The sequence below is a fragment of the Gymnoscopelus braueri genome (assembly GCF_963280865.1).
Source record: "Gymnoscopelus braueri genome assembly, chromosome: 6".
NCBI classification, from domain to species: Eukaryota; Metazoa; Chordata; class Actinopteri; order Myctophiformes; family Myctophidae; genus Gymnoscopelus; species Gymnoscopelus braueri.
The window spans coordinates 50,039,747-50,162,910 of NC_137607.1; the positions used below are offsets into that span (position 1 = coordinate 50,039,747).

At 42.0% G+C, this 123,164-nt stretch overlaps 3 protein-coding genes across 4 annotated transcripts; 2 read left to right on the plus strand and 1 right to left on the minus strand.

Annotated features, from left to right (window-relative positions):
- Positions 1 to 17,121: 17,121 nt before the first annotated feature.
- s1pr4 (sphingosine-1-phosphate receptor 4) lies at positions 17,122 to 19,487 on the minus strand. 2 transcript variants are annotated; one of them, XM_080431175.1, is made up of 2 exons: positions 19,428 to 19,487; positions 17,122 to 18,692 (listed from the first exon to the last, which is right to left on the minus strand). In XM_080431175.1, the coding sequence occupies exon 2, from the start codon at positions 18,455 to 18,457 to the stop codon at positions 17,246 to 17,248; it is 1,212 nt and encodes a 403-aa protein (XP_080287301.1). In that variant the 5' UTR covers positions 18,458 to 18,692; positions 19,428 to 19,487; the 3' UTR covers positions 17,122 to 17,245. The 2 variants fall into 2 exon arrangements, with proteins under 2 accessions (XP_080287301.1, XP_080287302.1); XM_080431176.1 differs by having other exon boundaries at positions 19,424 to 19,486.
- Positions 19,488 to 28,655: 9,168 nt separating this feature from the next.
- On the plus strand, positions 28,656 to 110,960 carry LOC308087532 (myosin IXB). The gene is given in 47 exon segments (XM_080431466.1): positions 28,656 to 28,747; positions 29,990 to 30,174; positions 56,094 to 56,306; positions 57,336 to 57,555; positions 58,010 to 58,036; positions 58,041 to 58,056; positions 58,059 to 58,519; positions 71,656 to 71,750; positions 75,047 to 75,109; positions 78,410 to 78,509; positions 79,357 to 79,457; positions 80,258 to 80,387; positions 80,577 to 80,666; positions 81,098 to 81,214; positions 81,493 to 81,627; positions 82,084 to 82,205; positions 83,165 to 83,306; positions 83,570 to 83,765; positions 87,156 to 87,231; positions 87,930 to 88,022; positions 89,932 to 90,045; positions 91,401 to 91,440; positions 92,095 to 92,217; positions 92,430 to 92,510; positions 92,638 to 92,748; positions 92,935 to 93,057; positions 93,203 to 93,352; positions 93,609 to 93,769; positions 94,013 to 95,323; positions 95,716 to 95,791; positions 96,007 to 96,110; positions 99,875 to 99,975; positions 101,223 to 101,404; positions 101,576 to 101,683; positions 101,959 to 102,129; positions 102,718 to 102,759; positions 102,888 to 102,999; positions 103,144 to 103,217; positions 103,639 to 103,831; positions 105,201 to 105,329; positions 105,844 to 105,949; positions 106,106 to 106,237; positions 106,555 to 106,678; positions 106,911 to 106,961; positions 107,947 to 108,062; positions 108,215 to 108,354; positions 109,088 to 110,960. Coding segments are annotated over 45 exon segments (7,065 nt in total). The 5' UTR covers positions 28,656 to 28,747; positions 29,990 to 30,174; positions 56,094 to 56,154; the 3' UTR covers positions 109,642 to 110,960.
- Positions 110,961 to 114,303: 3,343 nt separating this feature from the next.
- On the plus strand, positions 114,304 to 120,661 carry use1 (unconventional SNARE in the ER 1 homolog). Its single transcript, XM_080430805.1, has 8 exons — positions 114,304 to 114,423; positions 116,324 to 116,373; positions 116,846 to 116,924; positions 117,133 to 117,285; positions 117,629 to 117,641; positions 117,782 to 117,812; positions 118,503 to 118,665; positions 118,946 to 120,661. The coding sequence occupies exons 1-8, from the start codon at positions 114,322 to 114,324 to the stop codon at positions 119,126 to 119,128; spliced, it is 774 nt and encodes a 257-aa protein (XP_080286931.1). The 5' UTR covers positions 114,304 to 114,321; the 3' UTR covers positions 119,129 to 120,661.
- The last annotated feature ends 2,503 nt before the right edge of the window (positions 120,662 to 123,164 follow it).

Below are 123,164 nucleotides of genomic sequence, written 5' to 3' on the forward strand. Positions count from 1 at the left end.
AATAAAAATAAATATTAGAATTTTGTCTATAATGACATGCACCAAATAATATCAGGTTGAAATATGTTTTTTAGGGTATAGAATTTGCCTTTGATGTAGAAACTGTGCTGCACAAAGTACTGATATAGCAAACTGGAAAATGATTCATAACTTTGTGTATAGTTGTATACTATTGCAATAATAGTGTGTGGTTGTCACAAAAGGTGTCCCAAGGGACACCTGGACCAGTGTGCCTTGGCACAGCGTTTGGGAACATCTGCTACAGAGTATCTCTGGGGATGAACAAGCACAACACTATGTGCTTGAGCAGTAGCTCAGTTGGTGGAGTGGCCACTTGGGAATCGGACGGTTCCCCGGTTCGATCCCTGGCCTTTCTCAAGTGTCCTTGAGAAAGACCCTGAGGCCTGAACCCTTAACTGCTCCCTATGAGCAGGTTGGTGCATTCATTGGACGCTTGAATGCCTTCGCCATCGTTGTGTGAATGTGTGTGAATGGGTGAATATAATTGCACATTGCAAAGGGCTTTGGATAGAGGTGCTATATGAATGCACCATTTACCATTTACATACACAACTTGGAGGTCAGTGCCATTTTGGCTAATTGCAATAGCCTGGGATTTTGTATTAAATTTCAGAATCAATCTCTGTGTTAAATGGTCCCTGGATTGATCCCACGCTCCACTCTGTCAAGCAAGAATAGCAATGCTTTACAATTCAGAGGAGCTTTGCACTTTGCATGGCATCTGCTTTGCACATGAAACAGATTGGAGAAGCAGAATCCATAAACCAGCATGCAAGAGTTTATAGACTAGCATTTCATTAAGAAGTGGAAGTTGTTCTCTGTGCACACGCAAAGCATCCTGGCTTTCCTTCTCTCCACTATACTTTGCTTGCCTTTTGTGAGAGCGGGATGACAAATCATGGTGGCACCGGTGTGCGACATGCATAGTGGCATCAGCACAGCAGAGCTGTGGTCAGCTGTGAAACTAACACCTGCAGTCATCACTACCACCATCACATACAGTACATGCCAGCATCCCCTGAGTAAACTATTCAGTCCCATAGCAAACAGGATTGCTGTAGAGGACGAAAATATGCTTAATGGAACTTCACACATCGTAGTGGTGGAAAAAGTACTCAAATGTTTTACTTAAGTAAAAGTATCAATACTGCAATGTAGAAATACTCTAATACAAGTAAAAGTCCAGAATTCAAAATTGACTTGAGTAAAAGAACAAAAGTATTGGTATCAAAATGTACTTAAAGTACCAAAAGTAGAAGGTACTCATTATGCAGAATGTCGCATTTGATTTCACAAGTTTTAAAATGTATACAAATCTTTTGAAAATAGCAGATCTACAAGATGTGACGCATTGTGATCTCGTAGATTGGCTATTTTCAAATGGCCGAAATATATATAGGGCTGAAGTGGCTAATGTCTGTTTAGTAATAAAAATCTAAATGTACAAAGTAACTAGAAACTAAAGTTGTCAAATAAATGTAGTCAAGTAAATGTACAATATTTGGATCAGAGATGTAGTGGAGTAGAAGTAAAAGTATTGGAAATTGGAAATACTCAAGTAAAGTACAAATACCTCAACATTTTACTTAAGTACAGTACTTAAGTAAATGTACTTTGTTACTTTGCACATCAGTGAATGTATGTCTAAGTACAGTATGTTATGTAAATCTTCCGGTCTAATTCTGTACATTACATCCCTTTTTTTTGGGGGGGGACACTGGCACCCAACACTCAATGCCCAGTTTTATGTCCCACTGATGGTCCTTGTCCACACCTTCAGCTTTGCGCCTATGAGCAAATTGTCAAGACTATATGAATGGGGTCGCTTGGTTTGACACTGTAGACATTGTGCTTTCTAAATATGGTGACTTATTCACGCCTTCTGCCTTGTGCACAATAAGAACTTACAAATGGTTGTGAATTATGTCCGTTTGGCCTCACACAAACTAGTGGTCTGATCTCATGCTTTCACAAACCACAAACAAACTAGACCAAGTGTTCTGTTTAGTTGCTATGGCTACACAGAAATCACTACCAACTGATAGACCAGAATAGAAATTTTAATCGGATAGGAACATTATTGTCTACACTAGGAAGTAAGTTACATTTAACGTACAGACAAGAATCTATTTTACAGATAAACAATTTACGTGTATTAAATGAACAGTAATCACTTCAGCTTCCAGTGCCATTCATGTTTCTATTGACAAAAAGCATAGTTTATGGTGGACAGCAAGTAGAGATTCAGGTTAGGAATTCTAGAAAGTATTGGCATATGAAAAAAAAAACTCTTGAATGCATTCTTTGTAGTTCAGGGAATGTAATCAAATACATTAGTATGGGATTTACAATCACCCAAAATCACACCACTTAGCCAACTTTAGAGTTTGACTACAGCATTGTGTGAGGTGATTTTAGATGAAAGATTCCATGTATGTATGTATGTATGTATGTATGTTTGTATGTATGTATGTCTTACATACCACATCCTTCACATACATTACTATAGTTATGCCAATCACGTTTTTGCAGGCTACCGTTGTCCCCTTTACTTGGGTTTTCAAATAATATTTGACTTATCTCTTCCAGCAAATGAATTTCTACAACGTAGAGCCCCATCGATGCCAGATCCCGATTCCTAGCCCACCGATTACAGATGTTTTGACCGATATCTTGTAAAACAAAACAAAACAAAAAAAGTGCGAAATCAATTCTAATCAATTTGAAAAACCTTCGTCTTTTGTTTTTCAAACAATGGAATATCAGCTATTTTTATTAGCCTATATAATATGCCCAAAATAGGGACACTTGTTGAAAGTGGGAAAGAAATTCAGACGCATCGGCTGCATAATTGCCAATACCGATGTTGTCAAAAAAGTCAAATAATAGCTGATATATTGGCCAGAACTGACCTTATATGCCACTCTCTCTCTTTTTTGGCCCACGTGTCAAGAATCTGTACACTTAATGCGCCATTCAGTCAACTTGACAGTGTTGACTCACCGTGAGCATTAGTGGAGAATGATATCACAAACGAAACATTTCCTATATTAAGCCTACACTCCTACCAAACAAACCTTAACTCAGACAACTCCCTTTGAGTCAACTGTCACACATTGACACTTTCTTTCTGTCTTAAACATACACACGTTAAGACACAGCTTTATGTGTGTTTTCACACACCCACACACAAACACAATCGCTCATTCCGTTCCCCTACAGCCAGTGCGGTGAAGCTCAACCTTTAGTTCCACCTTTCAGACTTGGACAACATTTTGTATTCATGATTCCAGGGTAGGGAGGGCTAGACAGAGTGTTCACATTCACGCTGTTTGACACGATGGACATATTTCCCTGTCTGGAAAGGATTCCGCACCACTTCGCTAAGTTGTACACCATGTGCTGTGACTGTGCACAGACTTATAAACACCACGCAGAGCCAAAGGCATGCTGCTAGTCAGGCTTGTGGAAGACACTCTGTCCTTACATAAAAACAATGTATGGACGCAATGGGGTTCCTGTAAGCGGATATTGTAATTCCTTTATGGACCTTTAAGTGTAGCCCTGTGGCACTGAAGGATAGTCCTCAGGAAAATGATGTGTAATTATCAAGATGCTGTAAACGAGGATCATAGTCAGAATGATAGTCTTTTCCTTGGTCTGGTTAGACAGTCTTTAAAATGGGTGAATTACCGAAGGATTTTCTTTCCATCTCTTGGCTCTTAATGGGAGGAGAAGGTCAGATGGCAGGAAGTTCAGATCTGGTCCGTCAATGGTTTTGATAATCCGGTTAGGAGGGAATGAGAGGCAATGAGAACATAATGCAAAGGGATCAAGGAGAGAATTTTGAGACTCAACTCTACCCTCCTCCTCCTCCTCCTCACCGCTCAACAATCCTGTCATTATCCCCTTCCCACCAGGGTGGCCCTGGAATTTTCCTTGCAAAACAGCATAAACAACAACAATAGATAATAATACATGATGACATTCTAATGCAGCGAGGGGGAAGTTGTAAAGAGTGTGGGAGTTTGTTTTTGTACGTCTTCCCTCACCCAGATCCACCCAATGACTTCAAGAGCTTTGGGAATGATTTAGAATGGGAACAGAGATCAAATATTTCCACATTGACCTGTTTGATGAGTGGAAAGCCCTTGTTTGAGGTGAGAGAGTCGGAGCAGAACCGCAATCATTTATCATATTCTACTTTGATTATTTAAAGTGGATAGAGGCGGGTATCCCTTCGTGCATTGCCCCTCTTGGGCCATATGCTTGATATTCAGTTTTCCTACACTGGCACTTTATACCATGACTATTGATGTCCAGTAGCACCAGACAGTGTTTGCGGCCCCCGCCATTCCAAACAGAGCCAGTGTTTTTGTCTCTGAGTCACTTTAAACAAGCAAGGCTGAGCAGGCAGCTGGGTCTGCATATTCCGACCAGACTTCACATCTGCTGCATCCTGCTGACGCACGGCCCAGGCAGCGCAGAACACTGCATAGTCATTCCTCATGTCCGCGCAAACTTCATAACTTTCTTTTTTTCCTACCGAGGTCAGATGTATTGTCTTACATTCCAGGCTTGTACAGAAAGAGTGGTTTGAGGTTCATTGTAATTGATCAAATCAGTCCCAGCTCTGATGGCTCCTTCAAAGCATTCAAGTGTTCCTCAGACTGCAAGTATGAGGGATGAGGGTTTGAGTCTGTCAGAGACGTGGGTTCCAACGGTTCTGTTATAGAATTACAACTTGTAAAACTATGTGCCCCCTCCCTCCCTCTCTCCCTCTCTTTCTCTCTCTATCTCTTTCTCTCAGGTCACAGGTGTCCAACAGCTGCAGGATGAAGCATGTGGAACATACGGTAGAAGGGTGGAGAAGGTGAGGAGGGTGAATGAGGGCAGAGGGGATCTAGCCACCAACCTGGCTGTGGTGGGGAGGGTTCCTGGCACCGTGATTTGATGCACAAAGAGAAACAAAAATCACATTGCCAGGGATTTCCACTCCTTCACAGCTCACCAGGTGATCCAGGTGCATCCTTACATTCCTTGGCAGTTCTGGCATGTGTTGTTTGCAGCATCTCTCGGCCGCTCTGCTTTTCCCCTCATGTTGAGACAGAAAATTGATACAAGACACTGGATGTTACCATGGAGTCAGTGAAAGAAATAATGGACATATTGACCAGAGATGTTTTAATGTTCAGTTGCTTAAAAAGGTCTCACACAGGATTACAAGAGATTACTGCTGTGGAATTAGTTTCTGAAGAGTAAAACACCAAACATGTTGTGTTTCCCTTGACACTGTTTTAACACCTCTAACTGCAGCTAAAAGCATGGCTGCCTGAAATTATTACTTGAAATTCAAATTTGATCCAAATTGGCCTACGGCTGCATGACCCAAGGATTTGCTGCTGCTTGAAATGTAGGCACGGATCCCTCAGTGAGTGGCAGCATGTACTCTGAAGCACAGAATGAAATGAACCCTGCCAAAGGCGAAATGAACTTTTGAATCTGGAGCGCCGCAGATTTTGAAACCACCAATGTTACCACCGAGTAGTCACGTAAAGGTCTAGCGCAAGTCTTTGTTCCCTCCAAATCCAGCCAGCCACTTGCTAAAGGCACAGAGCTTAGCTAATTGGTGAGCATTGATCCCTGCTATGTGTTGTTCACAGTGGCTAAGTTCAGTGCCTGAGGTGAAATAGTTGATTTCGGCGGAGGGGGATTTGTTCCGGTGAATGGAAAGAACTTGATGATCTTTGGATATGAAGAAAGGGGAGCGAGGGAGGGAGGAAAGGAGAGAGAGAGAGAGAGAGAGAGAGAGAGAGAGAGAGAGAGAGAGAGAGAGAGAGAGAGAGAGAGAGAGAGGGATATTGGGAGGGAGAATGAGAGGAAGAAATTCAGTACAAGCGTGGGAGTTAATGAATGAGAATTATGGTTCGGTGCAGGAGTTGGTGTGGGTTGGATGTATTCTGTGTTCCGGACTCTACAGCTTCAGATCACATAGCATGAATCACACCAGGAACAAACAACACCTGAAAACCTTCAAAACCTTCATAGTTTGTGATTAATTTAGGTGTTGGGCTTTCCTGAAACAGATAAATGGACATAGTGGGACCAGCACTTTATATGTTTTGTATGACTTGATAATACTTTACAATCGCTAACAACCTGACATTGCCATGCCATGCCATGCACATTTAAATGTTGTATTGTTACATCCTAGACGGGAGATTTCCATTAAATATATTAAGAACATTGATATATCAGGCTAATACACTGAATAAGGTCACTGACTGTACAGAGTGTAGTGCTACTAACAATACTTATTTTAGCAACTGATATGTTGCTATGCACCATTGCACCTGGCAAGAACCATCATGCATACTAAGGTATTTGAATGCTTTCTCAGTGAGCGATGCAATTAGACCCAGTTCCGATGTGGACTTGAATGTACCATTGCATCTATTGGGATTTCAAGAATGCAGATCTGTCCGGACATGCCCATTTCTTGTCCACTTCACTTAACTCAGCACCAGCTTGCCAGCCCTTGCCAACAAACAAGAACATGGACTTAATGGTGGACTATATCTATATATCTATATAATGATACCCAGGCTGCACTTTCCCATATGAAGTCGTGAGGGGGCTGTAACCTCCCGTGCCTACTGAACTGGTATCAGTGTTTAATCTAAAAACTGGCTCAGTTCAGCAGGAACAGGAGTGGAGCCCACTAACAAGTTGAATCTTTGTTCTGCATCACCTCATCATCATCCAATCAGCACACAGCGCAGTCTTAGCGTTTTCGCTGCTCTGCACTGTTGTTCAATTAGCCACACCCCCTTAAAGAGAGCCTTGGGGGCGGGGGGTATGTGGTGGTCCTTGGCTCCCGCCATGATTGTCCCTGATGGAATTAAACTTGAGCATTCCTACCTGTCAGACATCGGCACTGAAATCTGCAGTTAATCCGAGACAGAGCAGCTAGAGTTAGTCCCTTCATTAATTCAAATTATGGATTTTCCTGAACATAATTATCATTTTATAGGTACAGCAGACCCTGAGATACTGAGTGGCGGACAGTGTGAATACTGTTGCATACTGATGCAGCCCTTGTTGTTGTTCTGTTTAGCCTTCATGTTTATTTCAGCCTCATGTTCCTCCCTTGACAAGGTTGCTCTTTTTTACTCTCTTCCTCTGTTTCTCACCCGTTCTCTTTGAGCTATCAAAGGCCAGACTGAGAGGGACTGGGGCTCATTGTGAGGTAATCCCAGTGAAATGTCTGCTATGTCTGTGTAATTGATGTCACCCTGGCTGCCCCCATTATCAGTGATTGGGAATGTGCACAATGTCCTTTCATCCCCCCCCCCCTCTCCCTGTCTCTACTGTAGGTATAAATCACAGCCTCAGAAAGGAAAGAGTTTCATCTTAAGGAGTTTATACCCATAGGGAAATGAAAGCTTGTTAGCCCAGACAATGAATCTGCTCTTATCCAGCAGCCCCATTGATTGTGGATGGCGCCGTGGCATTACCATTGTATTAGAAATAGACTCTACCTGGAGGTTCTATTCTAACTATTGACCTGATGACAGTGTAATACCTGATCTATACTTGGTTGTGATGCATGTCGCACACCAAAATTAGCCGATCTACAAGCTCACAACTCCACTTTCACAACTCCACTTTCAACCTGGTGTCCCTATTTTTGTCATTAATTTAATTTATTACAATTATAATTATCATTTTAACTTTAAAAGTAGCCCACAACGCGTCACATCACGTGGCATTGTGAGCACGTAGATCTGCTAATTCGTGAAATTAAATTCCTGGTTCAGTTAAAGGTAGGGTAAGTGATATTTTTTGGTTAAAACAAAAAGTATTTTGTTTAAAGGTTAAAGCACTATATTCTGATAGTAATCATTGCTATAGAGTGTTTGTTCAGTAACAGGAGTCTCCCCGTCTCTCCAGCTCTTTAATAAACAGAAAATACCTTTTCCGGTAGGTGTCAAAATCTCATCCAATCAGGAGAAAGTACCCATTTTTAAGCTTCATTTTATGTGTTCCAGTTCCAATTTTGCCTGCTCATTTCTTAGTGTCATCCCTTCCAATTTCACTTGTTTAATCTATATCCTGATTGAGTTCTCTATCCTGATTGGATAAAATTGGAAATGAAACTGAAACTGAAACGAAAATGTATTTTCTGTTTTATAAAGAGCTGGAGAGACAAGGAGACTCCTTTTACTGAACAAACACTCTATAGCAATGAGTACTATCAGAATATAGAGCTATTTAACACTTATTTTAACCAAAGAAAATCAATTACCCTACCTTTAAGTGAAATAGCAGCGAAAGAGGTCCCTGAAGATCAGGATTAAGGACCCCTGATGTAACATTGTATCAGCTGAATGTAACTGAATGCACATCATTCATGTTTATTCATGAAAATGTATCCAACTAATTTATTCTGATTCATAATTATTCTGCTGTTGTGTGTGTAACAAGACCATATGTAATGTATCAACCAATGCAATCATAACTAGCAGAATAAAACTGAAATGTGACTGAGAAAAAAAATCTTTCATGTTTTTTCTTTTCTGAAATGGGTTGAATATAATTATCACCTAAACCAGTGGTTCTCAACCATCTCAAAGGCGTTTGCGGCCCACCCACCTGACCACTTAACATGTTATGGGGGAGATGGGCGGGCCGGGTGCATTTTTATGGTCAATCAATTGATTGTGTTGTGTTCCAGCTTGGATGAATGGAACTAACATAGTATACTTATACATAGTATAGTTCCTATTTATTGGTATGACAAGGTTTTATAGAAAAAACACCATGACATAGTTTTTTTTTACATTATTCTTTTATATTATATTATCATTAAAGTCTTTATTTGGGGGGCCACTTGCAATACCCTCGTGGCCCACCAGTGGTCCCCGGCCCACAGGTTGAGAATCACTGACCTAAAACCATTTTTACATTCTCAGAGTCGCAAAAGTAAAAATTAACACTGAAGATTCTACTGTGTCTTTCTTGACTGAAACAAGGATTTCCAGCTAACTGTGGAGGGTCAATGATCCAGCTCCCTTCTAGAGTTACACACTTGTTACACCCAGTTGGCTGGGCCTCCTGCCACATATGCTGAAATCATAAACATACACCACACACTCTCCAGCCCCCATCAAAAAAACATACACAAAGCGCACACACAAAATTACACAGCCATAAACGGGTTACCCAGACCAAAGCCTCCAACTCCGGCCTCGTCTCTCGTTTTAGTCTCCATAGCGATGTCAGGGTCCCTTTTATCTTCAGGCCTCAAAGGCTGACCAGATTTCATGATGTGGCTGCTTTATTGGGCTTGATCTGCTTTTGTTACCCCTCCGCTATTCAATCAGGGTATATGTGGTTCTGGCCCGTAGCTGTGTGCTGGCCTGGGTAATTGTGTTTTGGGGCTGAACGGGAACAGCTGGGGAACAAAGCCTGAGTCCGGTCCATTCCTGCTGCTCTATAGCGTGTAAATGACAAGTTGTGAGAAAAACCATGGGCCTGTGTTGGAGCTACTGCTGCCGCAGGTCCACTGAACCTAAGGTCACGACCCTGGCTGCAACCGAACCCACTCGACAACAACCTCACAGATGAGATGCAGACGGAGAGAGTGACAGGCTCTTTGAAATGCTAAGTTCATGCCAATGTCTCACGAGAAGTCAAGCGCATATTACAGTTGAACACTGACTTTCAGCAGGAATATGCTTTATTGGATTCATATGTTTCAGTCCAATCGTAATTGTCAAGTAAAACAGAACTGTTTATAAGAACTGTTTCATCGTCGACAAATTGAAGTGTATGCTGTAATTGTTAATGTAATCCTTGAGTGTAATTATATATATATATATATGTTTTATAGAAAAGTGTATCAACGCATTCATAACTACAGTTATTTATTATTGTGCACCATTCACTACTCAGGGGTTTTCAAAAGGTGGTCCGTGGAGGTATTGCGGACATGTGGTCCCTGACTCGTGCTTTCGAATCACACCGCACTCTATTCGTACCTTTTATAATATTTATAAGTGCCTTTTAGATCGCCTTTAAAACACCATTCTGTTTGCTGCAGGCTATCTATCTATAGCGATTACAATGCAATTATTATATTTCATAATATTAGTTAGTTCTTTTAGATCGCCTTTTAAAACACCATTCTGTTTGCTGCTGCTTTTAACAGTTATTTCCCCCCTTTGTCTTCTGGATGATTTTCCTATGAATGGAAGTTTAATTGAACTGTTTACTGTAACTGTACATATTTTTATTTTCGATTTCTACTCGTTTATTTGCATAGTATTGTATATAGTACTATGGCTTGTTTCCATTGGGGTCCTTTAAATAAACGAGTAGAATAAAAATATATATAATATTAAATATAGGTGTTTTAAAAGGCGATCAGAAAGGGGGGAAATAACAAAATGATAGTTAAAAGCAGCAGCAAACAGAATGGTGTTTTAAAAGGCGATCCAAGGCGCACTTCGGATAGACATACCTGAAGAATAAGTACAGCGCAAGGTTGGAGCCAGAAAATGATAAGAGACTCTGTCCCTGTCTACCACTACGGCCAATAAAAGACAGACTCGAGTCAGCAACTCAAGAAAAATTCCATGCTTAACCCATATCCCCACCAGACACAACAGTGATCGCCAGGTTGATTCTTAGTCAGGAGGATGGTGGTCCCTGGTTCACAATCAGTTGAAACCCCCTGAACTAAGTCATACAGAGCTTATGGACTTCATTAATAAAAAAGCTCTTACCCCAAAAAAATTGCTGGCTTACTCTATGCTTGATACTTGCCAAAGCTACAATTACAGGGGAAGAAAATACCTTTGCTCCAACAAATCTGTGTTTTATACTGTATTATCATTATTCATAGGAATGCCAATGATATAAAATGCAATTTGTTTTCATCATATTCTTGGAAGTAAGGGATTCAAAGTTAAAGATAACATAAACAACAGACATAAAAGAAGACCCTGAAAGTTGCACAGCAGAGAAAATGTTTGTCCTCACAAAATGTGTGTCCTCGCTTAGGAAACTTTTGGAAACCAGTGCCACATCACCACCCTTGGAACATCTTTCACAACACAATTAGTTAAGTGGATATGGTGTTCAAGCCAAAGCAGGGGAAGAATGAGAAGGGGGATTAAAGAAAGAAAAGAAAACATGACCACCTACATTCCCAAGGTTAAGAGCAAAGTCGTTGCAGTTGGACAGGAGCCAATCCAGGAAGAAAACAAGGTTTGCTGTGTTTAGTAATTGTTTGCTTTACTCTAAAAGAAAGGAGAAATGACAGAGGTCCTTTGTGTAATCACCTGTAAGTATGCATATATGTACAGTATATACAGTATACACACATACATACATACATACATACATACATACATACGTACATATACTGTATATATATATGTACATATGTTTATACTGTATATATCATGTATGTCATCAACCCCGACATTTTCTTTCCTCTCTCATCTAGTCCACAGCACGCTCAGGTTTGCTACTGCATTCTGTCTCAATAAAAATATACAGGCAACTATATCAAAAAACACTTTAAGACAGTAAGTGGACAGAACTCCCTCGTATCAAAAAAGAGAAGAGGAAACAGCTGATTTTCTCATCCTCCCTTTTTTCTTTCCACCTGTTTTATTCCCACTGCCTGTCCTCTGCTTAATGTGTGTGTGTGGGTGTGTGTGTGTGTGTGCGTGCGTGTGTGCGTGCGTGTGTGCGTGCGTGCGTGCGTGCGTGCGTGCGTGCGTGCGTGCGTGCGTGCGTGCGTGCGTGCGTGCGTGCGTGCGTGCGTGCGTGCGTGTGCAGAGTGTATGGTGTGTAGGTAATAGATACTTTTGTATGTTGATGTTATGTGTAACTGCGCGCGCACATGTTCAGCTGTAGACAAACATAAATGTTAATCAAAGCCCATCTGTGTTTGAAAAGGCACACAGTCTACCCAGGAACAACAGAACTTGGGTTTCCAGCTAGCAGGCAAGAATCCAGGTGCAAAAGACGCAGACACATGGAGCAGAAAATGGTCCTGAATGCAAATATTTGATTTGTGCGTGTGGACAAGCAGCGACTACACCCTTCGTCCTCTTTGTTCTGTGTGTTGGCAAAGAGCATGATGTCAGCTGCCCAAAGGAAAAAGGTGAGAGCTGTGATTGATGATTGGCCATAATAGTATCCACAACACCGAGTATATACACAGGCTTTATTGATGGCTGAATGTAGACACTGTAAGGCAGCCAAATACACGGGCTATTTTCTTAGAGAGGGTTTGTGTGGGGGCATATCCTCTGGGCTTAATACAAAGAAAGAACCGTCTGATGTCCATGGCTTGCCAGCCTATGAAATCATCCCCTGTTTTCCTGAGAAAAAGCAGATAACTTCTGACCTCACAGATACCTGGCTGTCGATCTCTCCATTACCTCACACTGTCTGAACACATACTGTACAACTGTGCACATGTTCACTCACATAATATGCTGATTATGCTCACACACTCGACACACGCACGTGTGCGAGTGCGCGCGCACACACACACACACACACACACACACACACACACACACACACACACACACACACACACAAAGCACCACTGTCTGCTTTCCTGTCCTGTAAAGTGGACAGGGCAGGCCCTACCACATGGGAAATTATGCACAAAACAAAAGCTTCAAATATATCACCAAAATCCATGTTCCTCCATGGTTAGGTTCTATTATTAGGTTCTGTGTGTTGTTTGTTGTCTCGAAAATGGCTCCAAATCCAAAATACTATTCAAAGTCAAACTAAAATGTCAGCAAATGAGTCACTCTTTTCAACTATCAGTATAGATTCTACTACAGATTGTTGACAAACAAAGGTTGTAAAATGCACTGCCAGGTGTCAAAGCATGTACAAGTGTTTGACACATGACATTGCTAAACATTCCAGGTACCTGTATGCCCCACAGCCACATCCTCATCCTTCCTTGTAATGCATCTGTGTTTACATGTTTTCCCCAACTTGTGACCTACAGGTACATGTATGGTGGAGAGGATTAGTGCTCTGTGACACTCAGTTATGGTAAACACTAGCACATCTGAATCTGCTGGGCCTGTACAATGATAGGAAGGAGAAGAGATGTGTCACACAGTGTGTGAGTTAATGAGTGATTGTCTGGCTGGCTGGCTGACTGGCTGGCTGGCTGGCTGGCTGACTGACTGACTGACTGGCTGGTTGGCTGGCTGTCTGTCTGTCTGTCTGTCTGTCTGTCTGTCTGTCTGTCTGTCTGTCTGTCTGTCTGTCTGTCTGTCTGTCTGTCTGTCTGTCTGTCTGACTGACTGGCTGACTGGCTGACTGGCTGTCTATCTGGCTGGCTGGCTGGCTGGCTGGCTGACTGGCTGGCTGGCTGGCTGGCTGACTGACTGACTGACTGGCTGGTTGGCTGGCTGACTGACTGACTGACTGACTGACTGACTGAATGTTGCAGCTTACTGTATAATTCAGGTTGCACATTGTTCCTTCACTTTTCAGCCTCAACTTGAGCCCCAATCCTGGCCTCAGTCCCTTGAAGGTTCCGTCAGCTCAGCCTTGAGCTCCAGTCCTAACACTACAGTTAACCCTCTGCCTTCGCCTCTGCTCAGACAGTACATCATTAGCTGTCTGCTGAACACCTGGAGGCAAAGACAGTTAGGTAATTAGAGAGAGGGCATGGCTACGTCTGCACGCAACCGCCATTACCGACCAGCGCACCTTAATTAGAGTAGAGAAAGGGGCCTTCTTGTTGTATCAGAGAGAGAGAAAGAGACGGGGTGGGGGCTGGAATGGTAGACAGATAGAGAGAGACAGGGAGTGGAGATCAGCCCCTGACATGTCAAATATGATACAACAAACGTATCGGAGCCCACAGCTAATAAAGCCTGGAATCTGCTGTTGCTTTTTCATAAGGCACCGGACTTGGAACCAAGCCAAGACCTGAGACGAAGGAGGCTTATCCCCTATTCTTAACCGTAAAAATGGAGGAATGTGTGTGTGAGGGAGTGGGAATTCACAGACACACACAGAAGGTGTACATAATACTCATTCACACACATAAACAAGTGCCCAAATGCGGGAACCGATAAACCAGCAATGGCTTGTTTGGTTCGATAACCACAAAGAAAAAGAGGAACTGAGTGGCCAAGATGGGGCCTCTGATGGCTTTTGAGAAACCTCACAAACTGCCTGCAGGGACCGATTTGGTGTTTTAAAATATATTGCGAAACTCTGACGTAAGACTCTAGACACAGAGGCACACATACACTATTGTGTACTTTTTCAGCTACCTGTAGAATCACCATGTCCATACAGGTACAGCAGGTGTGTGTGTGTGTGTGTGTGTGTGTGTGTGTGTGTGTGTGTGTGTGTGTGTGTGTGTGTGTGTGTGTGTGTGTGTGTGTGTGTGTGTGTGTGTGCGTGTGCGTGTGCGTGTGCGTGTGCGTGTGCATGTGTGTGTGTGTGTGTGTGTGTGTGCGTGTGCGTGTGTGCACATTGTAGTTTATAGTAATGATCTGTTTTCATGCTTGTGTGACACAATGATCACCTCACCTGCAGTGCGGGTGGCTAAGAAGATGAAGATGGCATTCTTCTCCTCTCACTTAACGCCTCATTTCCCTTTCACACAGACGAGCCCGTGCAACTCACACACGTCATAGAGAGAGGAGGAATGCCTGCTTGAATGGCTTCCAGAACATGGAGTCATTGGTATAGTTTCCTTTCCCTGTCGCCTCTCCCTTGTCTGCATACTGAGCAGTGGTGGACAAAGTACTCGATCCCAGTACTTGAGTCAAAGTATACTCCTGGCCAAATATTACTCAGCTGCAAGTTAAAATCGCTCAGTCACTGTACTTGAGTTAAAGCACCGGAGTACTTGCTTTAAAAATATTTAAGTATTCAAAAGTACATGATACAGTACTCAAGTAAATGTACTTTACTGTCCACCACTGAGTCACTAAAGGAAACCGTGAAGATGGTATCAATTGACATACTGGCATCCTTGTCTATACAAGCCTGGTAGGCTATACGTAATCATCTTATCATCTACCAAAGCAGTTCAAAAACTACACAGCAAGTTCTTGATAAAGAAAGAAGATAAGAAAGTATTTGAAATTCACTCCCCATTTTATACTCCATTATTTTTTCTCTCCTAATGCCAGCATGGGCCTATATGGTTGTGATATATTGTAAAGACACACACGGACAGACACAAGCGCACACATACACAAACAGACATGCATACGCACAAGTCGCACAACCATAAACTCATTGTAACATATAAACATACAGTGAGTAATTCCCTCCATCTGGATCTCATTTGCATTATTTCTTATTTAGTGTGTGATATACAAAATACATACATATTTACCCATTATTGATAGGTAATGACATATGGACCAACTAGGACTATTACAGTTTGTTCCTATTTTGCAGTTGCTCATAGTTGCCTCATAGAGGACACCATTGCCAATTGGTTGACATTCAAATGTTGCAATTGAAAAGATTAAAAGAGATGTTGAGATCTCAGATTAAATGACTAACACAATATTTGGTATCTCATGTTCTACATCCAAAAATGTTCTGGGAACATTTTCACAGTTGATCAACAGCAGAATACCGCTCAGGGTTAATGTTTCTATTTAATGAGGTGAAATGTGAACCTGAACCCAAAGACCCGACTTTGCTTAATGTGGTTGCTTCTTGAGAAATGTATACAGCTGGGGTTGCTCTGGGAAAATACCTGTAATATGTTGAACATATTCTCATCTCACGTCAAAACAGGTTCTTCCAGTGTAGGCCTACTGACGTTTTAGTTCAGTAGTAGACGATAGACTAGAGCTTTGGGGTGAAAAATACCTGCTGAGACTTATTTATCTGCCCTGTCATATTTATCAATAAGTCATCGGCCCTCTCACTACCGTTCCTCCGGAAATGTCACAAATTAATGTCTATTTGCTCGTCTGTACTTAAACAGACGTCTGTGGACGTATATTAAGTACGATAGACGATATAGCTTTGGGGTGAAGAATACCTGCTGAGACTTCTATCTATCCTACAGGCAATTTATAAGCCACCAGCCCTCTCTCTACTGTTCCTCAGGCACTGTCACACATTTATGTCTATTTGCTCATGGGGCCTGTCATAGTGTGAAAATACTATGCCTGTCGAAAGGTAAGTTTTCCAATAAAATTACAGTGAATAGTCATTCTGAGTCAGACACTATTTATCCATCTGTAACTATAGAGTGTACAACATACAAAATGTAACCGTACTGATATTTTTGGCTACATTTGTACATGCTCAAAGTTAAATAAACACTGAGGATTCTATTGTGTACTCAATTGATTCCTTCTCAGTTACTGTACTCAACTGATGAGCAAAACATTTGTCCGTGACAGAATTAGAACATGTACAATATTATGGGGTGAGATGTACTGTAGGACATCCAGCACTGACCTGTATTTGATTATATTTAAAGGTTATTCATTCAACAAGAGTGCAGAGGTGCATTTTGGCCAGGGTAACATTTTAATCTTTTCTTCCCTACATGCAGGAGTCAGCCCAAGCCTTTGATTGCATGTCTCCCTCCAGAGGAGAGTGATGGTAGTTTACTTCATATCACATCACATCAGTCAAGTAATCTAGTTATGAAAAACAACATGTGTTTATTGTTAAAGTAAAAATATATTTATTTATATTTTCATGCATTTCACAAAAATAAAACTCTCTTGAAACAAACATATCTGTGATCATTCATACTGTATATAGTATTTATATAAAATAACTCTGAATCTGTTTTGATAGACACAATTTATAAAATGTACAGCATTTTAAACAGTATAACAACTTAGTAGTAAGACTCAATTGGAAACAACCATACACAACATACTAGATGATGAACATGCATAATCTAAACTAAAGTCACCAATACACCATGACCATGCCACTCATAACTTCTCTGATAAATCTATCATATTTATTTTTCTAATACCTTTCATTTTAATCTACAACACATGTTTTAAGTTCCTCTACACATCTGTACAGAGTATGGGCCCGCTACACCAGCGTGCGGTAATAATCACTAATTATCTCATGACAATGACTCATTCACTTCAAAACTCTGAGGAAAAACCGTTAGACCTGTTAGCTTGGGTGGGGTCATGGTTGTGGTCTAACCACTCGAAACTGAAAGGCAGGTGGTGGTAGAGCTAAGCCTGTGCTTCTTGCTGGTTTTGTGGGCCTTGCATGGCGTTGAAGGTGGCGACGCCACACTCAGGTTCCTGATCTTGTTAAAACTGTTCCTCAGGCTGTCCCTCCTGCTCCCCGATGTGCTGCTGGTGTCCTTTGACTGGAATGCGTCTGGGCGGCACAAGCCTGCCTTCAGGCAGCAGCAACACAGCAGTCCAGCGATAGCTTTCCTCAGCTCACTGCTGCCCAGGGCGTATATGATCGGATTCAGGCCAGAGTTGAGTACCGCCAAGGATATGAAATAGTCTGCAATGAACAGAGGACCACACTGACGGGAGACGCAGAAGAAGTCCACCAGCAGGAGCAGGAAGAGAGGTCCCCAGCAAAGTACAAAAACCCCTACGATGGAGATCACAGTTTTGAGGAGTGCAAGAGAGCGCTTGTTGTTGTTCTTGTGTCCCAGTTCTGTGCTTCTGTGCACGTGGCAGAAGATGGCACCGTAGAGCACCCCGATTGTCAGTAGGATGATGAAGAAAATGATGAGGGTAAAGAGGATGTAGCTTTTGGAGTATAGAGGGAGGAGGGTGGAGCATTCCTCCAGGCTGCACACACAGTTCCACCCTAACATGGGGAGAAAGCCCATGACCAGAGCCAGGAGCCAGCAGAGTAACACCAAGAGATAGATCCGATACGTCTTCCTGGCTGGCTTTAGGGGCATTGGCTTCATCATGGTGGCGTAACGCTCCACAGCGATCAGCAGCAAACTGAATATGGACGCCGCCAGGGCCACGAACAGCAATCCTTCCCTGAACAGCCAGACAGAGGGGGTTAGGCGAAATGTCTGGTTGCCAGACAGGGAGATGTTGACCACATAGGCAGCACCAGCGAGGAGGTCACTGAGGGTGATGTTGGCAATGCAGACAAAGATCCAGCGCCGGCTGTGGCGGATGCGAGAGAGGACAGCCAAAAGGACCAGGAGGTTCTCCAGAACGATGAATATACTGATGATTAGGGCGATTATTGTGGTGACACTGATGTGGTTCTTCTGTTGGCCGCGGTTCAGTAGACGACCAGTGTGGTTGTAGTGCTGCATGATCACATTGTTGACACCGTTGACGGTGTTATTGTCATCACTGGACCAAAGGTACAGGTGTGGACAGGAGGCAGAGGAACTGAGAGACAAGAAGCTATCCATAGTTAGTTGGCCAAGCTGGGTGTGGGAACACAGTGCTACGCTGAACTGGGCAGACCTGAGCTCGGCTCGGGTGGACGGGGCAACAGTGGATGGTCTAGTGTGGGTCAAGCAGGCAAAAGCTGGACTTCACTGGACAGAGGCTCAGCAGAACTAGCTGTGATGAGCTGCAGGGGAATGAATGTGGAACTCCTGTTCTCAAACAGGCTAGCACACTCCTACCACATAGAACTCACACCTGAAAAATACAAAAATACCAATATAGTATAAATACGAATACATGATGATAAGACAATGATGATTATAACTGTAAAAAAAAAATCAAAGTAATATTCATTATTTTCCAGATGACTAATTGCTGCCTATTTCCTGTTAGTATAGTGCGCATCAGTCAGTTTAAAAGGCATCATTTAAATCTCCCCTGTGCCACTATACTCTCCCCCAAGCACTGTGGTCTGTGGTTACGATAAGAGAAGTAAACAGCTGCAGTGCAGAGGGCATTTAAATCAGCATGTGAAGGAAATAGATTATGCATAATTTCATCAACAAACAGAAAAGATTGCCATTTTAAATCACAGAGTCAGCACTTGTGACTGAAATACTATTTTGGCAATTGTGACAGAAATATTATAATAACAAAAATATTTCTATAGTCGTTTTCTGCATTTTTCTTCTTAAATCTTTATGTAAAACACTCTTTTTCAATTTAGATGCTGATATATTTAGATGCTGGTTATTTTTTCCTTTTGAAAATTTAAGATTGCAGTATCTACCTTCATCTTTATTCACACTTGGTACTAACAGACCAATTAAGGCTTGAGCAGAAGCAGACATGCTATTATAACCAACTGATGAAACTTAAATATTGATGAAAAGCTATTATACCTAATTAATAACAGCTTAATATAGAATAGAATCCATTCTGTGACATCAAAATGGTGCAGAATAAAGTGACAACGTAGTGCTTACTTACTGTTGTCTGCTGGAGGTGATGCTGAAGAGATGTAATTGCATCACTGAGCACTGAGTTTCTTGGTGCTCTTATTTGATGGGGAAGTAAGCCTCTGTTGTTTTGAAGGTTCACATACCACACCCAAGACACGCACACGCACGCATGCACACACACACACACACACACACACACACACACACACACACACACACACACACACACACACACACACACACACACACACACACACACTCACCACACTCACACTCACGCGCGCAAACACACACACACGCACACGCACGCACGCACGCGCACACACACACACACACACACACACACACACACACACACACACACACACACACACACACACACACACACACACACACACACACACACACACACACACACACACCTTAATATACAGCATAGCCTACATACAGTATGAGCTAACTTTCACTGCCAATGCAATATCCTCAAATTGGATGCTATTGTTCGAAATGGGCCATGGGCCTTGATGACATACAGGAAAGAACATTTCAAAACACTCACATGATACACATAGTAGTGTAGTAGTGATGTTGAAATAACATGACACTAGGATGTTTTGGTGTTGCAACGTGCAGGATATTCACACTGAACACTGGCACACTACCAGGCATTATTACAAAATATTGCAATGACGGTCATTTATTTTTTCTCAATATTTCTTAGAAGAAAGCAAGAGAAAAACAGGAACCCCCAATCAGATGGAGAGGGGTCCCTCCCTGCAGACGCAGATAAGTACAGTACACCTCGTCATGCAGCTGTGGTAACAGCGTCGGTAGATAACTGGCTCGAGACCATTTTATCACCTTCGCTAAATCTATTTTCCTATATGAGTTAACCTGAAACATGTGGGCACAAATCCATCTGGCAGAAAGCAGAAGCTGTGGTTTTCCATCAAACTCAATCTGCAGAATTCAGATTGGGGGAAAAAACAGCAGAATTCTAACTGCAAGTCATTTCTATTTCTATTGCTGCATACTAATAATCACTTATCAAAGGTCAGCAAAAGGTGTTTCTGTTCTGTGGATTCTAAAGTGATTAGAGGTAAGTTGATATCCATCACCCTATCTTGGTCAATGCCCAGTTATTGTGTCTTTAGGTCCCTCTATAACTCTAGCTGTACCTTCAATTCAATAAATGATGTGCTCTCCATTTTGCATAAAACGTCATACTACATTTACAGAATATGAAGTGAAATTCAACTTGAAGGACATCGGAAGGTTCCCTGGTATTGCATATGCAGTAAGTGTACAGTGCCATGTGCATATTCACTCCACTTTTAAAATGACAGTGATGAAATAATACAAATGCATTGTTTTCAATTATACTGTATTCTATAATTATATATATAATTAGACTTACAGTATTTGACCTACAAACGGTACTAGGTATACTAGGTGAGGTATAACAATCATGGGCACCCCTCATGAAACCACTCGAGATTTTTTTTTTTTACACAACTTCTCTTTTTCTTATAGTCTGTAGCTCTGAAAACGCTGACATGTCTTGATAAGAGATTTACGGTAAGATGCAGCAGACTGCTGGTAAAAGGGTGTGGAAATGTAATTAGAGTAAAAAAACACAACAAAAACAAAACTTCCTTTTACAAGAATATAGAAAATAACCTCCAGCCTGCATCCTGAGGTGTCAACAACACCCACAACTGTTGACAACGCCCTTACTCTGAAAATCATACATCAAACATTACCGTACGGCGTACTCTGACCACAAAGAGGTGCGAAACCAATGACTTGCCATACACACTGAAAGAAGCTGAGCTACAGCAAAGTTACCCTCAGAAGAAACAAAGTTTGGTAAACTAAAGCCACATAGTAAAATTGACAATGTAATACAAAAAGGAAACTAAATACAGTATATTTCAATGCCAACAAAGAATGCCACTAAATTCATTTTATTGCAAAAAAAAGTGCACACATTCCGCATACAAGGCACCCATAAACAGTCAATACAATCAATTACAATAGGCATTTAATAGGCCTGAGCTCTTATCCAGAGAGACTTAGGTCTACAGTAAGCAAGGTAATCACATACCTACAGGTACATGTTATTTCAATATGGGCTATTGCAATAACAATACATTGAAACTATAGGATACCAGGTAAACTATGAACCTAGCATCTGTTTAAAAATACGCTATCTAAATATCTTAACATTGTGTTCAAGAAAACAAACCTAAGAATACAAAAATATTGAGTCACCATGATATATCCACGAAGCAAGACACAATGGCGCGTCTTCCCTGTGCAATCGGTACTAGGTGTGCAGTTCATTACTAATAGCCTGCATCTTAAAACTAATTTCTCTGCTAATTTCTATCTCATCTCCTTTTGCTATTGTAGACATTTACTATTAGGGGACCGAAGTATGATTCTGGACAAGGCTCCCTTGAAAATGAGATCTTGCACAGCCTGCACACTCACTCAGCCATTCAGAGTGCGATGTAGAACAACAACGGGTTCAATGTCACAGACGATCAGCCAGCAACCAGTATTGACACCCTCAGAACAGGGCACATCAGAGGACACCCATACAACCATGTGGGAGCTCTTCCTGAAGAGCAAAGGACATCCCTCCCGCACAGAGCCATCAGCTGCAGGATCTATTGGAACAGTCTCTTGACATAATTTGCTGCCTGTGAAGCAAAACGTTAGCCTGGTAAACCATTGATCCCTGTCGTGTGAATTCACATTATCATTTGCCTTCTGCAGACCGGTCTGGCCCCAAGCGCTGGGTGGGCTTTTTGCATGAAACCAAAAAGTGGAAGAGCTAATCAGCGTCTGTCAATCACAAGGCCCTGAGTGCAGACACTGATTGGCTCTTCCGCTTTTTGGTTTCTTCAAAACGCCCACCCAGCATTTGGGGCCAGACCGGTCTGCAAAAGACACATGATATTGTGAATTCACGTGACCCGGATGGTTTATCGGGCTAGCAAAAAGCTGCCTGTGGCTTGATGCGGGAGGACACTTCTGGGTCTTCAAAATGCTATGACGATTTCAGCACTGTGTCCGCCTGAGACCACTGCACAGCCTGTAGCCGGAGGAGGCCCCCCTGGAACATGCAGGGTCATTGGTTTTGCACCTCTTTGTGATCAGAGTACGGAAATGTCTGATGTTTGATTTTCAGAGTAAGGGCGTTGTCAACAGTCGTGGGTGTTGTTGACACCTCAGGATGCAGACTGGAGGTTATTTTCAATATTCTGGTGAAAATACGTTTTCTTGTGGGGGACTTTTTGGCCTTTATTTATAGTTTTCAGTAGAGACAGACAGGAAACAGGGAGAGAGAGATGGGGAGTGACATGCAGCAAAGATCGTCGGGAACGGGATTCGAACCTGTGATGCGCTGTCAGGTTACATTGGAGCCTAGGTGCCCGGACCGCTACGCCAGCCGTCCAGGCCGTAAGTTTTGTTTTTGGTGTATTTTTGCTATAATTACATTTCCAAACCCTTTTACCAGCAGTCTAGGAACATGTGGGGGTCGACATTCTGGGCCCTTGAGTTGTTTTGGTACCCCTGATGAGCTCCACGTGACTTCAAGGCTGATATGTTCCAGGAGGTCTGTCGAGGCTGAAAGTAAAAAAGGAAGTGCTTCTAGTCCTGTAAAAAAGGACTACCTCTGGAGAATCCTCAGAGCGACAGGCTCTCTATAGGAGAGACTATGAGAGACACACAATTTGACCCGGGAAGTGCACACGCCAAGGCTGTGGTCTGCCAGAAACGGGCCTGTGATTTCCAATGCACAGTAGAAGACTTTGCTGCAGGTGTTCCACCCCTCTTGGAAAAAGGGTGTCTCACCAAAACTTAGCAGCAAATGTACTGGGCCAAGCACAGTGCTCATGAAACTGCGTAAACTTGTCTATAGGGTACTGTACAACTGGTAGGGGGCTGTAAGGTGGTTCTCCATCGGACACCCTCACCAGCACAGAAGGGAACCGAGGAGAGGAGTCGTATGCTTCAGTCACTGGGGAGTGGGGACAGTTTTCTTCTAAATAACAATAAAATCCGCACACCAGAATGCTGCTCCCCTCGTGGGTATTTTTATTGGTAATGTTTCGAGCCGGGAGGCTCTTCCTCAGACCTTACTGACAGTTATACCCCCCAGGTGGGAGCTGTGTGGCATCCCAGGGTGTGCCATTTGATAAAGAATCATTTCCCAACATGCCACGGTGTGCACACTCTGACATATTATTGTTTATTGTGGGGTTATTGCAGGTGTTACTGAATTGGAAAATGGGTTATAGGTTTATTGCAATTAATGTTGTTGTGTTATGTCTCATTTAGCCATTTATGTTGATGTCCATTTTGGTTATGGAACCCTGGGAAATAAGGCTTTCTAGGGGGTTTGAGACGTTTATATGTGAACAATACAATAAACACTGTTTCCTGCATGAAGACGTTGTTGTGTCGCTTCCTGGAAAACTTCAACCCACTGGTTATTAATAGCAATTATCATATACACATATATACAGATCTGATTGCACTGTTGACACTGTCACTTTTCTTTTACATTGTACTGATTGTACTGGTTGCACGGTTGACACCAACACTTTTTGTTTGTTTTGGGCGGGATACTGTGAGGACCTTGTGTTGTTGTTGTTTTTCTGCATAGTGCAGGATAGTATACTGTATACTGTATGTTCATTATTGATGGTGCTTCTTATTGTTATTTCTTACCTATTGCTGTATCCAACAGTACTTTCCTTACTCTGTAACTTTGTAACGCTTAATTGCTGTGCATCCTCTTGGCAATTGATATTCCCCTGCAGGATCACTAAAGGTATCCATCCATCCATCCATCCATCCATCCATCCATCCATCCATCCATCCATCCACATATCCATCCATCTATCTGGCATGCATAGCTGAAAGAAAAGCTGAAAGAAAAATAGGGTGTTGTTCAAATGGGTTCGAATAACAATAGAGAACCAATGATTACAAAATAATTTCTTTTTTATATTAAGGCCCCAAATTGTTTGTTGTTCCAGTAATTAATTACACCCAAAATGGCAAAAGGATTACTTATTTAGGATTTTGAATCGCTATGCAAATTGGAATTTAGTTAGACCACTTCAAAGTGTATTTAAACTACATGAGGTGAAACTACAACACTTGCTACAATATAAGCTGATCATCATCTGATAACAAAAATCATTGCAGCCGAATGAGTTCAATGGGCTACATCTGGGCACACTATCTGATATGTTGGAAGTGTAACCTTTATTGGCCTCATGCATAATTGGTGAGGAGTCAGCACCTGCTGGATAAAAGGAGACACTGAAGCAGATGGCAGATAAGATGCTCTGCATCTCTGCTTTATGCTCATTGAAACCATTTTTCATAGTCACTTAAATCTTTTCCTCTTGCCATCTTCATCCAAAATCAAGGTCATGATTGATACAATAATACGATAGATTAATTGCTTTATTGTATCATGCAGTACACCTGTATGGAAACAGATGTTACGTGTGTTATGTTTCTTCACTAGTTTAATCAGGATTTTACTTTAAATTGGCACACATTGATATATGTACTATATTATATGCTGTACAGGTTTGGTGATAAAGCCAGAGAGGTGGGGTTGAGATGGTTTGTAAATGTGCGGAGGAGGGATGAGGGGTACATTAGGATAAAGACGCTGGAACTGCCAGGCAAGAGGAGAAAAGGAAGGCCTAAGAGGAGGATTACGATGCGATGAGAGAGGCGTTGCAGGTGGGAGTCACTGTGAGGAAAATGCAAAAGATGCAAAAAATGAAACAGATGATCCACTGTGGTGGATACTATATATATATATATATATATATATATATATACAGTATATATATATTTAGAGAGAGAGAGACCACTGTAAAATGTTCATCTCTGCATACATGTACGACAGCCATTCCATTCTCTGCTGAATTCCAACACTACCTCATCTGATTCTACTTGAAGCTGTAACTTTCCTCTTCTACCCCGGATTTGAACCCCGGTTGCTGCGCAAGTGCTGACATTTTTACCTTTGAGCTAATAGAGCCTGCCTTCTTGCTCAGGGGATAAATTGAATCTTGACCTTTGCTGTATATTTCATAACATAATATACACATTTAAGCCATACTTCACAAGTAGCCTACAGACAGGGGAGCGTATTCAGAGAGGTGGCTGTTGGCCCTAGCCGGGTGTGGGGTACAATTAGCATTGCCTTTTGTTTTACCTGGGAGACAGTGGGTCTATGCGTGTGTCTCCATCCCCCCTTCCTGCCCCATACAGTTGAAAAGTGTTGGGCAGGGGGTGGGGTCTCACATTTCGGGGCTGACACACCCACACATGTACCTCCTCTGTTTCTGAATGTGGTCAATGCTATAAAGATAGACTGAAAGGTATCTAACTGTGTGTGCTACTCCAAGGCCGTGAGGCTGTTGGAGGGACCTCAGGGTCCATAGAAAGCTGTTTGTACTCTGAAATAAACTGGAAGCAAGAAACCTCACTGACTGGAGTGATGCCTCAAATTCATTCTACAACCCTTCATACACACCACTGGAACATCAAACTAACTACAATATGGCGTTGTTGGCAACTACAAAAGTGCAGTAGAACCTTTAAGTCTGTGGTTTTCAGATACCACACCTTCACATCAAAATGTGTGTCAAATCAGAAACAGGATCGTGTCAGACCATGTCTCACCTAGATACAGGATCTAAATGTCTCAATAGAAGAGAAGGGATACAAAATCCCCCTATTGTATAAATCATATTGTATTAACATACTCTACCATACAGATTGGACAAAATTACATTTTATTCACATAGTGCCGCTTTAATGAGGTACTGATTAATTGATACAAATCTTATTTAACAGGGAAAAGCATAAAAAAACACTGCTGTGGTCAGCACTTATGTCTTGCAATAGGATCAGCTGGATGGCAAAAATAGTGCTAGTAATACTGTAGGCCTATCCAGTTAAAGAAATCAGGGTTATTCCACCAAATATTATTTTCGTAACTCTTTCCAAATAAAATATTACTATCGTGTTGAAATTAATATGAACTTGATTTTCTGTAAATAAATGCTCAAAATGAGAATAGTTTTTTAGGGAATTTGGAGGATATATATTTCATATTTTTTGCTGTGTTTTAAAACACAGCTCAAGACATATTTCTTCACTCTTGCTTTTAGTAGATTTTTCTTTTTTTTCTCTTCTAAAATCTGTGTTGTTATTCATGTCTTTACTGTTTTGCTCACTGCCTTACTGCCTGTTATGTATCGTTTTAGCCATTAATTTTATGCCATCGTTTTTTGCCACTGTTTTATTGTGTATTTTATACATTTTTCTTTGTTTTGTGTTTTTTTTGCTCTGTAAAGCACTGCATTTATGTCATGAAAGGTGCTATATAAATGTTATTATATTATTATTATTATTATATGGTATATATATATATATATATATATATATATATATATATATATATATATATATATATATATATATATATATATATATATATATATATATATATATAATATATATATATATATTATATATATTATATATATTATATATATATATATATATATTATATATATATTATACATATATATATATATATATATATCGCCTTGGGGGAGGGCAGTGACGTCAGGACTTTGGTAGGCTAGGTAGGCTCTGCATTTGTGTGTGACGTTTAAACACCTTGAACCTTTTGGCTGCCATATTCATAATCTTTTTTAAAAATCTTATGAATCTATTTTCAAACGGACGAAATATATAGTGGTTAGTGTAAAATCTACAAAGTAACTAACTAAAGTGTTCTAATAATTGTAGTGGAGCAAAAAGTACAATACTTGCCTCTGAGATGAAGTGGAGTAAAAGTAAAAGTATGAACAATTGGAAATACTCCAGTAAAGTAAAAAGTACCTCAGCATTGTACTTAAAGACGGGGTGCTGTGATTTTCAGTGATTCCCCCCCCCCCCCCTAAAACATAATCATCAGGTATTATGGTTATACTAGGAGGAAGATTTTTTTCAAATAAGTGTACAGAAAATGTTAAAATTATGTTTTTATGTGGACACGCCTCCAGTTCATTAAGTATACCTGGTTCTCACCTTAGCACCTCCTCCACCACCTTAGCACCACCCACCTGTCCTAGTCCCTCCTCCTCCTCATGCCCACACCTGTTGTGTTATGATAATGAGGGGGAGGGTATGTTTTTACTATGTCACTAAAGCGCTGTTTCTCTATTGGCACGTTTGACCCTCAAGGTTTCAGCCTCCATGGTAGAAACTCAAAATAGTCAGAGAAGACATAAAACACCATAAAAACACCACCAGGGGGCTTAATGAAGTTCTATCAACCTCATAGACACATGAAAAACAGAAAAAGTGCAAAACCATGGCACCACCCCTTTAAGTACAGCAGCCTACTTCAATGTACTTAGTTACTTTCCACCACTGGATAGCGCTGTGTTTCAACAAATGAGCCGGTGCAACAGGGTGAACTCCTTGTAGCAGATCGCTTGCGGCTTTTTGTCAACTTTTCTTTTTTCTTCCACCACGCGCGCATGCACGCACGCGCGCACGGACACACACACACACACACACACACACACACACACACACACACACAGCCTGCTGCAATTATTTGGCCATAGAACAGTGGTGGAAAAGTAACTTAGTTCATTTACTGTACTTAAGTACAATTTAGTAGTAATTAGGAGTATTTCCATGTTTTACTTTTACTTTTACTTTACTGCACTACATTTCAGAGACAAATATTGTACTTTTACTCCACTACAATTATTTGAAAACTTTAGTTACAAGTTACTTTGTAGATTTTGATTATTATTACAACACATACATTACCCACTTCAACTTCAATATCGGCTATATTAAACGGCCATTTGAATAGCCAATCTACAAGCTCACAATGCCAAACAAGGCATTGTGAGCTTGTAGATCTGCTATTTTCTATTTCATTTGAAAACTTGTGAACTGGGACATTCTGCATAATGAGTACTTTCTCTACTTTTGGTACCAATACCTCTGTACCTTTACTCAAGTATATTTTGAAATACCAGACTTTTTACATTGCAGTATTGATACTTTTACTTAAGTAAAACATGTGAATACTTTTCCCACCACTGCAAGAGAAAGGAAGTAGCGACGGGCTAGTAGCAGCAGCTAGCTGGTCTAAAAGCCAATGATCAGTCCTCTCTCTTGGAAAGGATGTACCTTTGATCCTCTTTCATTTCAAAGACAACTGATCTTTAATTAGCACCATAGACAATGAGATGGCAAGTATAGGTAAGGATAACGTTTTAATAAGGGTCACTATGTTCCCAATCCCGGGGTTTTCACACTGATTCAGTTAAACATTCAGTCAGTGTTGATCTTTGTCTCTGAAACGGCAACGTCTGCTCTGTAACGTTGCCATGTCGGCTTATTATAAGCGACTTTGGGCTTCTTTTTCTGCAAAGTTGCTTGTAAAAATTGGTAGGTTGCGGTTTTTGGGCTGTTTTCTAAAGTGTACTTGCTTATTTAGGCTTGCTTACAAAATTTATGTAATTATTTGTAAAACAAAATTATTATTAAATCAGTGGTTCTCAAATATTTTCATGAATATATTTTGTGCCTAGGGAGCATTTGTGCTGTTAGAATGTTCAAAAATATCCACATTTTATTGCAAAAGTTTTTGAAAACAGCAGATCTACAAGCTCTGTGAGCTTGTAGATTGGCTATTTTCAAATAACCGATGCATATAGGTTTAATGTGCTCATGCACCTTTAAAGTTGCTTCTTTTGGGCTTGTTTTCCTAGACCGGGTTGCTTATCTCTCTCACAATATATGGCAACACTGCCTGCTCTGCAGTCCGTTGTTAGCCTCAGAGCCATAAAGAGAGTTCTGACACTAGCGTCGACTCCCATTGTAAGAATGGAATGCGGAAGTGCTCTGTCTATCTCAATGACATAGTTCCAATGTTTGGAACTATAGCCCATAGGAGCCCGCTTTGCGGCGAGATCAAAGCGTGTCGTTACTCTCTTTTCTATACTCTGGTTAGCCTGCATGCTACAAGTACTGAGGCTGCTGTGACCAGTGTTGCCATGTCTGCTTATTATAAGCTATTTTGGGCTTGTTTTTCTCTAAAGTTGCTTGTAAATATTTGTAGTTGTGGTGTTTTTTGGGGCTTGTTTCTATAGTGTAGTTGCTTATTTGGGCTTGTGTAAAAAAAGTAGTTCTCTAAGCAAGGACCCCCAAAATAATATGTATTTGTCCTAGCCCTGAAACATGACTGTCAAGCGTCATGTGAACCATGGCTAGTATTTGTCCCTAACACCCATCTGAAAATGTTTTGTGCCAGAGACTCCCTTACCAAATTTATGTTGTTAGAATGTTTCAAAAAATATTTCACATTTTTCACCTTTCCCCAATAATTTTTTGAAAATTGCAGATCTACGAGCTTGTAGATCGGCTATTTTCGATGCATGCATTATAGGTTTAAAATGCTCATTTGGCCTAAGTTGCTTCCTTTTTGGGCTTGTTTTCTAGACCTGGCTGCTTGTTTCTCTCACGAAACCTGGCAACACGGGCTGTGACTTGATTTCAAGCAAAAGAGAAGAACAAGCAAAGAGCTTGGAAACGGCGAGCAGAATTTCCAGTCAGTCACATTATCGCGGATATAAACGCAATAAAGGATTATTATTCCAAAGCAATGAGAAAGACGACGGAGAAAGGTAAATCAAACGAAAAGTTGCTTATTATCTCGCTGTAATGTGCTTGTTTGAGCTAAAGTTTATAAGCAAGCCAATGAACTTGTCAAAAAATATGTATTATGTTCCATTGCTCTAAGCAGCACAGTGTCTAACATTTGAGCCCGTTTAGTAGGCTTTTGAGGGATTTATTTCAATGATGTTTATAAGTATGGCTATTTTTTTTATGTTTTACAAAGCGTATACGTTGTTCTACTGAGTGACAGTAAGGTTTATAGACAAAACGGACTCGTCTTACAGCATTTAGCTTAATGGTTTGTGGGATACATTGTTGTACTCAGTGGTGGAAGAAGTACTCAGATATTTTACTTAAGTAAAAGTAACAATGCCACAATATCAAAATACTCTGTTACAAGTAAAAGGCCTGTGTTCAAAATGTTACTTGAGTAAAAGTACGAAAGTATTCGCATCAAAATATACTTAAAGTATCAAAAGTAAAAGTTCTAAAATGTTTGAAAATGGCCTATGTATAAAATAGGGCTGAAGTGGTTAATGTATGTTTTATCATATACTAATTTATATCCGCAAATTTTCTAAAGTGTTCAAATAATTTCAGTGGAGTAAAAGTACAATATTTGCCTCTGAGATGTAGTGGAATAGAAGTAAAAGTACAGAAAATTGGGAATACTCCAGTAAAGTAAAACATAACTCAACTGTACTTCAGTACAGTACTTGAGTAAATGTACTTAGTTACTTTAAACCACTGCTTAATTGTTTTATTGGATACATTTGTTGTACTGCTGCTTGAGTTGAGAATGTAGGCTAACTTGTTGCAATGACGTTATTTGTCCCCAGGCCTACTTCATAATAATGTGACTAACGTCACAAGACGTGAGAGAGATTCCTTTTGGCATCATTTTCACAGTACGGTTGAAATCCAGAGACGTTCAGGGTGTTTGGGTTTGATGTAGACAGGCATTTAAGGTCTAAATGAAAATAATTGGTGTTTGAGAGTAAATATTTCATTTTGGAGTTAACTGTCAGACTGTAATTGTAGAGTTTGTGATGATTGCTGTGAACTAGCCTTGGATCAAGACTATCATAGATGTATTTAATCGATTTTTTTTACATTTGCATATCATAGATACAAAAGTAAAAGTCAGACTCAATAAAATACAGCTATGATAGTCTTGATCCATGGCTAGCTGTGAACTATGATAAACAACCCCTGTGGTTGGCATTAAGAAGAGAAGAAAAGTCTGAAATAACATTGACCTAGCTGCTGGGACTTTGTTTTGTTTACAGGGGAATTTGTGATAAAGGATACAAGATACAATACAAACAATACAACAACTTTCTAGTACTTTGAGATATTAGGCAGGTGGCAGAATCATGTTCACATAATCTGATTTTCAGCATGGTCAATTAAGTATAAATTAAATTAATTAAGCTCCCTCCAACTACCACTTCCATACAGCCAGCACACTAGCCAAACCTTACAAGAAACACACACACACACACACACACACACACACACACACACACACACACACACACACACACTGAGTGGTACTGCCATTTCCAGTTCTAGCTACAGTACATGACTAATGTCTGGGTGGTGGAAAAAACTAATCACATCGTAAAACTGCAAATAGGAACAGTACAATTAGGCGTACATGGATTTCACTTCAAAGCTCCTCTCCCTCTCTGTTTTGCTCTTAATTTGGTCTATATACTGTGATGTGTTGTTGCAGTGGCATCAGTGCGGTAACGTTACCAAGTCATTTCCTCTTGATGAAATAATGTATTTACACTTCCCTCCAGACAGGCTCTTAGCTCTGTTGGCCAGGCCTGTGTTGTATGCACCTAGTTAATCCCTCTATGTGACATATGTTTACCAATAAACTGATTCTGATGTTGATGTGATCCATGTGCAAGCATGGTTTGAATGTTGGCACAAGGGTACTTGGAGCATAGAAGAAGAATGAGAGCTATAATATCCTGCTAGATATAGTGCTTTACATTGTATCTTTATGTACTGTATCTTTCATGATTACGTTAGTTGCACATTGAGTGAGCCTATGCTATACCTTTCCCCCAACAAATGAAGGTGTTATGTCCCTCATAAATAGGCTACTGTAGTTGTGAGACTGTAAGCAGACACTTACAGTAAGAGTATCATACACTAACTCCGAGATCTTGGTTAATTACAGTATGAATTAGAAAGATGGGGTCGTTGTTCGTGTTCGTTGCTGTTTTTTTTTATATTCCTTGATTCAAAGCAGAGTGAAGGCAGGCAGGCAGGCAGGGCTCTCTACTCAAACCCAATCCAAAGAAAGCCTTTCTTTGGTCTTTAAAAGAAAATGGCCATATGGCCTTCGGCTCATGGTTTGGACTCTCTGCAGTCCCAGTGCAGACTGACTGACAGACAGACAGACAGAGCTGACAGGTGACAGCGGTTGAGGGGATTGGGGGTGTGTGTGTGTGTGGGGTCACGGGTGTGCCAAGATTTAATGAAAAAGCTACGAGGAGGGGGAGGAATTGTTCCATTTTTAGAAGCTTGGCCGTAAGTTGTAATTGGTCTGCTCCTGGTGGATGCTGTTGTGTGCAAAACAGCAGGTTAAAGATGGCTAAAAACACAGTTGTATCAATAGCCCCTTCTAAGGCGGGAATCATGCTGCCTTTTTCTGTGTAGGTACAGAGACAGGTGGGGGTTTTGTGCCCCCTTTGAGCCTGTAACGGAGGTAGTCACAGAGTTGGAATGACATGATCTGGGTGTCCACGCACCTTTCTGGCCAGAACAGCTCCCTGCTTCTCTTCAAGATTTCTCCATCAATGTGTTTCTGCTCGTACAAATATGCCATTGTAATATTACATATTATCAACATGTTCTCCCCCTCTCTTACACACACACACACACACGCACGCACTAGTGATGCACGGTACCCGGGTCAGTCTTGTTTTTTATGGTGTGGCTCTGTATAGGCACGACATTCAAAATGTGTCTGTGATTCGGGGTCTGTGGGTCGTTCTGTCTGTCTGTGTTTGATTGTTCACGGCTAATCTCACAAACCGCTTTACTGATCATCAATGCCAAATCTCTTGTGCACACTGCCAGAAGGCCAAGGATGAAGGAAGTATCTTCATGCATTTGTTTTCATGTATATGATCTATTATTCAATAATTACTTTTCATTTTATAATGGAAATGAAAGGCAGTCGGATTGGGCTGACATTTTGCTCTATGGCGTCATAGATGCGTTATAGATGACCGACCGGCCACATGAAGTCCTAGATCCATAATTGGGAGCAAAAACCGTTCTCCTTTTTCTTTTGTTGATAAGTGATTGAGTTTTGGCATTAATTGGTGATTCTATGCTCAGCTCAGGCTAGCTGAGTTAGCATTGTCATTTGTCTATATTTGTCAGTATCTTACTGAAGTTACTGCAGCGTGAAGAGATGCTGTTGTTCCCAATTATGAGAGAATCAAGCAGGGTGCTTGGTGGACACAATAGCCACATCCAGCCAGCTAGCCAATGAAAACCAAATTTGTTATAGTGCCAATAACATGGCACTAGAACTAATTAACCAGAATGGATTATATGACGAGTTTGAGAATTATTAGCTCATTAATGCATTACATGTAATGCATTACATGGTCTTGACTCTTGAGTGTATTGTGGCTAGTTAATTTCCTTTTTTCCCCCTTATTTTTGATGACTGAAGTGATCTGGGAGTGTTTTTGTTATGCTGATAACGTTGGCGGTGTTGCAGAGGCTGCAGTTTGTCTGTCATCAATCTTATCTTGTGTTTAGCGTGATTAAAAAGTGTTAGGATTATCCAAAACAGCTTGAAACTCTGCATATTGTCAATTTACACTTGATGAGTCACGTCTCGAGTAAAATCAGGTGAAAGTGGTGTCTATGCAGAGTGTGTTTATCTTTCTCCAATTACAAAGGAAAGCTGTTAGAGCCTATGTTTTTCAACCTTTTTATGTTACAGATTGTCTTAAAAAAAAATCTGTACAATATAACGGAAGACCATCTTTCTAAATAAACGTCCCCGGAGTTACAGTGTCGTGGTGTTGTTTTCCAAACAGTTCATTCAGGGATATTTTGCAGAACTAGCAGATCTACAAGCTCACAGTGCGATGTTTTGCCTGTGTATAAAGAGTTATTTGTCAAAGTAACCCCCTTGTATCTAAAACCTCCCCTGAATTTCACCTCTCTGTCTGGGCCAAATTCCTGTGATCATCATTGCTTCAGATTTTTCTTCATTAAACTTATATATCCAGAAACTTCTACATAATTGCTCAGACATAGCATGTTAGCACTAGCAGGTATAGACGATAATGGGTTTAGTAAGTTTAGTAAGCCCTTGTCTAGTACTATCCCCTCAATTTGAGGGTTAGTTAATTCCCTCTAATCTTCTAATGTACATCGCACATTTTGAAAGTTGAATAATTTCGGCCTTGCAGATTGACAGAAGAGGGACAGCTGAACAGGCTGGGCTATCGTGCAATGCTGACAGTAGGGTGTCTAAATAGTCCTCTTGAAGCACTCTTTCCTTGTTTATCTACAGCTGGTGTACATGGTCAGGAATATATCTAGGCTACTTGTGGAATGATGCACCTGCCGTCCCATGGTACTGGGAAACCCTGCTTCAGCACTTATCTCAGAGACTTATCTCAGCTATCTGGGGGCAGTACGAGTACGGCCCTCATATCTGGATATATTTATGCATACAAGTGCACAGGCAGGCCGGCATAGATTGATCCAGGCGTGTTATGTATCCATTATTGGGCGGTGAAACCGCCCCTATAAGTGAGATTTGGAAAAATGTACATTTTCCTGCGCTGTGATCTGGGCCCAGGAAATTTGTAGAATTATCCTGCGCTGTGATTGGCCAATCACAGTCTATTCAGGACTGTGATTGGCCAGTGTCACATGACACATGTGCATAGCCCTATATAAGCAACCATAACTTGAAAAAAACCAAATTTTGTTTTTTTTCAAGTTATGGTTTCGTCCATCATAAAGAGTGTTTCAATAAATGTATTTATCTTTTGTACATGATTGGTTGACTCCATTCAGTATTGTGATTAGCTAGCAAGACACCGCCCACTTCACACAGGGTGTGATTTTTATTATTATTATTGGAGTTGACAGCAGGTATTTGTTCTTTATACATGAAGAGAAAGGGACCACTGCTAATAGAAGCCTGCTTTGAATGATGGTCAAGGCCTGGTTGTTTGGCAGGTTGAATCCGAGGACAGTGTAACTTGAGGAAAAAGCCTTGACAGAGCATTGAATGAAGTTTACAACTTGATAAGGTGCAGTGGCTGAGAATATGACAAAGAAATCCACAGGCAAGTAAAGACCTGTGCTTCTATGTACCAACCTGTTTATTGTGAGGATTTCTCTACCCTGCTGTTGCCTACACCTTATTGCTGACCAAGAACACTGGGATGGGCTGGGTTATGTATTGTCCTTCCTTTGTTAACCTCCGGGTTGTGTTTGCCACTTGTATTGTTAGCGTCTATGTCGGAATTTGGAACCCAAGCTTGAATAGGACTCAACCACTGATAAAGAAGTATTGAATCTTGTTTGCAAATCATAGTATTCCCAGCTGATTTGCATCGTCTATGATGGGCTAAAACGGACAGATGGACAGAAATGGTACAGTGTAAGTACACACTATATACTGTAGAATCTCTCTCCCTTTTTTACATTTTATTTATGAGCCTTTTTCTGCTTTATTGATATTCAACAGTGAAGAGAGAGTCCTAGAGTGACATGCTGCAAAGATCTGCCAGGCTCGGGAATACAAAATGTTGGAACACAAAATGTTGTTCCTCCTTACTAGTATTATTGAATCGATAGGATTTCCACATCCGATGCAACTTCATTTGTGGAGGATAATCGGAGTCTTCAGCCATAACCTTGTGCTGTACAAGTGTGGAAGCCTACATTCTATTACGAATGTAAACTGTATCCAGTAATACACACACACACACACACACACACACACACATACTGTTTCCATATATTGCTCATTATCTCTAAACCGGATATGGATGGCAAAAGTGAATTATTCCCAGCCAGCATATGACGGAGTATATTGACAATTTTGCAATAATTAGAATGATCCGCGATACAAATGATGTGAGTGTTTTCATCGCGATAAATGATAACATCGTGTATCATACCATCCCTAGTTTAGAGCCCTGTTTTTGAGTAAAGAGAATGGAGAGACAGAAAGAGAAGAAGAGATCATCAGGGAGAAGTGGGACTCAGTTTCAGGATTGGCAAGACTTTGCATTTGTGTGTCACGTAAGTCTGCCATAATCCCATATGTAGGCACTCAGTCCAGCAGTGTGACAGGAATGCTGTTGGGTGTGTCATATGGAGGGTGGTGAGATGGCATGGGTGGGTGTTTGGGCTTTGAGTTCAAGTGAGCAATTTCATGGGAGTTTGTGTGTGTGTGAGAGAGACAGAATGCTAGATTTTGAACGTCCACAATCCCCCTGGCAACATGGCTCCTTCAATGTGGGCAAACCAAGTTTATGGCTTTATAAATAGGCCCAGCTGTAATTGTAGGGTATAAGTGAGGAAAAAGCAGACTGTCTGTTTAGGGATGACCTATATGGATTTGTTGTTGTTTTTTGCATTATTTACAATGAAATCTAAATATAATTATGTCAGGAGGAGGATTATGATCAAAGCCTCATGGTGATTTGATTTATGCGCCATCTAGGTGTTTAGACTGTGATTGTAGGCCTGGTAATTAATAGTCTGCAAAGTTTCAGCCTTCAGGCATGAAATGGAAGACCAGTTATGGAAAGTTAAAAGTAATTTTCATTGAGCCTGCGGCTTGTGAATGAAGATTATGATTTTGCTTTTAGGATCATCTACCAGTGAGTGACATAAATAATCATTGTCCACAGCATGGACTGTTACACAAGCTATCAAACAGCAGGCTCTGGCTGGAGTCTGGAGTGAGAAAGATGTCAGAAAGGACGTCTTACCCTCAGTGGTATACAGGATGGAACAATGTTTACTTACACACATGTAGGCTACATTTCATCACATGCAAATCTATGGAATGTAAGAGGGTTAGCAAGCAGTTGATCTAACGCTTTAACAATAGCCCAGTGTTACAAACTGTATAGTAGCTAGGGCAGTAGTTAGCCTAGTTTACAGCCAGCCCCCACCCTTCTTGCTGAGTCCAGTGACAGGTGCCGCAGTACTGCTGCTGAGCTTCAAGATTCCCTGGCTGCTATGGTCAGTCCTGATTATAGCAAGTCCAAGGATATACTGTAACCTTGCGTTTTCCCCTCTTTCTCCACCACTTCCACTACAGGGTCCTTGAATAGACATTTGCAAGAGTGTGTGTGTGTGTGCACGTGCGTGTGCATGTACTGTATGTGCAGACGGGATGTTTATTTGATTGCTCTGGTGAGTGCTGTTATAATGCCCTCCTCCATCCACTCTGTGGTCAGTGATTCTGTCCTTTGGTTTTGATTGTTTTCAGACTCTTTTTGTTTTTGATATGTTGATTTTATGCTAATGTTTTTATTCTGTACTGCAGCACTTTGAGATTTGTTTCAAATGTAAAGTGCAATATAAATAAAATGTATTATTATTAACATAAGCATAGACAAAGGCACTCCCCTGACTTGGTACTGCCGTGCATCGTACCCCAGTTCTGAGGGCTAAACCTGCCCATTTGACCAACTAACGTCAGGCAAACATAATTGGTATGATTGGCTTAATTTCTCTATTGGATTAACATTCCCATTAGCTCATACGCTCTGTTATTTGTCATTATACATTCAGGAATAAAAGCTTTAGTTGTCAGCTCAGTATTGAATCAAATTGTCAGTCAAATGGAAAGATATTAAAGAAGTCTCATGGATGTGATTACAAAGCTAAACTAGAGAGAACAGCGTGAGGAAATGAAACACTCTGACAAAAACACTATCGGCAGATAAATGGACAATTCTGTTTTTTATGTACTGTAAACATAAATCCAATTGAAATCCAAGAGTGCATTGCCCCTGATGTTGGGAACTTGGCGGCCCTCTCCCCTCCAACATGGTGAATCAATTGCCATGCTTAATGTAATTAAAACAAGTACTGTTCACAATAACACAGATTTGAAAGAACCCACTTCAGCCACTTGTCTGCTTTTCGTCTCATTGGCTACCTTTATGGCTCTCAACTCACAGAACCTGGTTGTAGTATGACTTAGGGCTGAGCGATGTGGACAAAATCAAACGTCACAATATTTCTGAAATATTACAGTACAAAGACGCGTTGTGAGTTTATACTAGATTGGCTATTATTGCTTAGCCTGGTAAACCCTCCCTCCGGAAATCTCATTTCCATTTGATTCCAGGAGTGAGTCTGGCCTGATGGCTTGTATGGGCGTTTCTAGCGCATTACCAAAAAAACGAGCCTATCAGCGTCGTCGCACATCGTTCTGTGATTGACAGCGACAGTTGGCCAATCAGGTGGCGAGTTCAAGTGTGCCCGAATGGACCCGAGTGCAGCCTGAGTGCAGCCGACCAAACACGAACGGCAGCCATTGTTTCTGTGGGCAGTTTTCTCCGCTATTTTAGAACTTCAAAAAGCTCTCAAACTTCTTTTTTGAGGCACGGAATTTACTTATAAGATATCGTTTGGATAGAATTTAGTTGTTTAACTTCATATATGTGGTCAATTAATCATGACAGAGCCTATTTAAAAATAAAAATTCAGAGAACCGGCAGGGGCGGGAAGTGACACGCATGTATCCGAATAAGGCAACCTATTTTGGGCATGGCCATCTCAAAAGTCCCGTTGCGTCACATTAGTCGCGGAGGTGGTAAAAATGCACTGCAATTGGCTGAAGGGGAAAAACGATCATTGGCTGAAGGGGTTGTCAGTCAACGGTATTACTCCCGCCCAACTCCAGCCCACTGCCAATATTACAGAATGGGCGATCAGGCCAGACTCACTCCTGGAATCAAATGGAAATGAGATTTCCGGAGGGAGGGTTTACCAGGCTAATTATTGCTAATTTATGCAAATGTATAAAAAGGAGCTTAAGTAATTAAAACCAAGGAAAAGACAACAGTTATCCCATATCATTACAATATCCCCAAATCCCAGATGATATCTAGTCTCATAAATATTGATATAATATCAATATTTTGCCCAGCCGTAGTATGGCTTTCTGAATGTCCTTCTCTGTTGGTGTTGGTGTACTGGATGGTACTGTGCATAAGCTGTGGATGTAATATCCATTTTACATCCTGAACCACAGCTTTTGAGTGGCAGATATGAATATGAGCCTGGATACCACAGGCGATGTTCCACTTTCATGTACATCAAGACCACCTGCTCTTTCTATGAAATGGATCGACTGGGGGAGTGGAGGGTGAAAGCTGCAAACCCTGATTGATTTCACCTCATGAATTACTCATGAAGGGCAGGCACAGATTAAAGAGAGGAGACAGATTAAAGGACAGATTGAGACAAGAGAATCTTGAGAGAAGGTTGTCCACGGTGTTGTTGGGTATCGTTTAGGTTTTGTCCGGTACCTATGCTAAAAGGTACTTTTAAACGGTGCTGGTGCTTAAACGATGCTAGAACTGATACTTTTCAATACAATACAATAATTATTTTTCAAAACAGGGTCGTTGTTTTTTCGTATTGTTTATTTGCGTCGCTCCTGGTGTGTAATGACCTGCACTGTACAAAAGATTTTGGGAGGAATAAACAACCATTAGTTAAACCTTCGAAATGTAAGTGTTTGATTCTCTTAATGTTTTCATGGTGTGGCTCCTAGGGGGCGGGCCATCTAGAAGAGCGTCTGTCTGTCTGTCTGTCTGTCTGTCTGTCCGCGGCTAATCTCACAAACCACTGGGCCGATCAGTGCCAAATTACTTGTGCACGCTGCCAGTAGGCCATGGACGTTTTTTTTTAAATGAATTCTTATCCCATGTGAACTCATAATTTCAGATCCACCATCCCACCAATCTGCCATTTCATTGCCCACATGATGTCAGAGACCATGAGACCCATTGGTCCCCGCCTTGTTATTTCACATGGCACTTACTTTATATTTGATACACCATACATCATGTTTGTTGTTTTGATAAGAGCTATATAAAGGTTTATACGTCTATTGAGAGAAATGGGCTTTGAGTGTCTTGTGTCTGAGTTTCGGGGTGGCTGTGGACAGAGCTACACTGTAGAATTCTCTGTGGACCCGTAATGGGTACATTGGTCAAATTTGTGCACTCTCAGAGTCAAACTAACACTGAGGATTTTACTTTGTAGCCTGGCTCATTCCTCTGTCCTTCCCTGTCATTCAACGGCACCAGGGAGAGCGGCCTGAAAAGCAGGGCAGGGGGAGAAAAAAAGGATGAAACTCAGCCAGGCAAAGCGACATGGGTGACGAACCGTTCCCACTAAGTGTGCCAGCCAGGTTTGAGGCTGGTACTGTTGTTGTGGTCCAGCAGCAGCGCTGGCACTACACAAGGAGAGAAGCAAGGGTTGAGCCTGGCTCCAATGCTGGGAGGGACAAACTACTGGCAGACCAGAGGTTACACAGTAAAAGCCTCAGTTTTCATTTGACTCAGTGTACAAATATGTAACCAAATAGACCCTTTATGGGCCCATTTGGTTACAGTTGTACACTGTCTGCAGCTACAAATGGATACATTAACACTGAGTGAGGAGTTTACTGTGTATAATGGTGCATTTATCCAAGGCGCATTACAATGATTGTGCTTCACCCATTCACTCACACACTCATACACCGATGGCGGAGGAAACCATGCAAGGCACCAACCTGCTCATCGGGAGCTATTAGGGGTTCAGTGTCTTGCTCAAGGACACTTCGACACTAACTCTGGGGGAGCCCGGGATCGAACTGGGAACCTTCTGGTTCCCAAGCGGCCGCTCTACCTCCTGAGCCACTGCCGCAATGTAATAATCACTGCTCTGTTAGATACACGTAAAGGCCAAATCCCATATTGTCTTATAATAATAATTATTATAATAATATAATAATGTATTTTAATAATTATATACAGTATAGTAATAATCTTATATAAAAATTCGCTAATGAGTCACTCTGACTCAGACATAACCATAAACAAACCCAATACGGTTGTCCAGAACCGCTGATCCGACCGATATGTCCATATATGGGCATGCCAATATATGGGCATATACTGATGACATCAGGCATCTCCATATATGGGCATAAAAGGGATAAGGACAGACAGATACAGAGATCTCCATATATGGGCACAAAAGGGACACCGACAGACGGATATGGGCATAAAAGGGACACAGACAGACGGATACAGAGATCTCCATATATGGGCACAAAAGGGACACCGACAGATGGGTTCAACTCTGGCAAAGCCTTCGACACTATGACTCAGACATATCGGTCACATTGGCGGTGCAACGTAGGTGTGAGGGCCGTGTAGCGGCCTGAACTCTAGTAACTACTGTAGAAAAGTGGGCTATGGATGAGCCAAGGAATCCAGGGATTTTTCTTTTTTTGATGGTATGACCTCAGACCTTCTATGGTTCAAGAGTTATAGGCCAAAACGTGAAGCGGCCTGTTCTAACGCCACCACAAGGCCAATTTAAGAAATATGTGGAGGAGGTTTTTCCTTGGCCTACTGGGAGTGTGCGTGCAAAGTTGCTCAGTGCTCACAGACAGACACACATGGCCAGGGGCGAAAACATTATTCCCGCCCTGGCAGAGATAATTATAACATGACATTTTTGTTTGTTAGATCCACGAGTAGACCTGTGTAGTCTGTAGTGTCATGTTCAAAGACAATCCTACTGCATGTGTGACTATGTATTCAATACAGCTACGTTGTTATTTTGACTTCAGTCAGCCTTTTACAAAACATTACTTAGCCATGATGGACCAAGTGAGGGCCATGTCATTGGGGACAAACTGCAGTATGAGTGGACTTTGTGTTCGGTATTGGCCCTGGATACTGTTTGTGTCCCAGTCTGCAACTGAGTCTAAACTGCAGACTGATGGATGCCTGGGCGGTCCGGTCATGGCGAGTGACGGGAGAGAGGGTGAGAAGGAAAGAACAAAAGGACGAAAGGGAGAGAAGAGAAGAGAGACACAGAAGGGGAGAAGGGAGGGAGGTACAGATGGAAAGAGAGATGGGGGGCGGGGGGGGGAGCAGGAACAGTAGACCTTGGCTGTGTGTTCTCTATTGGCCAGGTTCAGCTTTGCTCTGTTTGTTTTTACTCTATTTTTACCTTCCAGTCTGCCTCTGGTCACTGCTGAATGACTCCATATGTAAGTTAGATTTCAGCTGAGGGAAACCATTCAAATGTTCCTTCCTTCCAAGGGAGGTGGTGGTGGGGGGGAGACATACTTTGATCCATATGGTCCGTTGCTTGGGAGGGATATAGCGTCCAAACTGAATTGTAAGTTTTTTCCCCCTTTTATTTTGTCCTTCATGTCATTCGGTTCATGGGATGTCAGACTTGTAAACCAATCAGTTTTGTTCAAGCGACGTTATAAAAGCACCATCCTCAAAGCCAGCTAAATGTGTGAGTTCATTCTCCTTGGTGTGAGAGAATCTGTCTGGAGCACCACAGGGAATATGACTGCAGTAGATGCAGTGCAATGCAGTAGATCTCCCCCTCATTACACCAAACAGACCAGCTCCTTATGTGCTGCTATTTGTCCCATGTCTGTCTTGCATCTTAAGGACCATGCACCACAATCTACTAGATCTATTCTGCTGTGCTGTGTGTCGTCATGCATAGTACTTAATTGTCTCGGTCATTAAACTGCACAGTTGCGATCGATGCAAAGCTACAATATTGATTCTGAGGTAAATTTTATTGCAGAACACGCTTTTATTCTGCAAAAATAAATTGAAATGAAAATCTCAATGCAGTCACAGCCATTGCAGCTTCTCAACTTCCTGTAATGCTCAAGGGTCCTTATTTCCCTGTGACGCTTCCCTATGGCAGTTATCAACGCAGTCTGCAGCTTCGTAACGAGTACCTCCACTTAAGGGAAAAAGTACCTTCCTGAAAACGTACGCACACACAAATTAACTGTTGGAACTGATAGTAATTACAAAAATTGTCGGTTAACGATTAATTATTAACATCCCTACACTGTGTAGCTCAGTACGTACAGCATGGCACGAAAAACTAAAAACTAAGCCTGAATTGCCTTGTAAAATGGCATCAACCAAATGTCATGAGACTTGTCATTGTAGAATGGAGGCTGAGGGTTTGAGTAAAATCTAGGTTAAAACGTGTCTTGAGTGCACTAGAGGGAACATTGTGTGTGTGTGCGGAGGGATTACGTAGTGCTAAGCATGAACTTGGTGCAGTGCAGTGTGTGCAGCAGAGTGACTATTCTGGTGCCACAATGGAGTCATGTGTTTGGGAAGTGTTTTAGAGCAGAGTGGCCCACATGAGTGAGTGTGTACAATATCCCCTCTGTCTACCTCCTTCCCGTCACTTCCTGATCTCTCTCTCACACACACACACACTCTTACACTCAGTCCACGGCCCACATCTTCAGATTGTGTCTGTGAATGTATGTCTGCTAGCTCACCCACGCTCAAAGAGAGGAAGTGTTTCCTTAGCTTGAGACCAACCTGGACAGCTGCACAGGTCGGTTTGCTGTTGAGCTCAATTTGTACTCTGTATCTTGATGGTGTCACTTGCCGAAAATAACAGATCAGTTCTTTGTGGCAAGCAACACTCATGCAGAGTTGCACAGTATAAATCAGGCATTAGGCTGGAGCAAAACATTCCTCCAGAGGCAATAACCTGTATTTTTAATGGTAGGTATGAGCAAAACTAAGTATAGCAATCAGTGGGTTAGCCTCCATGTCCTCCTTGCCGGACCGGATGATCTGCCCACCCCTTCTTTTAAACAAATCTTGTTTTAATAGTCCAACATGATAAGGGCCACCCCCTCCAGCTAGTCAGCACTTGGCTGAAGATTGCTGGGTACGGAAAACTCCGGAATCCCCTGTCACCACCAGTCGGCATGGAATCCCAGGACAGCCAAAATGAGGCAGACAGTCAGCATGGAATCGCAGGGCAGCCAATCAGATTTAGCGGAGTCTTCTGGATTCCATTAAGGAGAACATACTCGACTCTTAACTGGTCTGGTGTATTTCATGTGGATGTTGCTGCTTTACGTTTAGAGTTTCAGCGCATCATATGATTGAAGACATTCATTTCTCTCCACCGTCTCATGCATCATCTTTTCCGTGTATTAGCCCCTATGGATGAAAGACCTGGGTTAAGAAGCAGACTCTGCTTCTTAACAGTCAAGGACATGATACCGGGGGAAATTTTGCATGTGCATTTTGCATTGAAATTGCATTGTTGTTTCTGTTGTAGGGCTGTGTGACTGATCTGGAATGGTTTGAATAAATATGGAGCGATTTTTAAGTTGTACGGGTTCAATTATGGCTGTGTTGTGCATGCTGTGTGCCCTCAGGTCTCATAAAGGACAGAGAATGACGTGCCAGTGGCCACAGTGACAGGAGAAGAGGGGAGAATAACTTGTAAATCAAATATAACGGGACACAGGCTGCTTATATTAAACTCTCCTCTCCTCTCCTTCTCCTCTCCCCTCATCTTCTCTCTCCACTACTCATTTCATCTCATTTAGACCCTGGCATCTGGACTGAGTTAAGCAGCGCTAAATGTGAGGCAGTGGGGGGCAGCAGGGGGATAACAGTAGGGGGTCCAACTAGGGGAGGCAGTGGTGACGTGCATAGGGGGTGAAAGCATGGGGGGGTGGACAGCTTAGAAAACAACGATGAGACAGAGGGTGAGACAGTGGGTTAGTAGATTGTCAGAAGAAGATGGTGGTATGGGCAAGGGAGAAAGGGGAAGAAATTTCCCTTTTTTAATATATATACAGTAGAACACATGGGTGAGAGAAATATCCAGGCTTGCAGGATTACTGACCTGCTGAGAAAATCACATAAAGGAGTTTATTGAGCTGTAGTTCAAATTGGTGATGAATTCCCTGCAGCATTGGTTGAGAGGTCTCCTGCGCACACAGGCCTAGGAGCAGAACAGGGACAAAAGCTGGGGTAGTTAGTCATTTTAAACAAACTACACTGTGTTGCTTTAACCACTTAATCTTATATACTTTGTTGTACAAACTTAATTACAAGTAGATCGGCTATTTTTGAAAAATATTTGAAAAAAAATGCCTAAAATGACGCCAGGGTGAAAGTGGTTAATTTAACGATCAAGATTTTGCAGTGCAGTATTTTACACATGCTCATGCATCAGCCCAAACCCCAAAGAATGTCTTTACTGTCTCTTTCTATATATTTCCCTCCCTTTCCATGCATGCCCGCCCGGCAGAGACCCGTGTGTAAACACAGAGTCAAGCTGACCTCTGAGGGAGGTGAAATGTGGCCGGCTGGCATCAGTTTGTCAATGCATAATTCAGGCGCATGCATATCATCTGCACTGACGGATCAATGCGGCGCGCTCAGATGACCTTTGATGTATTGATTATCTTTATGGAGGCGCGGGTTGTGCTAATCTGTTATGACAGACGTTCCGGCTAGAGTGATTTAGCTAGTCACAGGAATTTACGTGTACACTGACAAATCTCCTGCAAAATGTTAATGTATCTCTGGGAGAGTACACATGGAACCACATGGACCCTTATTGTGCAGTGTAGGAAGCAGTCATCGTTAAGTGTTGGATATAATCTCGTTTTGTACTTTTTGTCCTCACTTGTAAATAGACTTGCTGCTGTATAATTAGGCTTGGGGTTTATGTATTAAAAAATGGTGCCTTTGTTCTCTTCTGTTTACTTTCTATCTGCTTATTTGTGGCAGTGAAGAGGATTTAGGCCGTGGACCCGGTCTGTGCCGTGAATGGACAAGGGCAACATCAACAAGTCAAATGCGGAATCCATGCAGCTTCTCCGTTCTTTAGCCTCCTCTCTAGACAGAAGCAGCAGATGCTCCCCAGCTCTGCTTTTGTTGTTCATGGCCGGCCGGCCAGAGGTCTGACTTAAAGACGAGGGGGAGGAGAAGAGTTTAAAGTATTCCCCCCCCCCCCCACAACTCTTTCTTTCCGCTTTTCTCTCTCTACCTCTGTCTTTCTGACTGGCCCGGCTGGCGTCTGCTGGATGAGTTAAATCCCTGATTGTTTTTAGCCCACATGGCTGCAGTGGGTGGTGCTCCGGTCCATTCACAGACACGTAGGGTGCATCTGCACTCCATAAAGACCCCCCAACGTTGAGGGTGATTTACCTCCACTCAGCAACATGAAGAGCTCTCCTGCACTAATATGCACTGAGCAAATGCACCCCCACCCCACAACGCTCCCGCCCCACACACAAATGGTACCGTTTCTCTAACACGCACGCACGCACGCACGCACGCACGCACGCACGCACGCACGCACGCACACACACACACACACACACGGTGGGTCTTTATTTCACGTCTTCTCTGTCTCTCATTGTGCCAGAAGTACAATGCAGCCTGCTTTGGCTGCGTCCCATCCCCTCTCATGTCCATTAGATCAGCCAAAGAGAGCTGTGGTGGCGATGCATACCTTAGTGGCCTCGGGCATCACTTCCCTTGAGAAGACCGGACGTGGCCTAGTCTGTTAGATTCTACAGCAGAGCGCCTTATCTGTCCTGGCAAGGATCACTGATATAGATAGACTTTCAATGGAAACCAGCAGGTAACAGCAGCAATAGCTTATGCTTTCATGGTGATGTGGCAACATTAAATTAAACTAAGTTATAAAGCATGTCTTTTTTTTCATAGACAATTTTCTTTTGGGCATTTTTATGCTTTATTTCAAATTGACACTGTGAGAAAGAGACAGAAGTGATATTGGTCAATGTCCCATATAGTTTTCCATGGCACCCCTGGACTAGCATAACAACTAAATTGGGAGAAAAGGGGGGAGCTTTTATTGTGACAAAGTATTCAAAGGAAAAGGAAGGTCTGATCTGGAAGGAAATTTTAATTGCCTCCAAGCACTATTGCTGGATAGCATTACAGGAAACGTTGCTTTCCCTTTTACTAAATGCATTTCAGCCCATGCTATTGTATTTACTGTCACTCTGATTTGTATTGAAATGTTTTGTAATCAAATCAAGTCTGCCTCAGTTCTAGGATGGTTGAGAACCACTGGTCTGTAAAGTGAGATAAAGGTTGCTCGGCCTGAGGGATTTAGCCTGATCCAATAACCTCTATGAGCTTATCTTTCAGTTTTATGAACTTGGAATCAAGCCTTTGCTTACAACCACCTCTCTGATCTCAACCACAGGGACAAACACAGTGTAGGTCAGTGTAAGTCAATGCCTACTCGCTGTCCTGAGTGTCCTCCAAAACAAAATGGATGAAATTCCTATCGCATTGTGTTGCCAGTGAAGATGATTTGTGAGAGAGGTTACATTATAGTACAAGGCACACTAGTGGTCAGTGAGATTCGGGTGGAGACTATTCCTTGTAGCCTGAAGCCTGGTTATCCCAGTGTTGTTTGTGGCAAAGTTTCTCTAGCTCCTGCCACTACTGTTACTCACAGCGTTGTCACTGTAACGTCATTGTAGTATACCAGTAGCCAAGTGATGGGAGGTGTTGGTTGTTGTACTGGCACTTGGAGGATTACCAGTCATCCTCTTGTGCCTCTGGAGTGGAGTCATTATGTCACTGTTCCTCCAGACACACAGCTGACATCATTACCCACTTCCTGCAGGTTGAATGAGAAGTTCCAAAGCAGGATGAGTCGAGTCGACCTCAGAGAAGGTTTTCACTGGCATCCGTTAACATCAGAGGAGGAGCCTCCTGACTGTCCGAGATGATGGTTTAGCACTGGAAAAGGATGGTACAGTGCTAAACCACCATCTCTGAGAGTTATACGGAATTCATAGAACCGGCCGTACAGTGACAGACATAACTCATATTAAATTGGAGTTCAATTCATTGGCCTCTGTGTGTCATTGACTAATCCACTTCCTGCCAGACACACTAGTCACCCAATGGTGTCTGACTGGCTGTTTGTGCAAATGTGTGCACTCTGTCTTTGGTGTACCATGTAGATGAGAGTTGGCTGTTTATTGGGGCTGAGTAAGTGCATTAACGCTCAAAGCATTCACAGAGCGGTCATAAATCACCAGGATGACTGTCCATATAGAGGCAACAACATGAGAAAGGCTAAAAGGCTATCTCCTCTGCCTTAACAGTATGACACACCACACCTCCCATTTCTTTCCGTCCTTCCCTTTGGGTGGGGCTTATAGCTATTTATTTTGTGTGGATGTACTGGCTGCGTCTCAGGTCCTTATTCAGCTCTGTCCTAGCTCCTCTAGCCTCACTCGAACAAGGTATGTAAAGAAGGAAAGGACATCTATATGAAGGTAGATATGTTTCAAAATTCGAGAGCATGTAGATTTGATTTGAGCACAAATGCAATCTAATCTACACGACATGTGTACATTGAAATTTGCACTTGCATAAAGTATTCATACACATGTACAGTAAATTGACATTGAAAGTCACAAAGAATATGTGTGTGTGTGTGTGTGTGTGTGTGTGTGTGTGTGTGTGTGTGTGTGTGTGTGTGTGTGTGTGTGTGTGTGTGTGTGTGTGTGTGTGTGTGTGTGTGTGTGTGTGTGTGTGTGTGTGTGTGTGTGTGTGTGTGTGTGTGTGTGTGTGTGTGTGTGTGTGTGTGTGTGGATATTACAGGTTCAAATTTCAATGAGTTTGAGTGCTCAAATCAAATCCACAAGCTCTTGAATTTTGCAATATATGTACCATTGTACCTTCCAATACTATAGGTGTCCTTTCCTTCTATACATAACCTTGTAGGAATGAGGATAGAGGGGCTAGGACATAGCGGAGTAAGGACCTGAATCACAGCCACTGAGAGGCAATGAGTAGAAGGAGGGAGGGAGAGAGTGAAGGAAACGATGAGTAAGATCCAGTTGGTGTAACCTATTTCAGATTAGCCAGTTTTGTGTTAACCAAACCATTTTCAAGTTGCCACACCTACCTTCCCCAAAATCAACTTCAAGTTATACAATTTAAAATACAAATGTTATAGCACTCATTTTTCACAGAACATCACAACAGTCTACAGTCTTAGTTTCTCTAGTCTTGGCGCGACCGCTCGTATGTGTGTGTGACACACAAATGATGTAGCTCCATGAGTGCTGAGAGTGTAGCTCCATGAAAGATTGTCTCACAGAACACAGTCTAATAGCTCCCTGGGGGCTGAAGAGCTTTACAACCGTCAAGAAATGTGTGGTCCCATCTTTAAAATTAACTCAATCAAAACAATGGCTGAAAAGACCAATGCTCTATTTTGATTTCATTAAACTTATTCAGCATCCCTCTTTGATTTTACATTTAGTTTGGCATAAAATACTGAATTGATTTGTTCTGTAAACATGTAACTGAGGACTCTGCTATTGGGTTTAGCCTACTTTTGACAAGCCTATTTTAAGAAGCCAGATAGGATGGGGTTATTGAGTCTAAGGGGGGATGAGCACTGGCTACTCCTTGAAGAAAACAATGGTTTAAGGTACTTGTTTGTTGTTAATGCTCTCTCCTGCCAGCTAAGGAGGCTCTGGCTACCATCAGCTGCAGTACCATTTGCTAGTATATTTTCTCCTCGATCCCCAGTAAGCAGCTATAGTGCCAGGCTAAGCCTTAACCAAGCAGATGGGTAGGGGATCCTTCAGGCTTATCTGTGGAATGCTGGGTATCCGTCTTGTGTTTTCCTCTAAAAGGAGTGGCTAATATCTCTAAGGCTCCATCTTCCTTTGATTGACTCCTGGGACTCTCTCTCTCCCTCTCTCTCCCTCTCTTCCTCTCATTCTCTCTCTCTCTCGCCTCTCTCTCTCGTCACTATGTTGACTGCTCTTGTTCTCTCTGTCCTGCCCAGCTGTGCCCCTTCCCCTTCCCATCCATTTCCTTATGCCTGATTTATACTTGTTTGGGCACCGAAAAGAGCACAAACTCACAATGCGTCGCACAAGCTTGTAGATGGGCTGTTCTTTTGTGTGTGACACCCGCGCGCAACTGAGTATAAATCAATCACCCGTTACTATATACAGTCTAGTCTTCTACTGAAGTCGGTTTTGGGGGCACTGGCGTTGGAGGAGTTAAAGTGACAGATTTAAACCAGACGGCTCATGATGGAGGATAATGATTGCTGTTTTTTTGTGGTCTCTGCAGTTTTGCATGCCGTGGCATTTTACAGACCGGCATGTTTCTGGGGTTGTGGTCAGCCAGCCTGGCAAAGGCACAAACTGCCGTTAAGTTGCTCTATTTCCCCATGCCCCCCCCCCCCTTTTTTTTCTATGTATCTTAAATGATTCCAGAATTTGATTTAACCCTTGGCTCTTTGTATTTGCTGGTCTCTTAACATAAGTTAGTCTTCATACTTTGTTTTCACTGTGGCCAATGCTTTCTGTGAATGCATTTCATAAAAAATACATTATGGCCGCTGTCTGAATTGGTTGTAACAAACCTTTAGTGAAGCTGATTTAATCAGCAAGAAATGAATGACAGATTTTCCGCTTTTAATGCTAGTAGCCTACCACTAGCTAGTCAGCATTCGACAGACAGCTTCATACTGTTTGTAAATGTTGACATTTAACATCGTGAGAAGCTAACAAAAATGCTGAATACTTGTGTGGACTTGGCTCACCTCATCTTAATCTACAGTATGAGTTTTAGCTGGTCTGAGTGGGGATGACTGTGTAGATATGCCTGGGTATGCTTTTGTTTGGTTTGGGACATTACCAACTATGTTGCCCCCCCAAACGTCTGTCTCCAGAACTGATGGGGTGGTGGTCAATGCATGGTCTTTCTTCTGTGTGCCTGGTTATATCTTTTCTATTAAAACTCCCATCATAAAACGGCGAGGGAACAATCACATCTGTCTTATCGTTGACACAATGGGATATTGTAGTGCAGAAACAAAGAATGAGATTATCTTTGTAACACCATGTGTTACCTGTTTATCTTCGTTCATTCGCTGGTGGCAAGCCTTCAGTTTGGAAGTGCCAGTGAAAATAAGGTTTATACTATGTAGTAGGAATGTAAAATCTGCTGTCTTAATGCATAATGAAAGGTAACAATAACTTCCATGGGAGCCAAGCCTTTTCCCCATGGCCTGCTTATTTTTGGCATATTTCAGTCTACAAGATTTCTTATTTTCCTGGTCGGGAAAATAAACCATCACCCGCTTGAATGACACCAATGATAAACGAAAGCCCCCATCATGCCCCATGCTTTCAGAACTAGACCTCTGGATCAGGTTACTAAAGCAGTGCAGTCTGCCTGCCACAGTGATTTAGACCAGGTTCCAGTTTCCCCAGGGGAGGCTTACAGTTTACACAGCATGCATTTTCTGATGCAAAGTCAGCCTATGTGATCCATCATCAGTGCGAACTTTACCCAGCTGTTGTCTATGTGACTCAAAGTACACTATAGATCATTGTTCTCCATCAATATTGGTTACAGACAATGTAACCTGGATCTTATTCCTCTTGGATGGGGTCCATTTGGATGTTCCACTGACTGAATCAATGCCGAAATAGCTCAGGGCTCCTTCAAAGAGTCACATTTCTCCATGGCTTGACGTAGAGCCAGAAACGATGGCAACGGCTTCATAATGCCTGCCAGGCCCTCGGACACAGAAAGACAGCAAGAGACAGACAGACAAACAGACAGACAGACAAGACTGAAAGAAAGACAGACAGACAGAAGGAAGGAACTAAGGAGCGGGGTTTTGGCTGGCAGCTTGCTAGTCTGGTACAGTAACCACAGTCTCACGCTATCTACAGCTAGCCATCGGGGAAAAACACATTAAAATCGTTAGTGTTAATTTAACCCTGAGTGTATAAAAAATGGACACAAATATGGGTCCTTTTGGCTCCATCGTTAACACTCTCAGAGAGTTCAAATTAACAGTGATTTTTCCGGGGAGAGACAGGTCTGCTTACGTTGGCTAGGATAAGCTTACCAACCTACTAGCTAGCTAAAGTATGAAAGACTGTCCTGTGTTATTAACACTACCTTCAAGGGCAAATTATAGTGTAAAATAAGGCGCAAATGATTTTGTAATGAATGCCAACTGCTCCTGTCTGTAAAAGCAGCTGATCTCACACATCATGTTATATCTGCCCTGCAGAACTTCCTGCTTCATCCTGTTCAACAACAACAGGGCTCATAACTGTACGATTTCCTTTGTGTAGCTGTGTGCCGGTTACATTCTCTTAAACCACATGAACTCCAGAGCATTGGTTCTCAAAGTGGGGTCCGGGGACCCCCAGGGGTCCTTGAGGGAGTTCCAGGGGGTCCCCAGTGAAATGATGGATAGTTAGGATTCAAATGGACCCTTATGGGTCTGTAACTCTGAGAGGGTACAAATGGAACCAAATGGTAAATGGACCCTAACAGGTCCATTTGGAACCCCATTTGTACACTGTCAGAGTTAGATAGAAATGCCATTAAATGGGGGTCCGTAGCCTAATGCATGTCAAACTTGGGGTCCTTGAAATTAAAATGGTTGAGAATCACTGCTAGAGCCAAAAAAGTTTCTCTTATGGGAGTCCCTGGCATATCTTTTCAAATGGGGGCCCGTGGGCTAATAAGTGTCAATTTGGGGGTCCTTGACACGAAGAGGTTTGCACTTTGCACTGCACTAGAGTCCCTATTCAATTTCTGGGGCGAACATTTGGCGAAAATAACAGACCTAGTCTACATGACGTGTTGTGAACTTGTAGATCGGCTATTTTAGGTGAAGAAATTTGATGTAGAGGGAAACGGAAGGGAATCAAGTATTTAGAAGTATTTGGGTTTAAACTTTTAAGTGGTTAATATCCAAGGGTAGAGCTGTTAGTTTGTTCATTTAAGTTATTTGTTTGGGAAAAGGACATGGGACCATAACGTGTCTAATGTAATGGCACTGGAAGTCCCCCTTGCTGTGAAAGTCCTTCGAGCGCTTACTGAACGATGACCACATTAAAACCTATGCTGCAGCTTCACTCAAAATTCACAATAAAACCTTTGTAATGGCAATAGAGTAATGCTTGTACATGTCCTCCCGTGGCAACATTGCTTTCTGGGAAGGGAACTTGGTTTGGTGAAACTCGACGTCTATGTTGAGGTTTTGTATTGTTCAGAAGTCAATCATGTGATTCAACACTGAGGTTGTTTTCCTGTTGCATCTTCAAGGCCGCTTGAATATGGATATTATCCCTCCCTCGCCTTTTCCACCTGAACAATGCTCTTTTGTGTTGTCTTTAGTAGTCAAGGGCTCAATGATGATGTGGGATCATGGTGTTGGAGCCTTGCCGGGGAGAGAGAATATTGAGTAATCCTCTGAGGGACAAATGAGCACTGCTTGGGGGGGAAGGACTGGTTTGTTTAACTCATCACCTTGTCACACTGCAGTCAGTCATCTCTGTTATGGGAGACCGGCAACTATGCTTGTTTGTGCAGAATGTGTGCACGCACATTGTGTGTGCGTGCACATGCCTTGTAATCATTATGTGACTTGTGGTTTTTGTCTCATGCTGTCTGTTTTTGTATCTTGGTTGCCATCACCGAGAGGAAGAGCCCATAATTGCTGCTGTACTACTGCAGCGGCTAGTAACAGTCAAGTTTCAGTAGCAATGCTATTTTTAGATTGTGTGGTGACTGTGCACTGCGTTGCAATATTATAAAAACAAATTTGGTATTGTACCAGCACCACAAGGGAAAGAAGTGTCCTTAATTTGACTCTGAGATAAATAAATATTTATAGATATAGGGATAACCAGATGGACTTGATTTTGTTCACTTTCTTTAACCTCTGGGTTTCCCTGGGTGACTTGAGCATTATTTAATTAGCCAAAGATGTGTATAAACCAGTGGTTCTCAACCTTTTCATCTCAAGTGTTCGCGGCCTACCCAACGGACCACTTTAACACGACAGCCGATAGCGTGCATTTTCAGAGCAATTCAATGATCAATCAATCGATCCAAAAATACATGTTCACAACGTGATGCGTTGTGAGCTAGTTGATCTGCTTTTTTGGCAGAATGTTCACCTATTTCCACCGAATTTATGACATGCTCAGAATAGGGATGCTAGGGTTCATGTGGTTAAACTAGACCTTTTAAATGTTAAATAGTCCCTCCTCCCCCCCCTCTTCACCAGAAACGTATTGTAATAAAGGAAGTGGGCCACAGTGTGTAAATGACTTTATTTAACTCTTAGTTAAAGGAAGTGGGGTAAGTCCCTGTGACATACTAGCGTCATGTCCAGGGGCTGTACTTGAGCATTATGGCTGTGGGATGTATACATCAAGCCGCCTCACGCTACAGAAATAGGAGATAGGCTCCTGCCCTATGGGACACATGGCTCGGCAAGACTTACTTAAAGGAAGTGGCAAATGATAAGAGTTGTTCACAAAAATAGGTAGACTAGTTAGAGTGACTAGTTAGAACATTTAAAGTTGAGTTAACCTGAAAGCTAATATCTAATAACAATCTGTATTTAACCACTTTCAACCTGGTTAAATACAGGTTAAAAACTGGTTATCGTTGGTGTTCTTCCAAAAAAACTGTTTTGTTCTAAACAGTTCAAAGAAATAGCAGATTTACAAGCTCACAATGTGTTGACTTTCTGCCTGTTAGAGAAAAAAAAAACTTTTTCCACATCCTGTGGGTTTTACCACACCTAGTCTAACTTGTTGAGTGACAATTTAGTCTCCTCGTTGTTATGTAGTAAGTAGATGGAGCTGTGTTGTTGATGTTAATGCCATGGTGATGTGTTACCTACATCGTCATGTCTGTGGCTTGGTCATTCAGGGGGAAGAGCAGCACTTGCGTCACAGCCAAAGCATAGAATAGACTTACAGCTTGCAGTAAGACTGGTTCCTGTAACAGTCTAGTCTTATCAGCTCATGTCTTAAGGGTGCCTTTTTAGCTGTTTGATTGTTGAAATAAAACGCATAGATGAACACGTGCCTGTTTTGTGTCAGTATAGATCTCAGAGCAGATCTGTGTGTAAATCTTCTTTGCTGCTCTAAAAGCTTCATATTACTAGCCTACCAGGAAAAGATTACCCAATTTGGCACGATCTCTGAGCCCTGTTGCTGTCTCTACCCATGGGCTTTTAAAACTGTAAACAGAACTTTAAAAATCATGTGATGGTGCTTAGCTTGGTACAATAATTTATTCACGCTAGTGATTAGCTTCAATGGGCTAACTTGGATATGGAACAAGGTTCTGCTGAAATAATAAAGGTCAATATTTCTGGAATATTTCACCAGTGTAAGGGGGGGAAAAATCCCCCTTCATTTTATATTTATTGTGGTTTCATTTAATCTACAGTTTTTTCTTAATAAACTAATTACAGACCTGTTATTTGCTATTTATCTGGTCTGTGTCCTAGATTTCCATAGCTACAGTAGGCTGCTGGGCCAATCCAAGACAAACATTTAGGCTTAAGCAGAGTTTACATTTAGAATATGAACTAAATGCAGCCAGAGTCTAACTTTGTCTTTCTTTGGTTAACTTTGTTTAAAACAACAACAACATATTTTTTGTTTGCACTTTGAAATGCCATAGTGACTAATTGTTATGCCTTTTACAATTTTGGAATGCCCCGCACTGGAATGTGGACTATTTCAGTGTGTAATATAGTAAAATTGGTTTTTTTTTTTTTTGAATTTTGCTGCTAGCATGGAAGTTAGAAGTTACAAGCGAAGGTCAATGTTCTCTCTATCTTTCTCTGATGCTGAATTTTTAAACCACAAGTTGTGTGTTACTTTGTGTATAATTGAACATGACACATCCTGTTATTATTATAACAGGATGTATGCCATGAAATACAAATGACTTAATCCATGTCTAAATGTCTTCACCAGGTGTTGTGTGGTGAGTGTGGCAGTGGGTGCGGCATGCTGAGGCCACTCCCCCTGGCTCAGAATGAGTGTCAGAGATGGCGCTGCCACCATGGCAACGAACGCAGGTGGAGGAGGAGGGGGAGTCGAGGCAGCTAGCTCCCTGGATGGCCGCTCTTACCTACTCCAGATCTACCCCCGGCTGAATGCCCAGTCCTCTACCTGCTGCTGTCTCAGGTTGGTGACACAACCACATTTGCATGTCAAGGACCCCCAAATGGGGGTTTACAAACTGCAACGTTATTACACATTTTTCAAGCACAATGTGGCGCTTCACGATGCGTTGTGAGCTTTAAGTTGTTAAACTGACTTTGATGCTATATAACTGATTTAGCTTCGGAAACCCTTAAAGGACCCCTGGGGGTCCACAGACCCCAGTTTTAGAGCCAGTGACATAACAGACCCTTCAGTTTGATTGATTGATTGATTGAATACTTTTTAGCAGTTACTTTGGAGCAGTACTTTATTAGCAGTTACTTTGAAGCAGTACAGTAAAAACTATGGGTGGCCATAGCTGAATGGTTAGAGAGCTCGCCTGGGAAGCCAGAAGTCCCAGGTTCGATCCCATGCCTCAGCCATGTGTCGACGAAGTGTCCAAGACACTGAACCCCTAACTGCTCCCTGAGGTGCTGCCCCTGTAGCGCCCACCGCTCCTGTTACTTAGGGTGGGTTAAATGCAGATACCTTATTTCACTGTGACAAATACCACAAAGGCGTGTGAACTTATTATTATTATTATTTTAAAAGGATAACACAAAAACCCTGGTGGGGAGGGCTTGTTTCCATTGTGGTCCATGAGCAAAGAAAACGGCCAAAACAAGAGCCTCTCTATTTATGTTTTTCTTCATTACCTCCGGTATTAATGTTTCCGCTCCCTTCTGTATGTTCGTCTGCCTCACTGTTGCGGAAAAGTGGGTCCTGGGCCAAGGAATTTTTTTTTGTACATGTTGCAAAGATTAACATAGCACTATAGTACTTTGAAGGAAGGTTTATCATGGGCCCAGGAAGCACTGATTAAGTGGTCTCTTGCATCATGAAGTTATATTGGCCAAAAGGGGACGTGGAGCCAGAAGCACCACAACACCTTATAGACCAACTCCCACTGTACTCTACTGAGCACATTTTAGTTAATAAATAAGTAACAAGGTAATCTCGCGTAATCTTGTTTGGATCACATTTTATTAACCCGCTTCATTCTCCCTTCAGAGTGCAGAAGGATGCGTCAGCAGCCTCTGTGATTAAGGATGCAGCCTCAGAGCTGGGGCTGGACCCTGGCCGCCTGTACGTGCTAGCAGAGGTGAAGGAATGTGGCGGAGAAGAATGGGTCTTGGGGCCCGGGGACCTGCCGGTGCAGAGGGTACTGCTGTGGCCCCGGAAGGCTCAGGATGAACATCCTCAGAGCCTGGGATTTTACTTCTTACTACAGGTAATAGTGGAAACCTGGGGCTGACCACGTTTGGGAACTGCCAATGTAGTCTGTTGAATTTAGTCAGGTCAGCTCAATTCATCTTTGTGCTAAATCCATGGATAAAACATTTCACAACCTTACACAAAAACAGCAGTTCTGGTGGTGGTAGCAACTGTAACATTTACAGTTGCTACCTCTGTACATCTTTACACATTTTTGAAAATATGGCTAAAGATTTAACCCTTTAAGACCTGAGGTGATTCTTAAAAATGTTTTCTAAATCCTAACAGTTTTTTGAAAAAAATACAAGATTTTTCAAAAATAGCAGATCTACAAGCTCATAGCGCGGCACTCGGTGCCGCGCTATGAGCTTGTATATCTGCTATTTTTGAATAGCCAAAGACATCTAAAGTGACACAGATGCGTTCCAGGTATCAATGGGTTAAAAGGATGTTTCTTTCCCATCTTCTAGGAGAGGAACAACGATGGCGCTATTCAGTATGTCCACCTCCCAGCCCTGTCCAAGGAACAGCAAGCCCAGAGGCTGACCGCCAGGGGCTTCCTCCCCCCTCCACAGGATGACTTTGCAGACCTCTGCAACCTGCCCGCCCTCAACGAGGAGAGCATCCTGAACAACCTGCGCATGCGCTTCCACAAGAAGAAGATCTACACCTATGCGGGCAGCATCCTCATCGCCATCAACCCCTTCAAGTTCCTGCCCATCTACAACCCCAAGTATGTCAAGATGTACGAGAACCACCAACTGGGCAAGCTGGAGCCCCATATCTTTGCCATCGCTGATGTGGCATACTATGCCATGCTCAGGAAGAGGGTCAACCAGTGCATTGTCATCTCCGGAGAGAGCGGTTCAGGAAAGACTCAAAGCACCAACTTCCTGATCCACTGTCTGACTGCACTCAGCCAGAAGGGCTACGCCAGCGGGGTGGAGAGGACCATACTGGGGGCTGGGCCTGTCCTGGAGGTGAGCTAACGCCGCCGGTCGAATACCGGTTAACGTTTGTCTTTTGTTGTCAGGATTGTCTACTCTACAAACCATTTATGCAGGTGTCCAGTGATCATTAGAGCTCCTTTTCTATTTAGATAAATCTTGTTGGCATGTAAAAGTGAAATCCGTTGATCTTTTCTTTGGGCGGTGAAACCGCCCCTATATGTGAGGTTTGGATATTTGCACACCAAATCCTGCGCTGTGATTGGCCAAAAATGTACCCCCCTAACCCTGCACCGTGATTGGCCAAACACTGTTTTTTTTAAGTTATGGTTTCTTCCATCACTTCTTCCATCACTGTGATGACCACTGTGACCACACCGCCCACTTCACACTGGGTGTGATTTTTTGTTTAGCAAAGAACTTAAGAGTTTACCGAAAGGATAAGTTGGCTTGGTAGCAATTTATTTTTTCCTATAGTGCCTGGCTGCTTTCATATGGAAGAGCGTGAAAGTACCGCATCAGTCATGGAGAACAATATACCAGATCTAGTGTAACAATTACTGCTCATGGTCACACATAGTTAAGTTTAGTATCACTTCTGCAATGGCCTTAATGAGGGCTGAAGTGCACAGCTCATTGTTATTAGTCACTTGAACTTCTAACATGGAGAAATGATTCCTTCTCAGGATGGATATCTGTTGCTAACACACACACACACGCGCACAGGCCTCAAAATACACTGAATTCTGTCTCAGTTGAATGGATGATAATTACTTCCAGCAGTGTGGTTATGTGAATGATATAGCATCACATGATCGTCCCAGAGATCCTTTATATTCCTGATCTAATGTATTTTCCTTCCGTACAGAGCTGCAGAGCTCCTTTGTTGCCCTGTGATTGTTTTAGGGGGTGTATGTACTATGTATGTGCTTCTCTGTGGTTGGTGAAGGAGACACCGGAAGAGAATATGGACTTTAGGTTGCCAGAAAGAAGAAGTGAAAAAGGGAATGGGAAGTGTGACGCTTGACGATTTTTCGTTTGAACTAAGTTGTTGACAGAACTTGACACTTTCCGTGGCCTACTGACAATGCTGAGAACAAAAGATAAGACTGTTTGTTATCTAGGAGGACTGCTGAGCCAACTTGATGTCTTTGAAGACAACAGAGACGCCTCTCTACTTTGAAGGACATTCAGATCCTGCTGATCGTGATGGCAACGGATGCATTAATCTCAGTCTTTTGACATAGCCGATGACATTAACGTCATTTTCTGCATTGTAAATCTATGTAGAACTAGAGTTCACAAACTTAATTGAATGTAGGAGGCTTGTTGACTAACAGCCGCTGTGTCTTTGTGGTCAGCATGTTGGATCAGGTGACTTTGTTCCACTTCCCACTCTGTGCTTTGTGAGAGGCGAGATGTTTCTGCTGCTTTCTACAAGCAGAGAGACAGACTGACTGACTCCAGTCTAGGGACTGTAGTCTCAGCTGAAGCAGATGTTTTGGGCCTGATACCAGCTTTGTTTGCTGGGGGAGGGAAACAAAAAATCCTACTTTGGTGGTGTATTAAAGAAAAATATTGCATGGATCTCAAGAAATAATTGAGCTTTGAAACAAAGCTGTTGGACCCACAATAGTATTTTCCATAAATCAGAATTCTAAATGACAGTTTTTTTGTCATGTTGATGTAATCATAAGAGAACGAAATCAGTTTTTCCCCCAGTACATTATTGGTGCTGTATGTGACAATACAAATGCCTTTGTGAAAAGCCGATAGTAGTTGATAAAGGTTCATAGATAGCCAATTGTTTGCTAGAGCGAGTGAGTGTCGTATGGACTCTAAACAGACATGAGAGAGTCTCCTTTTGTTAGTGTGATTGACTAGACTGAGTGCCTGTCCTATTGATAGAGAGGAGCAGGAGTGGTGAGGTGCAGAGTGGTCCCCTGTAGCCAAAGAATTTTTACGGCACAGCTCTGCAGGAGGTCTGTCTCTGTCTGGGTGTCCGGAGTTAATCTTGCAAACCAGTGAACCGATCAGCGCCAGATTTATTGTGCACACTGCCAGTAGGCCACAGAAGTACCTTTTCACATTACGTTTTATACTTTTTGTAATATTTAACTTACATTTTCGAATGGAAGTCAAAGGGGCTCTGATCAGGCTGAAACCTTGGCCGATTTTGGAGGCATACTTCAAAGATTTGTCATGTCATATGCCACGACTGATATCATAGATGACATCAGTTTCGTGACTGATGTCACAGGCTGCCCACAAGTCCAAGATCCAAACTGGAGCCACACTGTTAATGTGGATCCCAAGATGTACACGATTAGATTTTCAGATTGTGGAAGAAAGCAAGTCTATGCATCTGTTTTATATTTCTGTTGGCATGTCAGCTTTGTCATATTATGAAAGCAGTGTCTGGAAAATGGTGACAATGAACTATTAGATTCATATTATTGCATTGTATATGCCTTTGTATAGCCGCAGTTACACATGTCTCCTGTATACGTTTGGACTGTAGCCAGTAAAACTGAGGGACAGTCAGACCTAGTGGCCAAATACAGCTCTGTTGTGTTTAGGGTGATTAGAGGCACTTGTGCAGACACATACAGAACATAAACATGCTTGCATCTGTTGGCTTTCCCATAGCTTGACAACTCAAGGTTGCATCATGGAGGGCCAGTTAGTTTTTTGTGTGGTTTTCTAATTTGATCCCCCAGCTACGTGGCAGAGAGTTTTGTTTGTATTCCTGTAATGAGAAAGGGACTTTCACATATGGAAGAATTTTCCTCTGGGTCAGACCAAAAGCAGGGTTATTACTGTGATTATCATTGTGCACATGACTCCCACCTACACTTCTACTCGTTGTACAACAGAGAATGGCCAGTGTTGACGTAGAGCAGTTATTGTTATCGTGATGTTGAAATCATTGTTTTGTTTCACCACTGTGACGTGTTTGACCACCCTACAGTTCTAACTGTGTGGCATCTATTACAGGACCTTATGGGGTGTGTGTGTGTGTGTGTGTGTGAGTGAGTGGGTGGGATAACTGTATGGTTACGGTATGTTTGTGAATCAATCCCTTTTTAGAGATGTGAAGTTGAAGATCTCAAATCACAAATGGGAACGGGATACAACTGATGAAAGTGGAATGACCGGGTGGGCATCTGTACAACCTGACAAGATTCAACAGGCGCATGGCGATGGAAATCTTAGTATTCTTCCATGATTGCAGTAGCTGTCCCTTGGTGTTGGAATTGAATGTGCCTCAGTCTTAATCTGACAATAAATCCCTCCTACATAGTTCCCCGTTCTATTCCTCAGCAATGTACTGTAGCTAAAAATAGGGCCTCAGCCAGCAAAGCCCCTTATGAGGAATGTAGTTTATTAGAAGTAAAATTCAACAGTGAAAACTCCCTGACCTGTGTTAGTTTGTTCCATGGACCGCCAGGAGTTGCCTCACAGTTGACGCTTGATGGAGGAGAATGTAGTAGAAGTAGTGACTTACAGTCTATGGGAATTGGGAACATGCATTTGCAAAGTATCATCTTAAACATTTACTGCATGTTGGTAGAATAATGTGCAGCTGAAGTCATTTTCTGGCAGGGGGCATTCAGCCATCCATCCATCAGTCTTTTAACAATGTCTGTCTCCATTTGTTTCAAAACCCACTGACTCGGCAGTGGTGAGGCTCCCCTCCGCGGAGCGCTGCAAACGTTCAAAGGCAGCGGAATGAGTGAAGCTCTGGTCCCTTGATGCCTGTCAGAATCTCTGGTTCTGGAGAAAGAGGGAGGGATTTTATTTTTTTCCGTTCTGTCAGCAGAGTTCTGGTCCCCTTGGCAGACGGGACTGCCACTCTGCCATTCAATCCCCAAATGCAGTGTGCTGGACTGGTTCCTTTGGTCCAGAGCTGTGGTCGGGGGACAGACAGGTTGACGGGTTGGGTTTGGTCTGGTCTAGTCTGGGTTAGGAACCAGATATAGAGATGGGATTCCAACTGGGAACCAGTTGACACAGTCGGGACACCAGGCTCCATTCTGGCTATCTTTTTTTTTAAAAGATATTTTTGGGGGGGTTTCTGCCGTTATTGATAGATACAGTAGACCGACAGGAAATGGGGGGAGAGAGAGGGGGGAGTGACACACAGCAAAGGTCGTCGGGATCGGGATTCGAACCCGCGACACACTGTCAGGCTGCATTAGCAGCCTAGGTGCCCGGACTGCTATGCCAGCCATCCGGGCCTTTGGCTATGTTTTTAACAGCTGTACCTGCCCCAGCAGCATTGCCAGCACTGGAAGTGCATTGTGTCAGAGTTCAGAAAGGTTACAAGGCTTAACAGGAAGATGTGACTTGTGTCCTCTCCCATTTGTCTACACTATAAATTGTTGATGTACTTGATCAGCTCAATTCAGCTCAATTCAGCTCAATTCAGCTGCATTCAATTCAGTTCAAATGGCCAGCTTGGATTTTTTTCGTGAACAAGTCCACGACCACGTTTCGCTGCACTGTCATAGTTTTACAGGGGAAGTAATAATTCATCTTAAATTATGTTCCCCGCTGTTTGTCTCTTTCCTGAAACCTTGAGTTCTGTGGTGCTTTCCAGCTGATTTTCACTTTGAAAAGACATTATTTATTCCCTTTCTGGTCTTGTATACTTAGATTACAATAGTTAAAATGTTAGCAGTGCGTGTGTTTGTAATATACTTTTATGGGTGGCCTCCCCAGTGGTAATGGAACCTTTAACCCCAGCCATTTAGTGCTATGCTTCACCCATTGATCATGTGCATGCATTATGTGCACATGTAAGTGCCTGTACGTGTGCACTTACGTATGTAGTAGTAGGGTGTGTGTGTATGTGTGTGTTGGGGTGTGTGTGTCTGTGTGTGTCATGGAAGGGAGCTCTCTAGCCCAGGGTCACATTTTAAAGAGATGAGATCAGTGTTTCTGGAGTTTTACTCCAGAGACTGTGGGCTCTCTGTAGTTTCCTGTGCTGCTGGCACATAGACCTGCCCTGAAATAGCCTACTGCTGAATTGAGCAGAGCTGGGGGCCTTCAATGGATTGCACCACTTCTCTTCTGCTCTATTCTGTTTTGTTCTATTCTATTCTATTCTGTTCTGTGCGATAGTTTTCCCGGGTAAAATCTGTGTAGTGTTCCAAATGAGTAAATAAAGTACAATTAATATAAAACCATGGTGACCCAATTCGCTGATATCGTTGCTGTTGGGTTGTATGTTCAAAAACCTTCTTTTTGGGTTCTTTGTTGGGTTGTTCAAAAACCTTACTTTTTAAAAAACATTTAAAAATAGTCAATATATCTTCAAGCTCACAACGCGCGTTTACAAACACCTTTGTATGATGAAGTAGGGTATTACTTTATGAAAATACATACAAAGTCGAAATATGGAGAAACTAGGTTTCTGCCCGACAGCAACGATGTGTAGCATTGATAGCGCTTCTATACAAACTCACAAACTCACCTGGAAGGTGCTGTGCTCTAATTTTGTTTGCTGCTGAACTGGTTTGACTGGTTATTCCTCTCCTCTGTCTGTTAAGCTTTTCTCCTCGTGTCAGGTTTTTCTATACAAGGATTTGAATGGCTTTTCTTTTTAATATCAGCAGGACCCACCTCCGCCGTGTAGAGGATAGTCTGACACCTTGTGCAAGTGCACTGGAGTTGTATGTCAAAATAGTCTATGAACTGTCATTGAACTGCTGTCATGGCGTTCTTTACTCTGAGAGGTTTGTTAGTGGGTTAATATAAGCTATTTTTTATTTATTAGTCATTAAGAGGATCCAATTTACACAGGAAAGCCCGTACTCATTTATTTTGTTGGTTATTTTAGTTTTTTTTACAGCATGGCTCTTCAGGCGTCTAGCTGTCTATAGGACGGTCTGTCTGTGTGTCTCTCTGTCTCTGTGTCTGGTCTGGACCTGATCTCGCAAACCGCTGGACCGATCATGCAGAGACAATTTCCTGTGCATGCTGCCAGTAGGCCGTAGAAGTACCTCCCAATTTCTTTTCTGCATAATTTATACATTAAAAATGTTTTTTTATATTCAATATTTTTTGGTGGCTCTGTATCGTTTATGATATTTAGTTTTATTTATTTAATACAGTCTGTGTTTGGAGAAAATGGAATTAATTCTGCCGCAGTAGGCCGGAAGTAGCATTGGGGAAACTACATTACGTGGGACGGCAGGACTATTTATTTTTTATTTCAGTCCTAAAAGGTGCAACAAATGGCGTGATATTCAGCAGCAACAGTTTGTGAATAATTCAAACCAGAAACCAAACTTTATCTTTATAACTGTATCAGCATCAAAACATGCATTGCCTACAGCCAGTAAACATATGAGCAGGCAGCCTATTTCCTAAGAAGAATAAGGTAATTTGGGGTTTTACTGCGTCAGCTGCAAACCCACCAGCTTTACAGAGAAAAGATAACCATCATCTCAGCAACCACAATACTTTATCTTATTAGTACCCATTCACAACAGCTTCACCACGTTTGCAGAGAAGAGACAATTGTAGGGCAACCTGCCTCAGTTCTTATTGAAGGCTGTTGGTTTGACATGATTGCATATTCCAGGTCTTTTTTTCCCCTTTTTTACATATACTGTTCAATAAGGTACATTGAAGCTCAGTCTAGAGGGGTACACTGGGCTTAGTGTCTTTTTGCATGGTATATTTTTGTACCTTGTAACGATTTTAAAAGGGCAACATTTAATCAAAGTTTATTAAATTATTATTATGATTCATGTTTGACCTTCATGCAGTAAATGTGGCACCACTTTTCAGGGATAGATGTCAAGTAGATAGCAGTTTGGATTAAAGCCAACTATGCTCCTCTGTTGTGTGTTTACTCCAGTGCAAAGTACGGGAGAAAAGTATGTAGAATGAGCAGCAGGGCATCTGCAGCTCAGTCAGTACTGGACACTGCAAACTGATTGTATGACATCATTATGGGTCAAATAGCTCTGTGTGATTTCTGCACTTTGTCAAGGAGCTAGCTGGGCCTCCCACCACTACAGCTCCTCCTCACTCCACCCAGCCGGATGGTCTGTGAATATCAACCTGTGTTTTTAAAGGCCATTTATGTGCTCTGTCTATGTGGGCATAGTATGTGTGTTTTGTTGGAGGTCATTGTTTTGTGTTCGGAGCATAATATTTGTTTTTAGATCACCGATGACAAGCTAATTCTTTCCATTAATTTCAATGGGAAACCCTTTGTCACTGAAAAGAAATTCATAGTTGTGATAATGGAGTGATGGGTTTAATTGGCAATGACTGATACTGACACATTGATTTCCAATACCTGACTTATATTCAGGAAAATCAATTAGGCTTTGATTGAGTTTGCCCACAATCGGCACGAGCCAAGCCAATCATACTGCTGTTTTTCAGTTGATCATCTTAGCCACAACTTATACTTTGTTGCACGACCATGGACAGAACTTTTTTTAATAGCTAAAAGAATATATATTGGTGTTGTCGAGCGACACAGTCATGCGATAAAGTATAAATTATACTGTACATGCAAATACAGCCTCTATGGGCACTCCCCAGCCCTCTCCATGCCATTCTGTCTCACAGACAGGAAGTTCCTATCAGTTCTCCTTAACAGGAAGGAGATCACCCACGACACCGGACGTAACAGCAGTTGTCCTTCTTTGCCATTGGCCCAGGACCTTGAGGTGGGAGGTGGGGGGGGGGCTGCACACACCAAAGTATTGTATTGTTGTTCAGGAAGTCTAGAGGAGTAACTGGCCATTCTGTATGTGGATCCATTGTTTATCTTTTAGTTCTAGGTTGTCTCACTTTTTTCCCCCTTCACTATATTTGGACAGGCTAGGTGCCCACCGTGTGTTGGCAGTGGGCATGAGTATGGGAAGAGATGGCATCAGCAGTTTTTAGTCACTGTAGCATATGCGCACACACATCATATAACACATGCACACTAACAAGTTAGGCCTTCGTAATCGGTTCAGAATCATATTTTCTAAATCTAAATAAGTAAGACATGATATTGCTGACAGAGGGAATGTAGTCTGCTTGTAGCTGCATGCAGTAGGTCATTTCTGGGTCTATTCGTGGTAGTGCGCACTAGTGTGACCACATCACAGGCTGGGGCTTGATGTGGTACCTTCCTGTGCCTGGGTGGGGCTGGTTGAAAATATCTCCAAAATGGTGGTGACACGCCACGCCACTGGAGCAAGACTGGTGCTTGAAAACCTTTTAGTGTACTGCCATCATACTGTACTAATAGCTTGTCAACTGGTATGGTCTGTATAACATATAGGTAGCATATTGCCTAATAATGTTGGTCACCCCACATCCAGAGCCAGCAGAATACTCACACATTTTAGAATGTTAAAGCTGATAGTGTTTTATGCAACACAGCAACTAAAAGAACATTTAGCTACTATTTGCTACTAAAATCAGCAGTTGCATACTGAAGCAATTACACTAATTTAAGCTCCAGTCCAAAATCTTTTCTCCTTTTATTTTTTCCACTATGGTGACATCAACATAGGTTTGTTTATTTTCCACTGTCGTTAACTGACTATTTAGCTGTCATACAATGACTACAGTTTGTTTCAAACATGCTTTGTCTCTTTAAAATTACATTGTGTCATTGTCATGTTTTGCCATTCAATATATGCTCTCACATGAATGCTTTCCTCAGGTGTAAATGTCAACTGACACCCATGCAGTATTGTTTTCCTACCATTCATATCCCCTGAAGCAATAAGCAAAACTGTGCCATGCTTTACTGCACAAGACCAATCAGATCACCAACCAGTTTGTTTCTGGCCTTTCACCCAATGAGTGAATGAAACGGAACTGTAGAATTGTCCTCATTGTAACATCTGCTGTTGTTAAACAAAAACGCAATCTTTGGGCTGCTATCCAGTCTGGGATATTGCATCTGTACTTAGTCAACAATTTAATTTGCATTCATACCCTGAGGGCTTATAAGTGTAGTTGGCAAGTTATAGTGCTGATTCTACTGTATACAGTAGGCTGTAGCAAGGCACACTATAGAGGTGTAACTGTGTACTACTGACATGGTATTCAGTCATTGCCACCATCATGTGAACTCGCCAAAGACCCTCTCACATTCATGACATTAACAAATACTGTTTACTTTGTTGCTCAGTACCATTGGTGTTTTGCCTCACTATTGTAACTACCAGTGATTATATGTTTTATTAGCTTGGTGCTTGGTTCGTCAATTCTACCCCATAATTACACACTTGCAGGTAAATGTACGTTGGCCAGAAAGCATGATTGTTATTGTTGGTCCTAGTGAATGTGGGAGTTTGACGGAGCATGTCTGTTGAGTGCCGTGTGTGTGCCTACCGTTGCCCCAGATGAATGTGGGAATTCTAGTTGTGGCGGTTTGGACTATTTGGAATCCTTTGTGCGAGTGACGGTGCTACTGCGAGGTGCCCATGTCAATGCCTTGGCACCGTGTGTGGAAATGTTTAACGGCAGCTCTTAAGGGCAAGTGGACTTTAAGGGATGAGTAGGACCCTCAGTGCAATACGTTAGTACTCAGGCACCAGCCCTACACTTTTACTTATTACAGAGATGTTTTGGTTTCTCTGTTTCAATTGTTTTCTGTAAGAAAATGCATATTAATGAGGGGCCTATATTATGAAATGATAGAAAATACAGTGTCGATTTTGGCCCTAGTTCTGTTTCTAATCTTACAACATCAGTGTCTTTCAATTTTATTTTGATGATGTTGCTCGCTCATAAAATCAGGCCTGAAGGCATTAGCTAAGCAACTATAGCTCAAAGCTAGTTGAGAATTATAAAATTTTGACAATAATAAAGTAGGTGTCTTGATTGTTGTGTTAGTCATGCATACTTATCTTTAGTAAAGTAGACTTAAGTCCCAAGGTTTAAAAATGTTTCCCAAAGCCATATTGTTATTTCACTCATCTCGTCATGTTTCACTTCACTTAATTTGCTTCCTCCGTGACAAGTTTATAAGAGACTTACAGTAAGTCACTTACTGTATCTATGAAAGGTTTTAAAAGTACTGTGTCTGTAATTAAAGGTTTTGCTTTGTCATGTTTGTGTTTATACAAATGGCTCATAACCTTCTACTTTGAAAACTGTCTCCTTATCTGTTTTGAAAGATGTGCGTGCGGCCGCCCGTCTGTGCGTGTGTGTGTGTGTGAGGCGGGGACTGAATTGGGACATAAGATTGTATTCTTGGTAGGTCTGGCTTAGTGGCTGTGTAAATGTACAGTTGAATAGGCTTCAGGAAAACAGGCCCACCACAGAAAGGAACAGCCGAGTACTTTGTGCACTCAAATGTCGTACGTGAACAATGACGGCACAAAATGTCTCAACCACACATAATATATAGCATGCATGTATATTATTTTATTTTATTAAGTTCAATCACTTTATTGGCATGAACGTTGCATTAACATGTTTACCATAACTTGAGGTTTAATGGGTAAACAAACATGCTAAAATAAAGATAATAAATTGTGCGTATGGTGTATATCGCTTTAGTCACAGATCTGCGTTTCTGCATATTTATCTAAGCTCCTACACCCAGAACCACACTGCAGAGTGACAAATATACATGAACAAATGCCACCGTATTTACACACTAAGATAGACAGAGACTCCTTTATCTATCTTTGGTCTTTCTGTCTCTCTCCGTCTCCACCCCCTGTCTCTCTCGCTCTTTCAATAGTATGCAGATTAGACCACAGGTTTCCAAGGGCGCCACGGCTTGGCTAAGCGTCATTCACTTCCTCATACCTGATGAGTCTTCCAGCCAATCAGAGAGTCCGTTGAAGGGCATGTTCGAATACGAACGATGCTATGACATGTTTAGCATTCCGTCCATCCCGAAAGGAGCCTGGGCTGAGCAGAAGAGATTTCCCAGGGTTTGGTTGTATTGCCTGAGAGAGCGCAGGGTTCAGACCCACACTGGACAGCTCCTAGGGCCAATACCAACTTAAACTGGCCCTGAATGCTGGAACTGTGACAGCGACTGAGGCAGTGGCAGACCACACCCAAAGAAATAAACGGGTTAGGTCCAATAAAGGACTTAACATGCATAACATCAACAATTTTAAGTAGAAGTGTGCACTCACACACACACACATGCACATACAGACGCACACACAGCACTCGCTCACATTGACTGTAAGCGCACTGAGTCCTGTCTGAACAGGTCGAGGTTCTCTGGAAGGATGATTCTGGTCACGGATGAGGAACGTTTCAACAGAACTCAGACTATCTCTTTCATCATCCATCGTCAACACACAGCCACTGTTGCATCACTCTCTTTTTTTTGCCCTCTGGTCTCAAAGCTATTTCAGGATTAAGGTCCTTACACACCGGGGCGATTTGTTTCATGCGAATAATACGTCTTTTTTTAAAACCTTATAAAATCAATGCAAGCTTCCACACCAGTTTCGCGGAGCGAAAAAGCGTCTTTTAATTATTCGGAACGAGTCCGAATTTTGCGTATATTCGCATATTCGCCGGTGTGTAACCGCCTTTACACTTAACTCAATTAAAATACGTCGCTGTAGCTATGTACAGTAAGTTTCAAATGTACAGTAACACACCTCCCCTGAGACGGAAGCTGGTGTGGAATAACACTGAATGCACAACTGCAAAAAAAATGGATAAATAATAGAATTGGAGAAAATACCGTAATTCTGGCAGCTCTGTTGCTGCAGGAGAAGTGGAAATGGGTTAACGGTCAGTTCTTTGTCAGTGTTTGTGTGTGCCCCCTGCCTTCATCTAATCTGCTGAAATACCACTGTATCGAATTCACCCTGCAACTGCTATTGACAACACAATGTGTCCTATTTAACATGCACCGAGTCAACTTCCCGTGCGGCAGTCTTTTGTTGTTGTGGTGTGTGTGTGTGTGTGTGTGAGCGAGAGGGAGAGGGAGAGGGAGAGGGAGAAGCTATCTTTATACATGCGAGTATGTGCAGCAGGGAAAGAGAGTGCTTTTCTGTGTCTTCATCAATGGGAGTAAACAGGGCCCCTCATTGAGGACTGGTGGCTGAGTTCTGTGCACCCCTGGCTGAGTTTGGCTTTGGCCCCAGGCCTGGTGCTCTCTAATTCTCTTTGGTCTGATACTGCTATACATATAGACCCTCCCAAGCTCATTTATCATCACTGACCTAATGTCTCGCACGCACGCACGCATGCACGCACACGCACACGCACACGCACAAATACACAAGTGCACACGCTCACACATGCACACACTGAATGAAAGAAAGGTGGAAATGGCAGGGTTTAAAACAGGAAACGCATAGAGGGGGATGGAGGGAAGAAACTAAAGAAAAGTAGGTGGAGATGGATTGAAAGATAGTTAGTGGAGGGCAAGAGGGGACAACGAGTTACAGATGCTCACCCCCCCCCCCCCCCCCCCCCAACTAAGTCCCCCAAAACACACACACACACACACACACAGAGCCCCACCCCTTCTGTCATGTCAGCTGCTGCTTTCATCGAGTATTGACCTCTGGACTTTGGGGTGACTTTATTGCCACAGTGATTTGTTGTTGTTTTTGTTTACTCCAAGGCGCTCTGATTGAGGTGTAGTCTTTCCAGCGCAAGAATGCTGTGTTCCCCAATGCAACACTCTGACTCTGAACGTTTGAGGTGCATTCATTGAACATAGCGAATAGTTGAGCTTTCCATTATTTATGCACTTTTTTCTCCCTGTCACTCTTATGTGTAGTTTATTCTACGTTGTGCCGGAAATAGCCAATCGCAATGCAGATGCGCTGCATTGTGATGAGCTGAGCAGAGAGGGGGCAGAGTAGCTTTTGCAATTCTGTTGAGCCACAGGTGTACTGAATTTGAACGCATGGTTAACTAGCAGTGTTTTTCCTACCATTATTTTGGCCGAACTCACGCGGCATCCGGTGCATCTTGTTTAGTTTTTATTTTATTTAGATTTACATATATTTACATATATATATCTTTTCCTTTATTTAGCCATTCTTAGCCTTGCTCATAAAAAAAACATTATTGGGGAACGCTGACTAGGATATGTAATAGGATATGTAATGAAAATTTTCTTTGACTATTTGTCCTTGCCACAAATATAGAAAGTAATCCATGTATTTTGTCTTCTCTTCCTCTGTTAACTCCGCCAGGCTTTTGGGAATGCCAAGACGGCCCACAACAACAACTCAAGCCGCTTTGGCAAGTTCATCCAGGTGAATTACCTGGAGAGTGGCGTGGTCCGAGGGTGAGTAACCGTGTGTGTGTGTGTGTGTGTGTGTGTGTGTGTGTGTGTGTGTATGTGTGCGTGCACAAAGACTGTAGTTATCCACTCAACAGCCACCTGTATGCTCTCAGTGTAGCCAGAATGTGGATTACCATGTAGATTACCATGCCATACATGGACAATTATCTGTGCTACTTGTTTGTTTTTGCATTCAGAATCCTCCTCTTCCCGTGTTCTTTCATTTGAACCATCTTCCTCTCTTTGGACCACAACCTTCCTCTTCGCAGTTTATTTGTTGTTTGCTCTCTGTGCATACTGTGGGCTACATATGCAGACACAAGTACATTCTTCCTTTTTCTCAGCAGTCGTTTTCGTCTGAGGTCAGGAGCGCTGATGTCAATGTGGTCAGCGCCAGTGTCACTTCCTCACTTCCTCCTCGGCCCAGGAAGTAGCGAGGAGAGCAGCTGCACAGCACAGTATCTGAAAAACACCTCATATGTAATTCTGTGAGGTTCTAGATAGTTACAGTATGTGGCATGGGGCTACAGAAAAGATTTGATTATTATGGCCAAATTCGCCAAGAATGAGTGAATTGGATTGTTGAGGCGTTTCATCACTCTATAAGCAACTGTGTTTTTATCAGAAATAAAAGGAACAAAATAGACATGGTCATGGAAACGGCAGCATGTCTGTGGCACCAGCCTCTCAGCATGAGGTCACAGTAATGGGGCAGACTCAACCTGATTAGGTCTTAATAGCACCAGGTCTCATCGCCCTCTATTGAATTGCTCATCCTGAGAGCAGTCAGTAATCCAATAAGGGTCCAATTTAGTTAGGTGAGGCCTTTCTGCACTATGCAGCCAACCCCCTTAAGGCTCAGAAGCACAAGCAACACAATCTACCGCTAGTGTACATCAACAATTACAGTGTACACGCGCGCGCGCACACACACACACACACACACGCACACGCACACGCACACGCACACACCTTCAATACCATTGGAAGTGCTGGTGCTGCCAACCCTCCTTATAGTGTGTCATCTCTTATAGTGCATTGAACCCTCTGGACACTCATTGCTCCAGTATCGTACTGCTGCCCATCGGGCTTGACAAAGGCTGCCTGCCGTCTGCCTATCTCCAGTGGCAGTCATTCACAGTCTATAGAGGAGATTAACAAAGGGAAGACTGGGACTAGCTAATGTTCCGCTCCGCTGTGCTCTCTGACTGACTGACTGACAGACAAACAGACAGACAGGATGTTTTGATGCTCTATCTCCCTCACTGTGGCTCTCTCTCCATCTAATGCTTCCTCATTGGGAACTGAGAGAGCGGATACGTACTTTGGGCTGCAACTTAACTACAGATATATTTTTAGGGGTGATTATCAATTACTTTTTCAGTGAATTTTTACCTGATTCAATGTATTCCCTGAGCAAGCTTGCAGGCTCTGTTAGCTCAACGGTGTTGCACAAAAATAGCGAACGCAATAGCCTGTCTCACATTGACACATGAGCTTGTAGATCTGCTATTTTGACATTTTATTTTTTAGCATCATGGATTGCAGCTTTATGTCAATGTGTCTGCGGCTGGGACACATGACACCCCACACATTAGTTTTACATCGCGCGTCCCTTTCCCCTTTTTTTCTCTTTGTGGTCAGACTCGGTGGTTGGCCTCCTTCAGAATGTCATTACTTTTAGCAGAGAGCGTGCAGGGGAAATGATTGGCAAAAGTGAGATGGAAAAGCACAGTTAGAAAGTAGGAGAGAGTCGTCTGGCTAATTGACCTATTTGATGTCTATACTGTATCTCTGCAGTCCTACACATCCTCTTCCTTAACCACTTAAACACTATATACCTGTACTTAGTTGACCAGAGTCCCCCAGTGGTCTAGTAGGCCTAGGGCTGTCACCATTACACATTTTAGTTGACGATTAATTGTCACTAAAATAATTGCGATTAACGATTTAATTGTTTTTTTGGTATTGAACATTGGAACATATGAAGCCTTTTAAGGCTTCGTAATCAAAAATTGCACAGGGCAGATATGACAAATAACTGAAATAAACAAAGAAATAATTGACAAATTTAATTATTTTTATACATGTAAAAATTGCAGAAATAGCTGATCTACAAGCTTGTAGATGAGCTATTTCTGCTTTTTCTTATATTTGAAAATGTGTGAAAATCTTTCAACATGGAAACGACTATGACGATTATGCAAAAGTAATTGCGATTCTCAAATAATTGCGATTAGACGATTATGTAATAGGCCTAAGTAGGTCAACACTAAATATCTTCGCAGAAGATAGCAGATCTACAAGCTCACAATGCGTCGCATTGCGACACATTGTGAGCTTGTAGATCCGCTATTTTCACTGAATGTTTGCCCCCAGAGTAGGGACACTAGGGTTCATGTGGTTTGGCCCAATGTCTACAGCACTTCATCACATGACCGCATTTTGATTTTTTTCTTTTTTCAAAATGAGTTAATTTTGGCGACCAACGTGGTCATACAGTATGACGTTATAGCTCTCACAGACATACAACAACAGTCCCTGATACCTCAGCTCTCTACTCTCTACTTAGGGTGTCATAAAAGACTGACATCTATGTAGTTTTAATTCTAGCTATGGTCCTCTCGTGTAAAATCAAATTTAGCCCCATTTTATAACCTAGGACTTTTGTAGTGGGCAACACCACTGCCTAATCTGTGACTTTGGAGGTTTGAATCCAGACATCTACTTTTTACTTTTCTTTCCGGTGACACTACAGTAGGTCTCTGATTTCACCTCTCCCAGTCTTCAGTAAACAACACGATTTAAAAAAAAGCCATCTTAAAGGGAATTCCCGTACTTCTGAAATCAGATTATTTCCATATTGAGGCTATTGTCTGTGGGTGCCGTAGTGTGGTGTTATGTGATGTTGTGTGCATTGCTTCACGTTCACTGTCCATCCATCCAATATATGGAGCCTCTGTTCACTATTTATTGTTCTCACCATCTGTCCTCACTTCCCCTCCTCCTCCCCTCTCCATGTCATTTCATTACCAGCCCACTTTCACATTTGACCCCTACACACGCACGCATGCACGCACTCACACACAAACACAAACAGCTGAGTGATAGGATCAGATGACCGACATTCAGTATCAAGTGATTGATGCTCTTTCTTTCTCCCTATTCTTCCTTCTTTGTTCCCCACCCTCCTCTTTCTCTCACTCGCTCATTTCTCCTTCCCTGTTTCTCACCCTTTCTTCCTGTCATATTCTGGGTCACCATCTTTATATATCTCTCTCTCTCTCTGTATTTTACAGGGCTGTGGTGGAGAAGTATCTGTTGGAGAAGTCTCGTCTGGTCTCCAGAGAGAAGAATGAGAGGTGAGGAGCAACAGGCAGGGTCACGATCCCTCACCCACATTGACCTTCAGGGGGTCCTCTGAACAAACATGGGGAGATGGGGAGGTTCCCTAAGAGCCTTTGATGTAGGGCTGCAACGATCGATTATTTTCTTAGCGATTTTTAACAGCAATATTTCAATTAATTGATTAACCACTTCAGCGTTATTTAATACCTCGTTGCACAGCAGTGTCGTGGAAAAAATAGTGGAAATGGTAGATCTACAAGCTTGTAGAACGGCTATTTTCACTATAGTTGAAATATTATGAAAGGAATTTAAACTTTTGCCAAAAATAGGGAATCATTATTTTATTGATCAATTAGAATTTTTTGTTTTAGCTGGTCATCTGTACACACAAGGGTGATGATTACCATAGCAGTGTCCTAAGACAAACAGTTATTTGACCATACAATGTCTATGATTTTGAATGCTTGTAGAAGTGAAAATATTGTATTTATTTAGATGGTGTAGTTTAATAGATGAACTGTCAGTGTCAACAATTCATATTTTTCAGCCAAAAAAAAGGAAAGAAAAAGAAATGCATTGGGCTTCTGCCAGACATTTCCTTTCAAGCAACCTGGGGTTGTAGTAGACCCTGTGGTAGTTCATGTACTTTATACGTTGTAAAGGAAGCCACGTTTAATGGTTTACACGCTAATAAATCATAATAATAATACAAATATTTCACTGTTACTTATTCTGTGGCCGCTGCATACGCCTGAGTGGAGGAATAGCTTGGAAATGGTGTCACATGGAATATGCTCAGCAGGCCTACACTGCATCCAAAGGCTCATTCTGACTCCTCCCTGGATCATTGGGATGATCAGTGTGTAATGCGTGTAAGCTGCCATTGAACTGGACTAGTGGTGGTAATCTCCGCAGACGTAAACAAGACAGGGTAGATCACAGTCTAACTGGGTGTGTCACTTATGATATTCATGAAGACCTATGCCTTTTTACTGAGCCCTGCTTTGATGTGACGTACAGTACAGTCCTGTCTGAGCTACAGAGTTAAGCATTAACTTGCCCTCCTACACAAACAAATGCAAAATACCTGTTCTGTTGGTATAAGGAGCTACTAGTCTCCTTTTTGCACACAGCTATTGTACCTGGCTATCATGTGTCCCTTTGTTGTAACTCACCTACCGTATGTGAAATACTATCATTCATAGCAGACTAGACTCCTGATTGGCTGCTACTAGTATGACTAACTGTTTACTTTTAAACCTTGTCATACATTTAGTAGAGAGCATACCAGGGAATAGTATGACTAATTTGCCTATTGACTCACTCATCCACAGAATAATATGTAATGTCATTTATAACCCACCCAGGAAGGAATTCACTTTTGCTTAAAGGTAGGGTAAGTGATATATTATAACAAGGTTTTTGTTAAAAGGTTAAAGCACTATATTATCATAGTAGTCATTGCTATAGAGTTTGTTCAGTAAAAGGAGTATACCAGCTCTTTAATAATCAGAACACACATTATCTGGTGGGTTGCAAATGTTCAGCCAATAAGGAGAGAGTACACATTTATCAGCTAAAATGTTATAGTGTTACAGTTCCAATTTTGTCTGCCCATTCTTTGTGTCACCACTTCCAAATTCACTTGTTTATCCTGTATCCTGTGCGAGTTCTCCCTCCTGATTGGATAGAATTGGTATCCCGACCTGAAAATGTGTTTTCTGTTTACCAAAGAGCGAGACAACTCCTGTTACTGAACAAACACTCTATAGCAATGAGTACTATCAGAATATAGAGCTATTTAACACTTATTTTAACAAAAGAAATATAATTTTCACCTTTTTAAAGAATACATTTTTCTTTAATTAATTAATTTCAAAAGAAATAATTAGAAAAAAAAACATTCTATTTGAAACCGACTGGGCTGAACCCGACTGGGCTGAACTCTTCTTTAGTACTAACCTGTACAACTCGCGTGCAATTGCTAATGGCCACTGAGAACCAAGCAATTTCATCAGCGCCTTTAATAAAGCGCCTTCTCAAGGGTATCTCTACAGTAGCTTTTGAAAGAGGAGAGGGCATTACTCATTCACTTTCCCCACCCAAATCCCCTCCAGACCCTGGGTATGGCACCAGTTATATCAGTCACAATCACACTTTCTCTAATCGTCTCTCACTGCCAACCCACAGACGCTACAGTTAATCACACAGTCCACGTAGTCTGTGTTGATGCTACATCAGGCCTGTCTGCTCCAGGAGTGAGTGTGTTGTATGATGTCATTGTTCTTCCTGATAAACATGGAAATGCATTACTCCTGTGACCTGTCCTGTGTGCTTGCACAACAAAGCACTCCCGCCTTCAGCACCTACATACCTACCTACCTACCTACCTACTACACCGTATACTTTAGATATTTTCCTTAGTTTACTTTTTTGTTGTTTTCAATTCAGTTTATTTTCGGTTAGATTCACGAATGGGTTTGCTAGTTTCAGTATTAGTTTCAGTTATTCTTCTATAAAATGCGGGGAGCAAGTTTAAGAACCGAATCGAGCTTGAGGACACCATTCAAAGTAATGGGGCAACAGAAAGAAACAGGCGCCATGTTCTATTCGGTTCCTCAAGCTATATAGGCATTGAAGAATCACTTTGTGAATGACTCATTCTAGCCTTCCCAGTCGCAATGCGTCCTCATGCTTGTTGACAAAGACTACACCTAGAGGAATTTTCTGTATATGTTTTATTTTAGTTAGTTTTGTAATTAGACGATGGCATTGACTGAAAATGCATTTTTTCACACCTAGTTTTAATTTAGTTCAGTTCTAATAACCTTGTTACCTACCAACTATATCCACCTACCTACAATACACAGTACCTACAGTACCTACAATAGTATCTACCTACTGGCCCACTGATAACAAGACTGGCAAATGTATACCAGTCTTTTAGCAGTGCAGTGCAGAGCACTTGATTGTATCAGCTTGTTGCATAAGGCTGAGCATCGGTTTGTTTTAGCTTGGCAGAATGTTGACTTTGGATTCTTTAAAAAATATATATATATCCGATTGACTTCCAAAGTTTGTGGGCCCTGGGTGGCCAACCAGGCCTGACGGAGATCTGCACTCCAAGGACTGCACTTCAAGTTCAACACTGTATCCACTGATGTGTTGTCCACTCTCTAATAATTAAAGTGTTTGCTTATAAAACAGGACCTTATCAGTGACAGGGATGTTTTTCCTAAATCAAAAGCCTGGTTGAAAACAAGTTTAATTTGATGACTCTGTGTTTGTGTGTACGTGCATATGCGTTTTTCCAGGAACTACCACGTGTTTTACTACCTATTGTTGGGTGCGTCTGAGGAGGAAAGGAAGGAGTTCAAGTTGCTGCCACCAGAAGACTACCTCTACCTCAAGCAGGTAGGTGCTGCTCCTCCCACAACGAGGTCTTACGACAAATACTGAAAGACTGCTCCATCTCTACACCGCCAGTATGTTGTCAAAGCTCCTCATTCACATCCATTCAGTTCTGTCTGTTCACACCGACTGGCCTGCCAGTGAACGACCGGCCAAATGTGTCAATGAAAAGAGAATTAAATGGCCATTCAATAGCCTTTTTTTAAATTATTGCCATGCATTTAATCTTGTTAGTAGAATATTCTCAGTGTTCTCTGTGAATGTGCTCTTGGCAAATTTGCGTCAATTGACATTGAACTGCATGAATGGGTGGACGTGGTATGTGAGGTGACCTTGGAAGGTGGCGTTGTCATTGAGTCTGAGGGAGTGGGTATTCGGGGTGTGTGATTGGCGTGCTGTTGAATGGGCCTCATGCTTCCTTCTTCCTGCACATGTGTGCGCTGCATGTCAATGAGGCATTCTTTGTGTTCCCTCTCTCCCCCTTTCATCCATTTCTGTTTCTTAATCCTACCCACTCTCCTTCCTCCTCGACTCTTCTCATTTTTGTCTCATCCCTCCTTGTCCTTAAATTATTTCCTTCCTGTGTCTTCACTGTCTCTCTAGTCTTGCAAATGCTAAATAGAGTCTGACACTACACCTTATGTATCTTTATATTTTATTTATATATACTTAGATGATTTTGATTTATATTAGGATACATTTCCGCGACTATAAAGTCAAAACGGAAGGAGGGGGGGGCATCCGCTTTCCCCCTTAATCATCAACAGAGCTTCCGTGCTCCAGACTGTATGACCGGAAGCATTTGAAAATCGTCTGTCTTAATACTTCCACTTTGTCTCTGCATCTGCAGCAAAACTTCAAGATAGAAGATGAGGAGGACCTTCGTCATGACTTCGAGAGGCTGCAGCAGGCAATGGAGATGGTGGGCTTCCTGCCAGCCACCAAGAAACAGTGAGTGTGGACATACAGTTTGCTTGTTTTTAAACCTTTATTTATCCATGGTAGGTGTTCTGAGCACAGATGCTGTTTTTCAGCAATGCCCTTCACACTCACACAATTACACAAATTCACACCTGGGAGCTGCTGTCCAATACAACCGCAGTCTGAATGCCTTGCTCAAGGCTCACTGCGCATTCACTTCCCTGCCTAGATTTTTCCTGCCGGTCTGGGAAGTTGAACCGGGAACCTTTCGGCCGCAAGCAGCGCAGTCTCCTCTAATGGAGGAGAGCTACATCTGCAGACTGTCACTGAATATTTGTTATAATGATGTCGTTGTAAAGGCCACCAAATGATAGATAATCTGTAATTTAATTAAATAATCGATTGATAATCTATCCCTATTTTGGCCATGTCATTATAGGTGATACCTTTCGAAAAGATAAAACATTTTCAAGAAATTTTGAAAATGGCAGATCTGCAAGCATACAACGCGAAACAATTACATAAAACACAGAATATAGTCCTTACATCTATAAACTGAAGGACAGTTATGATGGAAACTGTATTCTCTAAAGATAATACTTCCCTTCAGCTCCCTGCACATTGTGCCTTGTGTTAAACACTGTATCAGCAGGAAACGCCTCTTTGTTTATTCTGTGGATAATGGAATTATGAAGTTCAGTGAGGCATGGGCGGCACAAAATAGACCATAATTAGCATGTTAAGCATAGACTTTGCACATGTTATTATGAGACTGTGAGTGTGAGGAGAATGCTCTTTGTTTGCATTGAACGCTCACCTCTGTGGTGCAGGATCTTCTCGGTATTGTCGGCCATCCTGTATCTGGGCAACGTGACCTACAGGAGGAAGTCAACCGGCCGAGATGAGGGGCTGGACGTGGGACCTCCGGAGGTCCTGGCTACTCTCTCAGACCTTCTCAAGGTAACGTGTGTGTGTGTGTGTGTGTGTGTGTGTTGTACACTGTACACAGTAAAAAGTCCATTTGAGTGTCCATTTGGTTACATTTGTGCAATAGAAGTTAAGACTCAGATTTTAAAGTGTAGCTGTAATTACTCTTTAAGTGTAAGCTACGGTATGTATTGTTTGTGACGTGTCTTAATTCCCTCCCAGGTTAAAGAGGAGCTGCTGGTCGAAGCCTTGACAAAGAGGAAAACGGTGACAGTGAATGACAAGCTGATTCTCTCCTACAGCCACAGTGAGGTAGGCACCATGCATCCATCCATCTCTGCAGCCTGTCATTAGTGTAACAGCGTTATCCTTCACTCTAATTAGTGGTGTGTGTCTAGTGTCTACAGTACGTGTGTCCCTCCTACTTTCTGTACGCCACCCGTCTAGAACTGCTGTCCAATGTTCCTGACTTTTTATATCTCCGCCGGTGGATGTCAATATATTGCTCACTTATTCTATATTATGTTATATAAAAACACCCCATTATGATGATGAAATGGAGAAAAGCAAGCTAAAGTTACCATTAGAACCTGTAACCAGAATATGTTTTCTATTTCTGCTTGTAAAAAGATCCATTAATCAATTATGAAAGTTACATAATAATGTTTAATAATGTTTCTGTCAGTAAATCGATTATCGTTTTCAGCACTATTAGTAACCTTCAACCCTTCTCCTTCCATCAGGCTATTACAGCCAGAGACTCAATGGCAAAGTCTCTGTACAGCGCCTTGTTTGACTGGATTGTTCTGCGTATCAATCATGCACTGCTCAACAAGAAAGACATGGTGGAATCTGTCCCAGTGAGTCTTGCTCAATTAAGAAACGATATTGAACCCACCTTTTAAAATCTATGTGACATGACACTTGGGTGACATGTGTTGTAGATGTCTGAGGTGATTACGGCCATACATTCCTCATTTAATAGCGTCTTGTTAAAACCTAATTTTACACTCCATAGTACGATGGTATCACTTACCGACAAGAACTGAATGTCACTAAAAATCTGGCAAGCAACACCGTTGTGCGATCGACTATGAATCAAGCTTAACATTCCACTGTGGGCATGTCTGTTTTCCAGTGCTTGTCCATCGGTGTCCTGGACATATTCGGTTTCGAGGACTTTGAGACCAACAGTTTTGAGCAATTCTGTATAAACTACGCCAACGAGCAGCTGCAGTATTACTTCAACCAGCACATTTTCAAACTAGAGCAGGTGAGCCTCTCCTTTTGTCTGTACATTGCAGCCTTGTTCTCTGGGATGAATAGACCTAGATTCTGACCTGATTACAGTCTCTTCTCTTAACCCTTACAACAATCTTCCAATGTCATCCAAATAACTACTACTGGTTTCTTGAATTGGGAATAAGTTGGTTACGTACTTGATGACAATAAAATTGCTGCTGAACTGGTTAAACAAAATATAAAGTACATATGAGTTGCCAGAACACAAAAACGTTTTAAATTTATTAAACATACCAGTCAGTCAGCAGTTTTTGTAGGGTGTGGATGTTTTTGGTGCACACAATGGTAATAAAAATTATAACGGTTGTCACCATCAGCTTTTATCATCTTGTATTTTTAACCTGTCAGTTAAACCGGTTATGTAACTTAAGATGGAATTGGTTTCAGGGATTGGTTTAATTGAATATCATGTCCTTTTTCCATGCAGGAAGAGTACCAGGCCGAGGGCATCACCTGGCACAACATCGACTACACAGACAACGTAGGCTGTATCCACCTCATCAGTAAGAAGCCCACTGGCTTGCTCTACCTGCTGGATGAGGAGAGCAAGTAAGTAACAGCAATAGCCAAGCGGTATAGAGTAACATCCTTAGTGTTACAGTAATTTAACACAAACTTGTTTGTTTTTGTATGTGTTGGAAGGGTTTAACTCTCATGGTGTCTGACAAGTGTGATGTAAATTAGTTTCTTGGGTTGCCATGGCTCTATTGTAGGCGAGCCGTCTTGTGTGTGTGTGTGTGTGTGTGTGTGTGTGTGTGTGTGTGTGTGTGTGTGTGTGTGTGTGTGTGTGTGTGTGTGTGTGTGTGTGTGTGTGTGTGTGTGTGTGTGTGTGTGTGTGTGTGTGTGTCTGTTTGTCCGGAGATAATCACTGCTGTACTGATCAATGCAAAATGTCTTAGTAGTGTTTTACATGTTTTATATTCCTTTGAAATATTTAACTTTATCTATTTTTTTAAATAATGAATGAATGGTGGCCCTGTGTTTGATGCCTGAACCCTTGCCCAAAGATGGAATCATTGTTGACTGATGTCACAGGCTGGCCACATGAAGGCCGAGATCTGTATGGGAGCCAGGCCGTTATTAGACCCTGTCTTGTCTTGTCTTGTTGACTAATAGGTTTGTGCAGAGTTAGAAAAGTAGGTCATAAGCACCCACAGCCAACTACTTAGCCGAGGGACCCGATGATGCTAATTGTTATGGATACCATAACCAACACATCTTCATATCAAACAAAGGCGCCACAGAGACCCCATGGCTTGATTACTTCCTGTTTGGCATTTGACACAGAAACGCAGCGAATAGTATGAATGGCAATGTCTGTTCTATACATTTATTTCTTTGGGTATGTTATTACTGCTGGTTAAATGCCTGTTTTGAAAACTGCCCTGCTGTGAGGGATTATCGGGTGTATTGGCTCAAATTGAACTGAATTGAAACCTTTCCACACTTTGCCTGTACTGTATCCCTTTATCCTGGTCCTCAATCCTACCCCTCTATCTCTGTTCTAGTTTTCCACATGCTACAGATAAAACCTTGCTGAACAAATTCAAGCAGCAACACCAAGGACATAAGTATTTTGTCCCCACTCCCGTCATGGAGCCCGCCTTTGTCATTCAACACTTCGCCGGGAAGGTCAAGTACCAGGTTAAGGTAAAGATGGACACTTCAGATACTAAATAGTGTGGCAATTTTTTTTTTTTACCAACAAAGCACTTTAAGCTTAGTTCAAGCTGTCTAATATAAACAATATTCATGGAAGTGACATGTTAAATGTGACAGAATTGCTGAATAACAACGTAATCAGTAGCAGTTTTCACATGGCTCATTTGTCCCAAATTAAGTTACACCTAAATAGAGCCTAGTGCTTTTGTTTAGTGTTTTCTCACTTCCCCATTTATCGTTCACTTCATCAGGACTTCCGGGAGAAGAATACAGACCACATGCGTCCTGACATCGTAGCCCTCCTACGGAGCAGCGACCGGGCCTATGTGCGCCAGCTCATTGGCATGGACCCAGTAGCCATGTTCCGCTGGGGAATCCTGCGTGCCACCGTCAGAGGCATGGCTGCCTTCAACGAGGCTGGCCGTCGCTGGGCAGCCAAGACTGCAGGTATGTTACTCTGTTATTGTACAGTTAGTGGTATTGCAATGGTGGACTGTTTATAGTCTTTACAATCAGAATACCATTTTACAAAGTACAATAATGGGCTGTCCACACCAAGCACTATAACTATAAAGATATTATTTTTTAAATCGTTTTTACTCCACACCACAACTATAATGATGAAAGTGATGAACAATATAGTTATAGTGAGGATTAAAGGTAGGTTCCACCGCACCTCAAACCAAAATCAGGTTGGTCCGGTGCATCTCAGGAGCAAGACACACATAGCAGGTAAAAAGAAAGCACTGGAGCAACTCGGACAATTGGTGTAAGGCAGACAATAGTTTTAGTGCTTAGTGTGGATGGCCCTTCAATGTTAAGGAATTTGTTCCACTGAAACCAGTGCAGAGACGTCAATAACATGCCCCTATATTCACACAAGGGACATTGCAAGGTTACTATAGACATTAGACAATATAGGCTATAGTTATAATACCGCACAATATACACATATATACATTATATATTTGTACTGTATATAATTATAATATATACTATATATACTAATATTCTGTAGATCAAATGCACCATAGTCACTGTAAACCAGTTTCGGAAATTAAATAACTGTGAAATGTCTATAAAGACTTACCACACAGTAAAATCCTCAATGTTAAATTAACTAAAGGATTTTAATGTGCGTGTTTTGGTACCATAGCTGGCTGACCTCTCAGGCTGTCGAGTGTGTTTTACATGTACAATGTGTACCACAACTTCACAGTATTACAGTTCTCACGTTTCTCTCGCTCTCTCTCTGTAATTAGTCTTTTAAGGTCAGTTCACTAGAGGACACAGAGACCTGAAACGTGAGGCTTACGTAGACTTCACCCTTATTCCTCCAAGCCTCAATCCTCTGAGAACACAGACTATTTCTGTGTTCTCAGAAGTGGCCCATTGACGCAGGAGGCTATTTTAATGTGGATTAACAAGATTAAATGAGATCTAGATCAAAACCAAAACAAAAGAATGACCACAGTCATGTGACCCTGGTCAGTCTATACACGCTCATTTTTGTCTCATTTTTATGGCAATTACAGGTAAACTGTATTGAATATCAAAAAGGTGTTTGATGCTCATTGTCACATGACTCCCGAGATAGTGTGAACCTAATTTGCTACAATTATAGCCAATCCAGCATTAATGAAAAGTATTAAAGAATATAGCACAGTATCAGGATACAAATTGAACACGCAAAAATGTGAAGCAATCAGTTTGGGAGCACCTGTACCTGCAGAGTTTAAAAAGGAATACCCATGGAAATGGGACAGAGAAAAAGTTAAATACCTCGGAATAGAAGTACCCAGGAACATGCACTTTTTGTATAAATTTAACTACGATAAATTAGAAACTAAAATAAAACAAGACTTGAACAGATGGAGCCTAGTCCCTTTGTCACTAATGGGAAGGATCGATACTATAAGAATGAATGTACTTCCTAGATTTCTATTTCTGTTTAATGCACTTCCTCTGTACGTGAGCCCAACTGGACCTGGAATCAAAAGGGTTTGAGGATATTTGGGCAATTTCTAGATAATAAAGGAATTATAAGATTTGAGTCACTTAAAAGAGACTATGATCTACCACACTCTCATTTTTTTTAGATATTTGCAAGTTAGAAGCTACATCGAGAAAAGCACCAGACAGAAGAAAAATATTACAGATTTTCATCCCATGACACAGTTCTTGGTTAAGAATTATAAGTGTACGAGGGTTAAGCACCAAATCTCGGCTTTCTATAACATCTTGGAAAGGCAGAACAAACCAGAAGAATTGAGAGAAAAAACAAGATGGCAAGAAGAACTAGATTTAACCTTGTCTGAAATTGAATGGGGAAATATAAGCATATCTTTACACAAGACAACAGCGTCTCAGTTCTGGCGAGAATATGCATGGAAATGCCAAATGAGATATTTTCTTACACCAGTCCAATTAGCTAAATTTAAAAAATCAGCAACACCAAAATGTTGGAGAGACTGTGGAGAAAACCATGCCAACTACAGCCATATCTTCTGGTTTTGTCCGGTCTTGAAAAAGTACTGGGACAATATTGGTACGGCAATAACACAAGTTTTGAAAATTAAGGCAAATATCAGTCATGAATATATCCTGTTGGGTAAAATACCAAAGGGGATAGACAGAACTGAAGACAAATACCTCATTAAAATATTAAGATTAACGGCCCTCAAACTTATAACCAAAAACTGGCTTAAAAAACTAAGCCCTAGTGTACATAAATGGAGGGAATTAATGGAACAAATAAAAGTAATGGAGCAGTTAACATATAAAATTAGAGGAAATCTTAGTAAGAGTAGTACTCTGTGGGCTAAATGGGAGCGCTACATGGAAAGTGTGGGCACGGACGGGGGGGTGACCATAATGCAAGATTTAGCACCTCAGCCTAACTAAAAGTATATAGAATACCATTGGAAATATTTAAGGAAGAGTCAACAACCAAATGGGGGGGAGCACTTTTAACAAGGTACTGGTATTATTATCAGGCACTTGATGAAGGACTGACCTAATTAATGATTGTTTTGCCCGGATGTTTTTAGTTGGAGAAAAAGAGTGGTAAAGAATATGAACTTGAACATGGGTTAGTCTCTATGTGCCTCCATACCTTGTCTTCTGTTTTTTTTCTGTTTTATTTGTTTTCTCCAGTTAAATTTATTTTTTTGTCGTGTTTGTTTTTTCTTGTTTTTTAGTTTCTATTTCCCCTGTTAACGATGTCTATTTTGTGTTCATTTGGTGCTTTAGTTGTTTAGTTTTCTTTGTTTTGTTATGTCCTGATTTGTCCCAACGTTGTATTTTGTGTTGTCTTTGTAGTGATATGACTACTCACTGTGGTGCCCATATGAAAAAAATAAAGTATAAAAAAAAAAAAAATTATAGCCAATCCAGTATGGAATATAAAAAAATCTGTATGATTCATAGACTGAGTAGCAATTTGTGTGAATTTGTATTAGGAAGGAAATGCGCCTGGCGTACTGTATATGGGGAGTTGCGTCAGGATTCAAGGAATCCAGGAGAAAGGATAGTACAACCTAATGTTCAAGACAAGAGTTATAGGTCAATATGTAAAGCAGGCTTGTATAGGGCCACCGTAAAGCCGATTTGAAAACAATTGGGGTGGAGTGATATTCTAGGCCTACTGGTCCAGCGGTTTGTGTGATTAGCTCCAGACACACATGGGGATAATTACAGGAACATGACATGGACGACATAGAAAGTAAATACAAATAATTAACATAATCAAAATGATATGGAATGAATGTCGGTTCATGCAATGTCCCCAAAAGTTTGCAAAACCAACAATTGTTTGCACGTGTGTGTATCTTCTAGGAGTCGTTCGCCCCACCTCCAGGACCCCGTTAGGAGAGCTTCAAAGGTCCAATACCCCAGTGGAGCGGATGTACAAGTAAGCAGCCCCTCCCCTGACACACACTGTACCTGTACTGTGTGTTCGCAGGAAAACCCTGGCATGTCATCAATATGCAGTATATTGATCGTGTAGCTGACGGGCCTCTTCGCCCCGGAGGTAAACTGCAGCAGGTTTGTGGACCACTGCACATGGAGGAGACGAGGCCTGACTGACAAGCATCGCTGCAAACTCCTCGATTAACATTTCATCATCACAGGGAGAAAAACGGGGGACAAATTCCATTTCGTGTTGAACAGAAATTCAACCGCTGCAACCATTTCCTCTAGTATTGCACAATATAAACATTGTAATAACTTGTGAATGTTTCCCTTAGCGATGCTCAATCTTGGAGGAAATGTTTTATTGCCTCGTGGACTGTGGACCTTTCACTCACTATGTGGTACTGCATGGGTCGGAGAAGGATGGGACTGATTTCAGAGAGCTGAAGGCGGTTCAATGCACATTGAAGTCTTCAGTGTTAATTTAACTCTGAGAGTGCAAAAATAAACCCATAACTCTTTAGAGTTAAATTAACGCCCCGAAGTTCAGTTGAACAGAATTCAATGGCTCAGATTCATCACACTAATAGATGAATCCTCCTTCAGCTCATCTGGCCTGCCCATATCTTCTGCTTCCTCCCGCCTTTCGGTGACCCCAGTGTCTGTGGTTCTCTCCCCTCCTTCTCCCCTCCACAGACGAGCCTCTATGCTCGATTTCTACTTTGATCACTCAGAGGATCGCCCTCTAGAGGCCTTTGAAGACATCTTTGCTAGCTATGAGAGTAAGAAGTAAGTTGGCTCGGAGGCCAGGACAGAAAACGGAAAGGGATATGGTCAAGCAGGAAGGGAACTGTGTGTGTGTGTGTGTACTTTTCATTTTGGGGGTAATGGACACCAGTCAAGTTTCTCATTCCGAGTTTGCTCACATGTCACCTGAGGAAGCAGTGTTGAGCAGTTCAGAAATGCTGCAAGCATTGGTGGTTTCAAGTAGAGGTGCAACAGTTCAAATATGGCTTTGGTGGTTAGTCAGACTAATCTATTTAGTTGATTATAAAAAATCTATTAGAATTAACATTGATTCGTTGATATAAAGAAAACTTGCTTCTTGATTATTTGATTAATCAAAAAAGTCATCGATAGAATAAAAGCTAAGAAAATAATCGATAGGTGCAGCCCCAGTTACAACTCAAATGTACTTACAAAACAAAGCTTCCTCAAAAGTGTAAAATGCTTCTCATAATATGTGACATACAGTGTGGATGGTCAGTAAGGCGTTTTCTTAGAGGAAGTACAATGCATTAATACTGCGTGATGCTGTGAGACAAAGCCACCCTCACACTCTAGAATTCTAGTCTTTCCTAGTTTCCTAACTGTAATCCTCTTTCTCCCTGCTTATAACTGCAGTAATCTCACTCCTTTCCCAAGTTTATTATTTTTGCTTCAGAACACTAGCAGGTGTTTTTACGGGGCTGCTCTGGTTAGCTGCCCAGATTACTGACATTACCTTGGGAAAGCTAGAAACATACACACATAGCCCATGCACACAGACATGCCTAGTTGTCAAATAGACAGAGAGTGACGTGTGAGCGATCTCCGAATGGAACGGAACTGAGCACTGTTATTGAGTGGTGATCATTCTGAAACATGGCCTCCTATCCTCCTGTTTTGAGTGTTTTCACATCTGAAATGACTGGGTCAGTTTGAATAAACAGGAATATCTCTGTTAGCTCTTCATTGAACTCAGCTAAACCTTTTTCCTCTCATTAACTTGGGTAAATCCCGTCATACCTTTAGACAGTAAGGCATGGAGGTCAATTTCAGTGTGTCCTTAATACATATATTACAGTACCCCGTTCTTCTCCTGCTTGACCTCCTTGGTGTTATTGGTTTGGTGATGGGTAAGTATGCGAGTGATGCATGAGCCAGCTCGGAGAAACTGGAGATTCCTCCATATTAACCTCACCAGCCCCTCTTCACCCCAAGTCTTCAAAGTAACAACGAGTACTATCAAGGAACTAAAGAAACAAAGACGCCACCAGCCCTTGTTGACGGTCTAAAAACCCTGCTGTCTCACTGGTGACAACCACCAGTCCCAGCATGACGGAGACAGCCAACCACATCGAGCTTTGGTTCAGCTCTGCATGCTCACTACAACTACAGCACTGGCATACAGGCTTGAATCCTAATGCCATCGTGCACAAACCCCCTCCCCCCTCTTCTGTGTGTTTCTTTTTCTGATCTTAATTTATACTTTGTTGTATGGTGGTGTCACTCACCAGCGAACGGCACTGATAGTGTGACAAAGTATAAATTGGGCTTAAGGCAGCATGGTTGGGTGGTCTGTCAAATTCGACTGCTTTCTGTGAATGATCCTGAATACATAGATGGAGAGTAAAGAACAAATGTGCGTTATTCTTTATGCACGATCAGAGTGAGACTTTAAACGCGTCGGTTTGTCAGACTCCCAATCATCCTGCAGTGTGTTGTTCCTGTAATGAGCTGTTTTGTATCGGTGGCAGTGTGTTCTATTTTCAAGGGTGTCCTAACAGAGGTGTTCTTTTGCATCCTACATTCCTTTTTTTTTTATTCTTCCCCCCTTGTCCTCCTTTCCCTCCCGATCCCATTGCTCTTGTCCCCTCCCTCCCTTGCCTCTCCGCTCCTCTATACTGTACTGGTGTGTGGGTGTATGTGTGATCAGAGACATGCATGCCCAGATCATCAGCTCCATTAAGGACTTACAGCTGGACGGTGAGGACCCCCGCAAGCTGCTACAGTCCTGGGGTCGCCTTCGCTTCCCACGTCATGTCCTCCAGTGAGTCTGACTGGCAGACAAGACCCTGGCACCCCCCTCCAGATCAGTCCAGTCCAGTCTACTGTAGTTTAGCCTGGCTCAGCCCATGCATGGCTCAGTTAACTCCAGACATAGCCAGACTATTTCAAATGTCGGACAGTGTGTAGGGGCCCAGCTTGGGGCCCAGCTTGACTTACCTAGATGAATGCAGACCAGCTTAGACTCATTTAGACCAATAGTTCAGTCCAGATGATTAGACCAGTTCAACCACTTTAACCCTGGTGTCCCAAAGGTTTTTTAAATGTTTGAATTTTTTCAAAAATAGCAGATCTATAAGCTCACAAAGTGTCACATCACGTTGAGCTTGTAGATTGGCTATTTTCAAAAAGCTAAAGTACAAAATATGACTTGAGTTGTTAACTTATCTGTGGATAACTATCACCATCAAATACCTTTGTTAAAATCAGAGGTTCAAATATGACCCTTCACACAGTCTTTGACAAAGTCACCTGGCTAAAACACACTACCTACCTGTTCAGACAGTAGACAGAAAGCATTACACAAGACACACATGCTCACTAAATAGCTTGTCAAAGTGGGACCACACCTCTCTGTGAATGCGTCTGAGAACAAAGGCTCCCTTAGAGGATTCCAGGTTTCTTTTTAGAAGGCAGAGCACGACAGGACAGTACTGGTTATTAGAGCTTGAATAAAATGGCGAAGGCCTAGATCAGAGACACAGGTCCTACTGCCACTGTGTTCTGTATTAGCATAATGTGTGTGTTATACTGTGTGCTGTATTCATTTTGTAGATAACATGGCTAAATTAAAGGCTAAAGAAGTGATGGCTTGAATGCATCCATTAATTGCTGCACGAGCAAAGCGACATCTACAGGAATGTGAGGTGTCCCAGATAGTTTGACCTCAATGGCTACTCAGCATGCGACAATGTAAAGCAAGTGATACATGGCAGAAGTAGAATTCAAAAAACAACTTAAATTTAGACTTGCTTGCCTGATGATGAAAGGAAGACAGAAAAACAGGAAGTGCTTTATTGACGTGTCGAACCTCTTCAGGGCTGACTGATTGGCTGACTGGAGGTCATGTTCTGTCTCTCTGTGCCTCCATAGACATAGCATCCTTCTTTCCTATTATCCTTCCCCTCTTCCACGGTGTAAACCCCATTTCATTCCATAATTCATTCCATCATTCAGGTGCATCTCTGGCATAATGTTCACTGACTGACAGCGCATGATGAAGCCCCACCCATCACACTAACCCTCACATCTTCCAGCTACAATGAGATATTTTTACCTCTTCTGTCCCCTTTTAACACATCCCTGTTTCCTTTTCCTTCCCTGCCATTCTCCTCACAGGAAGAACAAGAACACCAAGCAGAAGCAGATCATCCCTAAGGTAAACCTGATCACACAGAAATGTGCTCAGCCCAGACAGAAATAAGATGCTCTCACATTACAGTTTGAAACACATAAACTTATCCTACTGGTTTAAATATTAAATTGTTATTATTTGGTGTCATACAGGAAAATAATTATACCAAACTCCCTCCTTTTTAAGTTATATACTTTATATACTGTAGATGATAGATAGATAGAATTCATTACATACGATATATACACAGGATTAAGAGAAAGAGAGAGCTTTCCTTCAGTAAGTGAGAAAGTAGATCAATGTGGCTTATTGTCGGTATCAACCAAGCAACGAGGGTGTCTATCCCATTTACAAGGCGCTAGATCACTGGTAGATGAATTGCTGAGGTGGAGTGCCACACTTACTGTCAGCTCCAAATACATTACTTACTGCTCATAGTTACCCATGCCATGCTACTCGTATGCTGCGTTGGTGGTGCCCGGGATCAAACTCAGAACTTTGCAATTCAAAGGAAAGCGCTCTACTGACTGAGCTACCCGGGCACAGGGTCTTTAGGGTCCTATGACTGCATGAACATCGACGCATTTCAAGAGTCAGTCACTGTTTTCATATTGTGCACCCTGCCATGTCATATTTGAATAAATGAAACCTGATTATGGTTTACTCTCGACCCTGCAGAGTTTGCTGGACTCCAAGTCTCTGAAGTTCATTGTGGGTCTAACGCTGCATGACCGCACCACCAAGAGTCTGCTTCACATACACAAGAAGAAGAAACCGCCCAGCATCAGTGCCCAGTTCCAGGTGACCACAAAGATTAGCATAGTATACACATCAACATTACACAGTTTACCAATGCCCCCTCTACCGAGTTTACCAATGCCCCCTCTACCAAGTTTACCAATGCCCCCTCTACCGAGTTTACCAATGCCCCCTCTACCAAGTTTACCAATGTCCCCTCTACCAGTCGTCTTGAACTTAACCCTGCCCCCACCCTATTCCACTGTGTGTTTCAGGCCTCTCTGACCAAACTCCTGGAGACTCTGGGCAGAGCGGAGCCTTTCTTCATTCGCTGTATTCGCTCCAATGCTGAGAAGGTAAGAGCTGTTGCCACATCACTGATGGCCAGAACATCTGAACGGTTTGTGGTTGTTTATCATAGTCATAATTGTGTGTGTTGATTGGTAATGGACAGATATGTTTTCTGTATGTTTGTGTGAGCAGAAGGAGATGTGTCTGGATGAGGCTCTGGTTCTACAACAGCTGCGGTACACAGGCATGCTGGAGACGGTGCGCATCAGGAGGTCAGGCTACGGAGCCAAGTATACCTTCCAGGTACTGTGGGCCACGGTTGCACCATCATTATAATAATGCATTTACTGCTGTTCAGTCCATTTGATTTTATAACCATATTATCCATTTTCTTTTACAATCCATCTTGAAGCACATGTTAACTGCATAAACCTCCACTAACACTGAGTGATCAAAGTCTGGTAATAAATGCCTTTTTTGTCTCTTTAGGAATTCCTACAACAATTCAGGGTGCTGTTAACTAAAACAGGCACGGCTTCCAAGGAGGATATCGCAGTGCTGCTGGAGAAGAAAGGCCTCGACCCCACCAACTACCAGATAGGCAAAACTAAGGTGGGCCCCGCAAACTCCTGCTTCACTTGAAGCTCCTGTATGATAAACTCCACTTTGAAAATGTAAATTAGAAACATTGGATGTGGAATTATTTATTTTGCTATAGTGTCATTACTGTCGGGCCTATCTTGTACCTCTTACCCAGGTCTACCTAAAAGAGCTGGAGCGTCAGCAACTGCAGGACATGCTGCACAAGGATGTGATGCATAAGATCATCTTCCTGCAGCGTTGGTTCAGGGCCCAACTGCAGAGGAAAGAGTTCTTGGACAAGAGGGAGGCGGCCACCTTAATCCAGGTAACCGCATTTACTAGTCAACACTGTTGGTTCTGTTTGAGGAACTACGGTCAACAAAATAATATCATACCTAAAGTATTACCCTATATTTTCCTTATAATGCGTTATAAGGAAAGTTGCTCCAATATGCCTGTGTCTTAATTGTAAAAGAAGTCCTTGCGTCCTTGTATCTAGCAATTGAAGCATACTTTTGTGTCACTCTGAACGAACTCGTTCCTAAAATGTGACAACGCAATATTCTCTCATTGTCTCTCAGCGCTCATGGCGTAGGTACTGCAGAGAGGAGCGGAGGAGGCAAGCGGCCACTGTGATCCAGGCTGTGTGGAGGGGCTCCAGGCAGAGAGCAGAGTACCATCGAAACAAACAGGGCATCACCAAGATCCAAGCCTTGGTCAGAGGACACTCTGCACGCAGGAGGTAACAGGAACCAGACACCCACTCATCTTGTCTGGACTTTTGAAAGTCATGATGTTAATATTGTTCATTATGTTACAAAGATAAGTCCACATCCATCTACTGTACATCTACATAACCAATAGACAGACATGTATTAGTCTTGCTGTTCCAGAGGCCCTTGCTTTCTTGGTTCTGGTTGTCCTGTGTAACTAAAGTAAATACTGTACGTATATAATGTATTACTATATCTCTACACTCTTACAGGTGCAATTCCATACGCGAGGACAAACAGAGGAAAGCAGAGGAAGAAGAAGCTCAGAGGAGGGCGGAAGAGGAGGAGGCAAGGAGGATAGCGGAGGAAGAGGAGGAGGCTCGGAGGAGAGCGGAGGAAGAGGAGGAGGCTCAGAGGAGAGCGGAGGAAGAAAAGGCAGCTAGGAGGAGAGCAGAGGAGGAAGAATCAGCAGCCAGGCTGGCCAGGGAAGCTGAGGAGGCAGATAGACTCACCAGAGAAGCTGAAGAGGCAGCGAGGAAGAAGAGGGATGAAGAGAGATTGAAACTGGAAGAGGAGGAGCGGAAAGCGAGGGAGAAGGTGGTGGAGGAGGCAGTTATTGATGTGGAGCCTCAAACAAGGGAGGATCCCGACATCGAGCTGGTGACCGAGGAGACCCTGGATGAAAGCCAACAGGAGGAGGATCACCCAGCGGAAGAGATTGGACAGGAGAAAGGAGTGGCAGCCGCTGGCTCACAGCCCAGCGGAGACGGCAAGGAGGAGCCACTGGATGAGGAGGACGAAGGGCTGGGAGAGGAGGAAGGGAGTGGTGAATCTGCATCCCCCAGGTCTGACTTGGAGATCAACGGTACCCTGGCTGAGGCCGGACCCCAGCTAGACGACGAAGACGACGAGGAAGAGGAGGAGAACCAGGAGTTGGGACAGTCACAGCAGGCCCAGGCAGAACATCCTGGTGCTGAATTGGCTGGTCCAGACAAAGGTTTGGACAGCCAGGCTGCTCCCCGCACCACCCCGACTCCCTCCCAACACGAGCAGAAGAGAACACGAGCTCCACTGATCCACAAAGGCCCGATCTCCAGGAGCCAGGAGAAGAGAGAGCAGAGGAGACGCAGGGGAGTGGAGCACAATCAGAGAGAAACTGAGCGAGCTGCGTCCACCTCTTCCTCAGCCGTCGGCAAGAACGGAACCTCCCCACCGAAGGGCAAAGGCCAGGAGGCCCCCAAGCTAAAAGAGAGGGCTGACAGCAATGAGTTGGATTCGTACCAATTTGTGTGCCAGGGTAAGAATGACAAAGGCGGAAAGAAGGAGGCTAAAGCTTCTTCTCCTGCGGACACTTCCGCCCCTGTTCGTCCGTCTTCCTTGGCCCTGCAGCTACCGGACTCCGTGCCAGAGAGGAACGGTCATGGGGAGGTTGTCGGTGGTGTGGGCCTGCAACGGCGCCCCGCGGGGATAAAGGAGAAGCCGGATAAGTGGAAAGGGGGGAGGAAAAGCGGCAGTCGACACCCAGAGAAAACCAGCCCCCCTCCATCCCACGATGTGGAGTACAGGAGGAAGAAACATTCACAGTACGACCTCTCTTCTTTAAGGCAATATCACATTTGTCCTCTCATGTTAAACTCAGTATGGTTTCATCTTTGAGTAAAATCAATTATTAAACCTGTGACCTGAGTAGGCACTAGGCACTGTACCTGGTGTGCTCTTTTTTCCCTCCACACCAAATCTCTCCACAGAAAATAGGCAATCTACAAGCTCACAACTTGTCGCAACAAGATGCGTTGTGAGCTTGTAGATTGGTTATTGTTGCATAATGTTAGCCCCAGATAGGGGTGCTAGGACTCAAGTGGTTAATCAGTGGATACGATATGGTAGCTCTGGTAGCTGACCAGATTACTGTGTATGTAACAATCTTGTGTGTGTGTTTTGTTTCCTTCTGTGTATCTGTCCCTTTTGTCCACAGGAGTCGAGGAGCCTCATCGTCAATAGACAGCTTATCTCCAGGTTCTGATGGAGCCAGTGCCATATCAACCACAGAGGTAGTGTAACAAGACAACTTGAAATTTAGATGGAATCTTCGGTTGAAAATCTTCGGTTGAAAATCTGATTTTATCTGAACTTGAACATGGCTCTTTTAAAATGTTTTTCTTCAAGACCAGTGATAATTATACTTAATAAAGTTATTTTAGTTATTGTGTTATATTTTGTCTACAGTAGAACCTTCATTCTCTGTGTGCTGTCTTGTGTGCTGCAGGTGCAGACAGACCATCATGACGGCTCAAAGAGCAGCTCCATCAAAAGGAGACAACAAGATGGCTCGGGTCACCAGGACTCGGGTCATGCAACCACACCTGACAGGTATTGTACTGCACTGGACCAAGCTTCACACACTAGGGCTGTTGCATTGCTGCTGTATAGACAGATAATGAAGGGATAATCTATGATGACCACACATAATTATAGATTTACCATGGCCAACTATTACAAAAACTAATCGAGTACGCACATCACTTGGTTGTGCTGGAAAAGATCACGAAAAAAAAGAGTAAACCCACTTTCATCTGCTCCAATGTAATTTAATGACAACGTTTCGAGCCAAGGCTCTTCATCGGGTCAAACTTGCCAACTATTCAAATATAAGTAGTGTTTATTTTCTTATTAATAGAAACTGTTGTTACTATCTTCATCAGTTAGCGTTACCTTACAGTGCTTCTACAGCAAGTTAGAGAAGCCATGGTAACAACCTAGAAACTAATACCAGCTGATTCATGTCCTTTACCACAATATCAGGACGTTTTGTGTTCCACAAAAACATTTTTTGTTTTTAACACATCGACCGCCAGAGGTTAATCTCATAATGTACTCACCAGTGCCAAGGTGTTTTTGTTGTTTTTTTGTTTTTTTCATGTCGCCATAGATCTTGTTAAAATCCTTAAGATTGAGCTCTACACGGTCTGTTTACATCCGCGAGATCTCCCTGTATCTCCCAGTGAAGATCGCGTGTCAAACGGGGTATCCATGTTGTAGTTAGAGCGGATTACGTTAAACAGTGAAATGCGAGGAGAAAAAACTACAGGAAGAGAATTGAGTTTCAGTTTCGTCTGTAGAATGGGAGCGGGCGTGATCGTCAAAACCGGATCCCAAATAATTCTATTTCCGGTCATCAAACCGGAAACGGAAGTGGATCAAAAAAAATCCGAAAGTGCACCCGGACCGCGCAAGTCTCTGCGCTTAACAGTTGGATTTAACGGACCGTAGGACTACGTTCTTGGCGGTTAATGTGTTAAGGATGGTGTTAGCTTATCTATTTAATGTATTTATACATATTGAGTCAAAACATGTTAAGACAATACCTCATTAATACATTTCCTGTTAATAGACATTTTGACCCGACATTTATTTTTTGTGCATATACAGTATATATTATGTAAATAGAAATACCCTTCACCTATACAAAAAGGGGATAAACTAAAATAACTAAATTCATTTCATTCATGTGCCCATATACATATCCTTTATAACAGATAGAGAATCTATCACAGGTAGATAAAACAAAAAATATATATATATAGGTATCCCGACCTGAAAATGCAAGTGCAGCTGTTTAATATAGAGCTGGAGAGACATGGAGACTCTTGTTACTGAACAAACACTCAATAGCAATGAGTACTATCAGAATATACAGCAATTTAATACTTATTTTAACCAAATAAAAAGGGATAAAGGGCTTTGTTGTGTCATTTTGATAATGGGTCTTTATTTTGTTTTGTTTTTGTTTCTGAAAACTTGGGGGTAAAAAAATAGTAAAAGTATGGTCCTTCTAACAGTTCATTAATTTCAAATAATCCATTTACATTTATTTGAAACTGAAAGATAGTAAGCCCATCTTTTTTCCAGTAACTGTCCTTTCCATTAATCTTATAAAGTCTATATAAAGTCACCCTCTCCATAGAGTACATGTCTTCCACTTTTTCCAGCCATCTATCCACCCTGGGTGGTTCCAAGCCCTTCCAACATCTTGTTATTTTTTGTGAGAGCTTTAATTCTCAAAATCCAAAAGAGATACAGCATAATTCTACCTTCTGTAAACCTGTGTTCCCAACAATATATTGTGTTTTTCTAAATTTAACAACTCTCCCAAATATCTGAGCTAATGTTAGCTTAGATAGCTGGAAATATAGTACAATGTTTATTATACATATTCATTTAGAACAGTGATGCAGCTCTAACTGCAGACATGTGATTGTTTGAAAATAATGTGAACCCTCCAGCCAGTCAGAATTGACTATTCTCCTTGGCCATGATATAAAACTCTAATAATTTGGTTTGGACATCTCTGTTCTAATCTAAAGGAGTCGACTCTGCTCTTATTACTCCAGTATTAGTCACTGAGTTATAAGTTATTAGGACAGATAAGGAGTGTAATCTACTGTGGCATTATTGAGGAGGGATACTCCTTCACATCACAGCATTCTGAGTCACATCTTAACCCACTTGGAGGTCTTGAGACACATGGCTCATGGGAAAACACTTTGTCTTTTGTAATCAAACCGTCCCTGGCTCCCTCATGTGGTGCTCAGTACACTTTGCCATAACCATATATAGCTACACACAGACCAGTTTGTTGTGGGAAAGAGACACGTTTGCGGAAATTCCCGATAACTGAATTTACTCTGAATGGACTGGCTTGAACCCTGAAATGGAATGCTTGAGGTTCGCACATGGAGCCAACAAATTTATCAGGCAGAGGGATCAAATGCTTTGTTTTAATTTGCATTGTTGCTATAGTGATGGTATTGGAGCAGAGCTTGACTGTGTGGCACTTTTAACCCATTAAGACCTGAGGCTGATTCTAAAAATTTCTTCTAAATCCTAACCTTTGATGAAAAAACGTATGTTGCTATATCAGTGGTTCTCAAACGTTTCCGTGTCAAGGCGGACGCCCAAAATTATAGATATTCAAAGATTTGCAAACATTTTCACGATTCTTCAAAAATAGCAGATCTACAAGCTTGCAGGGCAGCACAAAGTGACGCGCTGTGAGCTTATACAGTATATCTGCTATTTTTGACAGTGTCTGATAATATTTAGGCAAGAAATAGGCCATGCAGTTACTCAATAGTGATTAATTTCACATTTATAATGGCTTCCATGCATTTATGGGGAATAGAAACTGCCTTGTTGGTGCAGGCAGTCAGGAACTACTTTCTTGTAGAAATTATTATTGTATTGTAAAAAGCTGTTTTAATTGCAATATGTCTATGATTTTCATGTTGACATAATTGGTAGCCGACTAGCCGTTTTATAAAAGCAATAAGACACTTGAGTTCTTTATCGTGGTTATTGGCACAGCTGTGCAGGACATGGCACACTGTTTCTCCTTGGACCATGCTGCAGCACAGCCTGACATGGCTAACCACGATAAAGCACACCCTCCTTTGTGTTATTGCTTAATCATAAGCTGACTCATTGCATTATTTTTACATAAAAAATAAGAAGCATATTAACTGTGCAAGAAAAGGAAGTGAGCCCTTCGTAAAAAGAGAAGAAAAACAACCGGCATAAAAAGTTCAATAAGAACAAAAGCTTTACGCTTGCAAAGTCACCAGCAGCACATAAAGAAGTAAAATCACAAAACCTGCATAGAAAATAGAAACAAATAAATGGGAAAGACAGAACAACACATGAAATTTGTAAGAATTACATATCAGCAGATAAACGATAATGTCGATGAGATAAGATATTAGTTTAATTGTTTCCTAAAGAATGATGACTTTAGTATGACAGAAAGGCAAACGGAAGTCATATTTTTGGGGCTTGGGTAGGAGTGAATGAAAAAAAGAAAAGAAACAGGAATGTCTTGCTTACACTTTGTACATTTAGGGAATTTAAGGAACTTTAGAGGTACATCTCAGTTGTTTACAGGGATTTGTTCTGGAACACAAAAAGCAGGAAAACTCTTTAGAAATCTTTTTTTTTTCCTTTTTCTGTCATGTCCTTTCTGAATGTATGTTTTGTTCTTGTCTGGAAAATAAAGACAAAGTAAAAAATAAAAAAAAAGCAGGATTGTGATTACTGTGTATGTTTGATGTTAACAGTGTTGTTGTGTTTGTGACATGCAGGCCGTCAGGTATCCTGAGGAAGTTTATGAAGAAGCGTCCCCACAAGGAGGCACACACTCCAGATGATGGGGATTTGACAATGGCTCAGTCTCTCGAAGAAGGTAATTAATACAGAATGGAATGGAAAGCGTTACGGCTAATTTGTGGATCTTGGACGTCAGTATTACAGTAGTTCGTCAGTACTACGACATCAATAATCTCCATATTTGGCCAGTTTCAGTCCAGTGTAAAGTTTTTGTTTAAAAAAGTTCACTTCAAAAAGTATAAAACATGTGATAAAGAAAAGATTCTGTCGCCTAGAAAATTGCACGAGAAATTTGGTGCTGGTGCAGTGCGAGATTAGCCCCGGACACACACACACACACACACACACACACACGCCCTTTTGTAGATGGCCGGCCCCTACAATGCCACACCGTACAAATTGCATATTCTTTGTTGTACAAGTTAAATCGAACTCCCCCAGCCTCAGTTTAAACCGATGCATACAGTCAGTGGTTACTGTGACGCAAGCAGTATATTTACACTTGTGTGCCATCTATCCTGAAGACGTCAGGACTCAGGAGTGTTGAGCCCGATTCATACTTTGTCGCACGACAGAGCATAAGTTAAGCATTACTCACGTCACATAGAGCTGGGCCTTGGATGTTTAGCAACTCCAGTTCTTGGAGTGAAATGTGGAAAGAAAACACAGGTTTATTATTATTATAAAAATTCCAGAGGCTTAACTAATCAAGCTGTTTGCTTTCTGGGTAAATAGTGTCCCGTGCTGGATCAGGCTCAATGCTAATAAAATAACTGTGAGCTCACAGTGCTGTTTGGACTATGCAGCTCATGCATACTTTACTTTCTGCTTTGGTTGGAAGAGGAGGCTGAGTGTTAATGAATACAACCTTGAATTATTTAACCACTTAAACCCTACATACTTAGTTGACCGCTGTACCCCAGGGGTCTATACTAGGCCCCCTCTTTTTTCCCCTCTACACTAAATATCTTTGCCGAAAACGTCTTGTGAGCTTGTAGAACTGCTATTTTTGCTGAATGTTTGCCCCAGAATAGGGACACTACGAGGGTTCATGTGGTTAACCGTTCTGTGCAATGCCAGTGTATTTAGAATTCATGAAAGTGTATGTCACCATTGAAGTTAAATATTGATTTCATCAGTATTTCTTTCGGTAGTATACACATTAAAATCCATAGTATTACTTAAACTCAGCGAGTGTACAAATGGAAATAAATGGACCCATAATTACCACTTAAGATTGTTAAGTGTATCTTGTAATATTGTCATTGATTCTCATCAAAGCCTTTGTGATTTCTCTCACTTCCGTTTCGCCCCAAACACCAGGGCACGCGTCTCGTTCACATTCTCAGAGCCATGGGGACCCTCCCGGTAAAGGCGTGAGCCGCAACCCAACCATAAAGATCAGCCGGGCGACACGGTGCTCTGAGCAGTGGAACGCCTCTTTGGACCGAGAGATCACCAACGCCAACGAGCTACGACACCTAGACGAGTTCCTGGGCAACCAGGTATTACACAAGGACCGCATTATTATACTGTTTCTGTACACAATAAAATCCTCAGTGTGAACTAAACTTACAGGTCTTATTTGGTTGGTTTGGAGCTAGAGCAGAGTTTCTGTCTTGTTCCAGTAAACTACTCATCTTTTGATTGATAAATCCTTCTTTTGCCTGTGCCAGGTGAATGATTTCCGCTCCAGAGGGAAACAGTTGTCAGCCACAGAAGCCATCTTTGTTACAGCCACCATGCAGTTTAGAGAGACCATCAAGGGCATGTATTCTCAGCCAGTGAGTCCGCGCGCACGCGCACACACACACACTCACTCACTCACTCACTCGCACGCACGCACGCACGCACGCACGCACGCACGCACGCACGCACGCACGCACGCACGCACGCGCACGCACGCACGCACGCACGCGCACGCACGCACGCACGCGCACGCACGCACGCACGCACACGCACGCACGCACGCACACACACACTCTCTCACGCAGCCTTTCTCAGTCACACTTTCTAACCTCCACTCCCTTTTGTCTTCCTCTCCCTTAACTTGTACCAGAAACCCACCATTGGCTACAAAGGCTTGATGAAAGGCTACCAGAACCAAGTGATCCATCTGGCAGGGGCCGATCAGAAAGGAGAGGTCCAGTTGGTGGTCAACCTGTTCCAGTCGGTGCTCGACGGATTCATCCGGGGAGAGATCAAGAAGGAAGAGGCTGAACCTGCCAAGGTAAAAAAAAATAACGCAGTGATTCATGTATGAATTAATCACTGAGGATTGAATATGAATTGAATAAGCAAACATGCATGGCATGTATGTATTTTTGTGATTAGCAGCATGGTTTCACCTGTCCTGCACGTAACACACAAACTCACAGTGATTAGGACAGCAGAACTTTGCCTCTTGAGCATCTTTGTTGGATGCTACATCTTTAAATGCATGTGCACTTTTTGATTTGTGGTAGGACAACGTGGCGTTGCACAGCAAATGAAACTTGTAATGTGGTGTGCGTGCGTGCATGAGCGCGCGCGTGCGTGCGTGCGCGTGCATGCGTGAGAGCGAGAGTGCATGAGAGAGAGAGCGCACAGTTGTGGCCGTGTTACTTGTTTGTTTTGTTTTTGTTTGTTTTTTACCGACCAGGATGTCCGAAGGGAATAATATTTTCCGGTATTTGTCATAACAAATGGCCAAAACCCATAATTAATGGTCTACGTGACCTGGTAACTCTAACCGTAACCGAAATATGTTTTTTAAAATTGGCTTTATAAATAAAATTGACTTGATTTGACTTGTTTTTACTGTTTATCTGTCTTTCAGCCTGCTAAAACCAGGAAGAATAGGAGAAAAAAGGATAAGAGTGTAAGTATGCAGTGTTGCGCTATGGGGGTGACCAGCCCTATTCATCCGCTGGTATTTCACTCTTGGAATGTCTGTTTATCTACAGTATGCGAGTTTGTTTCATAATTGATTGATTGATTGTGTGATAGATGGAGAGTCCAATGGACCATGAGTTCAGCAACTACCAGGTGAGCATCATGCAGTCCTGTGACCAGTGCACCTCCTACATCTGGGCTATGGAAAAGGCCTACATGTGCAGTGGTAAGTTTGCACCCAAACATTGCTTTGCTTGCTTATTTTGCATCTGTATATCCAAATACTGAAGGAAACAAATTTAATTATTACATAACTTGTGTATTCTTTTTTTTTCACACATTTCTTGAAAACCTTTTTCGTTTTTTCTAGATTGTAAGATGGTGTGCCATAAGAAGTGCCTCAGCAAAATAGTCACCGACTGCAACACCTTCTGTGCCAAAAAGGTATCTGTTAACATTTGCAACTCTCAGAGTTAATGCTGCAATCTGTTAGATTTATGTCCTTCCCTGGATTTAAACCCAGGTCTCCCACAAAGGAGACAAAATGTTCTACCATTGTGCAATGACAGAACCCACTTGGGTTGGGGAGATATTGCCCTTTGAGCTTCAGGCAGTATTACTAGTCAACCTGTAGGTGCCTGACCTGACACTGGGGTCTAAATTATTCAGTGGCAGAATAGGGGGACCACCTCCAACCACTGTAGATTTGCTGGTTATATTGTATTAACATACTCTACCTTGGTTAAAATACAGTTTTAATCATTAAAATAAGTTACGGGTTGCAGCTTTAAATAAATTGGGATTTTACTGTCGAATCTGGATGAATGTAATTTAATTAACCGCTGTTGGTCGTGTCCATCCACAGAGTGATGAGGACTCTGGCGGTCAGCACTTTGGGGTGCGTGTGTGCCGCTTGATCAGCGATAAGAACCCCGTGCCCATGGTGCTGGAGATGTTACTGGAGCATGTGGAGATGAACGGCCTTTACACCGAGGGCATCTACCGCAAGTCTGGCTCTGCCAACCGCATGAAGGAGCTGCACCAGCTTCTGGAGACAGGTCAGTCCTAGCCAAGTTGTATTCACTGATAACATACTGACTGTCTATTACACCTACTAGGGGTGAAACAATTGATCGAATAATCCATTAGTCGATCGAAAGATTCAGTGCAACATCATGTAAAGACTGCTTCTTGTTGCAACGTTTTATTCATCCATTATGTATCGCCGACACAATTTTGCCCTACCAAACTCATGTGTAGATGCACAAGTTATAACCATTATTAATTGGATAGTGGATACCTTCTCCCAGTATGCGTATGGTACAAATATGATGTAATATAATTTACTTTGGGCTACAGTGACTTGCATATATCTTGAACAATGCCCATTACCTACACATCACCAAGTACAATGGTGCGCTCCTCTGAGCGGATATCTCCCAGACTCACAGAAAGACTTGCAGAGAGACTCGCAGAATAATTTGCATACGTAGCTTGGCCTTGTGATTCGCTGTACACAAAAATGGGGCAGCTTGTGCTAAGCTATGATTGGTCTACTTTTGTAGACGCACTGTAAAAATAAAAATAAGATTTGGAGCGAGAAGGAGACTGCGGGAATGATCATTGGATACTATATGGCATTTGTTTCATATTATAAAATGTAAAATTACAGTATGCTTCTGACTGCTTAGTAAATACATTAAGCAAATTCAACATGTCAGTTTGGGTTCCAATAACTTGTAATTAGCATTTACCGTCATTTTGTACATTTTATGGTCACTCTAAATCAATTGTATATATTCATCAACAGATTAATCATTAGTTGCAGTTCTCTACATCTTCCTTTGTCTTTGTTCAGATGCTGTCTGATTTTCATGCAGAATCTTTGTCAATGTACCTTCCTTGATTACATTGGGATGTCATAAGGCTATCACCTCGATTCTCTGACTACCAACCACCTAGTCTTTTGTAATCAGACGATCAAAGACCTCCACCTACTGATACATCTGTTGACCTAAAACTGGGTGGAAACAATTTGGAGATTGCAGAACCATTGCAAAGAATTTAGGGTGGGCCTGTCATATTGGTATGGTATCATGATTGATTTCGAAAGCAGTAAGCGTAGGGTTTTTAGCACTGGGTCTTTTCCACTGTTCTAGCCCCTACTTTGAATTTAGATAATGATAATGAGCATTATTTAGCACTTCATACATAAAATGCAGCTCAAAGTTTTCTACAGAGAAAGAAAGAAAGAAAAAGAACAGATACAAGCAGATTAAAAACAAAACCATAAGCAAAGTATACAGGTCAAAAGAATACATAATTATGTTGAATTTGAATCCTGAAAAGTAACAGTTTTCGACATTTCGGGCCCACAGACCTGGTTGGGGGTTTGTTCATTTTGTGTTGATGTTGTGTTGTTTGTAGACCCTCATATGGTGTGTCTGGAAGACTACCCCATCCACACAGTGACAGGCATCTTGAAACAGTGGCTGAGGGAGCTGCCTGACCCCCTCATGACCTTCACTCGTTACAATGATTTCCTGCGTGCTGTGGGTAAGGATGCCAGTCCCCACTAGGGGGCATTGTTTAACAATTTAAATTATAAGCTGGGCTCCTTGACAAGAAGTGCACTTGTGATCTGTCTTTGTACTATGTGCGTGGTTTGGCCTTCTACTGCTGATTAAATCGTTTATTTCAATGACCAACCCAACATTTGAAGTGAACTTGGTTTTGACTATTTCCTAAATTATCCAGAAATACCCACTTGTTGTAGGCTGACTGATACACATTGCCACTCTCATATCCACTGATTATAGTCTGTAATTATATCCATTCATAGGTTATAAATGTATATGCATGCATATATTTACGGCTAGACTCTATTTGTTTTATTTTCATTTTTATTTTATTTGTTATTCACGCTTACTTTTATTACAACACCTCCATAAAGGCCTGTCTGTCTGTCTATCTGTCGTTTCTGTCGTTTCTGTTTATTGTTTATACAAATATGATTGATTGTTATTGCCAGTAAGTGACTCATTATTCCATAATTCCCTCCTTAATGTAGAACTTCCAGAGAAGCAGGAACAGCTCCACTCCGTCTACAAGATACTGGAAGAGCTCCCTACAGGCAATTTCAACATACTGGAGAGACTGGTTTTCCATCTAGTCCGGTAGAGATCTCAAATACCATCAACAGAGATATGCTACAACAATGCTTGTACTGTACAGTGTCCGCTTGTTGGTGGAGAATAATAAAATCATCAACATAACAAGCACTCAGTCACATTTAATCTGAACTCCAGTTGTGTGTGATTGTTATCTTCCAGAGTGTCCAAAGCGGAGGTTCACAACCGCATGTCTTCTAACTCACTGGCCATAGTGTTTGCCCCTTGTATCCTGCGATGTCCAGACAGCGCCGATCCTCTGATGAGCATGAAAGACGTGGCCAAGACCACCATGTAAGACTGCCCTGGCTGGTTACACTGTAGTTCAAGACCACCGTGTAAGACTGCACTGGCAGTGTAGTGTATTTGTTAACCTGAGGTTGCAAAAAAACATGGATATTGTATTCCCAGGAAATTTGTAGTAATAGTTGTAGATGGTAGTCATAGTTTATTTTTTTCTTTTGCACTTTGATATATATAAACATGCAATAATATTAACTTTAACCAAATACTGTAGTTCCACTGAGATTATCTTTGTATTTTTATTTTTGAAGGGAAAAATCGGTCTTGAGAAAATCATGTTCACTTGCTAACGTGCCCTCTGTGTGTAGGTGTGTGGAGATGGTGATCAAAGAACAGACTAGACGCTACAATGAGAAGATGGAGGAGATTGAACAGCTGGAGTATGCCGAGACTCTGGCCGTCAACCAGCTCAAACTCAAGAGGCAGAACACGGTGAGGGATACAGCCCCGACCTGGGTCGAGTTCAGCCTCAGCTCACATGTATTTTAACATAATGCCATTTACATTTTTTTTACATAACTGATTTCTTACGCCATACCCCTGATTATCTCTTGACCAGTCATCCTCAGATTGTTGTAAAATCAGATGGCAGATCCTAGTGTCAGATAGCACTGTGCCTCCAGTCACATGGGTAACATGGGCAATGTTCCTTGTCTCTCTTTAGCACTACTGGCATTTACCTCTCAGGTTCTCAGCTCCTTACAAAGGAGTGGTGGTATGTATCATTCATGCATCAAGTTCTCCTGGTAGTTCCAGTAGCTGCAATAGTAGCAGTAGTGGTAGCGTGCCCTGCAGAATCGTTTTGCATGGCATGTAGATGTGGGTGACTTGTGACCTCACTTCAGTGATCTCCTCTATAATTCCTTAACTCTTTTCATACTAACCTGGTAGTGCATTGCATGACTGTGTTAGCTTGGCATCAGTTCCATTTGTGATGTGAAGGTTCTCTCCTGTTATCCCTGGCGCATTTGTGAAATAAGGTCCAGTCCTTTTTTTTCTTTTGAATGGCCGTTTCCTGTGAACAGCATGACTTTCAAAGTATTAGTTAAATGAAATTACATTTTATGTATGTTTCATGATTTGCCACTTAATTCATACATTGTCTACATGAAACTGGATTTTTATGGAAAGACAAATGCCTTGAAAGTTATGGTATTTACAAAGGAGTGTTTCCCCATTGAAATGATGTTTTTTTGGATTGTTGTGATGGGTCCCCTCTAACTATTGTCTCAGTCCTGAAAATGGCTTTTTAGAAAGACCCAAAGCTCCCAGGAGGTGCGTCCTCTCACAAGTACAGTAGGGTTTCTTAATACTGTGGAATTCTGTGCACTAGGTTTGTTTGTGGCACTGTATGCATTTGTACCCCTACCTAATAACTTTCTGTTGAAAGTTATTGCATCTCACTGAAGGCCTGCAAAGATGTGTTATGCTGCGGTTGCATGACTACACAGGCGCCATCCACCCTCCTATCCTTTCCACTTTCATTCACTAACCAAGGTGGTTTAGATTTCACATGTGGGTCAAAATCATGTTTGATTTCTTTCCGAGAAGTGGACATAATATTATTTACTTGTTACCGGCCCTGTATGGTTATGGCAAGTATTCAATACGTTCTATACAGAAAACAAATAGCCATTTTGGCCCGTTTTGGTAGACAGGTTGTTTGAGGCATTGGTGTGTGATGGCGTGTCTATCTGCAGGTGCATGAGAAGGCCAGTGCTGAGCTGAGCCCGGTCCCTGAGAATGAGACGCTGGACTCGGATACAGAGACTGAGAGGAACCTAATGGAGCGCATTAAGTCCATCAAGCAGGAGAAGTAAGAATGCATTCTTCATCATTATTATGATGTGTGGTTTTAACTCTCCGTCATCATTACACAAGAATCTCTCTCTCTTTCTCCTTTCTCGTCTTTCATGAGCTTGTTGTACACACAGTTCTCTGATGTGAGTGTCCTCCCCTTCCTTCTAGAGAGGAGCTGGCATGCCGACTGCCAGAGCTGGAGCAGCCCGGTTCAGACCAGGAGAACTTGGACTCTGAGGCCTCGCTGAGCTCAGAGAGCCTCCTGGATGAACAGCAGCGCTTCTCTGCCCAAGGCTCAGAACCTGAAGGTCGGTATTAAGTTACAGTCTGGCCGTGGCTTCCTTCTACCTGTTTCTCTCGCTCATCTGTGGGTTTCTGATCAGTCCACGGGGCCCCTGGCTTTGGCCCTTACTGTCTTTTGTGGTGCAGGTCTGGACCAGTGATGGTGATGGTGGCGGTGCCGTCTGCTCTGTTGAAAAGCAGGTTGGAGCAACAGTAGCCGTGTGTGTGTGTGTGTGTGTGTCCATGCTTGCGTGCTTCTCTGTACATTGGTGAAGGCATGTATATGTATATGCATGTATTGCAAAGTAGCATGCTCAAACTTTGCCCTCAATTAATTTATTGAGCATTTTGGCACACCAAAACCAAAGTTTATGCACTGTGCACATTTGTTTTAAATGCTTTAAGCCAAATATTTTTGCCTCCCTGTGACTCAGTGAAAATGAATGTTGGCAGTTAACTTCTTTTCATGCGTTTTTGTTAATGTTAAGGATAGAAGCCTAGCTATGGTTTAGACTCAGTCTAAACAATAGCTTGCTATGCTATCCTTAAAAAACATGTTCTGCACTTAACCCAGCACCCACTGTTGATGTGCATATAGGTAATCCTTCACGACTGGTAGTTAACATGGTGTCATCATGATATTCCATGACACCATTAGACCATTATTAACCCTTTCAGGATGGCTGTGTTTGACCTTAAAAAGTATTTGGGAAAGGATGTTACCCCTGACTCTCTCTATTCTTTCTCTCTCTCCCTCAGGGCGAGGTAGCCCCCTGAGGAGATCAAAGCCAGCCTGCCCTCCCAAACCATCAGCCCTGCCTCTGCGAGCTAAAGCCCCTGGTGGGCATTCCTTTGTGCCAAGCCTCAGCCACGCTAGCTCTTCCTCCTCTGTGTGCAGCTCGGCCTCCTCCACCTCAGCGTCCTCCTCTGCGTCCTCCAGGCACCCGATTCAACGGCGAAACCCCATCATTCCTGGCACAGTGAAGCTCCCTCCCGGTGTCCACTGCCAGCCTGTAGCTTCAGGCCACGCCCAGGGTCTGACTCCTTCTGGAAACCATCGCTCGTCATTTAAATTCCTCAGGAAGAGAGAGCAACCAAGCCGCCGCAGAGACGGCACCCAGTCCATGTACATTGACAACAACTCTGACCCATTGATGTCTTTATCCTCCTGCCCCCCCTCCGTTTCCTCCTCATCCTCCTCCTTTACAATGGTTACATCCTCTCCTCAGCCTCAGCACACCAAAATACTAGCCTCCTCCATAACAGGCCATAGACGTTTTTCTGACCCAGACATCCCATATATGGATGATTAGGTCTGATTGGGGTAAGAAGGCTCCACTTTATATATAGAATGATAGGCATAGAAAGATACCCTTGCATAAAACCCAGTAGGAAAAACACCATTAGTACCAATGGCATGCCTAGATATCATAGATGACAATAAAACTAGGTTTTAGGTTAACCAGGAGAGGATAGGATAGGAGGAGCCTAGAACTGAATTAATTGACTGACAAACGTAACAAAGATGGGTAACATCTATGGCGGGGCAACAAGGGAGAACAGGGGAGAGACAAAATGGAGACTGTTACCGTTACGGTTGTCATCGGAGCTAATAAAGGAACTGCACATTTTGTTTAAACTCTCGTTGACCTATGACAATGAACGTAACAGGACAAGATGTCGCCATGCACTTTTTCTATCATTGTTAATATATTGAGGTTTCTATTGAAATAACAAAATCGCATTTTGGCTGTTTTGGACAGCCTCACCTGATGGACCATTGTTTTTTGTTTTAGTTTTTCTGCTCTTTTTCTCTCTTTTTTTTTACCACGTAATTCAAGGAAATATTGCAGGCTATGATTGCACCTTTCCATTCCATAGTTCTCCAAAAGAGCAAGCCAAACAAGTGTGCTCTGTTAATTAGTGCCTTGATTTTGTATTGTAAGCTGTCAGTGTACAAACTCAATGGGTCCTTTTACCTGTATCTCTATGGAGCCCGTGGGGGTGGGGTGGGGGGTTAGGAGAGTACCTTTGTATGATACTTTTTGTGTTTATTGTGCTGAACCAACTCAAGATATGTGTTTGAACCAACAAGGACTTGACCCACTCGCACGCACAAACACACATTGTGAATGTCGTTCTGGTGCCTTGGTCGACAGCCTCATTCCTTCACCTTTGACCCATAGCACAACACAGTATAGGAAGGAACAACGCTGAACCGCTTTTCACTCTGCAAAGGGAAATGGGAGCAGCACACGGCACTTTTCCTGCAGAGCGAAGAAACACCAACCCAGCTATGATACCAGGGCTGTGCCATGATGTCTTTGAAGCTCAACAGTTCTTGACTGTTCTCTTAAATACAAACACGGCTTCTCTTAAGGCTGTTTAATACTCAACGGGCAAAAATAACGGATTCTGAAATGGAAAAACTGTCAACAGACACTTTTCTTATGAGTATGAAGCAGCATTTAGCTGTACTGTACCTGCCAATCAATGGCATGCCCCAATATGTCGGACTTGTTGGAACATGGCTTAGGCCTACTGTTTATGATAATGTAATACTAATGTTTCTCTATGACTGCTGATTGGATGCTGTTTGTCTGTCTGTATGATAAAGAAGGTGATGTGTTGATGTGAACAGGGAGTGAATGATGTGAGCTGTAATGCTTACTATTAATAGGACAATACAGAACATGGTGCGTTCAACACCTGCCCTCTTTGTTTTGATTGGCCACCACCATCCTGTGGTGATGTCATTTTAAAAAGACAGAATGTTTATCACTGCTGAACTACAGTAACATCTGCATTTAATGTTCTGTATCTACCCCGTAGCTCTGTTTAAACTGCAAAAGAAAGTATGCACTAATTTCACCCGTATTTAATAGTTTTTCTTTAGTTTAACTTAAGTGCATCACCATTGCAGACAGATAAACACGTGGATTAAGTGCACTGCATTATCAACTAACAGAGGTGTAGCGTCTGTGGGGACAAACAGACATTGTTCATTCTCACAGGAAAAGCTGAAGCTGCTTTACTTGTCACAGCAGGTCATCAAAACAGAAACATAAACAGAGACGCCTCCTAGAGGAGAGCAATGTCAAAAAGTCATATCATAAATACATCATTGATGATTGACATCACAGGCTGGCTACATGAAGTCTGACGTCCACATGGGAAGCACACGGTCATTAGACCCTGTCTGGTTTTATTCAGTCTAGCTTTAACAAGGTTGTGTAATCATGCTGCTGTAAGAGCTAATCTTAGCCGGGGGTGAGAACTGATGCGTCTAATATCTTAATCCTTAACCTGAAATTTGACAGCAGCAGTGGCATGTTTGGCAGGTGTTTATTTTTCACTTTGTTGCAGCTCTTAATAGACTTACATATTTGACTTGATGGTAGTAGTTGAGTAAATGTCAAATATTGGTAAGGTATTTGGACTGACGGATAAATATAGATAGATCGTATTTATTAGTCATCTAGGACAGTCTTCCTGATATCGGGTTGAAAGCTGGAGACATCCATCTGGGCAGTCAAATGCTTGGCATGGTCTCTTTTCTGGGCTGCAAATTGGGGTGGAGGTTGCTGGTGGAAGATGCCTGGTCCCACATGAAGGATTTACTCCTCAGGGCCAAGACATGGCTTGAAGTACTGGCAGATATGATTACCAAAATTGCACAATAACATCACTTTAGTTTGTACCCTATCTATTGATAAGCAATCTCCCTTGATTATCAACTTGTTAAAGACATTAAATGAAATTACTTACTGTACAAATTACATCTGTAGGTTACTTAAAAGATAACTTGAAATGAAAAATGTTTTTTCAGCCTTTTAGACCAGAGCATATCCGCATATTGGGGCGAGTTAACAACTTAAAAACAGTTGTGTATTTTTATAGGCCTATCAAAAGTCTAATCTTGATTATTTCATGTCAGACAAAAGCATCATGTTTACAACAGCAGGTACCAATGACTTCCACCTGTCAACGGTCTTCCACACATGGCTGTGATTCATCATGCTAGACACCAGATGGCGGTGCTGTATCTTGAATGTAAATGCAATGAAGAATCCATTGTGCCAAAGTCCATAAGTAAGTCCCATACAGTAAAATACAGTAGTCAAGTGAGAATAACATTTTATTATAATAATTCATACAATTTATATATAGGGCTTTTCTAAATATACTCAAAGTCGCTGCAAATTGGAGGACTGCTGGTTGAAGTGAAGATGCCTTGTGGTATGTATGCCGATTTATGTGCGCGGCCGTGGGGGGCTCAACTCGATCCGCAATAGCCCCGCCGCGAGCCGTTCCTCTGTCTGGGCTATTGTTACGATACGATACGATAATACTTTATTGTCAGTTCACACTGAAATTTGTCTTGCGACCCAGCAGCCATGTATGCAACAATAAACAGTACACACATTTGACATGACATAAGAAAACAAAACAAAATACATACATAAAGACATACAAAGACAAGAGCAATGTCCACCTCTCAGCCTACCCCAAGCCTACAACTCCTGATTAAGCCTCAATGTCGTCTGATGGACAAAGGACCTCTTCAGTTTGACCTTATTGTATGTAACCTCGCATCACCAGTCTTTCCACCTCGGAGGAAAGCCTGGTGTCTGTTACTAAAGACCCATAGATGGGTTTCCTGTTTGTAAACATGAGAGGATGATGCGCGCGCAGTGGAGGGAATAGCCTGTAGAGGGCGCTATTACCTGCAGCAGCTCTGGCCATTGTACATTGATAAAATAAATGGTCTTCACCGGGTTTAATGAAAGTAGATTAAATGATGCAGTTTGTAATATCTTCTTTACTCAATAAAAATGATTGGTCGGAAGTTGGATCTGTTTGTATATAATAGCAGCATTATGCCTATTATGCCTATAATAGCAGCATTATGACTATCTAAATCCCGAAAATAACAACAGAGTGAACGGCGCTTCCGGTTCGTTCTACCTCCCGCATGCGCAGATGACGCACTCTGCTCTGTGATGACGTCGCGCGGAAACCCATCTATATGATCCGGTCTAGGCCACGCCTACTGAAAAAAAAAAGAAAAAAGAATCCTGTTTCTGGATTCTGCCCATCCGGTTTTGCAGTGCCGCTTTGTTTTGATTCCCCAATCCCTATTTAAATGGAATAGAATTTCCCCGTGGGATAATACAGACGCTAAATAGTCTCCGGATAGTGCACGCACATTTACATTTAAAAAAATAAGCGAAACTATGCCGCATCAACGATTTTATTATCGGACCTATTTTGGGGTGAGACGTGTTTCCGGTTCTGCCCATCCGGCCACTTTTTATTTTTTTAACCTGCTTCCGACCGGATCATATACCCGAAAAGGAATGGTGCCCAGGCTATATTGTATGTAGGAACACTGTATCTCCTTCCTGAAGGCAGCAACCTATATACTCCATACAAAGCATGGCTTGTGTTTGAAGTGATATTCCTTGCCAACCTTATCATATTGTCATTATACGTAGATGTATAGAGCCTCTGAAGTTTGAGCCTGACATCTGAGATTCATGAGGGGGCTGACCAATTGAGCGTGGGGGCGCTGGACCCCGAAGCCCCCCCCCTATCGGCGCCCCTGGTTGTATGGGATTTATTTTGGGGTGTTTTAAGAAATGTTTTGAGACTTCAATAATAATGTTGCTTGAGTAAAAGTACAAAAGTATTGGCATCAAAATGTACTAAAGTACCAAAAGTAAAAGTACTGAAATGTTTAACTAGTAAAATAATTGTAGTGGAGTAAAAGTACAATATTTGCCTCTGAGATGTAGTCGAGTAGAAGTAAAAAAAATTATCTAAATTGTACTTAAGTACAGTACTTGAGTAAATGTACTCAGTTATACTGCAAAAAGGCTGGTAATATGGTAATTTGATAACCGTCATGTTTTGTCAGACAAACAAACCCCGCCCACTCGTTCTGCCTACGTGACGTCAAATCCTCGCGACGTTGTGTCAGTTTTACAAACATGGCTTCGTCCAGGTTGGAAATAAATTTTATCAGACTATTGTCTCGTTGCGAGTCCATAGCCTCTGAGAAGCGAGGGGAAGAAGAATGGAGATTAGAGAAGGTAAAGTAACGAATAATTGCCGCTACTTCTATTTCTCAAGGCAGCTTTGCTTCAACGTTTAGTGTAAAGAAAAGCGTGACTGTCATATTGTTGTTGACAGTAAAGGCTACAGTGACTCTGATAGCCACGTCGCCACTGACCGCAATGACACTCATAACTGTTTTTTTTCTTTGTATACGTTTATTTGTACGGGACAGCGCATATTAATGAACACCACACATAAAATGCCGGTTTTAGCAAGAATGCTAATTTCCAGCCGTAGTCTTCATACAGAAAACAAGCAACATTACAAAAAAGAGCACATAAACATTACTGAAATGGTACAATCAGGAGAGGTAAAAAACAACAGTAAAAGTTGTTAGTAGTTTTGACCTAAAATAATAATAATAAGACACTAAATAAAATAAATACCCACTGGATCTCGTCCTGTTTTAAAGTCAGCTAGCTTGTTATGCTAAAAAGATGTCACGCTGAAACGTGTGTGTGTGTGTGTGTGTGTGTGTGTGTCTGTGTGTGTATATATCTATGCATGTATTACATACATGCATACATACATACATGTAATAATTTACATAATCAATCAAAATCAGACCCAATACCAGTGGCGTACCCACCATAGAGGCAAGGCAGGCGGCCATCTGCCCAACTAAAATCTTGCCAGAAGTTGCCACCCCTAGAAAATAAAGTAAAAGACTGACAGACAGCGGCCTCATTCACGTGGGCAGGCAGCCAATCACTACCGTATCCATTCAGCAGAGCGACCCTCGCCGATAGTGATGCAAATCATATATGCTAGCTGTAGTATACAACCCTCGTAGACGTATTTATGATTCTGACGTCTTCAATCTGACGTCAGAATCATAAATACGTCTACGAGGGTTGTATACTACAGCTACATGTATGCCATTGTCTTCATGGGGTAGGAGTGCCAGGAGTGGGGGTCTGGGCCATCACCTGTACTCACCTGGCATAAAAAGTACACACAGAAGTACAATGACAACCTCTCGCCTAGTCTGTGTCTCCTAGCGTTTGAGAGGGATTTAACTGAAGGTCTGAACTACGATTCAGTTATAGATATTGTCAAGTGCAGCAAGCCCCGTCATCTCGTCTTTTGAGACATCACCACATGCTTAAACTATTTGATTTGGCTGTTATTGTAAGTGTAATCGCAATGTTGAAATGAGTCAATAATTTGTGCAGGACATCATGTTCGCCTTTTCTGTAATGCTGCTTTTTTTTGAATAAAAATACATAGCCTACATTGATTATAGGCTACTTATTATTGTTTTTATTAACGTTTTTCAGTTTTGTAGTCAGGTGTTGTTGTGTTAACTTGTTTCCCCCGAGATTTTCCCCCGAGTTGGGAGGGGGGAATCTCGCCTGCCCTAAATGTAATTTCTGGGAACGCCACTGCCCAATACATTAACTTGTGAAAACAAAAGAAGACAATCATTCAGATAACCAGCAGTCAGTAACCATACATGTGAGCACAGTTGAGTTGATTTCAACCATAATTTGAGTCCTCTGTTAAACACATTACCATCCATCTCAAGTTTTAGAACCGTAGGCAAAGAGTTCCTAAGGTTTGCCCTCTTTACTGATAATGCTTTGCTTGATAATGCAGTACCTGTTTTGTTTGTCTGTCTGTTTTATGTTGTCAGTATGTGATTTTTCGAACAAAAAGTATGATATTTGATCCATTTGGTATCAAGATTGTATGCTGATGATTTAATTTGCATACAATCTATGTTTTACAATCTGCCTCGTCTTTGCTACTTTAAGTAGATTAGCTACTTTTGGAGAGATTGTCAACCGCACACTGTATTAAACTACCAATATAAACAATAGTCAATGTATATGAACAGCAAACAAACAATGCTCTTAAATTCCTCACTTCTAGTATGTTGGTGCTCTGGAGGAGATGATGGTGGCTTTGAGGAAGAGTGCCAGGTAAGTCAGACATTACAATCGAACAAAAAGGTACAGTTGTCTCTGTAACATGAATTAATGAATGAATTATTTTATTTAAGTGTCATGCCACCTTGTGGCCCATCCCTCATGGGATTATATGACACCTTTTCAGACAGTTACAATATTCAATGTAACAATGCTTCTTGGCGATAACGTTTATACAGTTGGAAAGCCTGTTTATTTTCCTTTTTAAATGGTTCCCCATTTATAAGGAGCATGCATTTGTGGGATGAGCTGCACAGCTGAGTACTGTACTGTATGTTGCGCCTAGCCGCAAGCAACTCTAGATACTATTTTTAATATCTGGAACCTAGAGTTGCAATACCAACCCTTGACAAGCCCATACATTGCATGGCATGCAATATGTAACTTATTGTGTTAATTATATAACTGATTTATACAGTAATGCCATGTTATTCTAAGATAATGCAGCAATTCTTTATTTCCCCAGCAAACCCACACCAGAAGTCCTGACGGACTACACACGGAAAGTAGATTTCCTCAAAGGACTTCTACAAGCAGAGAAACTGGTCAGTGTCTATATTTTAAACGGAATGTATTTATTGTCACTGAATTTTCTGAAACAGTATTTAACAGTGCGAATGCAATTCTAGTCCCTATGCAATCTATTTCTTGTAGTAGTGAAGTTATTAGAGAAAGGTAATAGTAGTAGTATTTACTTAGCTTCTGCCAGCATAGGATTCTCATCTTATGGCTCTCCCATGTGTTTGTGTGCAGTCTTCCCCAACAGAGAAAGCCTTAGCTAATCAGTTCCTTGCTCCTGGTCGGACACCGACAATAGCCAACGAGAGAATGCCAGCCACTAAGACTGTCCACATGCAGACCAAAGCTCGCTGTACAGGGGAGATGAGAAATGAGTTGCTGGGCACGGTACGATTACCTATTTGCTCCAGGTTTTGCTATTTGGTATCCTGATTCCTCCATCTGCATTGAAAATATGCACTGGTTCTACATTTGGAACATGCTGTCCATTAACAAGTCATTTTCTTAACATACCTTGGTAATCTCATTGTACATGTTCATCAATATCATTCATGGTGATGTGTCGTGTAGTGTCTCACCTAATTATTTTCTCACCTTAATTGGAAAAAAAACGAAATAGGCTTTTCTGTACACCAATTTTGGGTGGCCAATTAATAAAACCTAAAAGATGAAAGACCACATTCTCTCCTCACTGCATACATCCTGAATAATCTTTTCTGTCTCTTCACAGGGAATTGGCAAAGGTAAGAATCATAATCAACTCGGAGACATGTATACTTCAGTATCCCTTCTAAAGAATTATAAAATAGCTGCATATTTAGGACATTATTTATTTCATGGAGAATCAACATGTATTGGTGTGATTTCCTTCTATCATTCATAGGTACCTCAGATGCAGAGTTGCGAAACAGAAGGTAAAGATTTAAAGCATTATTTAATTTCAGTAAGAACTAATGCAAGAGACATTGTCTTTTAAAGACATTGTCTTTTAAAATCTGTCCAAATCTGTCCATTGTCTTTTAAAATCTGTTAGGGGCGGCCATAGCTGAGTGGTTAGTGAGCCCGCCTAGGGAACCAGCTGGCCCTGGTTGCCCCAGGTTCGATTCCAGGCTATCCCAGCATATGTGCCGATGATATGAAATTTGTCCCTGAGCAAGACTCTTAACCCCAATTGCTCACAGGTTCTCATTGGAAACAAGACCGCAAGGACTTTCATGAACGACCTGTTAAAAGGAATTATCCTTATCCATACCTTTAAAAATAACTTCATTATGTAACATTGACTGTGATGGCGCATAATTCTTTTCAACCGCCCCAGTTCAATTCTTGCACCATATTGTTCTCACTAAAATGTGAATAGCCAATCTACAAGCTCACAACGCGTCGCAAGCTTGTATATTGACTATTTTCAAATAGTATAAAGTATAAAATGGGGTTAAAGTGGGTAAACTGATTTTGATGCAATATTAACTTATTTTGCTGGGGACCCCCTGGAACCCCCTCAAGGACCCCACTTTGAGAACCACTGATGTAACGGTACTCTAATCTAGGAGAGCCTAAATGCTAAATGCCTTTAAATATGAATGCAATCTCTCCATCTACAGAGGTGTGCCTGTGGATGAGCGTCAGTCTGCTTCAGAGCTTGATGCTGTGCTGCAACATCACCACAACCTGCAGGAGAAGCTCGCTGACGATATGCTCAACCTGGCCAGAAACCTGAAAAACAACACACTGGCAGCCCAGAACCTCATCAAACAGGACAACCAGGTAAACGTTTGTGTTGGTGGGTGGGCCTGGGACGATAAGGGTTTTTCTGAACCACGGTAAAAGAAAATCACCATTTGCAGACGGCAGTATTTCAGAGTGTCCCACACCCAATTTTAGGTGTGGGACACAGATATATTTTATTTATTAGGGTTAAGATTACATTTATTTTCTCCTCCATTTTTTTTTTTTACATTTCATTTTATTCACAGACAATATTTGACATGAGCTTGGTGTCTCCTTATTTAGTTTATTGTTGGGTCTCCCTCCTTCTGTCATGCAGACTCTTAGCCAGTCAATGCGTCAGGCGGACGCGAACTTTGAGAAGCTGAAGACGGAGTCAGAGCGGCTGGAGCAGCACACCAAAAAGGCTGTCAACTGGTTCCTGTGGCTGATGCTTATCCTGGTCTCCTTCACCTTCATCAGCATGATCCTCTTCATCAGAATCTTCCCCAGGCTCAGATGACCACCGTGTACCACCTGGAAGCCTCAGTTCCATGACCACCTCGGTTTACAGAACAATATAGGAATATAGGTATACGTATCTATACACTACGTCTGTACTGTATGTATTCTATACAGCACAGCTGGGGTCAGTTCCACATCAGCTCTGTTTATGGACCGAAAGGTTATGAAGTTAAACGTTTCATTTACTGTGCAGGCTTATAGGAATCATTGAAAGAAGCCCAGAGATGTTTTTAAACATCAGTGTCATTTTCGGGAAAAGGTAAGGAACTGAGGATCAGACATGATTTCCAGGTGTAGCACAACAGCATATAGATTAAATGCAGTTTAAGACCCTTTTGGGAACTAAATAATAGTCTTAATATCCAATGGAACAGGCTCTGAGAATTAAAGGAACACTCCACCCATTTTCAACCGTATCGTCATATAATTGGTCCTCAATAATGCTCATTATAAGATGGAACCATTTCTGTCCACTCACTCTGCGTCTCAGAGGATAGCTTGGGACAGTTAAGAAATCTGCCTACTGGTGACATCATCAGTAGGCAGGTTTGGTAATGTCAAACAAGATTTCAAAGTTGTTTTTATGCATTTACAATATCTTCTATTTCAACCTTCTATCTTGCCAGGAAGAGAGAGGCTGTTTTTATTAGCTTGGAATGTCTATTAATGATGTCATTGTTAGGCAGTTTTCTGAACTGTTCATATCCAACCAATGAGACCCAGAGTGAGTAGACAGAAATAGTGACATCTTATAATGAGAATTAGTGAGGACTAATTATATGAAGATAAGGGTGAGTGTTCCTTTAATGTTCTTACACACCGGGACCCTCACACTGGGCTAGTGCGATTATTGCCTGAAAATATATATTTTTGAAGTGTTTGTGTCATGAGTACATTCACACAGAATGTGACAATAAAGCAACGTGGAAAACGTTCCTACAAGCAGCAACCTGTATTAATGAGGCATCAACCATATGAATAGTTTAATGCAAAATATTCACCAACGCATTTTGGGGTTGGTTATTCGTCACGTTCCTGGTGTGTAAGGCCTGTTAGTCATGTAATCCTTGTTCCACTAGCTAGGTTGTTAGTTCTGCATTGGCAGCATACTCAGTCTGTCTCCTGGTTATTAAAGTGATATTTCACATACCTTGAACCGTCCACCACCAAAATTAGGTGGCCCTCACGATTATAGTGTCATCACTTATCTGACTTCATTAAACTAGAGTGCTAAATCTTTTGCTTAGAAATTAGAATATTGTTTGGCTAAATGGCAGACAAATGTCATTTTTCAGCTAAGGCCTAGTGACATTCAGTGTTTTCTATTGATCAAATTCATTCATTTGCTTCCTCTTGTATGATTTGGTAATTCTGTATGTTTGCAAGTTATTCCACAAATGTACATTGGTTAATGACAGTCGTACGTTTGGTTTGTTTTGTGTCTTGATGTTTTGACAGATTGTACTGGTTACGGTGGTGGTGGTGGTGGTGATGATGTGTTTTGTGTACAGTAAATTATTGTGAAAGGTTATCCCCTTCTCTCATAGCAATAGAAAAACAAGGTCACTGAGGTGTGCGTAGTTGACCAGCAAAACTCCAAACTTCGACAGCAATTTGCATCATTATCTTTGTAAGTCATGCTTTCATTAGTGCGAAATGCTTACTTTGTATCGTAGGTCATCTTGGGAACTTAACCTTTTAAGACCTGAAGCCAATTCTACAAATGTCTTCTAAATCCCAACAATATGTCAATCAGTTATTTAGCATTTTGATCTTAACTTTTGACTACAAAATACAGAGTTGGAGATTTCATATATGAAGTGTATTTGGTAATTGTGGACTGTGACATGCAGAAAGACTGACTCACTACAATAGTTTTGCCATTGGGCGGCCATAGCTGAGTGGTTAGTGAGCCCGCCTAGGGAACCAGCTGGCCCTGGTTGCCCCAGGTTCGATTCCAGGCTATCCCAGCATATGTGCCGATGATATGAAATTTGTCCCTGAGCAAGACTCTTAACCCCAATTGCTCACAGGTTCTCATTGGAAACAAGACCGCAAGGACTTTCATGAACGACCTGTTAAAAGGAATTATCCTTATCCTTATAACTTTGTGGTTCAGCTAATAAAACATGATCAAAGTTTTGGGACCAGCATTCCAATAACATGCTTGTATTTCTGAAACATTTTCGGTTTCTACATGCAATTGCAACCCTATCCCCAGACAAGAGGCGCAAAAGGAAAGAACTGGCAGGATTTGACTCCAGGCACGTTTGGGGCAAAAGTTTGAGGGTAAAAAGACCAAGTAGTAGTTTGAGTGACGTTGAGTATACTTTGACATGGCATAGTCATGTGAATGAGGACTGTAAACACTCCGTTCTGTACCCAAAAAAAGCATGTCAGGGAAAAATGTAGAAATGAAGGGAAATCTGTTTTCCACAACAGTCCACAACATCAGGTCAACAGGTTATGAAACTTCAAATATTACATCTAACTCATCTGACATATGGTGCAATTTGATGGTCAAAGTTCAAGGCCAAGAAAGTCGGTTATTGATTAACACATAAATACATCATACATAACTTCTGAACTATTAATTATAGAATGGTGAGATGGATTGCATTTGAGAACCTGCATCAAGCCATTTCACACAAGCTCATCTAGAAATTATGCACACTCTTTATTTCGCTAATTTTGTTTGGAAATATATATTAATTGTGCTTGTATACCGTACATGTGATGGTGAAATTGTCTATACTACTGACTGTATAAAATATACAATCAATGGATGGCATGTGAATTTTACTTCACTATGCAGTACCTTTTGCTGTGATGTCTAATGCAGTAAGTCGATGTGGCCACCAGGTGGCAGACGTTACATTAGAATGGCAGTAGATAACCCCAATGACCTCAATAGCCCGAACAAGCCACGAATCCCAAATTAACTCCACTACCTATTTAGAACTGAGGATGGAGGTATGGCTAAATAAAGGCAGTAGGCTACAGAATTGAACACAGCACATACCGTGCAGACCCTAATCTTTCAGAGTTCTAGAGCTCTATTCTGTTTTATTGCCGAACTTTATCTACTAGTTAGGCATCAATGCTCACTAGCAAAACAGTGGCAGCAAGGATATAATGAAAGAGTAACCGCCAATAAGTTCTAATTAAGTTAAGAATTAAGTTACAGTAATGTCTCTCTCTTTTGGTTTGAATGCAGACTACAGCCAACTCTGAGGTCTGTGTAGCAGGCTGGCTTGTCCAGGCTTGCTGCTCTGCCCCTGGCCCTTCCCTGGCTGCTGCCTCACCTCATGGCTGGCTGGGCTAGGGCCCGGCTTTGCTTGCCTGCTGTATATTTTGGGATCCCCTGGGGGTATTTCTTGCTTTCGGAAGCTGAGGTATGCAGGTCCACCAAGAGACCAAATGAGGTTGTGTCTGAGCACAGCTGTTTGCGCCTCCATTCTCAGACCATCACCAATGTTTGATTGGCTGTTCAAGGCTAGTTCCGTTTGAGGAAGCGGTCCCTTGAACTTGAACAGCTAGTTTGTCACTGGTGGGATATGTAATTGTTATGGCACCCCTTTTAACTGAAATTCCACAAAGATGACCCGCTCTCTGTGTTGTCTACTTGTCCTACTTAGATGGACTCGTGGGGCTTGGTTAGTATACATTAAGTAGATGCTATTATAATATATTCACCCCTTCTATGAGCTCTGAGGAAGAATAGACACTAAGAGAGCTCATGTGGCTCATGGATAACAAACTGCTTGACCTCTGACCCTGTCAAACTGGTTGAGTTCAACCTTGTTTACCTTGTTAATAAATAGCAATTCACATTTTGTGTTGGTGCATACAATTGATTTTCAAATAAGTCTTATTTTAATAAATAATCTGACATTGATCCTGCTCTGTTGAGACTTATCCTTCATCTTTATATTATACTGACCTATCTATCTCTGTCAGCCCCCCCCCACCTGAAGGTAGGTGTGCGTGTGCGTGTGTGTGCGTCTGCGTGTGCACATTGTAGTCTGGTTTTA

Excerpts from the sequence above, each read along its gene's own strand:
- s1pr4 (XM_080431175.1), bottom strand. The coding sequence starts at position 18,457 with ATGGATAGCTTCTTGTCTCTCAGTTCCTCTGCCTCCTGTCCACACCTG.
- use1 (XM_080430805.1), top strand. The coding sequence starts at position 114,322 with ATGGCTTCGTCCAGGTTGGAAATAAATTTTATCAGACTATTGTCTCGT. Across the intron at positions 114,424-116,323 it reads AAGAATGGAGATTAGAGAAG|TATGTTGGTGCTCTGGAGGA; the intron begins GTAAAGTAACGA and ends CCTCACTTCTAG. Across the intron at positions 118,666-118,945 it reads TCATCAAACAGGACAACCAG|ACTCTTAGCCAGTCAATGCG; the intron begins GTAAACGTTTGT and ends TCTGTCATGCAG.